The following is a 138,952-nucleotide window of genomic DNA, read 5'->3' as shown; positions in this document are numbered from 1 at the left end:
AATTCACTACATACAGTTCCTTGCTATAAACTTTATTAAAGATATTTTTTACAGAATCAATCATTTGTTTTTTATTTTTTTCAAATATTACTCATTGTCAAATTTTAACATCAAAATGTACTTATCAATAACCTGCATGAGGTAATTAACACTTGCGCAAGCTCATGTTGAACATTCCCTAAATGCATAAAAAAATGTCGCAGTTTTTTTTCACGCACTTTCTCCCTCATTTTGGATGTGGTCTTGGCCCCGTCTGTCAATATATCCAATATATAATCTTGGATGTGTTGAAGGGACTTCAGTTATCGCTAGATGGCGTGAAAAGGGAGGTAACTGTAATGTCTAAATTCGCCATGACAGTTGGTCCGAGCACATGTTATTTGAAGTATATCTGAAATAAGCCTTGATGCTTAGTGTCACAGTAAGGAAGGAGGTCACCAGTTATCTATGACTTATAAGGTATTTTCTCGTTTCTCAGGTTAAGTGAAATACTTGTTCTTTCATCCGTAAAACATATTGATCGCCAATATCCCGTACCTGAGAGTGGTATGTTCGTTTGAGTTTTTGTTATTTTTGAACAAGAAAATATTTGTGGTCGATAAAAGTCAATATGCTAAATGAAAGCTCATATATCAAGGTATTTTAAGTGAATTTTTCAAGCTTCTAAATGGCAGCGGAGAAAGGCGATTAATATTTTAATAAAATCACACTAACTGTTACCTCCCTTTGTGGTATAGCCTTTTCCAGAAAAATGTATTTACATAAACGTTTTTGTTCTAAATTGGCGTGAAGTATTTATAACAAACAACTCATGATATACAAACATATTTGATCATATTATGCTGCCTCATGTACTGTATTGATCTTACTTTTAACACTTAAGTAACGATAAAAAACAGTTTTGAATTTATTTGTTCAACACCAGAGAAACAGACTATACTGTAGGAGTTATTTCCCTTCCGTTACGAATACTCTATGAAAGCTTCTTGTTATATTTAAGTTATCCCCCTTGTTGATCGTGACCCAGTTAATAACACATTGATTAAATTGCAAATTGTAATTAATCTACAGTCAAACAATCCAAGAAAATATTTATTGTTGACTTTGGATGACTTTCTTTATCTATATAAGCAGTTTTCATATTTTTTTATAATTTTTTAAATTTTTAACTGGAGTCCCTATAATAAATGACAGACAGTGTTGATCACAAAGACTGGACAGAGTGAAAGACGACCCGTTGTTGCCTGTGCACAAGATCGAGTTGCCATTAAGACCAATGTTCATCGGTTAGTCAACTTTTCGATACATTTCTCAAATTATCATACAAAAGATTTTTTTTGCCAATTACTGATCAACACAACTCATTTCGCGAAGGAGCAGTATCAAAGTACACTAGAGTGGGGGTACGTAATTTCGCACACTTTCGGTATGTTTTTAAATACATTTCCGTCAAATCAATTTCAAATCAAGAAAGAATACCTCACATTGTTAGATGTACTAATGTTTCGTAACATACAAGTGTGCAACCTGATATGCAAACACGTATCACTGCGCAGGGGAGCTGTTGTTAACTTGTGTTTATTGCTGGGTTTGAAGACGATCGGGTACGTAATTTCGCACACCCATCTAACCCATCTAGTTTTCAACCATTTTGTAGACAAACAACATCCTAAACTTAGATAAAGCCCAATGACACGATTAAAAAAATCTTTAAAAATGTAAAATTGGAAAGAGTCAATTTACCGCCATTTTTGCTTTAAATAATGACCGCTCCCTACGGAGGTAATGTAAACAAGGCGGTGAAAATGACGGGGTGTCTACAGGTCAGCGCTGTTATTAGTTATACTTGGTGGATTTGTATTAAGTTTTGTTTATAATCTGATCAAATGATATTTTCCTTAAATATTTGCAAATTCACATGCCAATCAACAACTGGGCTTATTTCAAATAAAATATTTAATCATCCGGTATCCATTTTATCGGACGAGAGTCGTATCAGTTAAAATTTGTTTTCAAAACGAACTTAATCTGGAAAGATGTACTTAAAACGGCAAATGTTCCATTAAAGGTAAGCATTAGTCAACATATAAACAAAAAAACACAGTCCTCGACCACTTGGAGAAAAAACGCAAAAAATCGTCAGGTGTGCGAATTTACGTACTGTGCGAAATTACGTATCCTTGCTCTACTATATTAAGTGTCAGCGCTACCCTAATTATCTATTTATAGATCCGGTTATTTCCGCAATCTAAAAATATATAACAGTAACAAATATGCATTATTATAAGCAACACCGCATGTACTTCACTTAAATAGTATCAGGTACGTACACAAGTACGATAATCGTAACTTACAATACACAGATGATAAATACCACAGTACAAGTTAAAAGTTTTGTCTTTTTTCACCAGCAATCGAAGTTTTGAACTAGATCTACTTACCTGTTACATGAAATGCGGTCACTCGGAACACCTCGGACGATTCTCTACGGTCATCTAACCTCGGATGAATTTGATATGTATAAACGCCGTGCATTTGTGATGCGGTCGCCGTATCACTCATTATGGTGAGTCTCCGCTGTGCATATAGATCTCCAAAATGGCGTCATTCGAACAGTGTCTAAGTAAATTTTCTCGATAATTGTCCTTTATTTAAAGAAAACAATATCACTTTGAAGGAGAAACAGATTGAAACGTTGCGAGCATTATACGAAGATCATGACTGTGTATCGGTATTACCCACAGGCTACGGCAAAAGTGTGATATTTCAGCTGTTACCGTGGTTTTGTCAGCTGAAAATGGAGAAACGGAAACCAATGAGCGTGATAGTCGTGTCCCCGCTGAATTCCCTAATCCAGGACCAAGTCATTACAATGAGGAAGAAGGGATTTACTGCTTGCAGTTTGAACTTCACTGGTATGTGTCAGTTATATTGTATGCTTTATGTATTGTATGTTTGGATCCCCTCATGTCTGTTATAGATCTGGTCAAAGTATGGAAAGAAATCGTTAACGTTGTAGGTTTAAATTTGTAACACCGGGGAATCGATCATACATCTTTAGATACATTTTACGATGTAAGTAAAAGCACATAATTAAGACAGCCAACCATAAAAAAAAATTATAATAGTCATTTAAAACACAAAAACAGGTGCACGTGTGACTGTCACAATTGCTACTACAAATGTTTGAAATACATATCAGCCCTTTCATTAGAACGAATATTCATACCCTGCCTACACTACTCTCCGGCAGGGTATGAAGTCCCTCCCATTGCCGATAGTGTAGCAAGCCCCGATGTGATTCACATCGGGCAGTATTAGCAGTGGTAAAATTTTTCTCGGATAAAAAAAAACATGTAAATTGATGATTCTGGTATCTATGATGAATATTCAAGCAACAAACCTGCACATTACTTCAAATGTTTGACAATAAATAGTAAAATCCAAAACGAGCAAGACACACGGAGATATCAGTTCAAACATACCGCCATCTTTGATACAAGTGTAAAGGTCAATTTCCTTATAAGGAAATCAAAATAAATTGATGCTAATGAGGTTTCCCGCGAGATTTCAACAGAAAAACAGATTCGGAGTAATATATCTCGGTAAGGAAGGTCAATTAATTCTGAAATTATTTAATTACGCAAAGTAAGATTCGCTTTCTTCACAAGAGTTACAAAAGAGTGGTTAAATATCTCTGATTATGTATTTATTTATCGTAGTAGCTTCATCCATATATGGATCACGGGTTCCATATTTGGGTTAGAATCCTCGCGAGAGTTCTTCGAGAAGTATCATGGCGGATCACGGAGACAACTCCGAGCAGTATGATATCAGAATATGCGAATTAAAGATTTCTAGATTAGACGGTAGGCTAATACATTGCAAAATTGAATTAGAAATGTTTAATTATACGAACTATTACTCCAAAGTTAAACGATATCCGCTATTTGTAGCATTTTCGAGGTTCACTGTTTTGCTACATTACGAGCAATGGGAGGGAATCGTAGCTCTGACGACGACCATCTGTCAAAAATTATCCGTCCGTCGTCCAGAGCTACGTTATCGCAGCTACCCTTTCATACACATGATACAGTGATAAGTTATGTCCCTGTGTCCAGTTTAGCCCCTCCCACCGATGGTCTGGCTTTGTTGGTTTGGCTAGATCTGTATCTCTGTAAAGTAGAATGCTTTAATTGTCAATTTCATTCGTATTTAAAAACAACCAAATTTAAAATGTCATGTACCAAAATGCAAGATGAATATTGAATAATACTCTTTCCCGTAACATGTATGGTACCTTTCATTTTTCATTGCTTTGACAATTGTTATCAGCTCACCAGTACTTTTTCCTTTTTCAAACCTACATAACCAAAACCAACTGAAACCACCAGTAAGCATGACATAACCTATTATTCTGACTATTGTGAAATCAGCCTGAATAACCCATCTCTGTTTCACATTTCACAGGTACTCATGGCTCAACTTATACAGATGCGGATTGCGAGAACGATGAGGAACAGGATCATGAATATGTTGAAATTGATGTTCCATTTGAGCAACTGGAGTGTTACAATCGAGGGATACGTTGGGGGAATTACCCAGAGAAATGACAACACAACACCATCATTCTCGCTTCGTGGCGGCAACTCTTTATATTCCGGAAAACAACAAAGCAAACTAATATTCGAACCAACATATAAACAACTGGCTGACATTATCCGGAACTAAGACATTTCATGGTCACCTAAAATATATATTTTACATATATATAACATGCCCCCCCCAAAACAAAAATTTTACCCTAGGGAAATTTTTTGAAGAACCATGAAATGAATTAGAAACCCAAAGTACATACATGTAGTTATTATTTATAAATCAATGATCTGATTATGATAGATCAACATTTGAAATTTCAGTCATCCCACAAAGTCCATATGCCAAATAGAAATGTTACTCACTCATCATCATTACATAATATATAAAACTAAAACATCATAATCTCACTAGATTAATTAAGATACAATTGCAGCACCACATAACACAATAATCTGTAATATATACATGTATGCTGAAACTAAACTGTATAGTACGTATATATACACTGTTTATAGGGTTCCCATTGGATAATATTATCAATATTACTCGACAATGTATAACGTATCATCTATAAACAGTCTACAACACCGACTTAAATCACTTCAGTAACGAGATATTGTCAAATTATAAAATCACTTATTTATCAGAAATGCTAGTAGGTCTTTGGAGTTGATCGAGCATGTCCCATCATCAGACTTTTTCACAATACTGTCAAAATTGGACGGTTTCGAAACAGTGGTCACATGATTGACTTGCGAAGATGTCAAGTTCCTCTTTCTCGACATTTGTTGAGCAAATGGGTTTGTGTCCCACCCAAAGTCATCATCACACGGACTTGTCGGTAGAGAATTGGCTTTCTCCTCACGAACGAATCCAGCTGTGACAGTTTTTGGAGGGTTGATCTGGTGCACATTATTGAAAGGTTGACCTGTTGGTTGAGCAATTAACTTTCCTTCACAAACGGGTTTACCAATATTCAATAGCGCTGTCTTTGGATGACTCGAAGGTGACTTCACACATGATGTAGCAATAACCTCAGGCTTAGGCTCAATGCTGATAGGCTTAACAGGGTTAGGGTCACACTGTGTCATCACACTAACACTATGTAAAACTGGCTGTTCAACAGAAACACCAGAGTCGTCTGTACTCTTTGGAATAACCACCTGATCATGACTCTTAATCCCTTTCCGCCTTTTCCATGCCTTGGTTCGTCGCTTACCGTGCCTGATCTGTGACGGCGACTTTGATTTCGGTTTAACCTTGGTAATATCACAGGAATCACCATGACCTGTCAAATCCCACTCAATACTAAGTGATAAATGATGCTGGTCGTCCTTGAGCTCGTATTTAAACGGTAAGGAATCGAACCTCAAGTCATAGGTTTGTAATATTCGTACTATCTGATTTGGTAGCATCTCAATGGTATAAATCGTGTCAATCACAAAGACAGATGAAACGGCAATACAGTCACATCATAGGCATAACACACATCAAACGGTCACAGCGGCTGCCTGCCACACACGTGCTTACGCAAATAATAAGTTCACATTACAATTCGACGATAAAATCAAAATAAAACGATGAGGCACTTGCTTGGCAGTTCAGGTTTCCTTGAGTTTGGATTCTCCACCATGTTACAATCGAGGGATACGTTGGGGGAATTACCCAGAGAAATGACAACACAACACCATCATTCTCGCTTCGTGGCGGCAACTCTTTATATTCCGGAAAACAACAAAGCAAACTAATATTCGAACCAACATATAAACAACTGGCTGACATTATCCGGAACTAAGACATTTCATGGTCACCTAAAATATATATTTTACATATATATAACAGGAGAGAGGAGACTTTTGCATAATTTATTGTCATCCAGAGTCGACTTCTTAGGTCTCAACTGTACCAAGAGATCATTTGTGCAGTAGTCATAGATGAAGTCCATATGGTTTCAGAATGGTATGTATAAATACACATTTGCAAAAAAAAATTAAATCAGCATTAGGGCAATGTTGCAAAATAAAATGAGGTAGAATTCATATTTTAGAGTATAATCAGTCCTTATTGAAAAAGAAATCAAGTTGCAATAACCAGTCTTTGCCTTCAACAATATATTTTTAAGAAAATGGTAAATTTTGATAATTTGTATTATAATTAAAATTGTTATAATTTCATTGGTGTCGGATTGAATTAAAACTTTGCAGGGTTATTGATATCATCACATTAATGAAATTGAATATCTAATCATAGCCCGTTTTTGGGAAATTTATCGACAAAGCATGCGCAGGAAAGAGGCGACAAACAATTACAAATTAATCTTGTTCTATATTTGTTAATGTCAACCGCAATTAATCTTTTTTTCCTTTTTTTTTTGAAGGGGAGAAGAATTCCGTCCTGCATTCCAGAAGCTTGGGGAGTTAATGTGCATTCTAGAGAAAGCTTTGCATTTAATTCTCACAGCAACTGCTACACCGAAATCAATTGCAAGTCTATCTAAACAGCTGAATTTGAAAAATCCACTTGTTATCAGTGAGAATGTGGACCGTCCAAAGATATTTATAGAAATTAGAACCAGATTGCCAAACTTTCATAAATTTGACAAATTTGATGACTTGATACAACCAGTGGCAACAGAATTGCTGGAAAAAGGAGTTCATTTTCCAGTAACCATAATGTATGTGGAAAGTTTGGAAGCATTGTCCTATTTTTATCAGTTTCTTTCGTATAAACTTAAGGGTGCCAGCTATGATGGTGAGGAAATTCCACAGAATAGAATATATGCCCAATACCACAAAGATTATGCAGAGTCCATGAAGAAAATCACTATTCAAGAACTGACTAAAGAAACCCCTAAAGTCGGATTAGTTTTGGCAACTGTTGCACTGGGAATGGGGCTTAATGCTCCAAGTGTTTCACGTATCATTCATTGCAGGCCCCCAACAACACTGGAGAAATACCTACAAGAAATCGGTTGTGCTGGACGTGTTGGACAACCGTCAGTGGCAATTGTTTACTACAACAAAAATTATATTGCAAAAAACAGAATCTGTATGACGGAAGAAATGAGAAAGTTTTGTGAAAGTGAAACATGTTATAGAATTATTCTTGTGAATTACTTTGGATTTGAAAGTGTTGTTTTTTCAGGACCAAAGAAACATTGTTGCTCGATTTGTGGCAGAAAATGACTAGTCGTTACTGACTGTATATATGATTTCTCCCGTCAAGTGTAATTTTAAGCAACTCGCTGCATCTAGTGACATACACATCATTCTTGTGGGTTCTGTTGCTGTATAAAGTAGATTCTTAAGACAATTGTTCACAGGGATTATATTTAATGCCAGGTATAGTGACACTCTCACTATGTCATGATCACTTTTGCAGAGATTATTTCCTGTGAGAAACCATTCAATAACACCAGTTTCATTTGTTTGATCTGATGGATATAAACTGCCCGATCACCAATTGTTAGGAGATCTGGAATCACTGAATTTTGTTTGTGGTCAAGATACTTCAGTTATTACACATTTCAATTTAAATTCACTTTAGATTCTTTTACTCTGTACAGTAGACATACCAAACAAATACCTGAATATCTTTTATGGGCAGGAAACATTGTTTATTCACCCCAATAGAGCTGAATTTACACATTGTTTGGAATGAACTTATTTTCATAAAATGATAATGTTTCAGTTGTGGCTGAACTTTTTTACTCAAATTTGGCTAAAGTTTTAACTTGGGGGCACCGGTAGGGGACATGTATTGGTCTAGCAATACTCACAGAATGCTTGTTTTATTTAGCTTGGTATTTACCCATGTATGACTAATTATTATGTAAAATCATTCTGTCATATTTATGTTTTGACATCTTGCAATTGCATGTCCTTTGAAAAGGGCAAGAATACAGAATCACTGGCAATCTGAAAATGGTGTTTGTTTTTTTTTGTTTTTAAATAATTGATTATTAAAATGTATAATCAATCATTAACCTTTGTAATTGATTTAAAACAATTTTGAAACAATTTATATTAACTTATATTAAACACGCTTGTTGGCCTGGATGGAAGCGCACGAAAGGTCTTACTGTGGGAGGAAACCATTATAGTACCTGAAGAAAACCCATGTGGTCGGACAGGTGACCTCATACCTTTCCACATCCGATAGGGGGAATCGAACCCCGGCCGCCTAGGTGAAAGGCAAGTGCATGTGTTACCAATGTGCCACCTGAACACCCCCCATTGGTTCAGCAGGATTAACTTATTGATTATAATCAATAATCATACCAACACTAATGATTGGTGAAACTCACAGTGTGATATATATGGCTAACAACAATACAAAAGAATATGTGGACAGGAGACTCTTGTCTACTACCTGATACAGACGACTCAATTGCACCAATGCAACATCGTTACACAAAAGTTATTATAACTTAATAAGGAAAAATCAGACTATAGTTAAAATCTTTGTCACTTATTTATTGCTAATGAGTCCACATATGACAATTTATTTGATTACTGTGTATATAGTATCATTGGTGGCATTTGATAATGATTTCCTAGATCAACAGTATTCAGGCAGTTACATAATGCAAACAGTTGATATTTTGAACAATTAATTACTTTGAATTAATTGAATGATAATGAAATCCCTGTGAATATTTAGGATTCTTCATTGTCAAGCTATATGGAGCTATATATATGTGTGTGTATATATATACAGTTGTCGTGTTGAATTTATATTTTTAAACTATATATAGTTATATATAGCAGACATTTAACAAGGATCTACTTAAAATACATTTACATCTATATGAATTAAGATATTGCAATTAAAACAATTTATTATCAGAAAAGTTAAGTACATGTATTGAAATAGATACATTGAACAAGCTAAAGCGATGACTCTCAGATTCTCACTTGCTGGTACCTGTATATACATCTTACTTGGCATCAGATTGCACAAGATATATCAAGGAACTTTAAACTAGCAGGGATTCGACTGCGTCTGATACAAAAAGTAATTTCTGTTGAAATTGGGGCATACGATGAAGTCAATTGTATTTATATTAATTGAACAAGTAATGAGGCGAGTATTTATATATATTGATCAACATTTTCAAAGACAGAAACTATATACAGCTCCAAATATACTTTTTGAATAAAAACAACAAGATGCACATGGGCCTTAATGGTCACCTGAGGTGTTAAATGTCTTTGATTTTAGCATATTTAACCCCTATGACCTACAAATGAAGGTCAAGGTCGTTCATTTAAACAAATTTTGTAACACTACATCCTAGCATGCATTAGGGCCATCTGGACAACTTTGTTATTGAGAAGTTGTTCACACTTTCACAATGTGCCACACCACATTCATTACATCAAGAATTGAAACCGGAAGTCAGCAGTAGTACTATAATATTAGTGTTACCAAAAATGAAACCTAGTGTGGCAGATCATATCATCCATCTTGCTTATATATCAAGTTAGTCAATAGATATATATACTGTAATTCACACACACACACACACACACACATATATATATATGTCCAGTATGTAAACAAGATATATGGTAGAATACATAAAAGTGTTTCTTAGGGTCACACATAAGTAATGTGGATTCAACCAAATGTATATTATACATGTCATGTATTAATATTTATACCTTACAGGGTATTTGGTTCCCACCTACATCAATCAGGTGTTACAAGAGTATATTTTTATACCGGTAATATATTCTCTTCACAGGCCTATGCTATACATTGATACAAAATACAGTTTGGTCATCTGTATGTGAAATGATCATTAATATGACACTATATGTACTACATGAATTTCAGCATATGCCGAGATTTATACAGAAACTTAATTACCTGGTTGGCGGGTAGATCCTCACCTACACCGAGTTCTTAGTAAATCACCAATATATATGCACACAGAAGCACAAATACATCAGACTAGTCATCTATATATACACATGTAAATGTGTTTTGATATATCAAGAATGTAACCTGTATGGGTGACGAGTGTGTCGCACGTACAACTGGTTTTTAACTTTTTTTTTATAGTATTCTCGCATACTTTTGTACCCACCTATAGGTTATATGTGGATATGTGCATTATTTGCAGATTACTATCTGGGTGTTGGGTATTTCCCACCTACACCATATATATCCACTATAAACTGGCATATAAAAACATGTAAAAGTAAATTTAAAATATATACATGTAATAGGTACTAATACAATTGATTACAATCATGTAGACATCTCATAATTGTTGTGAAGGTAAGTTATTAATGAAACAATAGTTGCACTAGTACTGTTACACTGATCATGATGTATATTGCATGGAAGGTATGCGGTTATAGTGAGTAAGCAATATGGTTGTAAGGGTGGCGGGTAGACCCACCTACACCTACCATAATTTACTTATAAGTCACAGTCTTCCCTTGAACTCACACCTTCCATTCAAGAACTGAATAAAGAAACCCCTAAACATTCTCTTCACATATAGATCTACAGATGTACAACTTATCAAACTTCATTGTCAGAGTTGTCATCAGCAGGAATAGAAATTCCTTTTCTCAGTCTTTCAACTTTCTTTTAGATAGTTTTCTTTTGTAGCCTTGGACTTTATCAAACAGTGAGCCCTCCGGTTTTCTTGTAGTCAAAGCATGCACGTCGTATTGGGCAAAACACTTTTCACGGGTGTTGTATCCATGGACGCAGCCATGTTTACCCCTCCCCCTCCCGCCCCGCCTCCGGGAACTTGAAAGTAGTTCCAATATGGCGACGACCGTGATACATCCGAGGTTAGATGACCGTAGAGAATCGGCCGAGGTGTTCCGAGTGGAGAAACCTGACATAAATTCCCAACAAAACGTTCGTACATGTATGTACAAATTTACCTTATGTAAGTAAGAGTTATTTCCCTTTTGGCCTTTAGCCAAGACAAGGCATGTGATTGTATACATACTCGTGAACATAAAATTATTAATAGGAATATACAAATAGTATTATATGAAATGAAATATGAAATTATGCACGTAAGCAACATTATTGTTAAGAACAGAAAGCACAGATATATGGAGGTATAATTTTTTTTTTTTGAAATACATTTAAATATGAGTGCAATACCTCTTTGATAGAGAGAATTTTATGGAAGGAACACGTTTCTGTAACAAGTAATGTGTAACTCTTTGAAAAAAAGTATAAAACATCTTCGTAGGAGAAAGTTCAAAATATGAGAGGAAAGTAAAAACATATGCATAGAAGATGAAAACAAATTCAAATACATTTGTACTGGTTTTGCTGCATATTAAGCAGGAAATTATTCCTTGTGACATCAAATGTAATTCCGATATCGTAATTGAGCTTATGTGACAGAGTTTATAGCATGTGACGTATTTCTGGTCTATTAAATGGTTATTGTTTTGTGATAATTATACCGTTTATGTCTGATGATTTGTATACGTCATCGTTCCCATTTACACGATGAAAATGTTGATAATTACATCTATTTACAGCTTATTGTTGTGAATGTAGGTTCATCATACAAAACAAATACAAAGGTGGCACGTGTATCATGCCGAAAAGTATACGACTGTGTACAATATATGTAACACATTTACATGTATATATATTTCATTTCACAATAGGAGAACAATTAAATATAGGCTTGGCCTGTTATTTAATCCTTTTGACTAATACCATCAAATGTCAATAAAATGTGTTGAAATGAAAATATATTTCATTTTATGTAACCTTACCAAAGTATAAAAGCTGAAGAAATGTTGAAATCATATTACTGATTTTGTGTTTATTTCATGAGCTACGTTATTTTGGCGGTCTAGTTTTGGTATCGTGATTACAGGTCTAATTGACAGCGTGAAATTTGCCTTGGACATGTGATAGCACTGTTAAAGGTTGTATAATATGAAAACAGCTGTTTGAAGTTAGCTAACATTCGGCATATGACATGGAGCATTCAGTATTTGAATCATGAGCCAGTCCAACATTCAACATTCAGAACTTGAATGTCGGACCAGCTTTGACTTGAGTTACTATGAATATGATTTAACCATTTATGACATAAAATCAGATCGTTATTGTAAACTTAAATTCAGATTAAGCCATAATCTCATTTAGCATGCATTCATACATACACACAGTTTAAAGTACTCGTTAATTAATTTATACACATTTTATTTAAGAAATAATTAACGATGATTCGTGTATTGTTGCAGGATATACAACGAGGACGAGGGTATTTTGCAATTAAATTAATAACGAAGGCCGCAGGTCTGAGTTATTAATTAAAATTGCAAAATATCCGAGTCCGAGTTGTATATCCTGCAACCATACACCATTCAAAGTTGATTATTTCTATTCTACCATGTACTGTTTAGTTCTGAGATCGCCTCTTTCTAACAGAAAAACAGCAAAGAAACCCCGAGAAAACCATGAAATTTATTTCTTGAGTATTGCATGATTTGCTGAAGAAATATACAGGCAATACAGTACTACGATCAAGAGCATCTATCATATGGCATTGATTTTGAAAATTAAAAAAAAATGATTAAAAAAAAAAGAAAAAAAAAGAAAATAAGGGGAGCCTCCGTAGGATTCGAACTCGCGTCGTGATAATTTTTTTGGAAAGACTAACCCATTTGCCCACTCGGCTATAGTAACCTTTTATAATACGGGTGAATATTAGATATATAAAATTGTAACAGCCGTGACTCACGAGCGTGTATTATTGGCACGAGCGTTGGTTATTGGAAACTAATACATGGTTTTAAACCAATCAAAACTGGCGTTGCATAGCAAACATGGTAGAATAGTTGATATGTCTTTAGGAGACCATCCCAAATTACATACCATACACATATTTATAGTTAAAGGTCATTTTATTAGTATGTAGCAACACAAGATGGGATACATAAACGAGATGACTGGATAATGAATCTTACATGATCATAATTCAATATTGATGGCCGGCCTAATAATGATAATCACTTTAGGAATTTTAAGAGGTTAAGAACTGGTTTCATACGTTCAGTTTGATAAAGGCAGTCCTTCAAGCACTTCCATGCCCAAATACGCCAGGTAGTTATTTGACATCAGTACATAGTAGACATATACTGTAGCTAGTCATTTACCGATTTCTTCAAATGTTCAATGGATTTGAACTTCTCCTAATTGTTTCAAAGAACTACAAAATCTGTAAATGAAATGGTTATTTTAGATTTGTCTACGTAATGTGTTGTTTATCTATTATATTATCACTTAGAATTAATAAATCATATAAAACTATAGGAATGCCAGAAGAAGAACGTCATAGCAGATGACGCTGATGATGCTGAGTACCAGTCCCGGGAGAGAGTCAGCCGTCGCCGTATTAACGCGTGTCTGCCATTAAACTGCGGTTAATTCTGAAGTGTGAAAGGTCACAGGGTTTACCTTTTCCTTGGTCATACCCAATGGGATAATAAACATTCAATCGTTAAGACAGAACTTTTTAAAACGAGCAAATTCGACAAACAGCCTTGCTTTTATTAGTATTCAATTTTTGTTAAAATTGATTAGTTTCAATTATATCATATTTCGGTATTTTTTTTATTGAAGGATATCATTACTATGTTTTTTCGGAATACAAGGAAATAAAATTATTCGGACTTGGTTCAAGGAAACATCAAAGTTTGCGAAGAGATTTTAATACATCGTTATATTTTTGATATCCATTGAGTGAGTACGTCATTCACATTACCATTAACCAAACAATAATCAACAAATGTTATGGTGAATATGACGTATTGTACCAAGGTAATATAACAACGCTTTTCATTGGCTATTGTATACCAGCAAACTGAAGGAACGCTTTTCATTGGATATTTGCTATGCATTATTTAACAATTCTATAGGCGTTTTTTCAAGTTTTATCAGCTTATTACGCTGCGCAGTCATACGGTTTGCAGCAACCTAAAACGACACAATTGCTTAAAAGGAGGAAAAGGGGGAGTTGGGGTGTAGGGGTGGGGTGGGGTGGGTTACAGATGGGGAGTAAGATAATGTTAACGCGGGTCATCTTACAATAATGTATTTCAATAAAAATATGTGATGCTTAAGGTGAAAGTCGATATGACAATAAAGTTAATTAAAGTACATTACACATTATCAAGATGATGAAAGACACTCTATGTAAATCCCCCTAAAAAATAAAAACGCACGCGCACACACAAAATAAAAACGTGAAGTGTTTATCATTTGATATACGGTATTGCAAGCTAAACGAGTGGTCAATCAATGAGGCAGTCGGACATAGCGATGTTTAACATTTCACGCGTACGTGAGCCATCTCGCTATGTCCTCGCGACTAACTCTCCCGAGACTCCCATGTTATTAGGCTCGGGGTAGGAAATACCGAATTACACTATAGTATTAATTCCATCATTTTCAGTCATGCGAGAATGTTATCATTACCGATTCAAAAGATGGAAGTGAATGTAAGGAGAACGACACATTTGTCCCACATAAGTTACAATTGTCAGAAAAGCATGCCAACACAATAACTAAACCACAAAGACGTGGCAAAAATAGTTTTATGCGAATTAGTTTTATGGACTAGACTGATAGTAGCCATTGGAAATATATAATATAATTCATACATATATAACTACACTGTTTCATTATTAGAATGTCTGTGCTTTCCTCGGAACTACTATTTTAAGTACATAGTAATCTATCTCCCAAAAAGTGCAAAAAATATGCAAAATGTCTGCATTTGCCTTTGTTTTAGATATTACTATGTTTGCTTTTTCGACACAAAGTTATTTCAGTGTGAAGTTAATTATACTGAAAGTTTTAGAATACCTGTTTTTATATGATTTTGTATATCCTACATACATGCATGTGATATGATAAAAGAAAGTTCGATGATTAATGTTCAATGCAATATCACTGGTTTGGGAGGCTCAATTGTAACACATTTGGCTTTTACCTTTGCGGCCAAGGTTCAATTCCCCGATCGGTCATGGAGAGTTATTGTGTCACCTGCTTGACCACGCGAATTTTCTCTGGACACTCAGGTTTCCTCTCATAGTCTTTCCGGGCAAACACGTGTGATTAATTCTAAGTTGGTATAAAGTACTTTGCTATTACTGTAAGATAAATAAAGTTGATTTCTTACTGCCCAATTTACCATTAATAGAACGTGTGAGTTTATTTTCGGACAAATTTCTATCGGCTCATAATATGCCCACTATTTCTCCATTTCAATTTCCTTTCCCTTACCCCAACCGAACGAGTTCCTGGGCCGAAATCCACTTACAATATGGTCATGTGGAGTTTCAGTGTGGTCTCTCCAATGTTGAGGTGAACCAGCTTTCTATAATTGACTCACAATGGTTATGCTTATTCCATGATAGAGTAGAGAATATGTCAGTTCCCATTACTAAACTGCCCGTGCTACTAATATTGCATTACGCCACTTTATCCATCCCTGCGCCTTTGACCTTCAAGGCCCCGTAGTGTCATTAAAATGCGACACTTTGCAACCTAGAACTCTTGTCAAGCGAATTTCAATGTTCAATGCCAATGAAGTAGTCAATGCCAGGAACGATCACAGACAAATAGCTGGCTGACTCTAAACTACTTCCAGAAGAACTCATTCGCCCTTTCCTTCGGTGACTCATGGGGATTTCGTACAACAGTAACAGCCACGGAAGTAGAATCTTGTTGGTTATTCATACTTTCTTTCACGGCAGTCCACATTCGGCGATGTTTTAAAATTCTATTGAAGGATCTGCACCACAATACTTTCTTGTTTGTTTTAAATCTGCATTGTTTTAAATCTGCCTTTAGCTAGTGTGTCTTTGCATCATTTACAATATGTACCAAGGCACTCGACTAGAAACCTTCTATGTGAACAGACGACTACGTCTCCCATTATTCACGATCACACACCGTCATTTTCTTAGGTTGGAACTTAACTTGCACTATTGACACACCCTCTTAAGCAGTCCAACCCGATCTAGCATGTGTCGTGTTTTGGGCCATCGGGTCATACGCAAGTCTTTTCTTTATTTTCTAACTGATGCAAGCCCGATTCCTTCTGTATCCAACGAGTTTTTCGCTGGCTTAAACATTAGTTTATTTCCATATTGTGGAGTATGTTTAGGAGAATTGGTATACATTGTTTTAAGTGTATCATTGGGTTCCGAATGATTCCAGGAGCTAGATGATGACCCAGAACTGTTTCTATTAGTTTGCATAGGACATAGCCCTATGCGTTGGTTAGGACCAGCCTTACTGATGAAACGATCGCCGTAGCTTTTCTCATAAGTTTGTTCAGGATAGACACTTTTCCTTCATACTTTTGTGTTTTGCAAATAAATCATGCAGTCCTCTCAGCTATTTTTAGAATTTCTTGTAGGTCTTATACGGTAATCTATTTGCTCAGGGCTTTTGACTTTCTTAACCCCACATACAATGTAGATATGAAATCGGCCTTTGTATATCATCATGTTAAACTACCTACAAATTATTTTCTAATGTTATTTGGCAACGGTCTAGACATTCAGTTTTCTTCAGAGTCCACGACATATGCTCTGAAACTCCCAGCAGACTGTCTCATGTATTTTCTCACAACTGTTCCTTTATATTAAATTTGTGACTGCCCTCCCAATGTCTCTCCGATTCCTTCCATTCTGTTGGCATACAACGTCGTAGTAGTACTCATGGAGTTGCAGCTCTCTGGTTTACATTCAAGGTAACGGTTTGTTCCATTTTGCTTCTTAATTATCTTGGGTTTCTGTGTTCTGTTTATGTAAGATTAGCGGAATTCAAATTCCTGCCGAGTGTCCGACAGAAATTTGGTACCTACTATAATAATCTACGGCTCTATCTCCTATGCCTTAAATGCTCAATCCTTAAGGAAAACTACACATTCGCACTATGTACAAGCGACACTTTTACACTACTTTCGTTATTTTTTTGGAAATTTCACAAATCACAACCAGAAACTCTTAACTCACCACCACTGGATTTTTGATGGTCACTTTTGTGAATATTTAGGGTAAAAACCCATTCCTGACCAGTGTCCTGGAGTCGAACCCGATTTCCCGGACTAACTACATATATAATGTAAATAGCATGTTTGTATGTCAGCGATGAGATCCTTTCCTTTCCTTCAACTGTATCATTTTTGTAGTTGTTGAAACTTCGTTTTAAAATCGAAAGAGTTCATGTAACAATACTCAATAACTCTGAGACGTTATACATATACATGTGTATAAGCGTAAATGTCCCTGCTTAAGACCTTTAGCTCATTGTTTTTTACAACACAGATAAAAAGACTTTTTCTTTCTTTTTGTCCTAATCTCAACAAAATGACGAGAGATAATCATAAAATTAAGCATTTTGTTCTACCTTTGTGACAAAATTATCCTGATTCCTTTCCCATATGTTTTAAATTTTATTTTCAGGTATGAAAGGTCTGGAGCTCATACATGTAAGTGATTGAAGAATGGGTATTCTTGCTGGCTTAGTTTGCTTTTCCTGTTTACTGTCATATTCGGTGCAATAAATTCTTACTTATATATTATATGATATATCCTAGTTCATAAAGTTTCGGGTCGTCAACAGCCGTTAACATGTATGCGGTGATGACCCCAAAAAAGTGCACCTGGCGACAGCAGATAATATTTATGCATGGCCTTTCAACCCCGTTTGTAAATGTGACATCTGGACAGGCTGAGGGAGCAGTTCGCAAAATGGTTTCCTGAAGAAGAAATTCGGCGACGGATTATTGTGTTTTGGAGGTAAAAATTCGCGAATGACATGGTAAGTTATGGATAATGTTTCTTGATGACGGTGGTGTATCGAATGCGCCGTGTCAGTTTGAATAATAGTTTTTCAGTCGATTAAAATGAGGTGGGGTGGGGGCGTTTTGCATGCAGCGGAGTTAACAGCCTTGTAATTTCCACAGTTAACATACCCCTGCCATACCGTTTTTTAATTCATATTTTCTGTAGAAGCGCCTGTGACTCCGTCAGCTGAGTGATAGTTCGTGTTTATCCAAACCAAATCAACCCTTTTATACTATCTAGCTTACTGTTGATCCTTATTTGAACACCAGATTCATCTTAAGTTTCGCAGGTATAAGAATATCCGTGTCGGTGACGATCTGTGACTAGCGAACCCCTCTTTGTACACTGACACCTTATTATTCATTCAATGTTGTTTTAATCATTTTACATTCTGACGTTAACCGTTCCCTGTCTTCCTTCTCTATGCTTGATGTTCAACTACAGGGACGAGACCCAGACAATTCTACCCCAAGTTTCTCGTAATAATATCGGAATTCACCACAACCAAGCAGGAGTTCGATTTTATTGAGGATAATGCTAATAATAACTGTACATAGTAGGAGGCAGCTTGGAGGGCTGATGGTTTTAGTTGAAGGATTTAGAAAACACGCAAAAAGGCATCACCCTGTACTTTTTTCTAAAAGTGGTCATGACGTTCAATCGCTATCCTCATATTTATCCTTCTCGTACGACATACAAATGTAGGTGGAGAGTTTAACCTTTTCTCAAAAGACTTTATTGGTCCCAAGGTTCTGTTATCCAAAACAGAACAAGAAAAGTCTTGGTTTAACGTCCCGAATACATCTGACATTTATATAATGACAATTCAAGCCAAAATATGGGATTTTTATATTGTAGTCGAGTCAAGTACTCGTTGACATTTAGTCTTTTCGTTGGATTTTAACATTAAAAACACATCTACACACACATTTAAGATAAGTATCCGACTGTATGTATGTTTCGCTTACCTGTCGCAGATGTTTAAAACAAATTTCAGAAGATATACGCATATCAAAACGTAGATTTTGTGGTCGTTAGCGTAAGGAGTCTAGACCTGGTGACACTCACTAATGATATCTAACGACAGCTTCGTGTGGACGAGTTCAGGCTTGGCGTGTTAGACTTTAGGCTTGATGTACGAGACTTTAGGCTTCATGTGTAAAACAAATAGGTTTCGAGTATCAGAATGTATAGGTTACGTGTGTTAAATTTAAGCTTCGTGCATAAGACTTTAGGTTTCGTGTGTATGACTTTAAACTAAGCTTTGTGCACACAATTTTAGTCTTAATGCGACGCTTTGTTTGCAAGACTTTAAACTTTAAATGAATGACTTTAAGCTTCGTGAATAAGACGTTAGGCTTCGTACGTATGATTTTAGGCTTCACGTCTAAAAAGTATGAGGCATTGTGTTTAAGGCATCAAGCTTTAAGTGTATCACTTTAGGCTTCGTGTGTTAGACTTTAGACTTCGTGTTTATGACAATAGGCTTTGTGTGTATGACTTTAGGCTCCTTGTGTAAGAATTCATGCTTCCGTATGTATGACTTTGGGGTTCGTGTGTAAACGTTAGGATTCGTGTGTATTACATAATACTTCGTGTTTAAAGACCCGATCTGCTCCAGTTAGATAACCCCGGACAACCATTAAGCCTACAAGGACAATGGGACGCGGAAAGTGAGATAAGCAGTAGGTGTCGTGATATAAACAGCAATAGCGGGACTAAGCACATGATTGTGTTTACATGTGCACAGTGCAATGAAAACATTTCTTTGTGTTATTCATTCATTCCAATGACGTGAGCGGGGAAAGCAAGAGTCCTATACTGTTTGCTTCAAAGGCAACGCGCTTATCCTTATAAAAGTTTAATGCATTCCAGAAACTTTCTACAAATATGTGTCCTTTCCTAATTGAAATCTTGAGGATTTTTGTTAACTGTAGAATTAAGAACAATACCACAGGGATTTTTTTTTCTGCTGCTGGATTAGTTATCACCAGCTTGGAACGTTCAAAGTATGGGTCTTTTTGACATCGTGCTGATTTCGGGAAATCGGTATGTTTGTCGCCATAATGCTCCACTATATTGCCTTAGTAGCTTGGTAAGAACTTTGGCATACCAGTCACAGTTTCGAATAACCCAGCGAAAATGAGTCGCGGTAGGTTCAGATTCCCTCTTTGAACTGCCGTCCTGAAACTATGGCAGACTTTTCTTGATTTTCTTGATGGATTCTTCATACTCCTAATACCATCAACCTAACTTATATGAACACAGTCCAGGACTTGTCAATTTTGTCACCGATAAGTACTACACTGTTGACGAGCATCCGTAACAAAAGGAATGTCACCTAAATCCTCATAGCTGACGACTTCCTCCAATAGAGCATCATTGATGAATTCATCATATTCATGCCTAACAAAGTCCTTGTAAGTGGAGAAATCTTGATTCTTTTTTTCCACTGATAAAATTCCAATGACAGCTTCATTGCAACATATCCCCTCTGCACACAAATGAACGCTTAAATTTGTCATTAATAAGGTTCTGTCCTGTTTGTAGGTATGGTGGGTTCGACTTTTATGTGAGCATTTCAGTTTCAACACGCCCGCATGTCCTTTACATGTTGATTTTACCAACAGTTTTCCAGGTTTGTTGGAATCTCCATAAGTTTGTAACTAAGTTTTGAGTAGCTATAAAGAACACCTGAATCGCTTTAGATGAGAAACTGGTGATGATATCAAGTTTACTCGTCACATATGTGTCTCTTGGACATGGCACATTCTTAAACTTCCTCAGAAAAAAGAACGAGACTGCCATAGAAACATGTATGAAACATGTATGAAATATACAAACATGTTGTTGATCTACAGAAAAATGGGAAACCAACTATAGAATTACATTATTCAGATTGTAATATATTAAAATGATATTGTTTACGTATTTTGATGATTTTGTTGATCAATTGCGTACTACCGATGCCCTAGGCTGTGACCAGTATGGAAATACCAATATGCCATCCTCTCCAACAAGTGGGCCGTTGATAGGGTGCTGAACCTAACATATCATTATCAATTATTTTGTCTACATATATAAAAAAAGAATATTTGCATTTTCAGTTTTCAATTAAAAATAACTTGAGTAGTTCAAATGCATAGAGCTAGTGAACACTGTTTCGTCCATGTAAACCCTCTTGATGTATTGGTCAGAGCTTACACTTCAGGGGGCTTTGTACAGGTTAGAGAAATGACGGAAATAGAGAGAAAACAAATTATATCTCTGAAAGTTAAACAGCTTGAAAATGATACTATGTGTCCTTATTGTTTTCAGAATGGATGGGATTTTCATTAAAACATGTCTGACATGACTTGTTTTGAGTCTGAGACAGAAAAGATTGATAATGATAAGTTTAAGGATAGAAAGAGTGTCTACATTGTTTAAGTCTTGTGTTGCTGATGGAATTAACTGGCAAATGTGGCGCAAATATAAAAATACTGAGCCAAATAGGCATACTAACAGTTCTAGAGAAAGATAAAACCTGGAGTTTTTGCAGGATAAAGGAGAAAGCTTACCTGGTAAAGAAAGTGAGAAAGTGGTTCCCTTAACCACAAGATATGCCTTACATCGGCCATATATGTAAGTAATCGTTAACTAGACTCTATAGTAAAGTGTGGTGATCGATAGGTTACACTGACACAAGATAACCGCTAGCCAGCTTTACTATCCCCTTAGGAATCGGAAATCAGGGAATCGAAAGCCCTAATAGAGGTGATGTTGTCTGTCCTGAATGGTGAGTAATCATTAAACAATCAAAACTTAATTATAATTTCACATGGATAACTATTGTGATGTAAGGAAATAGTTTACACTGCAAACACGCGGAACAACTTCCGGTATAAACATAAACATTGAAATAGCTGACAATCAAAAATAGTGAACCTTAGTGCTTCAACGTTCTATCTAAAAATGTTAACAGCACCAGGTTAACAAGATAAAATTATGTGAACATACTGAAAAAAGGTAATTCTTTTATTTAAAATGTTGCTAAGAATAGTTGCTCTGAATTGACTTTTGCAAGACAAATTGTGTTCACCATCATCTACAGTGTATAGTTGCTATTGATACCCCCGATACTGTCTTAAATACATACTTTTTCGTTAATATTATTTAAGGCTTTGCTTGAAAGACTTAAAGTTCGTGTGTAAGAGTTTAGAATTCGTGTATATATTTCAAATAGCAATATCAATCACACCTTGACACACGCAGGCTAATTGCAAAATATCCATTGGGATACAGAATAGGACTTCGATAAAATACTTATATTTGTGTTTGTTAGTAGTTAAAACGGTATCATATTATTAATTAACAGGTATTGACTATGGGAGAGGAACCAAGGGATGATTATCGCTACAGACCAGGTAATCTATATGAGTGAGGAGCGAGGAGAGGATGTCGCTACAGACCAGGTAATAGTTGTGAGAGATGAGCGAGGAGAGGATGTCACTACAGACCAGGTAATGGTTGTGAGAGAGGAGCGGGGGGCGGTTTTCACTACAGACCAGGTAATGGTTGTAAGTGAGGTACGGGGGGCGGTTTTCACTACAGACCAGGTAATGGTTGTGAGAGAGGAGCGGGGGCGGTTTTCACTACAGACCAGGTAATGGTTGTAAGAGAGGAGCGGGGGCGGTTTTCACTACAGACCAGGTAATGGTTGTGAGAGAGGAGCGGGGGCGGTTTTCACTATAGACCAGGTAATGGTTGTGAGTGAGGAGCGGGGAGCGGTTTTCACTACAGACCAGGTAATGGTTGTGAGAGAGGAGCGGGGGGCGGTTTTCACTATAGACCAGGTAATGGTTGTGAGTGAGGAGCGGGGTGCGGTTTTCACTACTGACCAGGCCCCGCTTGTATAAAGAAATCTCAACTTGAGATTTTCTCAAGTTGAGATTTCCTTAACTGAGATTTCCTCAAATGTGACTTGTATAAAAATTCCTCAAGTAACTTGAGGTCGACCTCAGCTGAGGAAAAGTTGAGATGTTTTTGCGATGATGTAAGCGGTCCAACCAAGAACTCTTTTTTAAAAGGAGGTACATAACCCGTGTAAACAACGCAAATTTCCCCCGTAAACTGTCAAAGCACGAGATGTGGTGAGGGTAATTAGTTGTATACGCGAACGTCAGAACGGATCATGTCTGAAGTAAACAAAGTAAGAAGTGTGATTTGGACAGAGAGGGAGAAAGTTGTAGATCTATTAATGGAGAGTATGCGAAGAGAAGGAGAGTTTGTTATTTTGAAAATTATCTGGGACCGGCGGAAGTGCGGGGATATCTTATAGATCAAAAGAAAAAGAATGGAAGGAGGTAACTGCGGCTGTCAATGCGTAAGTACAATGCATTATTAATTTGATGAGATCCATAATATAACACGTGCACCATACACAAGTAGGAATTAATATTTACAGGTAGATATGAAGAATTCGAACATTTTACCACAGTATTCTTGCTAGAAGTTCGTGAACAAAACTAGACTAGGCTACAAGTAGGCCTAGTACACGGGCGTTTTTTGATATATATGTTACCACAGAGCCGTATGCCTGTACCAAAGCATGGTCGACACGTACTCCAACAATGTTAGAGGTTTTACACGGCGAGATACTTTTGACAGGCGCCGTGTAACCTCTAACTGCCCATAGCTGATTTTCCCGATGCTGACGATGAAATTTTCAAAGTTCGTTTATTGCAAAAATATAGCGTGTCAACTTACATTTAAATGATCAACGGTGTCCAATATATATTGCTTTCCATAATCCAATGATTAAATGAGAATAATTTCGTAACAAACACATATTATGAAGTTTTCTTCTTCCGAAGCGGAGCAGAGCGCAAGCAGACAATACTGCCGTTAGTGATAGTAAAAATACCACGTGATTTGCCGGTTAAAACAAAAATGGATTACAACTTATGTCCTACAAGCGGAATACAACAAAGTCCGTATTATTTCGTTTCGTTTGAAATAACGACAACTATTTTGTATCAACCTTAGGCAGCCATTTTTAAAAACGACTAGAAAAGTGCTACAACGACATGGGCATGTATTTTGTGTGTTATACACCGTATTATACTATATATTTGTGTCTCTGACATACATATGGGATAAATATTGCATACATGATACGTATACATCGTTGTAATGACCTGTCAACCTCTTAAGTGTTTTTTTCAAGCATATTTAGTTCCGCCCGGATTTCGGGCGGAAACAGGGCGAATCGCGATGACGTCACAAAGTCACGTGATTTTGAGTGGTAGGCAACACTGGAGTACTCCAAGCTATCCGCCATTACTTGTTTACATTATATGGGTCGATAGATGCTGAACCTATTAATGCGATTATGCCGACATCTTGCTGTGTCATCGATTGCACTAGCAGAGGGGATGCAAGGACAAAGTTGTCATTTTACAGATTCCCAAAGAAACCCGAGAGAAAACGACTTTGGTTGGCGGCATTGAAAAGAAAAGACTGGACTCCAAACGACAGCCATCGTGTCTGCGGTCGCCATTTTATCAACGGTGTGTAATCGTTCTTCGGTAGATTAAAAATAACCATAGTTTAAACTAACTGACAATACAATATACACTCCTGTTGTATTTGTTCTGTATGTGAAGAATGTTAATTTAAAGTTACATCATTATACGGAACATTTTGATAGTTAATTTACACAGCATTTTGAGCGCCCCTATATAGGCTACTGTAAACGATTCCCCATCATAGATCTAACACTTACCAAATAGTTCTTGGCTTGAGTCTAGTCGGTAAGCAGACGAGCTTACTTACACTAGTCTTATATTAAAATGATTCATATGAAGGGATCAATAACGCAGATTGTTTGTTGTAACATATTGTTTTGATTTTCAATCTTTATTGTGAATTAAGTTTTTAAGAGGCCTTTTTTACAGTCATTATAGACACCCTATTTCATTGAACACACACATTTCAATAAGTCATAACTTTTTTGAAACTGTTTAGAATTTAGATACTGTATTTATAGAAATGTAGTTATCTCCTGTTATAAATTAGATAATAGTTGCACCTGCTTGAATATTATATGTTCATATAATTATATTGAGTATATTTTTTTCTTTGCAACTTCTATAACAAATGTTTCTTATTTCAGGTAAGAGCAATGACCCCCTTGATCCAGACTATGTCCCTTCTGTTTCTATGGGATATGAACCTTTACGGCAAGTAACACCAGGATCCAAGAGACATGTCAGACTCCGCAAGAGAGAGGAAGAGATTGCCAGCAAGGAGAATACTTCCCTAGCTGCCAACATATTGCTAGAACTCTCCGCATCGGAGCCAAAGAACCAGTGTGATCCTGTTGCAGATCTAGACCCTCATGCACATTGCATCAACACAATAACTCGACTTCAGAGGCAGAATAGTCAGATGCAGCAGGAGCTTCAACGATTACAAGCTGAGAATGAGGATTTACGGGCATCAGTGGATAAGGTATCATTTGGACCAAATCTTCTCAAAGATAATAACAGCAGGACAACTTCCTATACTGGGCTACCATCATATGCTTGTTTCCTGTGGTTACTGAACTATGTTGTGTCTGTTTTACCAAAGAAGCAATGTTTAGATTCTGCCAGTGTTCTGATGATAATTTTGATGAAGTTGAGGATGAATGCATTGAACTTTGACTTGGCAGTCCGCTTTAGATGCTCAGAATCAGTCATTTCAGATGTTGTGAATAATACAATACCAGTTCTGGCATCGAAACTGGCATTTCTCATTCACTGGCCAGAAAAAGATGACATTATAAGAACAATGCCTGACATAGTAAGACAACATTTCAAAGGATGTCGATGCATCATAGACTGTACCGAGATTTTCATTGACCGCCCTGGAAATTTGACAGCGAGAGCATCTACTTGGTCAAATTATAAACACAATAACACTTTGAAGCTTTTAGTTGCTATAACCCCATGTGGTGCCATATCGTACTTGTCCAGAGTATTTGGTGGTAGAACTTCAGACAAGATAATCACTCAGCGTTCTGGATTTCTTGATTTGATTTCTTATAATGATGTTGTTTTAGCAGACCGTGGTTTTTTGATTTCTGAAGAACTTGTTTCAAGAGGTGCAACACTTGTCATCCCTGCCTTTACCCGTGGACTGGTCCAACTGAGCCAGAAAGACATTGAAAGAACGCGCACCATTGCTAGAGTTAGGATACATGTCGAACGTGCCATTGGACGCTTAAAAACCTTTAAGGTCATTAGTGGCCCTATGCCTATGAGTTTAGTTCCACATGTAGACTCTGTCGTAACAATCTGTGCAGCTTTGTGTAACTTGCAACCAAGTTTAGTAACATAAAAAAATATGTGCATAATTTTCATATTGTATATCCTGTGAGAAAGTGAAAAAGTTTTTCACTTTAATTTATTGACACTTATAATTTATTTACACATGGATAATTGTTTGAATTCCTACACCCAGTTGTGTGTACTGTTGATGCTTGTATCAGTGAATTTACTGCAATTATCTGATAAGTTGTGTGCAATATAACTGAGGAAAAAATACCGAAGAGATTGGACTGTTCAAGTTATTTAATCATATTGCAATTGTAGTGATATCATTCATGTTTCAATTTATAAATGTATAATCACACATTAAAAATCACTTGCTTATAATCACTGAATTTGTGTTCTAATTTCAAGGGAATCCAAATGACAAAGACATGGTTATTGTAAACCTGTCAAGTCTGCAGTAAATAAAGTTCACAACTTAAATGTTCACATGACAAGTTCACACCTGTCGAGGCTGGAGTAGAGTTCACCACAACTTAAATGTTCACACAACAAGTTCACACCTGTCGAGTCTGGAGTAAATAGTTCACAACTTAACGATCACATAATTAAGTTCACAACTTGCAAGTTGGACAGAACCAAGCCCCTCTTGGTTTCCTCCTAATGTTCATGCATCCATAGTGAAACCATTCATTTGGACAATCTGCATTTGAACATTGTACCATCTTGCCGTATGCTGGTTCTTGGCATATACAGTAGAGGTTCTCTTCCTCCAGTTTGTCTGCTGCGGATGACTCAGAATTATAGAGACGTCTTGTCAGGATCTCTGGTAGTATATGGTCCATGAAAAATGTGTTGCACTTTGTTAGCACTTTCTGACAGTAATCGGTGTCATATGGAATGATGTTCACTATCATGTCCTTCTCTGTATATATTATGAAATCACAAAACTGAACCCGGTGAACAGACATCTGCAGTTGTACCTGAGTATAATATTTATGTCCACGCTTGAGCTTCAGGTCCTTATCAAGGCAAAAGGTGCCGTCAGATTTCGCTGCATGGTCAATTTGTGATTTCCTGTGTTTGTAAGGGCACTTTATTTCCACAGTTCCTTTGCCACAGCACGCACATTCACGGATACCATCTGATGAGGCTCCAAGATACGGCCTATTGGAATCGATCAGGAGACCAGACTTTCTGACAACAAAGTTCGAATGGACAGATGTCATGGCTTTCCTGTACTGCTCCCTAGCTGTGTCCTCATTGTCCAATCCCCACGAAACAGATTTTGTCTTCGAAAGATCGTAGGACTGATATCCAACAATTCTCCGTACTAAATTGTCTGGCTTAGTGCTGTCTCTCCTCACAAACACATCATGGGCTTTACTGGCTGTAATCCTGCCCTTCCTATGTTCAAACCACCGGCTACACACATTCTGGTTCCTTGTTGATTGTTCAATAAAGGAAGCTTGGTCATGTGTTACAATATAACTTGTCCATACCTCTTGGCACTTGTCCTTCAGTTCATCTGTATCACTGGGGATGTTGTCTGTACAGAACAGAGATGTGATTGTGGCTGGAGCCTTTTCTGTTTTTTTCGGCTTCTCGACTGTCTCTTGGGGACCAACAGGTGGAATTGTGGTGAAAAATACGGCACCTGGACACACATCTTTGAGGGCTTTGATGATGTCATCTGAGGGTAAAGGGTCCCTGCTTGTTGCATGAACAGTTGCTACAGGATGTGTTCGATTTCCATCCTTTAGGATACCCTGCATTTCGGACACTGTCTTGGGCTCAATCTGCAGGAATAATAGTGAAAAATGTACACATTGCAATATTTTCAATGCACATTTTTAATCAAGTCTCATGGGTCAACAGAAACTTTATATCAGTAAATAGTGTTACTACAGATTTCACACTACACAGCATTCATATATTGTTCTTGATCATTAACTGTCACTTAATAAAGAGTTAATTATGTTTTACAAACATTACTATGTATTTCATTTTAATACCAATACATCATGACATTAACTTCACACACATGGAATAAGATCTAGAACTACCAACATGTTAATGGCTGACTAAAGTATTATTGATGATATTTACCTCCTTTCGAAATGTGCTGTTCCATTTACAGATGTCACTAGTTGATGATTTGGTTGTCAAACCCATGTGAACGGCAATCTGTATTTTAAACATGAGTGCGGCAATATGGCTACAGGCCTCTCCGAGTCTGAAAGAGAAATGTAATGTCACATTAATATAGATTAAAGCAAAAAAAGACCAAATATTTTAAATAATTTTATACATTGTCTTTCAAAACAAACAGGAGCAAATATAATTAAAAGTACAGAAGCTATTAGTAACATAACTACTTAAGTAGTTTCCTCTCCCTAAATATTAACTTATGTTAATTTATTATGATAATAATTTATATAATTAGAACAAAATGGAATTATGCAAATTTTAAAAATACTTCATCTTCAGAAGCTTTGATGTTACTGAAATAATATAGTTATAATTACCCTGCCATGCATGTGCAATGTGCACAATAGATATTGCCACTGTCTTTGTTGACACATATCCATGGTTGGTGAGGCTTATCATTCACTCTCTGCGATGGAACAACCTTTGCCTTGAGGAAACAGAAGAGGTTCCTATCATCCAAAGGATGGTAGTACACTTCCTGGACATGTCCACTCTGCACATACCTAGAGGACAGATCAGTGATCATTTGTTACAATCTCAGTAAAACAAAACACATAGACTATGCAAGTGAATCAACAAGACTGCACCGATGGGGTTATCCAGGAACAGAAACGATCTAAAACAGTGACACAGATTAAGAATCTGCACGTTACTGTATCGACACCTTTCTACACAAAGGTAAACATCAACCAGGTGTGTCGTCACGTGACCAAATCAAATTCTCCCCGCGAAAGGTAAATGATAAATGTTTATTATGTATCGACGGTTTAAATACAGCGAAACTCCGACATCAGATCACTTTTCTATTTAATTATTTCATTGGTTTTGTGCCTACCTGTATGCGTCCAACGATTTGTAGGCTTTCATAGATTCCTTGGTGTATACACCTGGGCTGTCGATCAGGTAATTATAAATATCGCCGTAAGTTAGGTCTGGCCAGGTAGATATGTCGTTTACCCATCCCGAGGATAATCTGTACGGATTAGGTAAAGACTTCTGCCCCTTGTCGTAGGTCAACTTCGTTTCATATCGCTGCCTTGCCTCGCGTGGCTGATCCTCGATATAATATGCGATATCGCCTTCGCTTTCAGGTATCTTCCTCGTAGTAATCTTTGTGTCCGCCATTGTTTTTGCCTACCAGTGTTAAGCCACGCCCTAATAGTGACGTCACAAAATGGCCGCGCGATTCGCCCTACTGCATCAAAGAATTAGTGCTTCGGAAATAAGAGGTCGCAGTCGGCAAAATAATATCCGATAGAAAAAGAGCCGACCAGCGGCCTCTTATGTTATAGGAGTAGGTCGACACGAAGTCCTGGTCGGACGATCTACACCATGACTATTCCCTAAGATCTCTTAATTAATCTCATCTGTGTATTTTCAAGGCATTTTATGAAATCCAAGTGGAGATGTATCAAATAACTGTTACAGTAGCCTATTACATTATTTCGGGATAGACCTAGACTTCTAGCTAGCGATCGGTATTTGCCGAAGTGATGGGAATGTTTACAAAGGTGCTCTCGACCAGGTTCGAGCAATTTACAGGGGATTTATAAAAAAAATAAATAAATAAATATACATGTAGGCTAGATCTAGAAGGCAGGATTTTTTTTTAAAGAACAATATAAATTTAATCCTTGCTAAAAAAATTATCTAAAAATAAATACTGTAAATGAAAATGTTGCTCAATTAATTTTAAAAATAAAAAAAAATATTGAAACATCTATGCAAAAATATTACATATTAATTTGTATGAGCATAAATTATCACACATATTTCAAAACACGTCTTTAGTTTCTTATTACAATTATTTCATTTATCGGATAAGCATTACATTATAACTTTATCATACAAATGTGCTGACTGAAATTTTCGGTTTGACTCATAATGGCATATTGATGTTAATGATGCCTGGGTCAATGTCATGTTGTAAATGACATATATAGGTGACAGAAGAGAATTTCAAAATGCAAAAGTTAATAAGCAGTAGCTTTGAATTATCTAAGTTCATGCATATGAAATTTAAAGAAAATTTGCTAACATAAAACAGTCATAACAGTTACAAATTTGTCTAAATGCATGAATTATTTTAGTAAATTATCAAATGATGTGGCCAAATACTTTTGGCATGACAAAATATAAAAAAAATGTATTAAGCAATTTAATTGTAAGCACATACAGGTAGTTATACATTGATAAATCTACATGCATATATCTAGAATTTTGATAGGACTCATATAACTGCTGGAAACAGTTGAAATTAAAATTGTTGGACAAATTGTTTTAACAATACAATTGAAAAGGATTGGTTCTTGGAAATTAATTGTAGAATATTTACAGAACTTTTTCTTTGCATTGTCCTATTGAGATGATAAACAAAGGCAGCAAGCTACCAATTGCCTACAACACCAAGTGTTTTTATTCGATCACCACTGTGATGTCATCAATTTCAGCCTGTCAGCACTTGATTTGCAGCTCCGAAATAGTTTGAAATAATTAAATGAAAAAATTCTCCGTTAAAATGTAAATATGATTATTGAATATTTTAGCATGGTTTAAAAGGCTTGATTTAAGTTTGTCAGCAATAACTATGTGTGTTATAGGATCATAACAACTTTTGCTAAAACATTCATTGCTTAATTGATCAGTGCATTTATATATATATATATATATACCAGTATTGTTTTGCTTTCCGTGTTGGGGTTGATATCAGATCCGTGCTTAAGATTCGGAAGCAGTTTGATAATATCAAGCAGCAAGGTACATATTTTCACCTGTATAACTAAATAACAACAGTATATATTACAGCCTACATGCCAAGAACTGCTGTATTGAGTAAATTACTTACAGAGAAGAAACAATTAAATTTTTGGAAATTATCATGTTAATTAAAAAGTATAATTTATACATATATATACATATATTCAACTTTCTTATTTATACTCCAATTAGAAAACAAATCAGAGATTATTCAAACACTTCAATTTGTTTTCTAATTTTTCACAGACAAGTTAAAAAGACCTAAAACCGGAGGTGGTCATGCTGTCCAAGATACAAACACCATTGGAAACAAGAAATATCTTTAAAAAAGATAAACGGCATAGTTTAAATGCTGGTGGCTATAATGTAAAACTGCTGGTGAAATAAATTAAGATAACGCGTTTCAGCATGGATAACAGAATTATATCAGTTTGAATCATTTTTAATCAGGAATTAGATTTTATCTATGTATCATTTGAAAAGATTCATCTGCTTATTCAGCTTACATTCAATCTTAACTTTGTTTCGTTTTTAACTGCATATCTGCAATTTGCATTTACCGCTACATTGACCAATCACATACTTCATCTTGACCAGTAACGCCACCTGTCGCGTCATATCCGGGGCAAAAAGAAAGTATATGGCTATGCCGAAAAATCTTTATAGAGGGTCATAATGGCAGCCCAAATATTGTGGGGTTAGGGGTATCTTTAAATAAAGAAGGTAACAAGGAAGATAACTAGATTGCTTGTTTTGAGTTTATGAAATAAGAAAACGAGACAATGATCATTTCACTGTGAAATCTTTATTTTTTTTGTCTTATAAAAAAAAGTACAATACATTGGGTCTGTACAAAATCCTGTCTAGTGAAACTGATCATGTCTAATATCATTTCTGTATAGTAATAATTAATCATTTGTTGCAATGTGTGTACCATAAACTTTATCTCTCACACACATACATGCTCGCATTTGTACATATGGTTGAATACAACACATTTCTTTATAACAGAATATACTTTTTCATCTTTATGTAAATTTATCTTTACCGTGTCATTCTAGTTGCATAACGTTTTGTTTTACCACAAGTTCTTAGTAATTTTTATGAAAAAAAAAATTATTAAAAGATTAGAAGAACAGCACAGGCTAGCGTCATGATAGCAGCCTTCATTGGCTCAACACATAGTCCAAGTGATAGACAAGGAAATATCATTTTCAGTATTCCAAATGTCTGCTCAAACTTAACTCTGGTCTTACACAAACCATCGTTATATTTGATTTCTGCTTGGGTAGATGGATGGTGGTATGGTGTCATCAGAAAAGTCGTGCATGGATATCCAGAGTCACCTAGCAACATTCAGTTATGGCTACCTGTAATATAAATATGCATAATTGTTTCAGGTCAGAATGAATTTATACTTATTTGTGTATTGATTTCACACAGGAAATCATTATTATAATTAGCAGTTTATCAATTACTAGTTATAATATACCCGGTATAACAAATGGTTGAGTAGTGCAATTACATAATTATATAGCTTTATCAAAATAATGACAAGAGTGTAAATTGTGGAATGAAAGAAAAAAATGATAATGATATCAGTCACATGCACTAAGAAATTACCTACAATGCAGTTCATAAGAATTGGTTTTACTTGTTCATACATATATGATGTCATATTGTATGTTAGGAATGTACTCCTGTACACAGGAATTTACAAGAATGTAATAATACAGTTTTATTATAGGGCATTTCAAAACTTCCATGTTATTTGCCATTTTCAAATTTAAATCCTGAAATGTATGACAATTTCATTTATAAAGTAAAATGTTTAAATAGTTAAAGTATTGGCATCACAGTATTTATAGTATACACATGTACATGCACAATTCTTGTATCATAGATCATCATTGATGTGCATTTTGTATTATGTATATGGATTACATAACCATAATTGAAAAGTATATATGTTTACGTATGTACTTCTATAGAATATACTAGTTCATGTGCATATCATGATTATAATGCTTTACTGTGAACATACCAAGTATACTAGTAATTCTTTATGAGTTTGTTATGTTTTTTGTTGACACTTTTAGTGTATACTATCTGTGTACATTTTTGTGTCAAGTATATATATTCATAAACTAAAATCATAAATTATCCTTTGTCCACTTTCATGTAATCTTATATTAGCTGTCATGACCTAGCCAAAATATATTTGCAGGCCAATATCACATTTTAACATGCCTATTTGTATCAATTTGTCACTAAAATTATTTTGAGCATATATTTAAGCATGTTTTGGGAATAGCTAGACTATAATTTTTTTTTTCGCACAAAAATATGTATTGACTCATATTTCAAGGAACAGAGGCCTATAGGTCAAGCACGAAACAAAAATATTGATTTCAAATTATTTTCAATATAATTGGAGTTGTAATATCCATGCTCTTATATATATGTAATTGACTGTAGTCTACAGTATTGGGATTGCTGCAGGCTTATATTTGTAAATCATAAATTTTATTATGTATTTTATTTAAATGAAATCAAAATGTTAAGTTCTAAGTTCAAATTCCAAATCATAATATGTCTTTTCTTATTTTAACTTGATGATAATTTATTAACTTATTTGAATGATTTATAGATAAATTCAGAGGCAAATATATGTAAATCAAAATAATTACTTCTATTGAATTTGAATACTGTATGTTAACATGCTATGCTTAATAAAAAATATTTTTTGTTATGAATTTAATATGATGCAGTATTTGTTTTTCTTTTCTTTGATTGTGACATTTATTCTATTCTGAGTAAACACAAGATTGAAGGGAAATGTTTATTAGAATAAAATGCGTTTTCACTTCAAATCCAAGTGTATTTAGAAACCATTAACTATGAAATTACTTTGTCCATGCATATTAGCAAATGGGCAATGCAGAACTTGATATAATATCAAACACTTTAAACAATCTTTACTGTACATTTCCTGTTTTGTGCCAACTAGTTCTACAATTGGGTATATATATACATGAAGATCTAAGACATTAATTACAAGGCGCGATTTTCTTTTTTACGACGGTAGTTATTTGTATTATATACCAATGTGATCATATTACTTTCTGAAAAACAACGGTCCGAATACCGGACTTTGAGGCTAATTTTATACACTCCTGGATCAGAGACATCGTCACCAATATTGCATTCATTGTGTAATGCAATGCACGTCAAATAGTTTCTGTGTAAACCAATGTTTCAAAGGAATTTTATTACCTAGGTGGCATTGTTTTGGACGTGATAGTATGTGATTTTGCTTGCTTTTTATTGCACGCCGCATAATGATAACCGGGTTTCGGGTTCACTTTTACATTAAATATTAGCCGGATGTTGTCGTAACCAAAATTGCGAATGAAAGTTTACCTGCTATCCTGGAGAAATCTGCCTTCACCCTTGATGCTTCGGCCCTGGCATACTTATGTATCTTCTTGCCTTACTTACGATTACTAAGCACATAGAATGTACTGTTCTGGAAACTTGGCTTTCGGATATTATACCAACTGAATCACCGATCAATTTAAAGAAAGCTCCCGTAGCGAAAAATCGGAGGGTAAGACTAGAAGAACTTTTAAGTCAAGAGCACTTGCTACAGCTGTGATGGGGACTGAATTCCTCCTTGTTGGCCTTGCAATAGCTGTGTCTATCAGACTAGTGATATAATATCAATGTATCTAGCGAAAATCTGAAGCGACTAAAAGTTTCTTCACTTGACATTCCTCCGAGACTCACTCTGGGTAAAAACACACGATTTCTCCTTCCCTGTCCTCTTCTGCGTCTCAATCGACCTAAATTAGCCATATTTGAGGTTGCTCTGTAGCTACCTCAAATATTTGAGGAAAATCTCAAATTTATTTGAGGAAAACTACTTATTTTACCTTTGAACAAGTGGATTTTGAGGAAAATCTCAGGATTTGAGGAAAAACTCAAAATTTGAGGAAAGTTGAGGTTGAGGGAGGATTTTGCAAGCCATTTTGAGGAATCTCATGTAATTTGAGGAAATCCTCAGATTTGAGGAAATCTCAATACTTAAGTATTTTTATACAAGCGGACCCAGGTAATGGTTGTGAGTGAGGAGCGGGGAGCGGTTTTCACTACAGACCAGGTAATGGTTGTGAGAGAGGAGCGGGGAGCGGTTTTCACTACAGACCAGGTAATGGTTGTGAGAGAGGAGCGGGGAGCGGTTTTCACTACAGACCAGGTAATGGTTGTAAGTGAGGTACGGGGAGCGGTTTTCACTACTGACCAGGTATTTCATGTGAGTGAGGAGCTAGGGGGGATGTTAAGTAAGGAGCAAAATACAACTTAATTATCTCCCCCTGACAAAAACAGGCTAGAAAAAACACACTATTTTTTTATATATTTTATATCTACATGTATTGCCCAGCCCACACATAAAACTTTGGAAACTTCTCTCACTTTAATATCCAATCAGTAGGCCCCGATGCATTCACCTTCATATTAAATCTTCTGCCCAAACGGGGAAAACACACAATCTATTTCTGCCCAAACGGGGAAAACACACAATTTTTTTCTGCCCAAACGGGGAAAACCCACAATTTATTTCTGCCCAAACGGGGAAAACCCACAATCTCTTTCTACCCAAACGGGGAAAACCCACAATCTATTTCTGCCCAAACGGGGAAAACCCACAATCTATTTCTGCCTAAACGGGGAAAACCCACAATCTATTTCTGCCCAAAAGGGGAAAACCCACACTCTATTTCTACTCAAACGGGGAAAACCCACAATCTATTTCTGCCCAAACGGGGAAAACCCACACTCTATTTTTGATTTCGCTCTGTGGTCCCTATATAACTACGGACCAGGTATTTGAAGTGAGAAAGGAGCGATGAGAGGATGTGACTACGGAGCATATATTTGATACGAGTGAGTGGCGAGGGGAGAATGTGAGTAGGGAGCAATGAAAGAATGCCACATCTGACTAAGTATTAGATGCGAGAAAGAAGCAATGAGAGGATGTCATTTCAGACTAGGTATTCTATGTGAGTAATGAGCAATTAGTGTATATAACTACCGACCAGTTATTTGATGTTAGTGATAATTTCTTGTGGGAACTGGCATTTTGGTACAAGATAATCGACTACGGTTCTAGGCCTCCAACTAGTTCAAGCGGTCCTGATAACTGGAATACAGATGTTATACAATTGGTTTATTAAGTCGTAGAAACTGATATCAGGGTTCCTGGCAATCCGTGATTTTTTTTTTAAATTTGTATTTATTTGTTTTTGTGCCTTAGCAATCGATAGCTCTATCCGAATAAATTATTCATTCGTCGTTGTCAACCATCTCTAATTTCCAAGCAATTAGTTTCAGATGTTTTGGCAAATAACATAAAATGTCCCTCTCACAATTTGATACACACGTAAAACAACTTCCCTTTCTTGTAACGCCATTTTCGTAGTATCATCTCTGTTGCTAATAAAGTGATTGAAATAATTACTTGACATTGTATCTTCATTATTTACGACAAAGAAACAGTTGTCACATATATCAACACCTTAGAACTCCGGTAAACAGCTAACTTACAATACCTACACTGCATTAAATTAATCATTCAACATCCATTATAATTGCTTCATATGAGACACCTTTGTCAGCAATATGGCAACGATTGCCTTCCTTTTTAAGCAATGTATATCTTTTAAGGGTTTGTCGTCTTCCGATACTTTTTAGGAATACCGTAACCGATATTCCCCGCGTTCGATATTGGTCGTGTTTGCCGCCGAGGCATTGCCAATTAGGTTTGCGCCGAGTCAAAACCTGCACCTGGTACGAATCACGTGATACGAGAACGTCCAATAGTTCTCTGCTTTAAGTAAGTCTTCTATCCCTAGCGTTCTGTATGTAAATGTACCCGTTTAAGTGATATCCACGCTTGCTATCGAGGTTATGGAAGGGATGGATGATGTTTCTTTCTCAAAATTTGATTTGATCGCATTAGTCATTCAAACACCTAAAGTAATTTTGGATCGAACTGCATGTTTGGAAGCGATGCCTGAAACAGAATTTTGTAAAGAAAACATCAACCAAAATTACATTAAAACTTCAATATATTGTTCAGTGATGCGGAACGAATGAACCAAAGGAACAGTCTCATCTTGAAAGGATGGGCTTTGTGAAAAAGACATGTCTCTCTTCCATAGGTGGACACTTAATTATCAACCCTGTATGTGAAAATGCTTTCTGATTTGGGGCCTGGAAACATTTACTTCGAATATGTCACACATCTAATAACTCATCTCATCATGTATGATCATCTCATAAAGGTATAAGTTACACATTTCTCGATTGTGAAATAGTTTATTATCCAACCCAGTATTCCTATATAAACAATCACCCCCAATTTCCTCTGTGCCCGTTGCTTCCGAACCTTTTTAATGCAAGAAAACGCCGCATAGTTTTGATTTGGGCTATATACCAAACGAATGTGTTGTTGGATTCCTGTCTTTGATTGAAAGTCGAATATATATATATATATAATGTAATGCAATTAAATGTCGAATTCAACAAAAAAAGAGCTTTTGATTATTCTTTAAAATTTACCCATTTAAAAATTATCTTATATAGCACACTGTTTACATTACAGTGCCCCTGTAAAAAAGAATTAGTTGTCTTACCAGAGTTTTCTTTTCCAAGAAATTTGAACGGCGATAACGTATTTGTGAACTACATAGCACCGTATAGCGTTATACATAGGACCAGGACTACTATAGTGAGGATGAAACCAAATCATTGGCATTATCCGTGATAAAACAGAATCCCTTACTTAGCCGGCTCATTTGAGTTGTTATCTGAGGCTCATATATAGAAAGTTTTGTCAGAACAAATAACTCTCAAAATAACTCTGACTCTGAAAAGTATATTGCTGATCTGTTGATTTACATAACAATAAAACGTTGTTGACCATATTGATGTAAGGAAACTTAAAATTGAAGTCAAGCACACTAAACACTCTTTAACAACACATTGGTACTAAGTTGAACGAAACTACCAGGAAAAGGTTACAACTAAGATGTGTTTTAATTTCCATTTTCGATTTTAAAGTTTATCGCGACACATCTTGACTGCTGGCAGAAAAAAAAAGAAACTAACAACAACGAGTTTCGAGAGTTGATGACAACTTCATAAGAAGCTTTTTTGTCCAAATCATATGATAAAATGTTCTCTTCCTTCTCCCTGTTTTTTTCTATCATTTAAAGTATATTGATTTAGTATTGCGATCTCGTTTACATATTGATATTATCTTTTATTGTGCTATCTGTCTCGTGCCTTTATTACCTTCTAGGCCTGTGATCTTTAATAGCAGCACAAAAGATTGGTTTATTTGTTTTTGTAAAATCCTTGATATAAAAAACATTAGATACCTTCAGTCCATGTCTTGGTAATGCAATTTTCGTGTGAGTTGAAACCTGTTGTTACCGATCGATATTTAAATGTCAGCGCGTGAAGACACTCGAGTTGACACTAATATGAAATAGTTGAGGGCCATAGTACATGTAATAAATATATCCGTGTACTGAAAAGACGTGCGGAATCTCTAGTCAAATATGGTTTAGTTAAATCAACAATTTATATGGAAATATCAAGGGAGTTGTCTTAGATACCAAATAAAGAAAATATTCTATAATAAGAATACATTTGATAATCCGCCCATACCTGCCTTTGTTTTATTACTGTATAAAAGTGAATTGGTTCTTGGCTACCGTATATTTATATATTTTGATTTAAAACATCATAAAAGCTATCCGCCCTTGAGAGTATCGTTCTGTGTACATACTACACTCAATGTATGTTTTGTTCTTACTCGGTACTGTATCAAGTAAAGCATCATAAACAACAAACTACCTGTTGAGTAAGAGAGATAATAAAACAAGGTAAATTAATCTATTCCTAGACAGAGAAACTATTATCATATATATCGTATTCGAAGTCTTGATGCTTTTGATGTATATTGATGGCATTGCCTCAAAACTCGAAAATAAGACGCCGCCTGCCGGTATTTTGTTTTATAGTCGGCAAATACAGGCCTATTTCAAAGGAAATGTTTTTTTCGAATGCGGCTAACTTCTGATGCAGTTTTTATTGTGAACCAGGTCTCTCTCGGCCTATAAAGGAACAATTACCTACGATAAAGGTGGCATCCACATAAAGCAAATGTACAGGAATAACAATGCGCACACTTTATCTTTTCGAATAATAACATTATTGGACACAGTATAAGATGAACATTATTTTATCTATTTTCAAGAAAGTGTCATTTTCAACCAAGAAGTGATTTCGAAACAGTATTGCTCGTAAGAAACTAAAGGCTTATTATTGACGTCGGTTTGTTTTCGAGAATTAAGGGTATACGAATATATAGTATATGGGAAAAATGTCAAATCCAGGAAGGAGTAAGCAAACGTTCACATTTCCAAGACGACATAAAGCCATGGACATCAGCATTTCCGTAGCAAAAGTGAAACACGGTTAAGTATATGGACATAATTATGACCACCGCAATGTATCCACCATCTTCGATTTACATCTAAAATTGTGTAAGGAAAATTGGTTTTTTGTTGGAGTTATCTCCCTTTTACATACAATTGTTAAGCGCTGTTTTATCTCAGTGATTATCGGATGATTACTAATTAATGGTTGGATTGAATAGATTGAAAATTATTCCTAAATATACCATTAATGACAAGAAAGATAATATACCATGTAGATATGTTTGTATATAAAGATGATACAAAGTTTTAGAGCGAAATGTGCAATATGCAAATGAATGGTACTACTGGCTCGCCGAATAGCCTGGCACATAAATAACCAGCTACAAAATGTGATCGTGAGAGAATCTGCTGCTGAAAAGTGGGCGTGATTCTTAGTGAAACTGACAGGTTTCAAACCCGGTAGCTACAAAGGCTGAGGAAGTCTTTGTCGTGAGACTTAGAAGTCTCTAATGTAGCGATTGGTGGTCGCTGAATAAGTGCCCATTTGTCGTGAGGTAGTGGGTTGTTGCGCTGTACGGAGCCGGTGCACAAGGTTACAGTGCCGGGAGCAATGGTATTGCTGGTGCGCAAGGAAGCCACTGGGAGGTTCCAGTACCGGGAGCGATATTTTTTGTATTGCGGTTGCGCAGGGCTGAATAAGCCGGTGCGCAAGGTAGACACTGCGTCGTATCAAGTGCCGGGAGCACTTGCATTACTACTGCGCTATATAAGCTGGTGCGCAGGTAGCTGGAGCGCTGTGAGAGTGCCGGGAGCACTTGTAATAGGCGTGCTTGATCTGGCATTGCCGGTGCGCGAGGTAGCCGGTGCGCTGTGCAAGTGCCGGGAGCACTTGCGCTAGGCGTGCTCGATTGGTCATTGCCGGCGCACACGATATCCACAGCCCGTACCAGTGCACGGCGAGAGCACATGCGTTAGGCGTTTGTGAGCGTCAGTGCCTACTATAGCTATATTTGTATTGTGGTTTTAGAGGTTCCGTGGCAAGCAGCACGACCGTTTCATTTGTTCTGGTATATAGCATGTAGATTTATTATTTGTAAATATTACTGATTCCATACCGATTGAGATTAGACTAGTCAAGTGCGCTTAAGGCACAGCTTATCCCAGGAGACACTTGGGACGGATCAGGTGCACGTTACATAATTTTGGTGGCAGCGGTTGGATACTGCTGTGCACTTGATTCGTTGCGCTACCATCAAACCATTTAGACAAAATGGAAACTATTAATTAGGACATAAGCGCTATTGAGACCCAGCTCTCGGTTTTGAAACAAGAGTGAGATGAGATACTTGAACAAATCCGGCATTCAACGCCTAAAGTAACTCAAAGGCGAAGTGAGGCTGGAGAGTCCGGTGTTGCCAGTGCACCACCATCAGGACAATCACAGCAGGCGGCTGCGAGGGTTCCTGACATCACCTCGCCATTGAGCCATAGGGGATGAATGAAGATTACCAACCGCTTGCAGGTGCAACGGGACTGTTACCGCCCGGCGAAGGGGCGCGACCCAACGTGCAATTTGTGGATACTGATCAAGGCCTTATGGGCACGAACGAACCAGAGTATCCTCCTGCAGGAGGCAGCGGTATGGCACACGTCACACAGAGGAGGAACAGAAGGAGACACCTTCCGTCACCACCTACGATCCAAGAACTGGCAGTGGAATAATGCCTAGAGATGCAAATAACACCGATAGACACACAGTACGTGTTAAACCAGCCACATATGACGGCACGGGCTCTTGGAAGGATTTCAAGTCACATTTTGATACATGTGCGCGGATCAACAAATGAGCATTGAAGAAAAGGGAATGCACCTTGCTGTTTGTTTACGCGGACAAGCACAAGGAGTTCTGGGAGATTTACCAGATAATGCAAAGCAACATTATACAACACTGGTTGCTTCCTTAGCTAGGAGATTCCCGCCGACAAGCCAAACTGACCTGTACAGGGTACAGCTGAGGGAAAGGCGCCAGAAGGCATCGGAATCGCTTCCAGAGATGGGTCAGGCAATAAGAATACTCGCGAGTTTGGCTTACTCTTCAGCTCCCCGGGAATAGCAAGACACCTTGGCCATGGAGCAGTTCATCGCTGAACTGTTTGACTCTGAGGTACGCATTCGGATAAAACAGTCGCGACCAGCCTCGTTGAATGATGCCATACGCCTTGCTGTAGAACTGGAGGCCTTCAATAAGGCTGAGCAGCGGCGTAAGGAAGGGCACGGACACTTGAGAGTAGCAAGTGCGACGGATAATCAACAGGAGGCCAAAGAATGTGCCAGTGACGAAATGGTGAAGGCCATGAAGACTATGCAAGAGAAGCTAGATGCCTTAGGAAAGGACATGGAATGCTTAAAGGAAAAGAGAGGTCAGAGGCGCAAACAACGGACCAACGGCAGATCTCTCAGTGACATAACCTGCTACGAGTGCAAGGAAACGGGACATATGAAAAGGAACTGTCCGGCACTGAAAGGTGCCAAGGGCAAGGGACAATCATCTGCGACTGGACCATTCGCAAATCGATTGATGACACGTCGGGAACGCCGGCAGATGTTACGAAATGGCTCCGAGCCTGCTATAGGAGTAAGTTCCGTTGCCGATGAAGCGGGCATGTACGTTAAAGCATCCATTCTAGGGACCGAGGCGACGTTCTTCGTAGATACCGGTGCGTCTCTCTCCCTCCTGTCAACGAAGCTGTACGACCGTTTGGCTGACGACATAAGACCAGAGTTGTCAAGTATAAAGTACAAAGTTGCAGCAGCAGGGGACAGTTACCTTGTGCTGTCTGGCAAAGGAAACTTCATGTTTGCTTTAGATGACCAGGTGTTTAAATTAGACATGATAGTGGCGGAACTCAGCATAGATGGTATTCTTGGCTAGGATTTTCTGAAGGCCCACGATGTTGTGGTGGATGTCAGTAAAGAAATACTGGGGGTCCGCCTAAAAGAAACCCCGCTCGTGTTTCAGGGACCATTTGGGTGTTTCAAGGTTAGGGCGTTGGAGACCATAAGCATTCCTCCAAGATCAGAGTTCATTTGCCCTGGTAAGGTACTGGAAGCGAAGGGCATGAGGCCGAAGGGTCTTGGAGTCTTAGAGCCGACCGAACGATTCCTCAGATCCGACAAGGGACTGGTGGCAAGAACTCTGGTACAGTCAAAAGACATAGTACCGATGAGGCTTATGAATCTCTCTAATGAGGCACAGATTGTGTATGGGGGGACTATGATTGGTGAGCTGGCTCGGGTGAATCGGGTCATGGAGACAAAGCCTCGCCACAGTACTGGGGGACAACTAGGGATAAGTACAGAGCTGCAACGTTTACGAGATGAGTCTGTTCGGAATCTATCAACGGAACAAGCAAGAGATGTAGAGAAATTACTAGAGGAGTGTACAGATTTGTTCGCAGTTTTCAACGGCGATTTGGGTCGTACCGATATTGTCCAGGACAGTATAGATACAGGAGACGCACGGCCGATTAAACAACTTGCTCGGCGCGTTCCAGTTTACATGCGCGAGGAAGTAGATAAGCTGGTAGAGGACATGCTAGACAAAAAGGTCATAGAACCTTCATGTAGCCCTTGGTCCTCAGGAATCGTACTAGTGAAGAAGAAAGACGGGACAACCCGCTTCTGTGTCGACTACCGGCGATTAAACAGTGTGACGATAAAGGACGCATACCCTCTGCCACGGATAGATGATTCGCTTGATCAACTGGCTGGCAATTCATGGTTCTCTACCTTGGACTTATGCTCGGGGTACTGGCAGGTGGAAGTAGAGCAAGGTGATAGACCAAAAACTGCCTTTGCAACGAGAAAAGGATTATATCAGTTTCGTTTGATGCCATTTGGTTTGTGTTCGGCGCCAGCAACGTTCCAGAGACTAATGGAAATAGTCCTGGCAGGAGTGAATTGGCAGATATGCCTTGTGTATCTCGATGACGTTATTGTAGTGGGGCGGACGTTCGAGGACATGCTGTCCAATCTAAGAACTGTTTTCAACAGGCTCAAAGGAGCTGGCTTGAAACTAAAGCCAAAGAAATGTCGCCTGTTCGCAAAGCGCGCCTGTTTTCTGGGTCATGGTGTGACAGAGGAAGGAATTGCTTCTGACCCAGAAAAGGTAAAGGCTGTTAGTGAATGGCCCGTACCATCAAATGTTACGGAGCTGAGATCTTTTCTTGGACTCTGTAGCTACTACAGAAGGTACATTAACCAGTTTTCAGCAATTGCAAAGTGTTTACACACATTGACAGAGAAGGGAAGAGCATTTATTTGGACAAAGGAATGCAATGACGCTTTTAACAACTTAAAGCAGCGGCTTGTCAGTGCTCCTATTCTTGCTCATCCCGACTTCACAAGACCCTTTATTCTGGATACAGACGCGAGCAACGGGGTGATAGGTGCCGTTCTCTGCCAGGATATTGAAGGTCAAGAGAGAGTGATAGCATTTGCCAGTAGCACCTTGACCAAGGCGGAACGCCAGTATTTTGTGACCAGGAAGGAATTACTTTCTATTGTGGCTTTCGTAAAGCTCTTTCGGCACTACCTGTACGGCAGGAAGTTCCGAGTCAGAACTGACCATGGGTCATTGCGGTGGTTGCTCAACTTTAAAAGCCCGGAAGGCCACTTAGCGAGGTGGTTGGAGATCCTGTGGACATATGATATGGATATAGAATACAGACCCGGCGCAAAGCACCAGAACGCAGATGCTCTGAGTAGAGTACCGTGTAAACAATGTGGGTACGATCCTGACTGGGAAAAGGCAAAGGACGTAATACACAAGGTAACTAAAGGTTGTGTGGAAGATGCACCGGCTACCAGAGATAATGAAAGTACACTGTCATTGCGATATTGTCAGGATGCCGATAGTAATCTCCAAACAGTGAAGAAACGGCTAGAGGAAAAGAGGCGACCATCATATAAGGAAATCAAAGGTGAGGGTTTCACGATCTAGTCACTTTGGACACAATGGGACAGACTTGTTGTAGAGGCTGGATTACTTTGTCGACGGTGGGAAGACATGAACACAAAGAAGGCCTGGCTACAAAGTATTGTACCGAGAATAGAGAGAAGACTAGTCTTGCATCAGTGTCATGACTCAAAGACCTCTGGACATCTTGGCATACGGAAACCATTGCAAAAATTAGGCAGCGCTATTATTGGCCTGGCTTACAAGCTGATAGCAGAAATTACGTCGCAGGATGTGAGCAGGATGTGAGCAATGCACCAAACGAAAGGGCCCTTCGAAGACCAAGCGCGAACCAATGGGAATTGTCCACTTTGGAATACCCATGGAAAGACTCTGGCAATCGCTATATCCTCGTAGTCAGTGACTACTACACAAAATAGACAGAGAGTTTTGCCATGTCTAACATGGAAGCCCAAACTGTGGCGACCATCATTGTGGAGGAGGTTGTTGCACGATTCGGGGTGCCGCAGTACATACATTCCGACCAAGGGAAGCAGTTTGAGGGCAAACTGTTCAGGGAAATGTGTCAGCTCTTACACATTAACAAAACCAGAACGACGCCATACCATCCTCAGTCAGATGGAATGGTTGAGCGCTTCAACAAAACATTGGCGACAATGCTCAGCGCTTACGTAAACGAACACCATTCCGACTGGGACACATACATATCCTATGTAACGATGGCCTATCGCTCGTCTACACACGAAACAACAGGATATACGCCCAATTGGCTCATGCTAGGTCGGGAGGTTGCAACACCACTTGACCTGATTTATGAAATGCCAAGATTTGCAAAGGCTATCCCTCAGCATCGTTGGGTTTGGGAACTGCAAGAAAGAATGGAAAATGCGCATTCTTTTGTTAGAGAGAAATCGGCTGGTGCTATGCTCAGACAGAAACAGTACCATGACCAGAAACTTAGCTGGCAAACCTTTGTAGTTGGAGAGATGGTATATGTCTTCTTTCCTTAGAAGAAGCAGGGACTATCGCCCAAACTTACAAGTTTCTGGCGGGGGCCTTTCAAGGTGTTAGGCAAGTGTTCGGATTTAAACTACAAAGTCAATTGTGGACCAAGGGGAAAGCCGCAGGTGATTCATGTAGACCGCATTCGAAAGAAATACGATCAGTATTTGAGAGGGGAGAAGAGCGGTGATCGAAATCAGCCTGTTGAACTGGCAGCTGGTATAGAAGAACCAGACCAGGTGAAGCCCCTGTCACAAACTGATATGATAGCTGAGTTTGAGAAGGATGATATAGATGACAGAAGTAGCATCGACTCAGAATCCGAGGCTTTGACTAAGCATCGTCAGCGCCACCGACAACCACCTCGCTGGATGAAAGACTATGTCCACAACTGCAAATGCGCTGTTAGAGAAACACTTGTATAGTGTGATTATAAATCTCAGGATACCAAGAGTCGTTCTCAACAAACAACTAGAATATCTGTGCACAGTACAAGCTATTGAACCAGAGGCAAAGTTGTGGAGAAAACGACAAGGCGCATCTCTGGACACAGGGTGCGATTGAGAAGCCTTATGTTAAATAGCAATAGTAAATTATATCATGCGGGACGCATGACCTTAAGGAAGGGGTGATGTAAGGAAAATAGGTTTTCTGTTGGAGCTATCTCCCTTTTACATACAATTGATAAGCGCTGTTTTATCTCATTGATTATTGGATGATTACTAATTAATGGTTGGATTGTATAGATTGAAAATTATTCCTAAATATACCTTTAATGATAAGAAAGATAATATACCATGTTTGATATGTTTGTGTATAAAGATGATACAAAGTTTTAGAGCGAAATGTGCAATATGCAAATGAATGGTACTACTGGCTCGCCGAATAGCCTGGCACATAAATAGGCAGCTACAAAATGTGATCCTGAAGAGAATCTGCTGCTGAAAAGTGGGCGTGATTCTTACTGAAACTGACAGGTTTCAAACCCGGTAGCTACAAAGGCTGAGGAAGTCTTTGTCGTGAGACTGAGAAGTCTCTCATTGTAGCGATTGGTGGTCGCTGAATAAGTGCCCATTTGTCGTGAGGTAGTGGGTTGTTGCGCTGTACGGAGCCGGTGCACAAGGTTACAGTGCCGGGAGCAATGGTATTGCTGGTGCGCAAGGAAGCCACGGCGCGGTTCCAGTACCGGGAGCGATATTTTTGTATTGCGGTTGCGCAGGGCTGAATAAGCCGGTGCGCAAGGTAGACACTGCGTCGTATCAAGTGCCGGGAGAACGTGCATTACTACTGCGCTATATAAGCTGGTGCGCAGGTAGCTGGAGCGCTGTGAGAGTGCCGGGAGCACTTGTAATAGGCGTGCTTGATCTGGCATTGCCGGTGCGCGAGGTAGCCGGTGCGCTGTGCAAGTGCCGGGAGCACTTGCGCTAGGCGTGCTCGATTGGTCATTGCCGGCGCACACGATATCCACAGCCCGTACCAGTGCACGGCGAGAGCACATGCGTTAGGCGTTTGTGAGCGTCAGTGCCTACTATAGCTATATTTGTATTGTGGTTTTAGAGGTTCCGTGGCAAGCAGCACGACCGTTTCATTTGTTCTGGTATAAAGGATGTAGATTAATTATTTGTAAATATTACTGATTCCATACCGATTGAGATTAAACTAGGCTTAAGGCACAGCTTATCCCAGGAGACACTTGGGACGGACCAGGTGCACGTTACAATTGTACTAGCTTCCATTGTTACCGTTTAGGATATTAACGAGTGTTTGTCTTAAGCTGTGACTTTTAACATTATTATGAAGACTTCTTAGGTCTATGCCAGCAAAGGGATATATATTATTAACGTTAATAATAGCATACACGACAACTGTTTTGATGCAAATATACTGTTGTAATTGATGCAAAACATCCTCGTAGTGTCTTATCGTTACCCTTTGGCCATCTATTTCGAGAATTCAATGACAAAGAACTTTTTTCAGTAGGTGCTCTTTTTGAACTCCTCTCTCGCATCTTGTGACTCGGTTAAATTTTAGCAAGGCAAAAAAAGTTTCGCTTACGGTAAGTATTTATGTTTTAGATCTACGCCATACAATAATAATCAATTTCGGTACTACACCTGAGGGGATTAGGGGAGCTAACTGTTTGCAAATAAAATGAAAATTTCTTTTTTTTGAAAAAAATAAGAATATATACCGTCTTGATATGAAACGCCCGCATCACGTCCGGGCTTATGTAGCTCGGGTCACATTACAGGAGTTACGGGCGACCTGTCGTGACTATTAAGTGCATGGGCGGTCCTAATTTGAAGTCTAAACGTTAATTCGGCCTCCTTTGTCGTTTAAAACGATAACTAGACCGATATTCGAAATGTTTAATACAAATTATTTATCGTTATCACATACTTAGCGAAAACAGCTTTTCAATATCACGAGCAACATGGTTGCCGGCCAATGTGAGTGCGGGTGTTGGGGTGAAAATAAGGGTGATAGAGCTATCGGTTAATTTTGTATTGGTACATCTGTCCTAGCATAAGTTGATATACGACATGTATCATTTCCCTTCATAATAAGTTGGGAAATACCGCGTTACTTACCTTTTGTGGGATGGGTCTGTCCAAACAGTGCAGTTAACATACTGCTTCCACGGACATATTAAACTACATAGTCCATAAAAATACTTGTACTTATCGCTTGCCCCTTGACGTTACTATGACTAGACAAGGAATAGTGTTACCAAGTCTATGCTATATTATTTCAGCAAGATGGCGGTCGTTCTCAACTCCATCAACTGATGCGTGTTTGACATAGTTTCCGCGGCTTATTTACATGTACATATATATAGAGAGAACCGTATTAGGGATTCCCCGTAATCAGCGAGTAGTTTCCCGGATTTTAGTGTAAATATGAAAAACTACGGTATTGATTCTTAGATTATATCATTACTAGTTTTTGTGATTTTATTAACATGGAATATACCTCCAATTGAAGGTTCATCGCTGCTTGTAAAAGTTGAATTTGTCTGTATATATTAAGCAATATTGCTTAGGTAACTGGAAACACACGAATCGCCCTCTCCTTCTTTTAATTGTTTAAAGAAAAAAGTATGCGACAATATGCAAAATTCACTTTTATGAACGTACATATAATCGCTTCCAGCATGAACAAATGTGTGTACCTGATAACGCAGTTAAAGGGAAAACCTGAAAGTGTAGCCTAATCACGAAACTGATCGCGCTGTATGTATTATATAAAACTTGTGTCATCAATCTTTTAAAATATTAGCCTACCAAAGGTCTGCACTTTTGTTCTCTATTGTATCCCGTATAGACGTACCACGTGACAGTGCCAGAACGTACTGGACTAACGACGTTTGTTTAAGTATATTTAGGAGGTCTGGATTTCCTTTCTGTTCCTTTTGTACACGCGAGTCCCTAGGGAGTTTTGGGTATCAATGTCTCGGAATCAGATGCGATGAAGGCGTTATTTGATCAATCGATCCATGCGATTATCTACGAAATTAAATGTCATTGAGAATGAATGGTTTGTTGCATAGCGATACGCCCATGTTAACGTCGGATGATTATACCGTTAGCTTACTATAACCGTTACCGACGAATTATGGTGTAGGAGCGGTAGGGCGCGGTTTTTAAGGTGCAAATATCTGGGTAACAACAGCGAATTAAATATTGAAATCACAGTAATGGTGCGGATTCTTTTTACGAAAAAAAAACCAAACAAACAAAACGCCTCAGTGTTTTGTTTGCGACGACAATTAGAAAACTCAGCAGTCGACACTCAATGTGAAAACTGGTACTGGGGACAGGACCTTGAAAACAAAATCGAATTTGACTTGATGAAGCAGGGTCATATAACTATCCAGAAACGTAGCAGTCATAAGCATGGGAAATCCAAACGCCGTGCTGTTTAGTTGAAAGATGTGAAATTTCCAGTAAAAAAAAAAAAAGAAAAAAGATGGACAACTACAGTAACTGGCGTTGGTAACTATTCAGATGGCTCGTCCATTGATTCTGCATCGCATCATACTGACCAGTACAATCCGTGTATAAATGTATATCAATAGTTCTAAATAACTTTAACAAAAGGTACTGTTAACTGATGATCCACCAATCTAAGCCTTAGTCCTGTATTTAACGAAATGTCCAAGTGTATTTAACAACCATATATTTATTTGCATATGATCGGTGACGATCAAAAGCTTTTTGGAATGAGTCGAGTATAACGATTAGTAACATTTCTTTTATCATAGTTTCACGAGAATAGTTATACAAAGTTTTGATAAGCGGGATGAAATAAGCAGCGTATCCAAATCCTCCTGGCAGCGGTTCGTTATTCGAATCCCCAGTAACGAATAACGAATCCGCTGCTAACTTCAGCTCGCTATTTTGTTAAACGTTTTTTTAGTAAATAACCAAAACGTTTAACAATATTCGGGGGATTTCAGAAACCCAATATATACACGACTCTATTTTCATCATTGGTATGTAATCTTCAAGCTTGTATGACTGGAGCATTAGTACGTCCTCAGACAAATAGATAGTGTGTATGTATGGATTATTCCCTAAACAAGAAAGCTATCTGTTTGCAGTAAGATATCCGATAGCATTAGCAGACAACGGCAAATCTAATAGATACCTTGTCTTATCTGCAGCTACAATAGAGGCCTTAACGTCGGTCAGGAAAATGCACGAGTGTTTTGTGTTCATCTTTTACCTTAAGCTGCAAACAATTCCAGTGTTGATTTGCTTGATTGATTTGATCCAATCGGTAAATGAACATCTCATGAAGCATGCCATCGCTTTGCTCAATCGTCAGCCTAAGTCTTCAATAGATCCAATACGTATATTGAAGAACTCTATAAAACCCCACACATGAATGGCATCTTTAATTATAAATTTAGTTATATCATTATAAGTTAAACACCGTAAAATTGCTTCATTTAGTTACTTCATCATTCTAAAACCTGTCGGCGATAATAGGTGGCAAAAAGTGGAAATAAAGAAAGGGCATTCGAAAAATCAAAATGTATTTTACAACAATTCAGAATCAAGCTTTCAACGTATATTGATTACTTGTTGACTCGGATGGATGCGCTCGAGGGGTCTTAATGTAGGAGGAAAACGAATACGGGGAGAGAAACCCACGTGAACAGGAAAGTGGGCACAATATACCTTTTCAGGTCCGTTGGAGGAATCAAACCCTGGCCGACGAAGTGAGAGCCGAGGGTCACTATTGTCGTGTGCCACAATGAAGCTAAAGTCGAAAGGTAACACCGAAATGTTTTATTCGAATACTCGTAATTCCCACAAGTATCATGTTAACATTTGAATTTCGGACGAGAAAACAAATAAATCTGATTTTTGATCATTTCAGTACAATGGCCCTTTATCTTAAGATGTCAGGTATTTCGCTACCAGTCATTTCGCTCTATGATTGATTTTTAGAATCTGCCTTTGAACTTTTTAACGCCAGTATGGTGGACTTCTTTATTTGAACGTTTTTGTCTGTTGATGTTCTTAATGAATGTCTCCAGAGAAACGCTGTGATTACACATTCCGATTGTAGCGGTCGTCTTGGTGTTATTTTTTATTTATTATACGTCCTTTTTTTGTGAATGTTCAGGACATAACAGCCGGAAATCTCTTTTAAACTTGCTCATTGTATTTTGCTTCCATGTATATTTTTTTGATTTTGCACATAGTCATCGAATATTGGTTGAAATGTGAAGATTTATAGATTATGCTTAGAATTTTATGTTCCAACGTGAAAGATTTATGTGTTCATATATTCAGCAGAGAGTCATTTGCTGACATTGGTGGCAGACAAGTGACAATATGTTCAATTTCTACTTGTAATCAGAACATTTTCTCCAAATCTTCATGTATGATCGAAATATCAACCTTGATATTTTACAAATGTATCTTAAAATAGTGTAATGGCGATATTTACATTTGGTTAAGTGTTGTTTTAGAAAGGATGAAATCCTTACCGTCCTGAATGAATTCCCTTCACAAATATACTAGTAGACTCGGAGATTGATATCATGTTATCAGGTTATTGTGACCTTCAGTCAAGGATAGGACACTCAGAGAAGATGATTACAATAATTTGTATTGCAGTTAATAGAATTTTTCTACCTGATATTTAATTTCCGCAGCTAGTGTCGATGACGAAAGCCTTGATAGCCGAACTAGCTACATGTACATTACGCAGTTGTTTCCACTCGTCGTCTTGGTCAACATCAACATCGTCATTATCATTGCTTATATTACCGAAAGTGATGGTATAACGCTTGTTTTTGAGCAATCAGAACAGTACTTCTTATTAAAGCTGCACTCCACCGTTTTTTTTTTGTTTTTTTTGTTTTTTTTGTTTTTTTTAATACATTTTTGATTTATAAATCAATTAAGTGTAGAATAATCATTTCTTCATCTTTTCCCCTTACATTTCAAAATTTTAATCAAATGTAAGTCAAAATAATCTCAGTTGAATTAAATTAAATTGGTGACTCAGATTTTATAACTAGTACACTGAAAAATATATTTCCGTACCTCACGTTATTAGAGTTCCCTCACGCGCATGTGATTTCAACAACGTCAGTACCTGCTTCATTAAAGATAATATCGATAATTTGTTGCACATTATCATCATGGTGATGAAGTAGTTGTTCCCGAACAAAAGGTGTTTAATAATGTATAATAGCTGTACGGTCCTACCCAACAACAGCCCTTCAGCTATCAGGTAAACATTGTACCTACCGCCAACGCGGAATGATTCGTAACAGGCGATACAATAATGTACGAAATGTTAAAATGTTTCTACCTAATTTCTTTGCCTCACCTTTGACCAATTTTTCTACCTAATTTCTTCTCCTCACCTTGAAGCAATGTTTCTCCCTATTTTTTTTTGCCTCACATTTGACCATTTTTTCTACCCCAATTCTTTGCCTCACTTTTGACCAATTTTTCTACCTAATTTCTTTGCCTCACCTTTGACCAATTTTTCTACTTAATTTTCTTAATTTTAACTGGTATACCTGATGAATATACCTGGTTGAATTGTGTAGGTGATAAATATACATGGTTGATTTCTGTACGTGATGGATATGCCTGGTTGAGTTGTGTATTTATTTATATATGTCAACAAATGTTATCGTATATATCATAAGTTTGATTATCCAACAGGCCATTCTATAACAGTCTAAAAGATAAATATATCTGACTGACTTGTATGTATGTTGAGTATATCTAGTTGAGTTGTGGATCTGATGAGTATACCTGGTTGAGTTGTGTAGGTGATGGATATACCTGGTTGAGTTTTGTAGGTGATGAGTATACCTGGTTGAGTTGGGTAGGTGATGGATATACCTGGTTGAGTTGTGTAGGTGATGAGTATATCCGGTTGAGTTGTGTAGGTGATGGATATACCTGGTTGAGTTGTGTAGGTGATGAGTATATCTGGTTGAGTTGTGTAGGTGATGAGTATATTAAGTTGAGTTGTGTAGATGATGAGTTTATCTGGTTGAGTTGTGTAGGTGATGAATATATCTGGTTGAGTTGTGTAGGTGATGAGTATATCCGGTTGAGTTGTGTAGGTGATGAGTATATCTGGTTGAGTTGTGTAGGTGATGAATATATCTGGTTGAGTTGTGTAGGTGATGAGTATATCTGGTTGAGTTGTGTAGGTGATGAGTATATCTGGTTGAGTTTTGTAGGTGATGAATATATCTGGATGGATTGTGTAGATGATGAGTTTATCTGGTTGAGTTGTGTAGGTGATGAGTTTTTCTGGCTTACTCCCGTCGTTGTTGAGTATATTAAGTTGAGCTGTGTGGGTGATGAGTTTATCTGACTGACTTGTGTTGAGTATACCTAGTTGAGCTGTGTTTGTGATTAGTATATCTGTGTATAGCTATTACATTGTATAGATAAAGAGTTCACCTTCGGTTGTCCCTTTAACTGATTTATTGATATACCGAATCCCATGGCACTGCCCTCGTGTTCATCCCGCTTATTCAGTTCCTATGCCCTTCCTCCCTATCATCATCAGCGTAACCTCCATGACAGCTTTGTGCAATGCGTTGACTTTAGCCCTCTGACCACATTTCTATCATAAAGCATCAATATTTATTAATTGACAGAGAGAAATTGCATGTACGTTTTAACAAAGCGATCTGGGACTATTAATTACATCTGAGAAAGTGTTAATGACTCGTGGTTCAATGACGATTGGACAGTATTACACCAGGCCTACGTGGGTTCCCCGCCAATTACTGGCACTATATAACAGTACTGAACACACACCACTGACGAACTGCCCTTGGAACACTGTAGGAGGCACATCTGAAACCAGTCTCAGGAAATCATCGACAGCATGACGGGGGTTCTCTTCAACTCAGTTTTTGCCATTTTCATTTTACTAACTTTGATTGGACAAAAACTCTCTGGTGCTGCACCTATGTCTCCGTATATTCCAGAGTCTTCGGACCTTACTGACGAAGAAATGCAGGTAGGAGAATTTTTCATTTTGTTTTTGCTACACATGTTTTCGTATTGTATTTAAGATGCATATATGTACCTTTATTTTCTATTGAACCTTAACACAGATTATTTCATAGGAATGACTTAGTTTGGTGTATTTAACAATAAAAAAATCAGCATCACTATATAAGTGTCCACGACGTCGTATCTGGGTGTACTCCCCTGTCGAATACATCGGTGATGCGTTTCATTACTTAAATTTAATACAATTTTATTACACATCTATTCTAATTCTAATACGTTATAGTAGCATTGTTTAATTAAACGGTTATGTTATTTTTTTAAACATATAAATGTATGTATTTAGTTCAATATTTTTAAACATGTTATCACACTTCTAAAATTTCACTGCAGTATAGAGTGAATCGCCGTCCTAAAAATGTATTACGTCACATTTATTTTTGAGTAATTAATACTATTTTCCCACGGACAATGCTACATACAATATATACAATATATTACACCGAAGAGAATTATGAGACAGACGTACAGCGCGTTTCTTAGAGTACATCTCTGTCCGTCACGTAATATGTAATCTAGCGGGGGAAAATATATAAAAAAAAAACATACCAATTCTCTAGGTGAATATTTGTAGACAATTGTAAAGGCATAAACGACAAATTGTTGGAATTGATAGTTGAACGATCCCATTACGTCCAATATACACCCGTCTTGGATAGAAAGGATACTTATGTGATTTGACTATTGTCTACCGGAATTCATAGCGGTGACATTAGTGTTCAGACTTGTTGGTTGGTATCGGTTAGGTAGTGCATATCTACGATGAATTGCTCATCCGGGAATACTTAGATTCCAATTAAACAAAACAGAAACGTCAACATTTTCTTGTAAATGCAACATGTACGCGACTGGATATTTTAACATTCGAAAGTGAGGTATATTAAAACAAAAACAAGAAAAAAAACAAAAACAAAAATTACTTCGAATTTGATAAAATTATTGACACTTAACGCGATCAATATCCTAGCACTAGATGTCACTTGGGGCTAGAATAAAACAGGAAACAATATCAATATGAAATGTTTACATTAAAAAATAATTTTAAAAGAAAGTATTGGTTCTAGGAAAAACGAAGAGAAAGTATAGAAGCACATTATGTTCACTTCCATTTAGTTTTTCGGTGACACGTTCAATTCAATGTTAATTTCAATATATTGAGTGAATTCAAATTTCTCGATGACGTTCTCCCCCCCCCCCCCCCCCCCCCTCCCCCCTCCCCATTTATGACGAATAATTGTTTACGATCAAAAGCAATGTGAGTGGCAAGTATAAGAGTACTCGAAATTCATATTCAATATTAGCGTTAATTATCAAAGAGAATATAGACTTGGCATGTCTACCTCGTAAGATTTTGATATTAACATTTACGTTTTTGATGCGTCACTGTAAACTATTGCTTTTATATGTACAATTCATTTGTAAGTTTATTGTATTATACTATCATATAACCTGTATATCATACATTAAAAGTAATCTGGTTGACAAAGTGGTAATACTGCGGTAAAAATTCTGAAGGTCAAATGTAGATTGGTCTGAGAAACAAACCAGTCTCTGGCAATGAAAACCCGAAATAAATATCCAAAGACAGGCTTGCGACAACCATTCTGGTGAATTATAAAGATGTAGTCTGGATACACATGCAAATGGGATAAAACAAGATCGTAAAATATTTAGTAACGACCTTTTATTTGTTTGCGTTTGCCTTTAGAATACTCCAAGGACATATACATAGGACTTGTCTGTGTAAATTGCTTGGGATCAAAATCAATCACTTGTTCATCAAATATTCTATGGGGATTAGAGCATGTGTTACAATGTCATTGACATTTTTTTCTGTATTGAACTTCAGCAGAGTCGCACATTAAGTATATATTTGGCTGTTCGTGAAAAAAAATGTCTGTTTATTACAACAACTTGTTATTGTTCTTTCATCACGACGTTTTGAATCACATGAGTTTAAACTGATTAGTCCGTGACAAGTTTAAGGCACTGCATCATTTCGTTTTCAGTCCATCACAAGGTTGTGTATTACATCACAGCATTATTACTATCCCATCACGTGATTATATATAACATCACGGCATTGTTGCTATCCCATCACGTGATTATATATAACATCACGGCATTGTTGCTATACCATCACGTGATTATATATAACATCACGGCATTGTTGCTATCCCATCACGTGATTATATATAACATCACGGCATTGTTGCTATCGCATCACGTGATTATATATAACCTCACGGCATTGTTGCTGTCCCATCACGTGGTTATATATAACATCACGGCATTGTTGCTATACCATCACGTGATTATATATAACATCACGGCATTGTTGCTATCCCATCACGTGGTAATATAGTACATCACGGCATTGTTACTATCCCATCACGTGGTTATATATTACATCACGGCATTGTTACTATCCCATCACGTGGTTATATATTACATCACGGCATTGTTACTATCCCATCACGTGGTTATATATTACATCACGGCATTGTTACTATCCCATCACGTGGTTATATATAACATCACGGCATTGTTGCTATCCCATCACGTGATTATATATTACATCACGGCATTGTTACTATCCCATCACGTGATTATATATTACATCACGGCATTGTTGATATCCCATCACGTGGTTATATATAACATCACGGCATTGTTGCTATCCCATCACGTGGTTGTGTGTTATATCATGTCATTGTTATTACCATAGCACGTGGTTGTGTATAATATCACGTCATTGTTATTGCCTCATCACGTGGTTGTGTATTACATCACAGAAGTGTAATTTTCCCATTATGTGATTATGAATTATATACTCATTATATAATTCTTAATCACGAGATTATAGTATTCTCCAGATTTACTGTTGCACACAAAATGGAGGTTCCAGTAAAATCTATTGTATTTTAATGTAAAAGCATAAAGACATATCGTGGTATCATTTTGAAACCGTTACGAGAACGATCGCTGGTGTCGCACAAGCTTCTGATACGAGTTTTGATTCACAATGTGTCCCATGGTTTCTAAGAAGAGACCACTATTGCTTAAACACTACACATGATGATCCCATGCATATGGATTCAACAGAAGACATAACTCCGTCATCACATATGACACAGGGTGATCATATGTTTTTTTCGGGAAAGATTGCTCCTTTGTTCGCGTACTTTACAGGATGATCCCTTGGGTTTTTAAGGAAGGAATGTCTCTTTTTCACATACGTTGTAGGTTTCTACGGAGGAAACCACTCATTTTGCATACTGTATATAGATAACTCTTTTTACATACTTCACACGTCATTTTCATTGTTTCAACTGAAGATATAATTCTTTTAAACATACTACAGGTGTTGATCCAATGGTTTCTACGGAAGAGAGAACCCTTTTTACATACTTCACACGTTAATTTCATTGTTTCAACTGAAGATATAACTCTTTTAAACATACTACAGAGGTTGATCCAATGTTTTCTACGGAAGAGAGAACTCTTTTTACATACTTCACACGTTAATTTTATTGTTTCAACTGAAGATATAACTATTTTTCACATACTACAGAGGTTGATCCAATGGTTTCTACGGAAGCGATAACTCTTTTTTATATACTTAACAGGGAGATCCTTTGGTTTCTACGGAAGAGATAACTTTTTTTTACATACTAGACTTAGTGAACCCATTGTTTCTACAAGATAGATATTTGTTTTTTCAAAGGTTTAGTTATTTGGCGAAATAATCAAGTCTTATATCAGTCTATATTATTAGTAACAAAGAAAAACATATGTACTGGTTAAAATATACAAAAAGAAAAAAAACGCGCTTCCAATCCTGTTACAATCATATGACGAAAAAGTTATTTCAGACAGTTCTACCTGGTTCTACAAATCTCAAGCGGTATCAAGGTTTAAAATTAATTTATTAAACAAAATCATGCTATTACCATTGATTTAAAGATCGGTTGTACCAAACAAACGGTACTTTGTCATCCACTTGACAAACTTCCACTTTTCCTACAAGAATAGTGACAGCGTTTGGAGCAAATCTCAGCGACTACCATAATGCCACTTGTCTTTTACATTTCACAATTGTTAATTTCACTTCGTCGGTTACTGAAATTGCAAGCGGCTGCAGTGGGGCCGTCGAACTCCTCAGTTACGACCATGACATTTAGCGTTGAATTACAATACTACTGTCTGTCTTTTCCTCCAACCTTTGCAGGCTTTTTGAAAAATGTATTAATTCAATCAGTGTTTGAAATGCGGATATTGTTATGTAGATATTTAAATAATGCTTGATTAAATGGCAGTTCGCCCTATGATTGTACTTTGTATTTGTGTTGGGTGATCCCCAAATGTGTTGTTTTCGTTCCATATAAGACTGTTTTATCTGCACACCGATTCCCCTCGGTAAGATATGTTTAAGATTTTGACTTTTCAAAAGTTCTAAACTATAAAATACGCAATGTACCTTGGATAGCAAAAAGCAAGCTTACGGATTGATAGTGACTCCATGTCGTTATAAAGGTCAAGAGACTTAAAAATTTTATTCTTATCATCAAGCCCATGTTTTATCTGTACTTTCACACGGGGATGCGTGTATTCAAGGAAAACTACAAAAGAACCTTTATCTGTGTAATGTTTGAAACAGTAAAGGAATTTTCTTCAGCTATGATATACTGATGAAACTGGGCCGGGACACCATTATTTACCCATTTTTGGGTAATGTGATATTATTTTTTTATTTGTCCGCAGCTTTGTTTATAGTTAACAGGTTTACCATTCTTTATCCTCCACGAGATTGTGTATTGCATAAGACGGTCTCCTCTGTGTGCGAACTGCATGCGTGTGCGAAAGGGTGTGTGTGTTATTTGCTTACGAGGCTGCGGTGTGTTCATTGTCTCATTGTGAAAGCTCAGAACTGGTACCGACTTTATAGTGCTTCCTCACTGTAATATACTGCCAAAGACATCCGCAAACACACCACATATCAAACTGACAACCAGAGAACATTTCGACCAACTCTCAAAATGCTGACCAGCAATTCCAGGCCAGGGGACAGAAAGGCTTCTGTCCCCTGGCCTGGAAGTGCAAGCGCTCAACTAAGATCAAAGAGTGATATGCTGTATCGGTATCAAGGTGTTTTTTTCTATTAGAACATCGGGTATTTCCTATCCAAACGGTTTACCACTGTGTATTCAATGTACGGTATAACACAACCATTTAAACAACACGCCATTTCCTGGTTAATTCGGTCCGAGACTCGATATCATCCCTCAATTATTCTCCTAAGAGAACGTGATTTCAAACTTCTCAGGAGATATATCGTTACTACAGAAATCAGTCACGTTATATATAAAATGGTCTCCCTTCATCAATGATAAACTACAGCTAAATATATACAATGTCCTAATACCTTGGCAGCAATGGACTCTAGATTCGTTATTATCATGTCGACTGCTTAATTTTTCTCTTTCGATTCACTTCACATATTGATTTCGTTAGAAATACAAGGACTGACATAGTTCATAGTCCTTTATCTCTATCTGAGTTTTTTTTTGTTTTTTTTTTGGGGGGGGGGGGGGGGGGGGGGGGGTCTTGTTAAACAGTGTTAAACGTGTGTATTTCCATTAATGATTCCTTTAATGCGTACAATGCTTGGATAATAGACACAATACAATAAGCACATTATAACACAAATTCAGAGTTAGGTACAGCAGAGTAAACTGAATATTACTGCACTAGACAGCTGTTTAGTCTTTCTAGGACTCGTCAGTGATGCTAATGACACCATACAGCTGTTAAGTCCTTCTAGAACTCGTCAATGATGTAAGGGACATCATACAGCTGTTTAGTCCTTTCTATAACTGGTTGGTGATATAAGGGACACAATACAGCTGTTTAGTCCGTCTAGGACTCGTCAGTGATGTTAGTGACACAATACAGCTCTTTAGTCCTTCTAGGACTCGTCAGTGATGTAAGGGACACAATACAGCTGTTTAACCCTTTCTCGGACTCGTCACTGATGTTAGGGACATCATACAGCTGTTTCGCCATTCTATGACTCGACAGTAATATTTTGGACACAAGACAGTTGTTTCACTCCTCTAGGATTTGTCAGTATGAAATATATTGTTAGCCACACTCTATGACCCGACAATGATACTTAACGCCTTTAAACTCCATCACATTCCACCTGTTTCTCGAGTTATAAGCCGAATTCATTATGACCGATTTTATCATTACACATATAATTTATTAATCTAATACATATTATAAATTATATGGATTATTACCTCCGCAATAATAAAAAAAAAAAAAAAGCCGCCATACAGTATAAGAAAAGAAATACATAGACATTTAATGGTTTCATAATACTGTAGTTATTTTCCCTTTATGGCAATATTTCGATATTATGATATTCTATTTATACCATAACCTATCCATTTTACTCCATGGTTACTGGCACAGAGAGATATCTAAATTCCGATAAAGTTGCAATGCAGAAAGACAAAGTGCTGGTACAATTGTATTGTGTGAACTTAGACATTTAAACTAACATGATCAAGACGATCAGACGAGAGTATTAAGTGAGGCTGCTGATTGGTTGATAATCCTCAATGGGACTTTATTAAAGCTCTGGTTCAAGCACAGTTGTCACCAAGGAATGTACTTTCAACCCAAGTTTCTTATATCATGATTTCTGTGAAAGATTTCGACTAATGACAGGAACATTTACACCAGAACGTTCTGGGATATGAAGATTTATGGACGGCATGGGAACGACTTTGGTCAGTACATGACATTTAATGTATTTTTATATGTCCTTGTATGTTGACGACATAGTATATTTCGTTAACACGTTACATTCATTTGCTCCAATATTGATAAAAAACAACAACAACAAAAACCCAAAAAACAAACCAAAAAAGAAAAAGAAAAAAAAGAAAAACAGAAAATACTAAAGATAAAAAACCCATTATTACTCTAATACGAAATCGGAAATAGAGCTTCGATATTGATAATTTCCCTAGATCTACACATCGAATATTACAATCTATTTTACATATTGAATAATAAAATTTAGAACACAAATAATATTGTTTTTAACTTTACCTGATTTAATACGTTAGTCTAAATTCATTAGTCGAGTTTTACTTCTGTATTATGTTACCGAGCCATTGTCTTATTAACTCTAGTTTCTCTTATTTCCGGGATGACTTACCTATGATGATAACCTTCAGGTCGCTATCTATCCTACCTCGGGATGACTTACCTATGATGATAACCTTCAGGTCGCTATCTATCCTACCTCGGGATGACTTACCTATGATGATAATCTTCAGGTCGCTATCTAATACTACCTCGGGATGACTTACCTATGATGATAACCTTAAGGTCGCTATCTATACTACCTCGGGATGACTTACCTATGATGATAACCGTCAGGTCGCTATCTAATACTACCTCGGGATGACTTACCTATGATGATAACCTTCAGGTCGCTATCTATACTACCTCGGGATGACTTACCTATGATGATAACCTTCAGGTCGCTATCTATAGTACCTCGGGATGACTTACCTACATGTATGATGATAACCTTCAGGTCGCTATCTATCCTACCTCGGGATGACTTACGTATGATGATAATCTTCAGGTCGCTATCTAATACTACCTCGGGATGACTTACCTATGATGATAACCTTAAGGTCGCTATCTATACTACCTCGGGATGACTTACCTATGATGATAACCTTCAGGTCGCTATCTAATACTACCTCGGGATGACTTACCTATGATGATAACCTTCGAGTCGCTATATATACTACCTCGGGATGACTTACCTATAATGATAACCTTCAGGTCGCTATCTAATACTACCTCGGGATGACTTACCTATGATGATAACCTTCAGGTCGCTATCTATCCTACCTCGGGATGACTTACCTATGATGATAACCTTCAGGTCGCTATCTATACTACCTCGGGATGACTTACCTGTGATGATAATCTTCAGGTCGCTATATATACTACCTCGGGATGACTTACCTATGATGATAACCTTCAGGTCGCTATATATACTACCTCGGGATGACTTACCTATGATGATAACCTTCAGGTCGCTATCTAATACTACCTCGGGATGACTAACATCTTTGAAATCTCCAGGTACACTACCGTATACTACCTCCGGGATGACTTACCTGTGATGATAACCTTCAGGTCGCTATCTATACTACCTCGGGAGGACTTACCTATGATGATAATCTTCAGGTCGCTATCTAATACTACCTCGGGATGACTAACATCGTTGAAATATCCAGGTCCACTACCGTATACTACCTCCGGGATGACTTACCTGTGATGATAACCTTCAGGTCGCTATCTAATACTACCTCGGGATGACTTACCTATGATGATAACCTTCAGGTCGCTATCTAATACTACCTCGGGATGACTAACATCGTAGAAATCTCCAGGTACACTACCGTATACTACCTCCGGGATGACTTAATGTAAGTTAAACTCTGTCTCACTACGACATTTAACCGCGACAGACGGTTATACAATGTGGCAGGCAGATTCCTCAGATGCTTCTAGTATTTGTTCGCGAGTGTCAACTTGATGTGTTTAAGCGATTCCACATGCACTTGCTAGAACAGATAGATGCACAGGCAAGTGATCCGCAAGAGCCGTCATAGCACTCACGCATTCCTCTGATGGAAAATGTATGATTTATGAGTCTTAATTAAAAAATTAGAAAGTAGGAAAAACTAGAATAAAGTCATTCTGTTCTCAGTTAATTAAATTTACTTGATTAGTTATTTCTTTTAATTTCATTATAAACTAATTTTAAACGGTTTACCTTATAACAAATTTTCGGGTCTGCCGTGGATTTCGACGACCGCCCAGTCGTTCTGTTCTGTATCACTAAAAACTGTTTAAATCTCATACGAGAGGTGATATGCACTTTCTCATCAATTATTACCGGCTTTTATTATATATCGGGATTCGATATATTTGTGTCATACACACAACAATTATTAGATTTACTGTCTAATTCGTTACTGCTAATTAGATCATTTGGTTATTGTTTTCCAATCACGGCAGGTAATACTATATAACGTTAAATGTGCAAAGTGGGGCGGCAAATAAAAAGATTATCGACATGAAATGCAAATTAAGCCTTAAGTCGTATTCAATAAATCAATCGCAAAATATGAAAAACATGGATTTATATGAAGACCACAGAAGTAAAAGAATACTGTGACCATATGTAAAGGGGTAAATTAACTTCTATTAATTTGTCGACGACAGCCACCATGCATTGTAAGTCAACTCCGCGTTAAGTCACATCGGAACTGCTACGGCCGTGGAAATAGAAACACCTGGCTTATCAGCATGCATTTGTGTTAATAAGTTAAACACAAAATTAAAATTAAAAATCAAGATTGATAGTGAATAGCCCAGCATCGTGCTGTATCCTTGAACAAGATACTTTATTCCGTCGGGTTAAAGTCGGCACAGCTATAAATGAATACGTGGTAGGACAGTGATGAAATGTCGAGTACAGGTATGTAGCACCGCCTGACATCTCAAGCTGTATGCTCAAAAAGGATCTGAGAAAGATGATAACTGATAAATATCGCCGGGATAGCCACGGACAGTAATTTGTGAACCACTGAGATGGTTATGATGCTGTGGTAAAGTGATATAGATGAACCTTTTATTCATTTATTTTCTAATTCATTTATTTATGTATTTGTTTTCAAAATCATTATTATTTTGATTAAATCACAATACTGATAAGTTATCTTTCAAACTCTCTCGTGTCTTGTAAACAGTGCTGTGCTTTCTAAAGCCTGCATCATTTGTTTGTTTAATATATTTTAGGTTACACTAGTAACTGGACTCGCTTTGCTATGAATTGCCCTGCTATAATCCAATGATATACCATTCCGTTCAGGGACATCAGCAAACGAACATTAATTAATAGGTCCTAATTTAATATTATGGCATATAGAAACACTGTTTTATTGTCAATTACAGTAATATATGTGGAATGGTCGCAAGAAAAATTAATATCTCTCATCGTTCATTATGTATATTAACATTATGCAATAAATGAAACTGTAAATGTGTGTATATTTCTTGCATTGTCGGCAATAATATGTATATATATATATTGGTCAGATCCATTGTATCGAAGGTAGAATAAGTAATAATATTGCTGCACTCCTGAAGTATATTTCGGTTGCGAATAAGATGCTAATTTTACAACAATTTTGTCAGTAAAACGTTTAGGTTCAATGCGTTGAACAGCCTAATAACAACGGCGCGTTAATTAACTCGAAGCTAATATATTTCTTTTTTGCCTCTCTAAAAATGAAATGAAAAAAATGAATGGTTTACCACTGAACGTAGCATATTTTTTACGAGTATGATGGAATATTCATTATCCGCTATCTAAATTGTCTAGAACAGAAATCTTTTGATGGTAATGAAATTGGAAATCAATCAAAATAAACAGCCAAAATAGTAATAAAATTGAATATTGATATATTAGATATTAAAAAATGGGGAACAAGGTCATTCGTTTTTATATAGTTTAGATTGCATCAATTTTTAAACAGTACAGAGCGCTTCGCTTTGTCATTTGTCCTTTAGTTCAAGTAAGTGTTCAACGTACGATGTGCGATAATCTGTCTCAAAGTTTGTTGGCTACTGTTCAATAAATGCATTGAGATATCGCAAACCGTCTGTTTTGTAAAGGGGCTTGGATAGGTAATCAAGATCCTTTCGTGCAGGCGGCCTTGGTTCGATTCTCCGTTCTGACATGAAAAGGTACTGTGACGTTTACAGGGTCCGTATCAGTCACTACTGATGATCCATATTGTCTAACATATAATTAGTTTTACTCGAGTCCTCAGTGCAAAAATATACAGAAATATACAGCTGACCTGGCTGTGTTTATGTAATATACATCAAGTACCAACTAGCTATACAGTTGAAATATAACACAATGATTGCTCAGTTCCTCTGAGTAATCCTACAGTATAAATACAAATATACCTAAACAGAGAGCTATTTATATTAACAGAACAGAATAATATCCTACATGAAATAATGAGTGCTCCCTGACCAAAATGAATCTTCCCTATCTGGGGTTTATTCCGGGCAATATCACATTATACAACTATGATTACTTTATATATGAGGGTAAGAGAGTTTCAACACTCATTGACCGAGTGAGCACTCACTTTGACTGAGTGCTCACTTTTACCGAGCGCTCACTTTACTGAGTACTCACTGCTACCGAGCACTCACTTCTACCGAGCACTCACTGAGTACTCACTTCTTACTGAGCACTCCCTAGCATATATTTAACGTTAGGCATGTACGTACAGTACAACACTCGGGGCTCTCAGACACTTTCTTATAAACCACGAGCAGACCCAAGGCTATTGATATTAATACACTTACAACGTATGTGATGTACCGATCACATAGACTAACTAGAGTCCCCACGGAGAAGGGAAGCCTTACTCAGGCACATCTGCCTCCGTACTCTACCGTAAGTTATTACATACACAATAAGTACTTTGATATAGGGAAGCCTTGTTCAGGCACGTCTATATCTTAACTAATACCTTTTTGTCCGGCCTTATCTCGTTCGTGTCAGACGAAGAAGTGAACAATATCTAGTTTCGACCGCCGCCTTTTATACTCTCGCGAAAGGGAAACTAGCGCCCCCTATTATAAAATCAGGATCTTTAGAACGCTTCTAAACCTCCTAGGTGTATGTTACTTACAAACGTCTACCTGACGTCGAGACTAATAAACAAAGTAGAAGACGGACAGTCCGGAACGACAGGTAACATAACACACAACAGTGGTTCACCACAGTACTTAAGTCCCATCCACAACCAAGTGATGAGGTGGGATATTCTTTTAGTATTTGGTGACTGCCTCATTCAATGAACAGCACACCAGTCGCATACCATCCGGAGTAAAAAGGGTTAAGCGTCCTACCCAAAGACACAAAAGCGACAGCATAGACTGGCCCGTTTCTCGGATTGGGTACTATTGCTCAAGGTGTAACATGATGTAGACGTCAAACTGAAGAAACCCTTATTAACGTATCAGCGCTGATGGAGCGGCTTTTGTAGAATTTACTCTAGTTCGCATGATCAAAAGGGTATTTAGAGCATGATCCCCGTTAATACGACAAGTAAACACTATGTACAGACGCATTGAGAGATGATTCATTCAAACTCGTTACAGCGAGCAATGATGTATGCTCGCACCCAGCGTAGTTCATTTATTATTAGAAGTGACATTTAATGTGTAAACATAGAGCAACCATACGGCAGGGGAATGATTAAAGTGCGGAAATATTGACAAATATTCCTGGCGTTACTGATTTTTGTCAGCTTATATGTAATTTTGCATGATAGATAGTCGCCGTAGATATAGTCGGTAGCATCTTAACTGTTATCCTCCAACTGGCACTCGCATTTTTGAAATAATGTTTATTCACTAAATATATTTTTTGCTGTATTCGACAGAAAACAGCAGTATTTTAGAATCTTATCACAAGCGTCAATTCAATTGACCTACTTCCAAGTGAAACAACATATTTGAAACAGTGTTGATACTGTTTCACTTAAAAATGCTCATTTATGATGGATGCTGCATAATATAGAATACATGGTCAGTGTCTTAAAATATAAGCAATATTTTTCGATCGGGACAAACAGACAAACGTGACTCGCAATGGCTCGCAACGTTTGCCTTTCTTTACTTACGCCAAAATACACCTTATACTCTGACTCTGACCATGTATTCTCTAGATATGAGTAAACAATCTGTGCAGCTTTTTTTTTCGTGCATGGTACACATGCATATATGTTAAATGAATGAACTTGTTTAACATTGTATACTGAAATTGCTTTTAATACGCCAATTATATAAAATTGGAATTAATAAATGTATCAAGCATATCAACATTGATTACGCAAGTGTTTTGAAGAAATATAGGCTTTGCCTGCTGTCCAATCCCCTTTGTCAACACTAAATATCGATACTGTTCGATGTTGGATACTTTGTTTTATTCTTGTTGTGTTGACAATAACATATTTTTTTTATTATACTAATCACATTTTACTTGATAGAAATACTAATATTGCAATTGTTTGTAATTGCAGTATTGCATAAATAACATAAGTGTAGCTGAAACTCTAATGAAATACCCATGTTACTACACGCGCTGTTCCGGTTTATCAGGCATGCTGTACAAAATACAATCTGATCAATAAAGCATGTATATTGTATGCATATAAAGGACGACAGTTAAATGGTTAAACAGCCAGTGAGTGTAGCAGATAACGTCGCTGTCAGCGATCGGATATAATGAAATAAAAATCACAACGTAAATGTCACACAACATGACGCCCATGCCAAACGACACATTTCAAAGATTGAAACGGTCGTTGCGGTAAGAGTATAAACGTGTTAAAAGTTATTGAGGACTGCATCTAAAACCGTCTTCTGTTTTCCGAGATATAAGCTGTCAAATGTGATTATTTTACATATCAATAGCCAATTAAAATCAGAGCTAGGCGTGGATATAGATACATTCGGAACTGTGACGTCACAAGTGTGGGATTTACCTAAAGCCAGTATGACGAGAATAGGCCTAATCCTACTTATTAACACAGATTTCTGTTCATACAAATTTGGTCCATATATTTTTGTGTACAGCAATCTTGCTTGAAGCTATCCCGGTATGGCTGATATACCCGTAGTTGTCCAGTAATTCCCCTACACACTGATATCCCACCGTATTGCACATGCTTCGTCTGTCCCATCTGTTTGTAAACAATGTGGTTGATATTACACACTATCCAAGACGAATGACATTAGCGTTCAAGTGTGCATTCCACGAAATTGCACCTATCTCGAAAACGAACCAATATTTTCAGATAAGATATTCAAATTGCTGTATGCTTTATTCTACAACTTTAAATTAACAAGCAGATTAACAGATTAAATACCAACAGGAAGACCCATGGTTAGCTATGATACATACTCATAATTGATCAAGTTATTTCTGTTATATTGCATCACAGCTGTGATTAATAAACTTGTGAAATACCACCGGATATGCTATTTACATGAACATTAACGCATGCGATGACTGATGTATTTAGCGTGTAATACAGCCGATGATAAACAAAACTTACCACTTACAAAATACATGGCGACTGTAGTAGCACTGGATGTAACAATGACAGTGTCTATAACATGGTGTAGAAAGAGAAATAGGCAGAACGCTTGGCACAAGGTAATCAACTATAATATGCTGTTATCAGTTTTCTATTGAGACAAATGTCTATTTCCATAAACATGTTAGGTTAGAGAGGGAGCCATGATTCTCCGAGTTAGGTGACGCGATAGGTTAGATTTGACTGTATTCTACTACCAGCCGATGACGTCTCCCAAATGATGAATTCCTTCACCCCCGAGACACAGCCGTCTCACTAATTTTATGGATAATATATCTACTACCGTAACAACTTGGAGACAGCCATTCATGGAGTCCTTGTAGGTTTCCCTTGGAAACAACAATATGTACTTTCCTATTGGAAGTGACGGCCACTTTCGAGGTGGAATAAATAAATTATTGTCGCGGATCTTCATCCGTCTTCATTTCAATGTCACTAAGGCAATCTCTAAGGTGCTAACCTTTCAGAAAACCCGTTGCCATTATTCTATGACATTATGGCTTGTTTCTCCATTTGGTTTGACCGTTTATGACTCCTCCTAAGGTGATATTTGTACACCCCCACAGATAACGTGGACCACTATATCACTGCCAGTTGTTGAAAACTAGCAATTAAGACACACTGTTTCTAAAGACCTTTTAAATTTTCATATGCATATACCATTTTATTTGTTAATATTATTAACTAATTATGTGTACTACGTACTATACCCATTTAAATAAGATTATTTTGTTCTGTTTTAAAAGAATAATTTTAGAAAACGATGATATGTATGTACATGTATAAGTTTATATGTTAGCATTAAGTTTCAGTGTACTGGATACAATTAAAAAATATAATACTCGTGTATTTCAAAATGTATTCAAAATTGCTCCACAAAATGACAGTGTTGATAGCATGTTAGTTAATTCAAGAGTTTGACTCTGGATCATCATTTGTTACTGTAAATCACAATTCGTACTAGAAGCATTCCGCTAGACTATGATTGCGCTAATCCCATTTTCTATATACCATTTGCTATAGAAAATAATGCAGGGGTGCCACTTTCTCGTTGCGCTAACCAGTTAAAATTTTAAATGCGCTCAACGTTTATAGTATGTTACTATTATTGATATTCTACAATTCTACAAATGTGTATTATTCTGAATTTTCAGTCCAATAACGTTACCTGTCACACGGGAGGGAGGGGTGTGGGTGTGGATTGGGTGGGGGTATTACTAATTACTTCCATAATGAATGTAGTCGATATTTACGTCCGTCAGGCCTCTTCTTGGTCCTTTCATACCGGATTAATAGGAAAAGATGTGTTGTTATCCTACTACCTATGGCTAAACATGGGATGTGGGGTGTTTTGGTACTTTTTACATCGATATTCAATTACCTGGGGCAATGTCATTCCTATTACTTGTAGATGATATTTATTCATAAATAATGTATGACGATGTTACAGTATTCAGCCCTGTCTTAATCAGAAAGTGTTAATTTCAAGTATAGTCAAACCAGAATGACCTGTCGCGTTGACCTTTTCGTGGAATATTCAAAGTGGGTAGTTATATTTGTGCACAGGTGTGTTAATGAAACACATCGATTAGGAATACTACTGTGTCAAGCAGGGTGCTGTTTTGGACCAATCGTTTTTGTTACAATTTTATATTGACAACACAGGGATCGTGTCATTTATTTTTGATACATGTGTAAAAGTTCAAGGAGTAGAAGTGTGCAGCCAGCCGCGATCGAACCCGCGACCCTCGGCTTACTGGTCCGCCGCTCTACCGACTGAGCTAAAGGGAAATCCCCCTAGCCGGAAGCTAGAAGGCGACCATACAACTATGTACAGTATTTACAATTAAAACCCGGCCTGCTACACGTTTTACACATATTCAAGTAGCTATGTGATCAATTGTTTACATGTTTACACCAGTATACATATGAATGATGCAGCTGATGATAAGTTTTCTTACATTATAAACAACTAACATATATATATATGCGGAGTACATGAATATCATTTTATTTTGTCGATGTCGACTTCATCTTGTGTTTATTGTAACTCGTGAGTACAAGATGTATACATTTCTCTGAAATGAAATTTGTATTTAACGTAATCAATTTCTTTGATAGTTAAAATAAACCAACATTCACTGTTTCTGTAAATGTGAATACTACTGCTCTATTTTGGATAGGTGTGCAATTGTCATGGAAATTGTTTAATAATGAAATGTCATCTGAAAATTTTAATCACAAGAAAACAACAAAGGAAATTCATTCGGAAAAAATGACGCCCACAATTAAACTTTGAAGTATACACTTAAAAAGACAATATATGAGTTGAATATTCACCAATTAATGGGTTAAGGTAACATATAAAGCATTAATTTAGACGAAAAAAAATGAACTCGATTTTGTATTCTCTGCATTTGTTTGATTGCTGTATATCCGCATCAGGTACTTGTTCCAAACATAGTAGACAGATCGCCACAAATACAGAAAAGACAGCACTATTTTTTTCCAATGAAATGCCCAATCTAAGTGACGTTTTAGGATACTACACTTTCTAGATGTTAATTAAAGGTGAAAAACCACCAAATTGATTCTGATGTACTAGTCAATCAATGCTTCAACCCTCAATACATCTAGAATTTATCGGTACGGCATTCAGTAAATTATACCTTACGTTCGAGTAAACAAATGGTGATTTCGTTAAATCCAAACATAGAACTGTTTAAACAAAACAAAAACAAAAAACAAAACAAACTTTTAAATGCCTGGTTTCACGCTTAAAACGGAATGAACATACGAGATAAACAGTTACAAACTATGTGATGTATTCAGATGGAATGCTTCAAGCATTTTATTCTTAGGTGTCATCATGTCTCAATTATTGACTTTTGTAAATTATGACATTAAATATAATGTTATGTCTGCTTGGTGTAGACATGGTTTTTAAATATTTGAAACATGGTTATACTATGTAATTATACGACGTTTTTATTAGTGAAAACATCACTGAAGGCTAAAGGGAAGATGTCAATATTAAGAACGTTTGTACCTAACAGCTTCTATCTTCATTAATTAATCTTGTTTTTTTTAAATGTTTTCACCAATGAAAATTGTAGTTTAATAAAGTTTTCATACGATTTGTCTGCTCCGTGTAGATTAGAATCAATACAAAAATACCTACCACATAAATGACAGTATAACATTTGACTCAATGTTATACAGCCTGGTAGTGTAACTTAGTCTAGTAAGTAACTATTTCTAAAGGTTAACAACATTTCTTGAATCCTCAGGAATCATTGGTTTACATTAATTGTGTCATTATTTGTTTAACAGAGTCTCTTGGTAAATCAGGAACTAAAACGACAGATGCTAGAGAACTGGGAGTCCCCAAAACAATCTGCGGACAGTGATGGGCCCTATGTACGATCCGGTCTGAAGAGACTATTGGCTCAAAGGCGACTGGTGGAACAACAGAAAAGATCAGGACGAGGTAATTTGAGAAGGAGGCATAGTTTATCTTATTAGAAGTGAAAGACATCAGGCAATATTAGAGACTATAAGTGTATAACAGCAATAAATGGATGATTTCTTAACTTACAAATTTAAGAACACATGCGTATGTCCTTATGTACGTAACGTCAAAGTTTGTCAGCGCTAAAGCGGCTTCATTCCTTTATCAAACTTCACGCAATGATAATGAGGATTGTTATCAAACTTCACACAATGATAAAAGAATATGCCATCTCGCACAAGTTCGAGTTTATGGTTTTTGTGTCAAAATAACTGTTATTATTTCTAACGGGGGCCGATAGGGGACACGTATTGGAATACTAAGTATGCATGGTTGTTTTGTTTTCTTTTACCTGCTTATTTGCTGAGTACATATAATGTTTTATTACATTAATAACTGCAAATAATCTTATACAGTTGTCAAGTCAATACCAATTACATCAACAAGGAATATATTAAAAAGTATACCTGTATTGTTAAAACTAATTAAGACTGGCGAGTTTTCAGCACTTCTGGTAGGTGCTTATTACGTTAACAAATTCAAACCGAGATACGTTAAGAAAGTCTATTTAAAAATCGTCTATTATTTATATGTAGTAATGTAATATAAATATTGTCGAAGGATATTCCAAGTATATGTCCAGATATCATCCGTACTTTAACATTCAGTGTTTGATTCAGATTCGCAACTACATGTTTCACGTTTAATTCACTAAGACCCCAATTTACATGTCATTTGCCAGTGCTAGGTCATATTTGCGTAAACCAATTGGATGGATTAAACAGTATATTAACTAGTTCAACATCTCCTTATAATTTTGTCGTTACGGCATATAGACCGTCATTAAAGCCATGTAATGATATTTCACGAAAAATCACCAAGGGTAGTAATTTTGTTAAAAATATATTTTTTCAGGCGGTGTTGCACTTTGTTTATGGAAGGTGTGCCCAGCAGGTCCTTGGCTGGTATCACAAAAGAAGTAAGCAATATTGTCCAGCAGCAGCTACAGCAGCAGCAGCCGAGAATGCACCCGACCGAAAGTGATATTATTTCATTCATAAATTGAAATACGAATCAATGCATGAGACTGGTTTTATTTATTGTTTTCGTATGACCTGAGGGACAACATATGTTCAACAACCACAAAAAGATAAGAAATAAACAAAACAAAAGACGAAATAGTTTACGATAAACAATGCGATAAAGTTAACCGATCACATGTACATGAATTAAGATAACATGTGTATATTTCGTAAATCAATCACATCAATATATAATACAAATACAGGAAAAATAAACATGTGTGATTATAAAACTAAAAAGTTAATTGTTATTACTGATTTTTATTTATTCCGTGTACAATTCACGTAAATTAGTCCTGAAATGTAAGCTCGAACTAGATGATAAATATAATAGCATCATTCTATGAAAATCTGTGACTCAGTTGCAAGATCCAGATATATTGATGATCCATGGCACAATCTAACAATAATCAGGCAAGTACCATAGTGCCGTCTAAGATATATCTGGGACATTGTGGTACATTTGTCTGAAACATTAAACCCTGGATTTTTGTAGCATGTGCTTAAAAACATACCAACATACCATTATCCCCCTCACACAACCCCCCCCCCCCCCCTCACACCCCCCCCCCCCCCCCCCCCCCCAAAAAAAAACAGAAGAAAAAAATAAGAAACACATATCATTGTATCGTGTGATTCAGAAACATACCAACCAACATACCATTGAAAACCAAACACCAAACATGCATCTTTGTATCGTGTGATTCAGAAACATACTAACATACCATCAAAACCAAAAACCAAGCATGGATCTTTGTAACGCATACTTCTGAAACATACCAACATACCACCACAACCAAAAACCAAACGGATCATTTCAACGCGTGTTTCAGAATCATACCAACATACCATTAAAACAAAAAACCAAACATGGATCTTTGCAACGCGTGCTTCAAAAACATACCAACATACCATTAACGGGTGCTTCAGACATAGACCAGTATGACATTATCTTTTATGTCATCTCTTCCTAGAAACTGAGCCGAGAGACAGCAGCTGTGTTTGCCGCTAGAAATGCACAAATAATACTAGTGACTAATATGTGTTGTTAATTTCATTTATTTTTAATGACGTATCAAATTTCAACTTGAATATCAATTACATAATAAAGTTAATGTTATACGCCAACAAATTATAAGATAGGAGAAATCAACATTTTCAATCTAACAGCAAAGATGGGGTTAAAAATTGACATAAACAGTACAATACAGGTTTTAAAATCAGTATTTTATATATAGTACTCTTTACCTTCATTGCGATAAAAGGTATGTAATGGGCGGGATAAACTTGGGAGGGAAATTGGAAAATTATAGTAAAAGTTTCCAACAAAAGTACAGCAGTTCTACTACACCTAACTTGTGGTATGGTAATGACGCCACTGAGGACAAAGAAGAGTCAATGCCCTTAGAGATTGGTCCAGAGACTGGCTAAACGACTACTGATTGGTTGGCCAATCAATGACCACACACTTGCGTAATAGGCTGACCACAGGTCAGACCAACTCTGGGAAATTTCCACCATGCACGAACGGTGTATGGCCTTATATACGTAAACTTAAACGCCCTGAGTGAGGATTGGGACATAGCATCAATACAATAAAAAATGATAAGATAAACAAACATCACAGGCTGACATAAATCTATTTATTTAACCAGTATCACTAAATGTAATTTATCTATCAATCTTTGTAATGGGTGTTTAAGAAACATACTAACATAGCATCAAAAACATAACCTGGATCATTGTAACGGGTGATTCGGAACCAAATCAGCAAAACATTTAACACCATTGAAGTGGTAGTAACTGCTACTGAAGCATACTAGAGCGTCATATGATTATCTTGATCACGTGTCAGAAGCGACAAATAATACTGCAGCAGCATCAAATCTTATCTCAGAACATGGTTCAGAGCTTCACACCTTGAAATCCGTGGTCAAATTCCAGAATTTCACATAACCTATTTGAGATGAAAACGCTCACAAATACCTGATACAAGAAAATAAAAACAAGGGTAACCTAGTGTTTCCGGAAGGCATTATATCTGCATGCCACGACGCGTCGTCTAGGACATATGGGGCATGCGTCTTCTACACCGGATATAGCTCTGCCCGAGACATAGACTATACCAGATCTACACAATGGACTTCTCATGTCATATTCTAAAAATCTTCAATAGATATATATATATCTATGACCGGAAATTGCCAGGATCATAACCTTTCATCACTTCAACAATTAGAACTATTAGGGCACGACCTACCTGAGTGATATATCATTGTTTTGGTACAGGTACTTTACATCCTCTATACGGCTAAGGTTATTTACATACGCTACGTACCATCTATCTCACTTTATAACACTGTTATCCTTGACACAACACTGAACCTTTGTAAAGAGTAAAACTTTTCAGACAACGGGTTAGTAAATTCACTTCGCCAATAAAAACTACAAAGCTGAAAGTACTGATCTAGTTAACAACAGTTTTTGTCTCGGCGAATGTCAGAGTCTATAGCATTTCATGTTTTGGCGAAAAACAGTAAAGTACTAGAAAAAATAGTTAAGTTAAAAAGAGGATGGATTATATCTTAGATGCAACGGATGCATTTTTGATCGTTTTTATGGCGATGGGAAAATAATACAATTTCAAATATTATAGTGATATCCATAAATCGGTAAGCCATACTGTGGAGTAATGTCAGTTTTCAATGTGATAATTAACTTCATACTGTAAGGTGTATGCGGTTTGGTTTCAATCTAACAGGCAATTCGATAGTGCCGTGGCCATTATTGCCACATGATAAAAATGTCAATAATCCATCATTCCCAAACATTAGGTAAATGTCAGTTAAATAATTTTGTGACCATTATGGCAACATCATATATACTTATAAGGGTAATACTGAGATGTAAACAAAATATCAATTAAGGAGAAAATCAATAAACTAGGGCATAGTATATGCAAATGAACAGTTTGAATAAAAACAATCGAAAACAATTATCGTAGTCCAAATGGTGTACATGTGTAGTTCTCAATATGCAGATAATGGCGATCTCTAATCTTTGCTGTTGTCTTTTTATGTTTAATTTGTCTGGCTAAGGTCGGCATTTTACATATACTTATCACTAAAATCGTAATAATCTGAGTACCTGTTGAATATGTATGTATACATTATACTAAGGAAAACCAGATAGATAGGTGCATATTAATGTAACGAAATGGAAAACTCCCGACAGTAATATCGAAATGACAGTCCTTTATCAACACCCGCTGCTGAGTAGTATGTCATCTTAAACAGAATATACATGTAGCATGTAAGTATACATCTTGGTAAGCTTCTGATTGGTGTGCAGAATCCCTTGATGTAAGCACAAGACTGTAATAGTCAAAGGTTCCCTTCTGTAAAATGACAACGTCCGTTGAGATATCTAGAGATAGGATAGCAATATGATGTCGAATCTATTAGGATCAAGCTTGTTTTTGCGAGGACGTTTACCCTTTAAACAAAGCAAACGAACAAATAATAAAAACAAAACAAACAACATTCCTTACAATATTAAACACTGTATAATCTCCTCTCTTATGTATCAAAGTAATACCAGAAGTCCAGGTTCTATACGCGGTTAAAAAAATCGTGTTGACATTTCGGACGTCAACTTGATCGATTAAAAGTCATATTTAATCCATAAAAGATCCAAACAGCACTAAGAGATTTCTCTAAGGTGGTAAAACTCGAGTTAAAGGCCCCTCAACTTCAAAATATGCCGATCACCAGCACTGATTGAAAGAAATCGTTCTCTTAAGAATACCAAAAGGTCGTTAGCAATAAATCATGCTCTTTTTATCAGCTATGTTTTTTTTTTAGTTTTTTTTTTGAAGTTTCTACGACATGCCGGAAATAAAACGTTTGACGAACAATGACTTTATACACTGAAACAAATAAGTTACAGCGTCTGGATCACAGTATGTGAAGTGCATAGTTGTATATAACTGTTCTCGGTAAATCTTGGTGACCTTAAATTGTATCGTTCTGATAGACAATGTACTTTAACTATTGACAACAGTTGTCAAGCAGTCTGAAAGGTTCTCAATCCACTAAATAACATTTGGTATATATTCTACCATACATCAATTGTGATTATTTGTTAACGTTTAATCTTGGCATTTTTCGCTGAACTACATGATGAATTGTACAAAAGACAAGCGAACTATTATCACCAATGATTCTAATGAAGAACCAGGATGTTGATACCCAGAATTATCTTTTAATTAATAAATTCAAGGCCACTCATAGGCGTTGTGCATGAGGGATAGAAATAACAAAGAAAAGAAGTAGCATATAAATATCTAATTGCAGAAAAAGAGATGACAGATGACAGGTTTTTACGTGCATTACTGGATGTTTTGCTGATGATTATCCTATGTAATTTAAAGGATTTTTTTTTAATTTTTACTTTAAAAAGCATGTGGTTGCTGAATGATGCAGAATTACTTTTTAAAACTCATTTCATATGTCAAATGTAGAAACAATCGGAGCCTTTCACTTATAAATTGACAATTGGAAAATCCGAGACTTAGCACAGTATCTGAGTGTGTACGAGTTATCCGATCGGCGATGATAGCTATAGGTGGCTGTTCCACAGCACCCAAAGGCATAATGTTTGATATTGGATTTGGAAAGAATACAAAGCAACTGTATATGCTGAGCCATGCCACTATTCAAAAGAAGTAGCACGTTGTATGCACGTTACGAGTAGCCTTGATGATTAAAACCCACCAGCTGAGTCTACAATCTGCAATCACAGCGGATTGCACAAAAAACTTGCAAGATAATAGAGCCATTCAATTATTGTATAATAATAAAATTTGTTGACATGGTTCTTCCTTAATTAGGTAAATTGGTGGAATAACATAAAATGATAGAGGTAAATAAATGTATCTTATAAAGTCTTCAGATATTCTATCGTTTAAACATTCAGTATATAGAACGACATTTATTAACAGGGTTTCCATATTCCCCAAAATTTCACAATTACAATCCATTAATATTCAGTTTAGATATGTAAACCTTCCCCTTACTACTTAAGGAAAAACAGCTCATATTTCCACTGTAATATGAAAACGTCATGACGCACAATTCAATCGTGCCGTCACTTCTTTACTACAAAGCCTCGTGCTAAACGTGTATTCCCCTCAGACTGTGGTATCTGTGGCATATAGATAGGATGAGTACTGAAAATTGTACTAATATATTGCGCATTCATATTTTAGCGGATTTTCATATTTTCACAGATGAGCGTAATGCTGATTTGACGTATCGACGTTATTTGTTAAAGTATATATGGAAATTGCAGTAAGCGCAGTCATACTATAGCGTCATTCTGCCCACGCGAAAAACCGCAGAATTAAGAATACCTATCAAATATATACTCTTACAGTATTCTATTTTCGAACGTGATGATGTACTTTCAGTCATCAGTTTCACACCTTCGACTGAGACAAAGGTCGGACATTATACCTGCTCAAAGGTCCGATCACACAAGTGCTTTTATCCAGGCCAACAAAAGTAATTTTTCTGGTGAACATTCGAGTTTATTGTAATGTAAGTTTATTAAACAAATGGATGCGATAAAGCGATAAGGAATAAGTTATCCCTGACGAATGACCGTCAACTGCAAGGTATATTTTGAGCAAGTTACATATTTGCAAACGAGGAAAGGCACATTCCTAAAAATTATTCCAAAAAATTATTTGGGGTATTTTTTTTAATCCATCCCATATCCAATGAATGAAAGTCAGTCGCTAAATAGAGAAAAGTATTAATTCCTTCTATAACAACAATTGTATGATTGCACCAATTCATCACTTTGTATGCTTTGTATATATTATGAAATTAGTTCTTTAAGATATGCTCACTTTGGTATTTTTTGCGATCATTTCCAAAGAAAACATGATAAATTTCGGATTATATCTTTAAGATGCTACATCGCCGACAACTCATACACTGACACCGGGAAAGATACTACATAATTTCCGAGGGATGTAATCAATTATTCATGAAATGTTAATTTAATAGATACAACGAGAGGCTCTGACAGTTGGAAGGTTTGGTTTATTTTGTTTAATGTCCTATTAACAGTCAGGGTCATTTAATGAAGTGCCTTGTTATAGAAGCTGAGGACTGCCGGAACACCCGGGGAAACACCGACGACCTACACTCAGAACCAAGTAACTACACCAAATGGGTTTCGAACCCGCAACCCAGAGGTGGAGGGATAGTGAAAAAGTATCAAGACACCTTGACCACTTGGTCACCGCGGCCCTAATTTGTTTTGATGGTGGTATTGGCGAAAACGTATATGGCGTTATTATTACCACCCAGCTATACGGTAAAATGACATGTCTCGTATTTAACATCTACCTACAAAACCTACGCATTCTCGACGTTGTGAAAACTGATTAGATCCGAGTAATCAGGTAAACGATTATCCGAATGAGGTGATACAATGAATACTGATGAAGTGGGTAATGGGTATTTCTAAATTCCTTTCCATCAGTATACCATTCATAAAGGCACTATCAATAGTGTGCTATCTTGAGCGAAACAAAATACATGGGGGACTAATCTTTATGGTGTTAGTATTTTGTACAGAAAATTGCATCGCTTCGCATTTCATTATAATATAAATAATTTACTGTCCGGGTGATACTGTAATCATGACATGCTCCGTCCTGTAACTGTTATTACACAGGTATGTTACGAGATGGGTATTATATCATACACTATAATAGGTGGACGGGTTTTTACCACGTCCAAACTTCCTGGTGAGATTAAAAAGAAATCGGCATATATCTCTATTTGTATATGATAATATAGGTATATATAAATGACACGTTTTATTGTATAGATAATGATTGCGATAATACCTTACATACAATGTATTCGTCATGGCCAGTATTCGTTACTCGTCTTAATATCCCGGTTAAAAAAAATTCACCGAATGAAATGTATCCGTGTTCAGAAAAACATTAAATAGTTACCGGGTATCACTTTATATAGTTGAAATTATCTGATTTAGTTGTTTACTACTCGGACACTGGGGCTTTCACAAAGCATATAATTTTGACGACTCCACTCTTTAGTTTTTCATTTTTAGTTTGAAAATGATCGCATTGAACTCAACATATTACATCTTTAAGAGTTATATAATTGTCACAAAGTGATTGAATGATTTGTGTAATGAGTATGATACAAATAGCAGGCTTAACTAATAATTTACCTAAACGCGCACGTTTCAGCGGTAATATTATTTTAGTGCTTTTCGCGTTATAGGCATCCCACTATACTATCAATGCGCTAGTTGCTAACTATTTAAACTATTATTTATGATAAGAACTGTGGATTCGCCAGATTATTTTTGTGTTTACCTGTATAGATTGAGTTATGTTGTAAGATTTGAGTAAACCAAATATGTTCGATTACAGTATTAGCATTGGGAAAATACATAAAACTATGGAATGAGTCATTGATTAGTATCCACGGGAACATGTGCGTGCAATGAAAAATTTCAAACGGCACGATCTCAGATTTTAAAGTGGATCTTTTTTTGGGTAGCTGTGCTTCTACAGTGTAGTGTCAACAAAAGCATTGGTTTGAATTTAAATGAAACTATATTAACAATATTATACGTTATATGAACAGTAAGTAAGCACGTAACCAACATTGTTACAGTTCATACGCAACAAATTATATATCAGTTCACTTCAGTTCACGCCATGACATATAATCCCATGCTTCACAGCACAACAGTTCGTAACACGGTTTTACTCACAGCCAAAAACACCTCATACTTGCATCCCTCTGCTAGATTCCTTCCGTTGAGGCGCTTCCATAAATTCTTTTACGCATCTGCATGGAAATAATTGTTTTCCAGACCACATATGAAAAATGCCTTTTTTTCTGGTAGTGCTCGCAAACAAATGTAAATGTTACTTACATTACATATTCATTTTGACCCGATAATTATCAACGGTCGATGAGAATCAAACAATGCCAACATCCTTGGTGATTAGTGAAGTTATTCGTCAAATCGAAAGAACAAAGAGACATTAAAGCAAGATACACAGACATCGGACCTGCAAAGATTGTCAAACATTTCACAAAGAGCAATGCACGTGAACCAGACCATGTAATCTAAGACAAATCAGGTGACGGATCTCCTTCCGTAGTTCCGGGTCGAGCGTGAAGAAGAATATGAAATTCCAGAAAGCCTGTGAACTGTCCCCGATACACTGCATACAAAGTAATGTATTCTGCAGTTTATCTCCGGGATGGACGTCGAAAGTCTGCAAAATCTCATAAAGTAGTATTATAGAGGTGTCACATAAGTTGGTATCACATCATGATAGAAATGCAGCATTGGATCATTTGCATAAGAATGTGTATCAAACTGCATAGTTTTTATATCATCCTTCTAGGAATCTAGAGAGATGCAATTGGGACCAAAAATGTGGACACAGAGAATAGAAGCTAAACAAAAAAAGAAACAAAAAAAAAGCAAAAACAAAAAAGCATGAATATATGAAATGCGACATTAACTAAAACGATTATTGACTGAATTAGTTTTTTTCATATTGATTGATTTTAAAGCCACGAACTACGTGAGTGTAGTCTGAACACTGTTCCTAGAAATCTAGAAGCACCATTCAAACTAGATTAAGCACAACGCATTAATATCATTATATATAGCGTAAAAATAGTACCGGTACAGTGAAACCTGACTTTACCGTCTCTTGAGGAGTGAGTCCATGTGTTGGTAATGACAGTGTGTCGGAACAGTCAGTATCGGTAATGACAGTTTGCCGGAAAGGTCAGTGTCGGTAATGACAATAAAACATGTCACCGTTCCGATCGATATGATCGCATGTTAAAGCATGTTATAAGGAGAGTGGTCGAAAAAGACAGGTTCCATTGTATTCAATAAAAATTGATAATCTGATTAAAGTAATACAGTCAACTAATAAAATGACGACTTTTGACCATGAAGCAATACCGGCATGTATGCTATCTTTATATATTGTATTTGGCATCACCGTAAAACCAGGGGCCCTAGGTGGCCGAGTGGTTGAGGTGTCCTGACACTTTATCACTAGCCTTCCACCTCTGGGTTGCGAGTTCGAAACCTGAGTAGGGCAGTTGCCAGGTACTGACCGTAGGTCGGTGGTTGTTTATCCAGGTACTCCGGCTTTCCTCCACCTCCTAAACCAGACACGTCCTTAATGACTCTAGCTGTCAATAGGACTTTAAACAAAAATCAAAAAAAAAAAATCACCGTAAAACCTACCTCCAAGAAAAATCTTAGTGTCCCCCAGATCCGCGCAACGAGAAGAAAGAGCCATGATATCTCAAATATCTCATCAGCATCTCGGAGACTGAGATCCGTGTCACTCCAGCTAAACTGTCTGTTATGTCGTCGACTCTGATAGATAAGGTAAGCTTAAGTTAAGGATATAGCATATCCCACAAAATCGAGGATTCGGTTCTGATGTGGAATGCTACAGAAATACCAAACCACAGATGAAAGTGAAAAAGTCAAAAGCTTCAGATCATTGCAATAGCAATACATTTAATGTGTTAATTGACCGTTTTAATTCACCGTGATGTTTATTAGCAGTAAAGGTATATACGTACAGAAATGTTTCAATATTATTCAAGAGATGAGATATCTATGACTTACCCTGCAAAAGGGAAAGCATAACACTCCATAATTTAATCAACTTGATGACGACGTGTCAAAAGGTTCTTTAACTAAATAATCTCAGGAATGCAGTTGTTTCTTATTGCCAGGAAAACAGGACGGAATAAAACCAAAAGACTGCCACCTTTTGCATGGTGGGGATCCCTTAAATTGCATAAAGCAATCATTCTAGTTAGGAGTTTTTTTTTTATTATTTTTGATTTATTAACTTATTTAATTTTAATATTATGGAGCTCAGGATTCATTTAAATACCTCTCTCCACTTGAAGAACTTCAGCAGAATATATATAACCAGAGTTAGGATGTATGTCATTATCTCCCAGCCTTTTCCCGTAACAACCTTCCACATCAGCCTGTTGTTGACATCCCTGTTGATCCAACACCAAGGTCCACTGCCAAAGTAGTCGTCCTCACCTAGGGCACCGTAACCCAGAGCAACACCAGTGATGGTTACTATATGGGGAAATAACTTATTAGTTCTATAGTGTGTATATTTGGTAGCAATAGCAATGTCGAAGTACAGCATATACAACAGAACTTCAACTTCATACCGTAACTCAGAGCAACAGAAGCCATGACTACTACGGGAGACAACAGAGAATTATTATTACGTGGGAAAGTGATGTAGCAGTGTCAAAACACAAACATATAAAACAGAACGTCAATAGCACTTTGATACACAGTCAGCCCTGTACAGTGATTATTACTAGGGGAAAGTAACATTGTATTCACTATATTTAACGATATACAAACGATACAGTAGAATACAGTAAGTGTTAGATTCCTATCCCGTTAGTGCCCTTTAAGTCTGTTAAATATCCACGAGTTATTTACAAGAAACCACTGAAATTATCAGAAAAATAAACAACATCGAGTTTATAAGAGTGATATGGCAAATTTGCCTACCTATGAAAAGATACTTTTATTCTTGTACATATAGGGAAAATAAAAATAGAAAGCATTATAAAAATCTAATTTCCAATAATTTCATGTATTGAACTGCAAATTGAGCTTAATTATTTGCCCATGTTTCTTATAACAGCTATAACTCCTCGCCATCTTTTTTTTCATTCAAATTGCCTTCCAGTGATTCAAAAGTCTTGATGATAGAAGGCGACCAAAAACAAAACTCGAAAAAAATACAAACCCCCAAAAATGCTAAGGGTCGCAATTAAGAACAAATACTGTATAATTTTATTAAATATGTTTAAGTTCTTCATGTTTAAAAAAAGTAAGATTCCGCATACATCATGGATTAAAGGACACGACGGAAAATATCTTCAAAGCAATACTTTTTTTAAAGAGAATACATGTATACTATAAATATGGGAATCCCCAATCTGCTGCTGGCAGCGGATTCGTTATTCGAATCCCCAATAACGAAACACGAATCCGCTGCTAACTTCAGCCCGCTAAAATAATCGAGTCCATCAGCAAACAAGATACATGTACAAGTACAAAGCAAACTAACAGAATGATTTACCTGGAACAATTATTGGAATAGCTGTCATCGATAACTTAACTCCGGGTTTTTCAGCAATATTTACACGCAGTGCGACTGCGCTGAACAGGTATACTGCTATTGCTGTTGTCCAGAAAAACGAACTCAATGTTGACGTCGTTGTAAGAAAACTTTGGGCAATACAGAAACCATCGGTTTTCGTTGCATTGTTACCATTACTAAACCATCTAAATGTACTGATGAAGTTACCGTATGCGGTAAAGATGTCAGCCACTGTAAGACAGACCAGGAGATATCGAGTGAAGTTCTGTAGCTGAGGAAACTGTCGGTACGACCACAGAATGGCAAGGCCGCTTAGAACAGAAAGCGACGCACTGACACAAGTAATAGCAGAAGTTGTTAAATCCAGCTGAGAGGCCATACTGTCGTTTATCCTTGATGTCACGTTGTTCCCAGTGTCACATTTCTGGAACAAAACACAATTACATGTTTTAGAGTGGAATTGAATCTGCCAGTTTACCCATAATGGTAAATAATGCATTTTAAAGAAGCCATTCACTATTTGTTTCAAAATGTTTATTTATTCTTTGTTGAAGGATCGATGTCTTAAGCATTTTTTTTACCGGGATAATATATAACATAAATTTCTTGCACAGGAAAATACGTACATGTATATGAAAAAAAACAAAACAAAAACAAAACCTTCAGGCGGAAGAAGTCCTGTGTCATTTGTGTTACTACATTATATATCAAATAATTAGCACAATGTATCATATGCACTATGTGTTGGTGATCCGAAGATCAAAATTTGAATTTTCTGTCGTAGTTGTACTCGATGAATATTATTATACACGTACATGTATATAGATAGTGTATACACATGCAAAGTCACATGCTGCCTAACAGTTAACCTTTTTCTAAACATATGCATCTAACTTATTCAATAGGTGGATCATAATAATTATATCAATTATCTGTCAAAAGATCCTGGCATCAAGCTCAGCTTATATATTGTAAGCAAGGAATTCAAAATATATTTTGGTCAACCAAATGCATTATCTTCTTCTTCTTCTTCTTTTAACCTGCATTTAGTCGGATTAGCATGTAATTCACAAATAATTAGTATTTGTCTATGTACGTCCAGATTGTAGAACAATGACCACTTACTGGTCTATGCCGGTAAAGTTCTTCACAAGAGTATTTGTCAACATAATTTATCAATACCGAGTATAACATCACAATAGATACCGCGGTATCACATAATTAATAAACACAATAATAAGCCTGTTCTAACATAACACTGTTCATATATTTAAAATAAATGTGTTTTTTTTTATAAATGTATAATATACGTTTGATATCAAAATAGCCGTGAATTTCTAACAATACTTACTGTTAAGAAACATTAACGAGATATTAGTAATTGTAATACATGTATGTATCCCTTTTCTCATTCCTAAAAACACATCAGTCACATTACTTACTTTTAAGCACTATGGCAGACAGTAGTCAATATAATATTGATGATAATCGGGGATGTTCTCTACATATGTATACAGGTAAACCTAAATATAAAAATGATATCATGCTAATATCACATCTGATATCAAAAATATCCCCGTCGATTGCCTGGTCAGGATGATAAAAAGTATCAGGAAATCTATAGGGGTTGTCTACCCTCTTACGTTACCGAAGACTTTTGGAGTAGGCCTACGTGATGTGTGTACGTTTTCGATATTATCCGAACGGAAGTTAAATTTCAACAACTGTTGGATCTGTGAGCAAATGACATTATTGTCGCTGAATGATGTCCTCACGGAATTGGCAATTTCGGCGAATGGACACAGGTTAAGTCTACGTTTCTGTATAGATGACTATTTTATCAGATAAATTCACTTCCGCTTTCATTTTTAATGTTAATTCCCATGATAAGTTCATTGTATGTATTGGGTATGTGTCAATTTGTCATAACCTTAAGGTAATCACCGCATGTATATAGGAGGTATGTATTAGCCCCCCGAAGAAATAACCTTATGTATATATGAGGTATGTATCAATTTCCTGAGGGAATCACTTTATGTACAGTGTATATATGGGGTATATAATAATTCCCTGGTGGAATCACGTTATGTATATATGTATTAATTTATTGAGGGAATCATTTTATGTATATATGAGGTATGTGTTAATTCCCCGGAGGAATCACTTTATGTATATATGTATTAATTCCATGAGGGAATTACCTTGTATGAGGTATGTATTAATTATCTGAGGGATTAACCTTATGTATATATGAGGTATGTATTAATTCCCTGAGGGAATCACTGTATGTGGATAAGAGGTATGTATTAATTACCTGAGGGAATCACTGTATGTGGATAAGAGGTATGTATTAATTCCTTGAGGGAATTACTTTATGTATATATGAGGTATATACTAATTCCCTGGGGGAATCACTTGATGTATATATGTATTCATTCTCTGTGGGATTCACCTTATGTATATATGAGGTAATGTATTAATTCCCCGAGGGAATCACTATATGTGTATACGAGGTATGTATTAATTCCATGAGGGAATCACTTTATGTATATATGTATTAATTCATTGAGGGAATCACTTTATGTATATATGTATTGATTCCCTGGGGAAATCACCTGATGTATATATGTATTAATTCTTTGAGGGATTCACCTTACAGTGTATATATATATGAGATATGTTTTAATTCCAGGAGGGAATCACTTTATGTATATGCATGATGTAAGTATTCATTCCCTGATGGAATCACTTTATGTACATTTGAGTTTTGTATTAATTCCCCGAGGGAATCACCTTTGTATATATGAGGTATATATTAATTCCCTGAGGGAATCACTTTATGTATATATGAGGTATATATTAATTCCCCGAGGGAATCATTGTTTATAGGAATACAGTTATAAACAGATGATACGTTTGTAGGGAATCACTGTTACTAAAGAGTGCACATGGCGACAGTCGAGTATATACACATTCTCCTCCGTAGTTTAATGAGAAATCTGGACAGGCTGAGGGAGCAACTAGCAAATGATGTTCTGAAGGAGTAATTCGACAACGTTTTCACGGATTATTATGTTTCAGATGTAAAATATCAAAGTTAGTAACACGATAGGTTAAAGATGAATGTTTCTTGGTGAAGGTCGTATATAGTATGTCAGTTTGAATCAATGTGCACTTTCCACAGAACCCAACCATTATCATATATATATATATATATATTAAAAGTAATATTTTACATGCATGTGTCTGTGACAAAAACATTGATTTATATAGGTACATGTGTCTGTGACAAACACATTGATTTATATAAGTACATGTTCCTATGATAAATACATTGTTTTATATAGGTACATGTGTCTGTGATAAATACATTGTTTTATATAGGTACATGTTCCTGTGATAAATACATTGATTCATATAGGTACCTGTTCCTGTGATAAATACATTGATTCATATAGGTACAGGTATCTTAATAAGAGGCACATTACAGACTTATAGTGTTAAACATTAAGTTTAGTGTTACCTAATACTGCGGTAGTTATTGTGACGTTCTACTCGGTATTGACAAAATAAATTAAAATAACCACTATACCAGCGTACAGACCATATTAGAAGTCCTGTTTAATATTTTTTTGAAAATAGATAATGCCTTTGACCAGAATGATAGTTTTTTATTTTCATACTGAAATAAAGTATGTCTATAATGTCGATGTTATTGAATTTTAAGTTGACAATATATCTGTTGAGCTTAAGGGCAAGACCTTCTAAAGCATTATTGGTATTCCCGTTATTTAAGATAGAAGCATTTGTTTGTAATGAACTTAAACTGTAAGGCAGCATTTATTTAGTGCAAATGACATATTTGTATTAACATGCATTGCTCAAAACATAGTCCCATATCAAAGACCTGTCCTTTGATAAAGAGAGCAAGTAATCATTTTTACACAAGTTATCTACAACCTGCAGCATTTCGTCTAGAAGAAATTGGTTTCTTTCGTTCTTTTACATTTCTACTTACAGAACTATCACGGGAAAGTTTACCTATCTTTATTGATACACTGACAGATTCGGTTCCACTCTAAAACATGTAATTGTGTTTTGTTCCAGAAATGTGACACTGGGAACAACGTGACATCAAGGATAAACGACAGTATGGCCTCTCAGCTGTATTTAACAACTTCTGCTATTACTTGTGCCAGTGCGTCGCTTTCTGTTCTAAGCGGCCTTGCCATTATATGGTCGTACCGACAGTTTCCCCAGCTACAGAACTTCACTCGATATCTCCTGGTCTGTCTTACAGTGGCTGACATCTTTACCGCATACGGTAACTTCATCAGTACATTTAGATGGTTAAGCAATGGTAACATTGGAACAAAAAACGATGGTTTCTGTATTGTCCAAAGTTTCATTACAACCACTTCAGCATTGAGTTCGTTTTTTTGGACGACAACCATAGCAATATACCTGTATAGCGCAGTCGCACTCCGTGCTAACATTGCTAAGAAGCTTGGAACTAGGGTCTTAATGACACTGATTCCGATCTTTGTTCCAGGTAAATAGTATCATTTTTTTCCACTAATTTTCTTGTCTTTTGCATAAGAGCGCGCCATGAAAGGACGAATTAACCGTAAAGAATACATGTAGCATGCTCAGTATACTAATTGTATTTTGACAGTATTGTTTGAAGACCACATACTTATCTTTTGTCATATTTTTGGAGCTCTTATTGTTTGTATACAGTTTAAACAAAGAAACAAAACTAATCTAAAACTATAATAGAATCCATGTACTGTTATGATATGATCGTGTATTGGTGAAAATATCTTGGCTCACATTACAATGATATCTCCCATCTCTTTCAGTATCCCCCCTCTTCGCCAAGATTCCAACATATTTGCCTGACCTATTGAAATGCTTCCTAAAATATGTATGTATATATAAACCAACTATGGTGAACGGAATATTGCCCTTTTTCAGATGGAAAATGGTATCGTAACTCGTTTACATGTTTCCTTTATGTGCTACCAACAGGAGACGAATCCAAAGTCCAAGTGTGGTGTTATGTTTTTGTTAACCCTTCGGTGATGCTGTGCGACTTTCGTGGCATAAAATTGCTGTTATGCTGTTCTTTTCCCGAATTAACATAATGAGTTCGGCTCTAGATAATCTGTGTTAGTGATCTGATGTTGTGTTACTTTTTCTATGTTTTTCCCTAGTGACAATCACTAGTGTTGCTCTGGGTTACGGTGCCCTTGGTGAAGATGACTACTCTGGCAGTGGACCTTGGTGTTGGATCAACAGTGATGTCAACAACAGGCTGATGTGGAAGGTTGTTGCGGGGAAAGGCTGGGAGATACTGACATATATCATAACTCTGGTTATATATATTCTGCTGAAGTTCTTCAAATGGAGAGAGGTAATCGCATATAATCTTCAGTCTGATTAGACTGTAATAAATGAATATTGTGGTTTATTATGTCGTCAACATTTCACATGTACACAGAACCCCCAGTTATCAATGCTATTCCCAGCTTAACTATATCCTCAGAATCGCCGACGCCACAGATTCCTCCGCTGGAGCGATGCAGATCCCAATCTTCGAGATGCTGATGACATATTTGAGATATCATGGCTCTTTCTTCTAGTAGCACGGATTTGGGGGACTCTAAGGTTTATATTAGAGGTAGGTTTTATAAATGACAACGTACACGTAACGCACATGACTGCATGACCTAAAAACAATACAAAAAGTATCGATTCACGTCAAAATATCCAATTTCATGGGATGTATATACATGCTTGTTTATCATTGTAAGGATTGTTTGATTCTTGTTAATGCTGTCGCACGTTCAGAAAATACACACATACAGGATGTAGTTCGTGGTTTTCCAATTGATCAATATTCACTAAAAAAAAATGCTAAATTGCTACATGTATATAAATGTTATCATATCTTAAAGATGTTATCTATATTTATGTAGTTTGTTGTATATGTATTTTACGTGACAGATCAGATGTCGACCACTTAAAGAAAAAATAACATCACGAGGTTTTGAAATATCTAGGTTGATAGAGATCACGGAGAAGATTAAACTTCGATATCATGTTCTAATTCGGAGATTATCTGTTTCAATTGGCGACATGAAGTCAGACGTGTTCAAATTTTGTTCGTATATCTATGGGTTCCGTTGGCACGCTTTAACTAGCATCTACATGTAACTGACTTAACCTGAATTCGACTTAGATTTGTATTGCCGATGTTATCGATGAAGCAGAAAATTCTTACTCTTCCGGAGTACCTTGTCTTATTTTCCTTCGCGTTTTTTTTTTGTTTTTTTGTTTTTGTTTTTTTGTTTTGTTTTTGGTTTTTTTTTTATTTTTTTTAGTTAGAGATACGCTTTCGTTATTATGTTGGTATTCTCTATCAATTATCTACAATCCTTTTATATGTGTTCACAGACTGCTGATGTCCACCCAGGAGAAACGATTGCGGATATATTACTCTATATACAGTGTTTTGGGGACAGCTCACAGGCATTTTGGAACTTCGTGTTTTTCTTTACACTCGATCCGGAACTACGTGAACACATATATCACAGGAAGTATTGTTTACGCAGGCGTGATGCTTCTGCTGTACGAATAAATGAATAGGTAATGAACAACATGCCGACTTAATTAATGTTGTTTATAAATGCGCCCTGAAGTGTTTGGGTTCATGCATAATTTAATATACTAGCGGAATTAAGAAACGCAAGCTCGGTTTTTCTAAGATAACTTTTAGATACGTGGTATAGATTCAATTAAATTTCACACTGAGCTTTTACTTCTTGACTGTGCAAATATTCTTCAGTTAAACTCAGTCGACCGAGACCCCACCCGACGCTGCATGCCTCCAGCAGATTTCTCAATAAATCGTGCATTCGGGGTTCCCTTGCACAATATGTGCTGGTAAATTATTACAAATCGAACACTGGAACAGTACAGATCATTTACACAACATTTCTTTTCGAAACGATTGCACAGCGAAATGCCGCGTTTGTGTAAAATCGATAAGGGTAGGGTCATTGCTCTGATAATGTAGAAGCATTCGCAATGCCATTTAGCCAAGCAATATGGTGTTCATGAGACGCAATATCCCGTCAAGTTGCGCATTGCGTCGTGACGTCAAGATAGAGCCGTACGTTTCTCGAACCTCCGTTACCGATTTCAGACGGCGATGGAGACGGCACGTTACGTTGTCGGCATTCGTAGTCGGCCAGTGTGTCCAAGAACGGTTAGAAATCGGTTGCTGTTATTCTATTTAAGGCGACAACATGCCCTATGTTTCATTTGCTCGCCACTTGGGCAGAGTCGAGCCATTGGCTGCTTGCACGTGCACATAATCGGTTTCGGTTAGCCCATTGGAGATACGTATTGATCACTGACGAGTTCCGTCTTACGCTTTGCAGGTCCGATGGACGACAACGTGTCAATCGACGTGGTGGTGAGCGATATTCTGACGCTTGCGTAACAGAAAGCGACAGATTCGGGGGAATGTCTGTTATGGTATGGACAGTGATATACCAAGGCGAGAAAATGCTACTCGTGGTTATCGATGGTAATCTTACAGCAGTAAGATATCAGGAGCATGTCTTCAGACAAGACGTTCTTCCTCTTATCAATCAACGTAACCTTACGTTGCAGCAAGTCAACGCGAGGCCCTATGCTGTAAGGGTTTGTCGTGACTTTCTGGTCAAAACAACGTTCTAGTTCTTGATTGGTCATCATACAGTCCAGAAATTGAGTTCCCATTTGAGCATTTGTGGGACGATCTAGACAGGATGGTTAGGATGCGCTTCAACGCTCCATATAACGTCGCTTAACTCACTCAGGTCCTTATTCGGGAATGGGGTAATATCCAGCAAAGGGCATTAAACACCGTCATGGTGTCAATGTTAAGGAGAGTAAGAGCAGCGATTTATGCCAGGAGTGGGCACATACGCTACTGATTTGGATCAGGAAATTGCGCAGGGACCTTTCTTTTAACCGTATTCACTCAAACACTGTTTGTGATAGAACAAAAAAAAATCATCTTAATGTATTTAGTGATGATAAAATAACCGAGAATCCAACACCATGAAAGGCCATGGATCGTCAAAGAATCGCGGAAGATAATAACTATCGAAAATAAGTTATTTCACTCTTGTATATATTCCAAGTGCATTGGTAGAATGAAGTGTGCTTGGTATGTATCATACATGTATATATATATCATTTGGTAAAATCATGGTATAATTAAATGTTAACTGTTAATATTTTGCCATAACTTCAAAAATATTTCCTAATAATAAAACATCATTTCCATAAGATATTATAATCTAATTAAGGTAACAATTTCATTTTGATCTATTATTATCAAAACAATTACCATCCCTCGTCTACATATGCTTCATTGGATTTTGTGGTGTCCTTGCACAGCTTCGCAGATCTGAACCATGTCACCATTTAAAATAATTTCGCTGTGCTCAATGCTTATTAATTTTGAATATTATTGTATCATACCTATTACATAGATCATAAAACTAAATCTGTGTTACAAACATGAAACTATTATAGATGCAATATGTTCAGTTCGACGTGATGACATATTTGGTGAGCGGATTAAAAGCTAAGAACCAACATTTTAAAGTGTAAAAGGGGAGTCGTCTAAAATGGTATGTATCGTATAAGTATTAGTCATAGTGTCTCGGTTACACACATATTAAGAAGAAAATTTAAGCGTATGAAGCTATACACCATTGATATTTGATGTTCATATAACACGGACAGATTTCATTCGGTGTCCTTTTCTACAACGAAATATTTGGACAGGTTAGAACAGATATGACACCAGTTTCCGAAATATATCAACGTCAATTATATTGATCAATATGTTACATTCTTAAGTGTTATTAAAAAATATTGTTCTGATCCATTCATACACATTTTGTACGTTTGTTATTAGTAAAATCATCTGTTGTATATATCAATATACGTATATCATATTAAAACTTTTGCATAAAACTGTTTTGCATACTATTATACTGATTAGAATTTGTATTTCTCTATTAGATACAAATAACAAATGCATATTAATATATTGTTATCTGTTTTAGAAATCTGAATGCCATTTCACAATATAACTAACCCGATATTAGGGTTATAACACCTGTTAAATTAACATTGCTAACAGCGTGATAAAATTATATCCAGTTTCGAATGTGGCTTAACAATGTCTTGACGTCAAATACAGTATGACGTCATCAGCGAAAGAGGAATGACGTAATAGGTAAAAAAAGAAAATATGTTCAATAAGATATTGATAGTGGTATTTTAATTACAAGTGTATTATCTTTTTTTTTTATGCTATATTTTGAAGGCCTTCCACGTGTCTTCGTTTGAGCGACCTGGGGTAGGAATTGAGGAAATATCGGAGTACAATATTTTATCAATTATTGGAAAAGTTGACAAGACTTATATATATATCAGTATTTTTACGTAGCCTTGAACACTTTGAAATTTTGTAAAGTTGAGCAACCAACATGATGAAATTGATTGATAACGGCCATGACATGTACTGTATATATAAGTCGATATTGCTTATAGTTATCTACGCTATAATCTATACATAGACATATGACGCATTTTTCTATTTGATACGACCAGGAAGTTTGGACTTGATGAAAAAAGTGTGTATTTATCGTAGTCTATACGATACACATTCCATCACATAAAGGCATAATCTTAGTCAAATGAACCTGAATGCTAGGATACATATTAACTGTGAAATTAGAATTGTATATATGTATTATAATCAAATTCAAACCAATTCCCTGTACACAATTAACGATAAGTAGTTTTTTAGATAAAGAAGTAAGTGCTAGTTCAGTTCAATATTGAAATTCAATGTATAATAAAATTTCTGAAGTTAAATACAACACATATAAATTATGAGATATTTTAGCGCTGTGGGTCACTTAACTAAAGATATCACACTAGCCTGAGGTCAGTATCAAACTGACCAGGCGGATTAGTTAGGTAATCCTCCTACGTAATATACAGGACGATTAACTGAGTTGTTATATTTAAACGAAAAAGATCAAACATGTATAGACACATTGATAAAAGCTTAACATCCGGAATTTATGAACAAAAACTCGGAGACAAGCAGTGTTTACTATTTTCAATCACAGTGAATTGTACAATGGACACTCAAACTATTAGTACCCTGCAAGTCAAATTGATATTTATATACAGTAGATCATCATCAAAACATCTTCATTGTATATGAAAAATGAATAATTCTTAATAATGCATTGGTCCATGCATGATGTGTGGCATTGTTCTGAGCGTATATATGGATGAGAGAGAAGGAAGAAAATGAGGAATCAGAATCTGCATCTTAAGAAAATTGTCAGAGTCGGCGGATTATTCTGATAAAGTACCATATACAAATATGATCGGTAAACCAGATACAGGTAATTAATATAGTTACATACATTATACAATTAGAGAATTGGTCCCAGACCCTGAAATATCCCCCTCCTTTCCCGAGTATTACGTATCTTTTTTATTATTTATAACGTTTTAACGGATTTCACGTAATCAATGGGCTGTTAATATGTAGTCTTTGGTTACAGTTATCAAAACTGACAGCGCTCAGTATTTTCTCAGAAACACATTTTTTCCGCCTTTTAATTTACGTTTCTGGTAGGTTTAAAGTGCGTATTTGTTTTTTTTTGTTTAACCTTAAGAAACTTTGAAGTCATTTGAAGTTGAATGTCCCGTCGGGGTGAAAGGATTAAGCCTGAAGATCCACTCAAGTACGGATATCAAATAATCATTTTAAACATTACAAAATATGAGATTATGGAATGTCATATCTTCGTTGCATTGTTTTTATCTGGATTTATAATCCAAAACCAAACAGGAAGCTCCAATATCGTACCCCTGTGAAGTAGTCAAACATATAATCAGCCTCACCGATTGTCACAATCATCAGTAAATATACACTGTAGTAGGTGTTGGACATTTGATAATGGATATTGATTCGGGAGGAATCAATCACATCAAAACAATAGGCCCCTGTCTCTAAATCGGATACATTACATCATGCAAATAATCCGAACTAGTTATATATCCTCCAATGCCAATTAACATTATTCTTATATAATGTACAAGTAATATTTTGTACAGAAATAAAACTACGGGTGCCATCACATTAGGAATACAGTGACACCAAGAAGTCATCAGGTGCAGGGGATTGAACGTTGTTTGATAAATTAGAAAAACAAGCAAAGGTAAAACGATTCTGATGGGTGGGAATATGGATACTACCTAAATTATTGATTCTTTTATTATAGAATCATCAATCATCACATGCATCAGCGGATTTCTCGCAATTCTAAGTGACCTGGCTATTCTGTGGTCGTACCGTCAGGTACCACATATACAGAACTACACACGATTCCTGTTGTTCTGTCTTACAGTTGCCGATATATTTACCTTAATTTGTATTAAGTTTGTGCCGGTACGTTTATGGTTGTCTTCCTCTGGGATCCAAATGATAGCAATGCTTATTGTATTACAAAGTTTTATTACAAGGACGTCACTTGAAGCTCGTTTTTTTCCCGGACGACAGCCATAGAAATACACCTGTACAGTGCAGTCGTACTTCGTGTTGACATTGCTGAAAAGCGAAACGTTAAGGCCTTGATGACACCGATTTCAATTTTTGTCCTAGGTAATTTAACTTCATTTTGTACATAATGTAACATTATTGAAATGTCTAGCTTAAGAAAATCATAATTGTTGCGAATTCATTCGCAAGATCACATGACTGAACGAAATAGTCATTATAAGAACTCATAACGACAAGATAACAAAGATGGATCCGTCCCGAGGACGTTGACAAGATACCTTTATTACGTAAGTGATGTTATCTTAACCTTCGTCTGGTGTTCATAACTTTTGAATTAATCTGACGTATATCATAACACTGGTTATATATATTCTACTGAGATTCTTCAGATGGCGGGAGGTGGTGTTTAGGTACATGACTGAGGAGAATCACAAACTTCAATATTTTTTCATAACCTTAGCGGTTTCATGTTGAAGAAATCGAACAGTTCCGCACTAGCTAAATCATATTTTGCCGTGATTTTTCATTTAAACCTTGTGTTTGTCTTTTTCAAACAAAGAAACAATAACTATTATGCAACCAGATTTGTTAATACATAAATCAATGCAAAATAATAACATTTTAATTCGGTCGGTACTAATGAATGCATATTTTACCGCACGTAAGCGGAACGCTGCACGTGCTCTTCACTCGCACCAAATTGACTCTATTGGGCTTCTCCGTGTTGCATTGTTTGAAATACCAACCGTAGTTATCAGTGTTTATATCTTAAACCTATTCCACTATCTTAAAGAAGAAGTAACCGTTTAATGAGTATGACACTAACGTTATAATCGATTTGATATAATATCTAAACTATTTACTAACTAATTGTTATTTAATTAATACGTGTAAAAACGAGAGCATTTTTATTTTGCATGTACATTGAAAGCCGCATTGATTAGAATGGCCCAACGTTTTGCTTGCCGACGGTTATCTTGAGGATACTATATTGTAGCTGGCTTTTCCTTAGCATAGCACTAGATAACCATGCTGAAGTCGTCAGATCTTTGTAACCTGTTATAATATTTCATTGAAGGGTAACACAATCCTCTTTAAAATGTCATCGTATTTTTCTGTGACATATACATAATACAGGATGTTAACCAATACAGATACATCATATTATCATTACAGAAGCTACGCACTTCTATAGTCTAATCGAGAAGTGCCAAGTAAATGTGCCAACGTCTTGTATGCATCTGTGGGGATGAACTGTCGGATACACGCAATGTTTCTGATTTGGTAATAACAGAAATTGCGATAGCGTCTACCTGTGCCTCCATGTTTAGAGAGCTAGTAAACTGCACACCAATATTTCTCCAATCGTGGGTATTATCTGGGTGGGCACCAACCCTTACCTGGAGACAAAGTGTGCTGACACTGATGGGAAAAAAACTATAGGTTCTGTCTTTTCCGGATTTAGCTTGAGCATAGTTTAGTTCATCCAACTACTGATGTCATTTAGACATGCGTCTAGATTTACTGTTATTGTGTTCCCCTCTAAACTTCATTACAGCCTAACATGCTATCTAAGGCATGTTTTTGTTGTAGTGATATAAAATAGCTTAGTACAGGACGTCAAATACGATACAGACGATAAGGTAGATATACCATTTGTGTAAGTGTGTCAACTAGCCTAAATAGTTGGGTGTCTACGTTACGGCCTGGTATCAGCAAATAGACAGCACTGCTCATCACAGATATCCAAATATTATCCTAATACGATGTCTTGGTTACATATATAGGGATCAAACCGATTGCCCACAGACGACGGATTATATTGTAAAAGATTGTTTTTCTAAGGGAAATTGTCGCATCATGAGTGACGAAAAAAAGGAGATCGAGGGTAAGATTAATGTGCATTCATTACTTAAATATGTTTTTTATTGATTTATCAATCATTTGGTTAAACCGATACCTATCTTAATGTATACTGCAGAGAATTGAAGATGGCATCATATCAGAACATGAGATAATACTGATCATGATATGGTTCAACTTCTATTCAAAATGGATTAATTGAATATACTACATTTTGCCTGTTTCATATTCCTGTGAATTTGATTATATTATCCTCAACCTTTTTTTTTTAACAAAATGATGATTGTATTGAATGTGTTTTTGTAATAAGCATGCCACATTAAGGCAAATGTATTGTATCCCGTTCTATGAAAGTGAACCTTCAAAGGCAGGCTATATTCTTTTTAAACTGTAAAATGAAAAATGTACTTGACTCTTGAGTAAATAAAAACGTATGATAATCATCCACTAGCTTGAGAACCTGACAGAAACAAATAAAATCCTCGAGGTGACATACGTCATTGTCTAATTTTCTGCAAAACATCAAAAACCAAAGATATCACCCCTCGGGATGGAGATTTCCCTGTCACTCCTCTCTCGAGGTACGTGGTGATTCTGTAAGTCATCTTATAACGTCCCTCTAGCTCATACTTGTAAATGTGTTGTATGTTTGATTTTTTTTCCACCCCGTTCCACTAGTGTAAGTAATGTAGGTCTTGTTCGAAGTGAGTTACGAACTCGGCACATAAAAAGGACATTGTTATTTTTTCCATTATTCTTTTCCCGCGTTTCCCTATTCTCTTTTTTGTGTAAATATAGTGTGCTTATATAGACCTTAACTAAACTCGGTAATAGTCGCATGAACTCAACGTTCCTAGACAATATTCGGTGGATTGTAACATCTCTGAGACTGTATTTAACTTCATCTCTCTAGGGTTGTTCAATGTACGTGCTGAGGTCAGAACCTGGATCTGGATATTCTCGGGCATGATATTGGGTCAAAGAAACAATATTTGATTTTTGGTATCTCCCGTCCCATCGCATGCTACAATAAAAATTGGGCAAAAATGTGCTAAACCCATGGAATATTAAATAAAAAAAATGTTTATTACAAATACTGTATATACATCATTGAGTAAGATGTAGCCTCCGCAAGTTCATGACCTCAATTTTAGTTTATTCTTTAGTGTAGTATGGAAATATTGATAATTATACACATTTGTGAGTTAACCAACACAGTGTTATATGGAAAGGTTTGTCTGTCCTAGTGTACAACCTTTGACCGCCACATTAAATGTATGTGTAGACATGACACGAATAGCAAGCACCTTCTACCAGCTCCATATTATTAATATGCGTTCTAACGTTTACATAGGTGTCTAGCACGTGAATAATCATATACGATAAAATCAGAAGGATAATATGTTACACTATAGGCCTCACAGTACTAGAGAACAATGAACGATATTGAAGAGCGCGAAGATTTTTTACCCGAAAACCGAAATGGAAGTCAATTAAGATCAGTTAGAGGTAGGTTTTAATGTAATTTCACTATATTGATATAGCTAAGACTTGTGTACATTTCACTTTATTGTTATAGCTAAGACTTGTGTACATTTTACTCTATTGTTATAGCTAAGACTTGTGTACATTTTACTCTATTGTTATAGCTAAGACTTGTGTACATTTTACTCTATTGTTATAACTAAGACTTGTGTACATTTCACTTTATTGTTATAGCTAAGAATTGTGTACATTTCACTCTATTGTTATAACTAAGACTTGTGTACATTTCACTTTATTGTTATAACTAAGACTTGTGTACATTTCACTCTATTGTTATAACTAAGACTTGTGTACATTTCACTTTATTGTTATAGCTAAGACTTGTGTACATTTCACTTTATTGTTATAGCTAAGACTTGTGTACATTTCACTTTATTGTTATAGCTAAGACTTGTGTACATTTTACTCTATTGTAATAACTAAGACTTGTGTACATTTCACTCTATTGATATAGCTAAGACTTGTGTACATTTCACTCTATTGTTATAACTAAGACTTGTGTACATTTCACTTTATTGTTATAACTAGGACTATTGTGTACATTTCACTATTTTGTTATAAGACTAATGTTCATTACACTATATTGTTATACCTAAGATTATTGTATATTCCATGCTATTGTTATAACAAAGACTAATATATATTTCACTTTATTGTAATAACTAGGCTAGGACTAATGCACATTTCACTATATAGTTTTAACTAAGTCTCTTGTACATTTCTCTCTATTTTTATCACTAATTTTGATTTATACTTCACGCTTTTGTTATAACTCAGATTTGTGTGCATATCAATCTATTGTTTTAACTAAGACTAATGTACATTTTACTTCGTTGCTATTTGATAGCTTCTGACGCACCACGTGGCTAGTGTTGGGATACTGTAAACGTGGAAATTTACGCGAGGGGGGAATTTACACTAATTACATGGAGTCCTTTTGATCGGGAAATTTTCCCCCGCGCGTATTATTTCGAAATCAGTTTGCATAATCTCGAACTACAAACGAAGGTGGATCGATCGCGAAAATTACCCCAACGCGTTTACAGTAGACTGTACACGTGCATGTAACTACAGTTTAAATAATTAAGGTAATGTTATTCCAATAGTAATTATATAATTCACGAATACGTGATGTGTTACTTCTATTCGATTGATATGATTGGATGTCTCCATTTCTTCACTGATTGTTATAATTGATTCATTAACATAATGACTTTTTTCAGTTCAATAAGTTGTTTATATTTGTTCTTTTTATATACGACATATTTGTTTTCGAGAGTTTATCAATGCTGGGTGTATATATCCATCACAAATCAAGTGTACAATCAAGTAGTCGCCGGTGTAACGTTGAAAATGGAACCGGGATGCCGTGGATTGGATCTCGGTGGTACCAGTTTACATTGTCTTAGACGTTGCGAAAAGATATGTTTACATGATACAATGTATAAACGATATTGAAGGACATTAATTAATAATTTGACCTTTGACCCTTGGTGACCCACATAATGACCTTTGAAATAACTTAACACTGTTACAAGATATTCATGAAACATGTACACGATATTGATCGACATTGATAAACAGTTTGACCTGTGACCTTTGGTGACCCATATAATGACCTTTGCTATAATTCATCACTGTTATAAGATATTCCTATAACATGTACACGATATTGACCGACATTGATAAACAATTTGACCTTTGACATTTGGTAACCCATATAATGACCTTTGATAAAACTTATCACTGTTATTAGATATTCATATGACATGTACACTATATTGATCGACATTAATAAACAATTTAACCTTTGACATTTGGTGACCCAAATAATGACATTTCGTATAACTTAGCACCGTTCTAAGATATGCATATGAAATGTATACGACATTGGTCCACATTAATTAAGAATTTGACCTGTGACCTTTGGTGACTCATATTATGACCTTTGGCATATATTCAAACTGTAATATGATATGCATATGAATGTATACGACATTGGTCCACATTAATGAAGAATTTAACCTTTGACCCTTGGTAACCCAAATAAAGACCTTTGCTATAACTCATCACTATTATAAGCTATTCATAAAATATGTATACGATATTGATCGACATAGATTTGTCCAATTATGTTTTCGGTAATTATTCATAAACCGAGATCCACTGTAACGTTTGAATATGGAAATGGTGTCATTTTGAAAATCTAATAAGGAAATGGTCAGTATGTCGTGTGGTCCATTTTCATAGTTGAATATGGAACTGGGTCATTCTTAACAAATAATATGAAAATGGACCAGTATGTGTATTCTTTTTTTTATTTTTTTTTTTGGGGGGGTCCATTTTCAACGTTGAATATGAGACCGGAGTCATTCTGAACTTATAATATGGAAATTGGTCAATATGTTATGGGGTCCATTTTCAACGTTGAATATGGAACCGGGGTCATTTTTAACTTATAATATGGAAATGGGTCAGTATGTTGTGGGGTCCATTTTCAACATTGAATATGGAACCGGGGACATTCTTAACTAATAATATGCAAATGGGTCAGTATGTCACGGGGTCCATTTTCAACGTTGAATATGGAACCGGGGTCATTTTTAATAAAATAATATGGAAATGGGTCAGTATTTCGTGGGGTCCATTTTCAACGTTGAATATGGAACCGGGGTCATTTTTAATAAAATAATATGGAAATGGGTCAGTATTTCGTGGGGTCCATTTTCAACGTTGAAAATGGATCAGTTCCATTTTCCACGGGGGTCCATTTTCAACGTTACACAGGCATCAAAACTACCTTTAGACAACTTTATGATTGCATTTGGAAATATTCTATTTCCTTATGCGATATGATGTCAGGCGTGTCTGATAATTGTTTATATGCCTGGTGGTATCGTTGTCAACATCATATTTATCATTTTGGGGATTTGACTTAACCCTGATTTACCTTACATAAGCATGGCATGTGTCGTTTACTCTTTTGACTTACCTGGTCTTATTTTCCTTATACTGTTTCAAGATTAAAATCTATCGTTTTTACCGTCGTTTTATTAATTTTATCCATTATCAGTTTCATCCTTATGTCGATGCTAGATTTTTTATTTAATTAATAAACCATTCACTTTTCAGATGAGGTCCCATGCTTCTGTTCTCAGAGATGGCTTCTGTCATATACCGCCTTTCTGGGGTTTTGTTGTGTGTACGCGGTCCGTGTAAACTTTAGTGTGGCTATCGTTTGTATGGTGAAGACGTCGGACGTCGTCGATAATGGAACTGGCCAAGCAAACCTTTCAGATGCTGGCACCTGTGTTGCAGAAGCGGCAAACGCCCATAACTATGATGTACGTAAAATATGAATAATGGTGATTATAATGAGATATAGATAGGGCAAAGATTTTGGAACATTCTGGAGAAGGTAAACAGGGAAAACAGGAAATAAATCGATATTGTTATGAAATGGTTCAACAGAGGTGCTTGGAAAAATCTTAATGATTATTACACATCAAAATTGTGGAATTGAAGCAAAAAACAAGTATCCATCATAGTATCATCTCAATTATTATGTCATTAAATCAGCCCTTTAGGCTTCTGTGGGGGTATCCTTTTAAAGTTTAGCTGTCGTCCGATCGGACATGCCATTCAATTGGCCGGCGCCGAGAGGATAGCATGACCGACGTAGGCACTGAAACTCTTGTTAGATAATAAGCTGTGAATAGAAGATAACCTATGAGGTCTGGGGTTCCCTTCCTTACGACACGGTCATATGAGAACGGTTGAACAGTAAAAAAATGAAAACCCCACAAAGACAAAATCGGTGGTCAGTCTTTAGCAGACAGTTATTACGCAATGTTTAGAAGATCGTGGTGCATTAAATGACATGGCATATAAAAACCTTTCCTGAAAAATACAATGTACAATACAAATAAAATGCTGATTTGTTACATCCACACTAACTTCCTCGAGGTGGATGGCAGTGGTTTTCGATATTCAAATCCCAATTGCGCATGTAAAGTTGCTTTTTTTAATATAGACTGGTCAGCAGTTTCAAGATTTGTTTCATTTATGAAATACTTCGGTTCATAAATCAGACTTGATCATCATACTCAATATATTCTTTCTATCATTAACTAATGAAGTTAATAAAGATAGCATTACATTAAGATATAGTATGTCTACTGTAGAAATATATGTTTTATTTCTTATTTTAAACAGCACGCTGAGTTTGACTGGGATAAAAACACACGTTCGACAATGCTGGCCTCTTTTTTCTATGGATACATTTGTACTCAGATCATCGGTGGCTGGCTTTCAGACAGGTTTGGCGGGAAACGTGTGCTAGGGTACACCACGCTGATTGCCTCTATTTGTACACTCCTCACGCCAGTGTGTGCACGGGCCTCGGTTCCGCTTGTCTACGTCCTGCGAGTTATTCTTGGTTTATCTACAGTAGGTTGAATGCACATGTAATTATTCAGGAACCGATAGGCAATTAGCGATTATAAAATCATACCACAGCAATAGGCGGGTAGTCGAAAAAATAATGGAAGCTAATCTACAATATCCGTCGTCCGTATTCACATGATCTGTCCTCGTTAGCTAAGATTGAGTTCCGTGGAAGCATTTGCACAAAAAGTCTCGTTTTCAAGAATTATTCACAAACCAAATTCAGCTATATGATTTGTTCCGCTGAAATGGCTCGGAAAATCTGACCAGTAAGAAAAATTGTTACATTTGGTCTTTGGTTTGTTTAATAAGATGGCAGATACACAAAGTAAATCACACGTGAGCGATATTATATTGGTATCGTTCCCATTCTCCACAATGAAATTTTACCTTTTGATAAATGTTTGTGACATATGCCAAACTTTCCTCATTGGTCATTGATACTACACCATGTGATGTAAGCAGATGAATGATTGGAATGTATCGTACGAAATCAGTCGGTAATGCTTATCTCAAAAGACATTGTCATCATATTCCATACAGGCGTAAATCATGCAACAATAGGAAAATACCCCATATTCAGATTGATTCCATGAGTCAACACTACTGAAATTAACTTTCTGTTCTGTGTCATACGATCACACAACTCGCCATTAGTGAGTGTTCATAATGTGTAACAATAGTGTCATTTAAAAAATGTCTACTGAATAAACATACATAATACTGCAGTTGATAATAACCAACTGTTTTTTTTTATCAAATATTTTAGTATGAATCTGAATTGTTAATCTATCACTTGTAGAATTATAAACTATGAAACATATTTTCCAGGGCGTATCCTTCCCTGCCATGCAGTCGATTTGGGGCCGATGGGCGCCGCCTTTTGAACGCAGTAAACTTGTTTCTGTGTCATATTTAGGTAAGTTGGAACAAATATCGGCGTAACCGATAGATGCACAGGTATTTCGAAGATTATTTACTTCCATTGTTTTAACAGACATTTACACCTGTGATTCAGTACAATCACCGCCGACCCTGCAGCTTATTACATTAAAAAGTATATTTCTAGTATTTCGACTATAACAATGAGATAACTAGGCAGAGTTTGGTTTCAGCTTTTTATTCAGACAAACTGTCATATTACCGCAACGATTAACTATAGCATGAAATAATATAGGGGCGTTTAACAGAAATACGTAAAAACATATTGATCTTTATGTAGAAAAACGAATGTGTAGCTTGCAAGCAAACGAACATGTCTGAAAAATATATTTGGAAAGAATGATCCTAATGTTTCTATTTTTAATAGGGACTATGTTTGGAAATATCGCCACCTTTGCTTCATCGGGTATTTTGTGTGACTACGGATTCGACAATGGATGGGGTTCAATCTTCTACATAACTGGTAGGTTATTGTTTCTGGTAGGTTATCCTGATGTACCATAAACCTCCGATATCAACTCAACCTTTTCCTCCTTTGAGGTGACAAGGGACATAATGACAAGTTCACAATAGAGCCGTTCCGTGTACATTTTTGTATGCACATTCGTCTGCATCTAGTTATTATTTAAAGACAATATATCAGCCTGAACTCCTATCACATCAAAGAGGTGCAACATGTGAAAATTTGGAAGAAGGGAGTGAGCTTCGTTTCACAATTCTTACTGAGGTTAGCTTCGTCTTAATTATCAAATGCACACAAACTTCAGTAATGTATATTGGTGTAGAATCCTTAAATATCAACGCGTGTTATTCTTCTGTCATGTGGCAATGATTTTAAAATGAAAAAAAATGGACCGAAAGCGGTCGTGGTCGCCTTTGCAACGGGCAATTTAATTGGTGGACAGTTCTGTAAACAATAATATCTATATTTGTCGACCAATCATATTTCGTTTTAAACACCTCTAACATGGATAGCCTACTTCCGTTCCACAATCGAGACATCGTCAAGTCATGTTCAAGTGTTATACCTTTTTGATATAGTGCGAGAAGGGGTCGACATTTACTTAAAATTTACTAACCAGCGACAGACGCCTGTGATGTATGCCTCCTCAATTGTCTTATTGGCTTTCCTCATATACATGTATATCGGTTTCTTTCGATCATATCCAATATGGATTTTCTTTGAACAAGTACTTTGCTTCCTCTCATATTGCTAAACCGATAAGCATTATTTCAGCATTTTTCATTCTATATTTATTTAAAATTTGTATGATGTGTAAAATAGTTCAATCAAATTTATGATTCCAATAAACATGTTAAACATGAGATTTTAAAACTGCATCTTAAACGTTTTAAAAAGAGTTGATATAAGCTTAAAGCTTGTTTTCCCAACAACTTTTCCAGCATGGATGTCTAAAGCATTATAAAAGTATAATAGTAAACTATGTTTAGAAACGTCAAATCAATACTGCATTTATGACATCATAAATATTGTGACGTTACAATGCACCAATGTAAGTATTTCCTGTCATTATCAAGACATATAATGCAGCTCCGTCCTTCCCATCCTCGATTGATATTTTATTCTACCAGGTTATTAAATATACAACACGATATTGACATCAACAAAGGTTACTAATATAATGTACTAGTATACTGTTTTTACAGGTGGTCTTTCCTTTTTCTGGGTCTTACTGTGGTTTTACGTTGCATCCGATTCACCACAGGAACACAAGCGGATTACCGGTGCGGAACGAGAGTACATCACGTCTCAGATTGAATACGACACCACTAACAGGGTAATTATTGGAAATATTTTGCGCAACAAATGATTATTGCAATATCTCCCCCCCCCCCCCCCCCACCCCCCCCCCCCCCCCCCCCCCCCCCCACCCCTTTTTCATTTTTTCTTTTTTTAGTAGACATGTGGCTCTTTGCAGTTCGATTTTTCTTAATGGATTGATTTCCTTTGCATCTCCCCGCTTAGATTGTAACATTTCTGATAATCTAACCTCCTCCTGTGATCATTGTCACCTTATCACTGCTGACGTGTCCTATTAGTACGAAGCAGCTATATGATGCAATTTGATAAATTTGTGATCTGCTGTATTCAACAACAAATTTGAACATTTTACAATAGTTTGCATCCTCCTCCTATTTTTATTGATCAACAGTGAAAATAAAAAACTAAAAGATGGACAATCGAAAAAAACAAAAACAAAAACTCGTGATGACATTTAACCCTTGCATTTTGACTTTATATTGGTGGACTCCATTAAATTAAGTCCCATTTAACAAATGTTATGAAGTTTCTTCCTGGTGTCTTATAGACGGCTCGAGTGCCCTGGAAGGATGTCTTTAAGTCACGTGCATTGTGGGCATGTCTTACCGCCCACGTATGCAACAACTGGACCAATTATACTCTTCTCACCAGCCTGCCGGCCTTTATGAAAGCAGTTTTGCATTTTGACATAAAACAAGTAGGTTACTGAGCATGCATATTCGCAATCTTTGAATATAGCATGACAATAGAAAACAAGGGAATAATTCTAACGGCCCTCGTTCTATGTATATATCACTCAGATTGCATTGACATCGACAACAATAAATACTATGTAACAAGCGTTCAATTGTTCAAAATGTATCGGTACTTTACTGTCGAAAGTTTGAATGACGGTGTCATACGAAAATAAATATTCCGCGAATCTCCGACTAGGACAACAGCAAAATATTAGTCCCGTAAAATTAAACTAGACAGTATCATGTCTCCTTTTTTCATTACTATATAATTTACTTCTTACATTGGAAAATCGTACGCACATATGACGTGAACATTGTAGCAGCATACATGTCTACAAAATCATATGACCTGTCTTCTTTTTTTCAGAACGGTGCATTGTCAGCTGTCCCTTATTTGTGTCAGGCTTTATCTGGGTTTGTAGCTGGACAGTCCGCTGATTTCCTTAGATCTCGGAAAATCCTGTCGACGACAGCCACAAGGCGGATGTACCAGGTGTCAGGTGAAGCAGTATACAAACACAACAAAGATATAATTGTAATACATCAATGAAATTTTGCATGTTGTTTAATATTAACAATGGTAACATTCCTGTTAAAGGGGAAAACATTGAAAACATATCAGAAACATTAAAAGAAAAGACCCTACTTTAATGTTAAGTAGCATTCACGAGTTGATTAAATCATTATGATATTTGTTTTGTTAATATCAATATCTATGTGCATACTATCTATGGAAGTTACAGTGTGAATAGTCAAGTAGGTTTGGTTTGAGTTTATAAATTAACAACCCAAACACATTGTTTACTAGCTGCATATTCAACAGGAGAAGTCTGATAAAATTTATCAATTGTGTCTTTTTACTCCAAAAGTTTATGGGGATCATATGATCAACGAACATAATGTGTCAATAGGCAGACCTATTTATTTTGAAAATAGCAGCACAGCCCAAAATAATTACAGACCTTGGTAGATGATTCTGTGTCTATGATGTTCAATGAAATCGTCAGAGAGCCTTCCCATTCCTTTTTGCAGCATTCCTGGGAGCAGGTGTATTTTCCGTTGCAACTGGCTTCTCCACATGTGAGAATCGAGATATGGCCGTGATTTTCCTATCTCTCGCCGTCATGTTTACAGGGCTGTCCAGGGCAGCATACGTTGTCAACCATGTTGACTTTGCACCAAAGTAGGTTGTTGAAGTTTGGCAAGATTATGACCAAAAAATGGAGAAACAAATGTAGACCATAATTTGATATAATAAAACACAGTTTATCTTGTTAGTCTTTATCTATTTGAAACCCTTTTCTCCCAAATCTTCTCATATATTTTCCCACTAATAATGTTTAACGAAAAACATTTGATATTTTAGATATGCTGGCGTACTTTACGGAATAACTAACACAGCAGCAACTATACCGGGCATGGTGGCACCGATCGTAGCCGGGGCGCTCACACCAAACGTAAATATGAAACTATTATGTATTATGGCAATTCTATATAGAAGTCACTAATACTTACTTCTTCGACTACTTATTTAAAATGGGCAAGTCTTATATTGGTGGATTCAATTGAACTTGATGTTGATGAATAACAATAACTAATATACATACTTATATAAGAAAGCATGTATCTATATTGGAATTAAGATTATATAAGATTTCCCCATATGTTTTAAGGAATTATCAATATGCAATGTGAAGAACAGTTGTAAATAATTGTGATGTATTAAATGACAAGTTATGACTCGACAGATACCTGAGAGATTTAGTCTTGTTCGGCACGACGTTGTTAAAGTACGATATCAGATAAACGCTGCAGATTTCAGGTTTTTTTGTTTTTTGTTTGTTTTGGTGTTATTTTGTAATAAATGAGTTAAACATTCCGCTTGGTTATAATATTATACAGGAGAAGATAAATTCATATGATTGTGAGAAGCAATCTTACAATATTTAAATTGTGTAAATCATTACAGGACACCCCAGAGGAATGGCGGAACGTTTTTTACGTGTGTGCCGCCTTTGACCTGTTCGGTGCATTGGTATTTGGGATGTTTGGTTCTGGTGAACTAGAACCTTGGGCTCGGGATGATGATTACGATAAACAAATTGACGCTGTAATCAGCACAAATATTGATGTTGAGAAGGTCCTAGAAGCGGGAAACAAAACTAACGACGAAAATGCCGAAATGGAGAATGGATTCATAGATGGGTTAGATGAGAATACTAAGAAAACTGACTCCTTGGGACACAGGGGAGATAAATCTGTACCAGAATCTAGCCCTGCCTTGATAAACGATGTATCACCGAATCAACAGATTGACATAGATGATCCGAAGCCAAAAGGAGAAGATGACTTCGATATTAGTGACACAGCTGACTCCGTAAACCATACATTGTCTGAAATAATTCTTTGTGGTACAACTATACTATTAGATACTCTGATTGATGAGCAATGGAAACGAGAACAAACATAACAGTTATATAAATTACCGGGATGAACTTAGATTTAGATTAATCTTATTTCAATAACATGTTCGCTGTACATATTATATGATATATACATATAAAGATGTCGATTTGTGACTAATAAATACTAAACTTGTACTCTCGAAAATAAAATCATTGATTACATTCCATGTTTTTCACTTTGTGTCAGTCCAAACAAAGCCTTTTCTTAGGGCATATACTAATATTGACTAAATAATAATATATCATAGGGTCAACACAACATCAAAATATACCTCAAGGTCATTATACGAAACAACTATTCTAACATAAATATCGATAATGAGATGGGGAAATGACCTTTTTTTGATATTCAGAGAAAATGTACCAGGAAAATAAGACCAGATGTTCCGGAAGAGTAAGCGTCTTCAGCTTTATTGACGACACCCGCCATATAAATCCAGGTCATGGCGACACCATCCATACAAATCTAGGTCATGACGACACCCGCCATACAAATATAGGTCATGGCGACACCCGCAATAGAAATATAGGTGTTGCCGAAAACCACCATACAAATCTTGGTCATGGCGACATCCGCCATCCAAATCTAGGTCATGGCGACGCCCGCCATATAAATCTAAGTCGGATTGAGTGACATTCTAAAAATGAGAACTAAGGTTGTGACATTATGTATATTCCACTATCATAGTGATTTAACCATGTTAATTAGTTACACTTGTGTGATAAACAAGTATTCACTATTTAAGTTTTAAATTATGCTGAATTTTAAGTTCCATTAACTGTGATATTTGCTTACATTATTATATTGTTACCTTAAATTGTATTATGTTTGTACATATATAGGATGCAGGGCCATGTTGTAAACTAGACTTGTCTAAATATGTTACCCTGGATAAATGAAAAAAAATATATTATATATATTATATTATATATTATATTATATGACAACGAACCCATATCAACAGGGTCGAACAGGTGTGACTTCATTTGATATTTTAGATATGCTGGTGTACTTTACGGAATAACTAACACAGCAGCAACTATACCGGGCATGGTGGCACCGATCGTAGCCGGGGCGCTCACAACAAAACGTAAATATGAAACTATTATGTATTATGGCAATTCTATATAGAAGTCACTAATACTTACTTCTTCGACTACTTATTTAAAATGGGCAAGTCTTATATTGGTGGATTCAATTGAAATTGATGTTGATGAATAACAATAATTAATACATACTTATATAAGAAAGCATGCTTGTCTAAATATGTTACCCTGGATAAATGAAAAAAAGATATATTATATATATTATATTATATATTATATATTATATGACAACGAACCCATATCAACAGGGTCGAACAGGTGTGACTTCATATCGGACAAGAAAACGAAATAATTCAAAATGAGATCAGAATGTTCCTCAAAAAATATCAATAATCTTCATCAGCTTGCATATCTCGAGACCGTGTGTGTTAATCTCCCGCCAGTAGTCGACATCTGTTATGGCAATCAGATCAATTGGGTTATCTACACACCTTACATAGGGAAAGCAGGGGTGTTAATATTTAGAAATGGAAAATTAGCTATTAAGAAATGAGCACGCTTATGATAAAGCTTGGTTGTAAGCTGTACCAGTGGGAAGTTTTTTAAGTTGTTATCCCAACGCTTATTTGTTAGTTGAAATTAACAAGCAAGTAAGCTTTCATATTACAAAATGTGTTATGAAGCTTAAAAGCGAAGTTTGACACAAATTTTTCCATGAATGATTTCGTTGGTTAATGGCGGATAATCTACTAATCTGTATGCATTCCACTTGAGACTTTGCGTGTTATTTGCCGGACAGATGAGTGTTCAACTAAAAGCAATCTGGCTATTTTCAGATGATTCATAAAAGCTAGCGACAGTTCTATGGCATAATGCATACTGAATCATGCACCAAATTAATGACATTTAGGATCATGAATGATTATTCCAATAATCATATCTGGAGCTGTTCGTCGACAATTATAATTTGTACTTAACCGATTGTGTTACTACCTTAATTGTATATTTCGTTTATTGACAGACAAAGCGAGTCCATGTGGTTTTATCACGAGTTAAATTTTGCCATAGGGGATTCTCCAACTAACGTCCATATAATGATTAAAGTTATCAATGGTAGCAACTCAGGAGAACAGAAGATCGGCCAAGTGTTATCAAAATATTTTTGTTTACTATTATGCCCTCGATCATTGATTTCATATACAGTACCATTGAGCACAGACGTCTGCATCTGGTTTGCATTTATATAAAAAAAACTATATTAGTCTTTACTCCTAGGTAAGAGTTGGAGTTTATGTGTATTTTTTTTTATAATTACTATCAAGATGCAGACGCCTGTGCATTGAGTAAGGTTTTCTGTGTAAATATAATATGATGGATAAGGGAATTTGCAATGATCAGTCATTCGATGTGATATCAGGTGTGGTATGTTTTTGATAACATTCAAATCCAAAGTGAGGCAAAGTAGCAAACACAGGTGTAAACAAATGGCACATAGTGACTAGTTGCAAAGGAAGACAATCAGTGTGGTGTACTGTTGTACCCAAATATGCTCCCCCCGCCAACCCTGTCGAAAAGCCAGTCACTGATGATCTTATTACAAATATAACCAAAGAAAAAAGAGGCCAGCATGGTGTTTTTATCCCAGTCAAACTCTATGTACTAAAATGATTTACTAATCCAAATTTTTAGTAAATTTATAACTATAACATTTTTTCTTTAATATCATGAAGTCATTGTTTTTGTACGGGAAACGTTTTTCAATAAATTAAATAAAACTGAAAAACAAGTATTTCCAGGTCAAAAGAGAATCGACTTTTATGCTTTTATAAAGTCAAATCTGGTCAAACAAACTCTCGCACTTCCTGCTATAGAGTATGGCGGCACGTTTACTTAGTGCAATATGTCTGTTTCACATGAGCTGTCTGTGTTTTCCTGAAACATACATTTTAAGCATGTTTTGCCAAAAATACCAATCAGCATCAAAAGTAAACGTCAATAGCAAGACCAATTGTTAGTCATGATACATATTAACAATTGGTCTAGTTACGTTTGTTCCATTGCACCAGAATAATGATGTATATGCTTGTAAAGAATCACTGGATTTGCTATTATATGAACCTTAAAATGCAAGGACGTCCAACGATTTCACTACACAAACAACAGTATCAAGGTTATCAAGTTAGTGAGGTCCGTGACAACCAAAAAAGTCGGTAAAATACAGCAGCCATTTCTGCGAACAGAGACATCTCAACTGAAAATTACATGATCTTGAGTAAATATTGAGTAAAATCATTTGTTTACAATAAAGAGAAATCAAAACAAAGGACGATTACTAATAAATATTTAGATATATCCCGTCTTTAGTAAAAGGATTAATATTTTACCCCGTGTCTTGCCTTTATATTGATTAACACATCGATATTGTTCCGTTTCTTACTTAATATGATTCAGCTGTTTTTGTCAGCGGTTCATATCAGAAACTGAAAGTGCGATTTTAAACTTTGTACAGTCCATATATCAGGAGCAAACCTTTAAGAACAACTAAGATGGCTCCTTCTGATTGGCCGAAATTACATCCACACATTCTTTTATCATATATTTTTAATCACATGCCAGACAATTATTAAGCAAATCGATTACATGAAGATCAAAAATTACATAATGATAAGGTAGTCTATGCATATATACGACGAAAATGATTTCAAACAAATAAGATACTCATCTTTCCATAGACATCATCGTGTGAATATTGTTATATACAGAGAGCTTGATCTCGGTGATGAAGGGGTTCAAGGTAACTTAATATCAGGTGCAACAGACCAACAGTCTGAGGGATAGTGTAGACGACGAGGTCATGGGAGCGAGGGTAGTGACACGGTCATTCAGTAGTGGGGCGGCAAGCAGGCACTGAATGCGGCAAAATCACGAATCTAACACGGGGACATCATAAGAGTCGATAGCAATTTAGGGAAACTACTCGGGCAGTGGCAGAGCTCAGAGGCGAATAATAGAAAAGGTACATGTACAGACTTAGTTTTCTCCCGAAATCAACATGTATACGTATACGTATAATTTGGCTACAGAGCCCGACCAACATTTTCTGGGGCATTAAAGACAATTATGCAGGTACACTTTGAGAAGGACCGGCCAACGTGACACGACACAAGCAAGGAGTCATGATCAGGTCTTTAAAAAGAGTGTGGTACAGGAATGAAATGGCCAGTTTCGAACTATCCAAAATTCATCTGGAGCAGGACTGAAAGGCAGCATTGAAGCAACTAATTATCACTAATAACAGGAGGTGCATTCTTTATGAATGCACACAATATACATATTATTTTTAACGTTAAACGTCGTTCGAAGTACGGGAAAATTACAACCGGAAAACAGGAATAAAATCATCACAGGGGAAGATTTTACCCTGGAAGGGCATTGCCTTATATCTTAAGGAGCGGTAAAACAATCAAGCTGAAACCTGAATTGACTACACTATCTGACATACGTGTTGCAAAAGTCATATCGGATAAACACTAAATATTCCCTGTTATTAGGTTTTCATTTTCTCTGAGAAAATGGTTGTAGGTCTTACACAAATAATTCAGCGAATCAGCTATTGTTTCTCCGGAACCAAATCCGAGAAGAAAATGTTTGTAGTTTTGTTCTTGCGTAAATGGCATATAAATCGGATACTTACATAAACAATAATAAAGAAAAAAACAATAAAAAATATATACAATTCCACGAAAAAACGATTGACGCATAATTTAGCACAACATCGGTACTGCCAGACGCTGTAACTTGTTATAACACACATACTATTGTATTACATAATATATTAGTAATATAGTGTATTACACATCAGTATTACACTCTGGATGATGAAGGTTATATTATCTTTTATATAGGCATACATGTACATTGTGTCTTTTATTATATTTCTGGATCGTCGTTTACAAAATGCAATAATAACCTTTGTGCTGGCTAATCGTAGGATTTTGACGTAGGCAACCAGGTAAGTGATGGCTGCCGAAATATGGTGTTAGACCTTTACATGGCATGGCAGACATTTCAATAAGATATATTTCCCCTTTTCGGTGAACTAGCAGTGTTTACGCAGATTTTCGTATAATCTAATGGTTATAACTATGCATGAGTTATGACGTTTATACGACACGTGATGTAAACACCATTACAATGGTAATTCTCGCCAATGAAACAAGACGCTTAATTACCTTCCGGAACACATGGTCGTTTTCTCTTTGTGTTGATTTTGTTCATAATATGCCTTCTTTTTTTGTATTTATAGTTAGATTTACTGTATCGTTTGCCATGTCAATATTCTCCGTATCATAAATATGATACACATAAATACATATATTTCTTAGAATGTACATCTTGAATTGATACATGTGGTTACATATTAATTACTTTACTATATCTACAGGTACTTAAACAAAATATATAAGAACCATGAACATTTGAAATAGAAAGGCATTTTAAAACTCATGTCCTTCTAAAAAATGTATAACGTACTTCTAAATTCATGAAACATGTTCTTTTAAAATGATTTATGTACCATGCAGTTCTAAACTATCGTAAGAATCCTGCAGTTTTAAGTCAAATTAAGAGTCCCGCAGTCTTAAAATTGTACATGAACCATGCTGTTACAAATAATTCAGTTATAAAATATTTCAACAATCATTTTTATTATAAGAATCGTGTAGTTCTAAAGTATTTGAAAAAGTATGTAGTTTTGAAGTATTTTTAAAGAAACATGAATTTCTAAAACATTTTAAGCACCATGTGATTCTGAAATATAACAAAAACGTGTATACATGTAACGCTTAATATTTCATAAATTATATGGTTGTTCTAAAATACTTCAAAAGTATGTACAGAAAAAAATGTTTTAAATATCACATATTTCAATATACTTTATTAAATTACGACATGGTTATGACATGTTGTATATATAGATGCGTACATATTTAATAAAAAAAATATATTTCTAAAGACATACAAAAAATAAGGGTCCTAAACTCAGATACCAAAGCCTTTATTCAACTGCATGCTAACTCTCTAATGAATGTTGAGAAGATGACGTGTTTTATATAATCTCAGACAACAGCCTGATGTTATTATACACATATATTTTTGGAACATTAATATAAATGTGATATCAAATTACATCATCATCAGCTAGTATCGGCTGATGAGTTTGGGAGAATATCCTGTTTCCTCTCAAATTAGCCGACGTGTTTTTGGAATGTTTTGGCCATCATCTGCATCATCAACAAGTATAGCCATACTAGTATAGCTTATATTTTGTCTTTATTTTTTTCAGTGTGTCTTCTTTTTGATGATACAAATTCTTTCGTGAATATCATTTAATGCATTACTGGAAATATAATTGAAAATCGGATAATACATATAAAAGTTACATACCTTATAAATCAATGTCATACGTTTGGTCATCAGTTGAGCGGGAGCCTGTAGTTATTTATGTGAAGTGTACGCTTGTGGTCTGGGGCGATATATATATATATATATATACACACATATATATATATAGCTTCTGATGGATAGTACTTAGATACAGGGCAGATACCACACGACATCACAGAGGCGTTGACTGTTTATATACTGGATCAAGTTTGCATTTTGTATTATAATTTCAACGTCAACTCTCAGGTACATATGAAATATCTGTTAGACAAGCGGAATGAAAAAAAAATGTTGTTGATAGCTTGTAGTGGCTAATATTGTGTTGCATGCATGTTCTGTAGCTAGTTACAAAAGTGAAATGTTTGTGCATGACGTCACACTGACTAGTACTCCCTGACCCCTTTGACTTTCATCTTGCAAAATTGCATGGCGTACTAGTCATTAAAACGTCAAGTATAAACATTTCAGTTGTATATGTGTACAAACCTGAAGGACACCATTTGCAGAAAAAAGGTAATTTGCGAGGTACACAAAGGGTTCCAATGGAGTTAATGATGTTTATATTTTGTCTTCCCGCTCGTGAATGATGAGATGCAGTGTATGCATGATGGTAGTTGAACTATAATGTGAACGATACACTAAATCTATTTTGCTTACATTGTTAATTTACAGTGTTGCTTATTGCAAATCACAGTACTGTATTTTATTTTTGAATACCTCATGCTAACATGAAAAGCTTCTATGTCAGAACATTTGCATGTGCACACATACACAGGGTCGAAAGTCCAATATTATTACTATTATTACATGTATGTCCATTATACCTTCACTCATGTATAACATCTACGACCATTATCATGATTATGTTGTAGCAAGATTATTTAAAATTGAAAGGAAATGGGGAAATAAAAAATGATAAAAGCGACAAAAAAAAAAAATCAAAATAATTGTTAACTACATTTTGTCAGTAAAATATAGAAGAAAATAATCAGTAATGTAAAATATAGAAGAATATATGCGACCAGTATATGCGACATATGAAGTATTAGTTATGAACATCAGTTTTTAATATTGATAACTTAACCAAAACCAGATATGATTTTAAATACGCAGTGTAATGACATCTGATGTTAATTTACGTAGTGTGATGATTTTGTTTACTTACGCAGTGTAGGCAAAGATTTCAATTACGTTGTGTAAAGAGATATCCGATTTTGCTGTTGTAGTGTAACGAGAGATCTGATGTTAATTACGTAATGTAATGAGAAATCTCATTTGGATTACGCGGTGTAATAGGAGATCTTATTCTAATTACGTAGTTTAATGATAGATATGACCTTAATTGTGTAGTGTAATGAGAGATATGATTGTTGTTAGATTGTCAGATTGACATCAAATGAAAACACAGACCAAAAATCACAATCAGAGAGCTTTATACGTAAGTGCTGTTTACAAACACCATGGGGTATCCGTTTTGTTTTTCTCCTGCTCACACATATGTGTTACGATCTATTACGTATTATTTATCAACACGCACTAATACACTAATAATGAACACAGTCAGCAATACAAGGTGTTTATCATTGGATTATGAATGCATGCGTATACATGATTCCACATGTCAGATTATTTAATGCACGGGGGATTTATTTCATTCGCGTCGCTCTTGAATCATGTTGTCAAATAACTTGGTGTTTTGTACATTGTTCTTGGACATATATCTGCGAGAGGCTTTCGTTTTATCCTGCGATGCACATATTAAAACAAGTATTATTCATTTGAAAGCTTTAACAAATTACTTACCATACAGCAAAACAAACATATATATTCATAAAAGTTATTTGTATAAATGTTTATGCAAATGGAGGTTTGTCATTTTGAGCATGATGGACATTATATTGTATCTTTAACCAGTAGTTTATTTCAATTATATATGTGTTTAAATTGATGGTGAAAATAAATAATTTGCTACTCTACAATTAGATCGGTAATTTGTGTTTTCTGCACTCAAAGCTACAAAGCTAATTATTGGTGCAGTATACAGGTGATGGACCGAGACCACAATTAGCTTCGCTATATGTTTCATTGTAACATTAAAATTCATAATAAATTCCCAATATCTCATATGCAACTTTCCATCTCACCTGGCCAAGACCAACATCTGAGAAGCAAAATATAAAAGTTTCAACCCAGCATGTTCAGCATTTTCTGGAGATAGCTGTCAAAATGTGTCACCAACGTGGATTATATACATCCGGGTCAGGGGTAGAGGTCAAATCAGGGCTCATCACACAGGGTCCTGGAGCACATAATAAATGATCAATATTTCTATTTTACATCACAAAACCTAGATTGACATCTCTACTATAAATCCACATTAAATTCATCAACAGAAATCAAGTTCAAAGAGGCATTTGATTTGTTTTCCTGAAATACATACGTTTTTGAGGGGACTTCATTCGTGGGGGCCTGAACCCGGAAGTACTTAATTGTGGTCTCAGTCCTATTATGCGATGAGATTTATTTACGTTTCAGTAAGTTACGAAATCGTTCATTATACTTGATCATTAATGAAGTAGAGTAAAGATAACCCGTGTGCGCATTTTTTTTTTTTTTTAATCAGTGGAAATATTGATACTAATATTGTTTGGTGCAAGTCGCATTATATAGAGTGTATATAGTGTTTTTTCCTCTTTTTAGAATTTGACTAATGCCAATTTCAACTACAATATTGTACATTGTATACTTTCTCTATCGATTGAAACGGCTATTATAATGGATCTCATTTCATTTAAGTTTACTAGTATTTTTTATTGATTTTTGCCACTGTAATATACAAACTTATCAAGCTAATAAAACGTATATTGTCACTGCAGTGATGAGCAGTGAGAATGTAAGATTTTGCGGTGAAAACATACGTTTTGCCGTGAAAAGATATGTTTTTTCATTTTTGACCAATCAGGGCGAACCCTTGTATTCACCTCATTGAAACATGCATATTTTTCTAATCGAAGCGAAGATAGATAAATTGGTTATTTTGCTGTATTTCTGAACTATTCAGACTATTTTTTTGACAAAATACTCACTTGATGTTAGCCATTCATGCACAGATTACCCGATAACAGCAGAAAACGCTTAAATTGCGTTTGTGACAAGCATATTTTCACCTATCCAGCTGTTTGTTTATTTGTACAAATGTTATACAGTTTATAATGTTACAATACCTGTTTACTTCCGTGTTTTGATACAACCTTGGTGTCAATAATAAGCTTGTAGCATGGCGTGATTAGAGCGGGTAACATTCAAACATTTTAAAGACAAAGATATAGTATAGGAAAGTTCCGGCGGGAACATAGACGACGCTGCCTTCGGTTTTGAGAGGGTATATAAAGCCGTTTGCTAGCTTGTCAGTTGGACCAGACTTCGATGACTGACCAGGCAGCATCACCAAAAAAGGTACGGTAATAAACTACGAGTTGAAGTGAGTGAGCAGACTGTAGACGTAGCTGAAATAGTGCTTTCCCTCAGTCTTGCTCTCTTCACATGCATATCCCGTAGGTTAGAGCGGTCGTATAGTAAATAATATACGGGCCTGCTGTAGTGAGCAGACGCTGTAACGCGTGCTCTTGAGTGTTCTGAGCACTGGTACCTGAGGCTGGCTGTGACTGTGAGCAGCGGTGCATCGTAGCTGTTGTGTGTGTGCGTGTGCGTGCTGGTCGGTGTTATAGGAGTTATGTCCCTTTGAGCGGACAGGCGTACCGACGTAGTAGTCTGGTGGGAGTACTCGGGGATCGAGTACTGGGGTCTGACATAGCTGTAACATTACATGCTCTCTCTTATAATTTACCTTGTATTAATAGTTGATATTTAGTGTTGTTTAAGTAGTGAGCAGATATAGGTAGAGACGTTTTGCCCTTTGCTCTACATATAGTTAATATCTGTAATTATTGTTAGTTAGTTCTGCTCAGTAAGGGTGTGTGTATATATTTTATTATTGCTACCATTCTTGAGCAAGGCATGCTTAGAATATATTTTTGTATATATCGGCACTTTTGAGCACCCGGTAAGAGCACATATAAGGGATCCCAAGAAGTAACTTGGGTACGGACCCCCGACACGTTACACGTTGAACAGTCTTTTCAAAATGGCGCAGTCAAGTTGACATTGAGTAACGTTACACAGAGATGACGTCATGAATGATGTCACTGATTCTCGCACTTTTTTACACTCGTGAAAATATCGATATTCTGTCATACTCGTGAAATATATGTTTTATTGCATTTTTGCCATTGAAATATAGAAATTTATCAAGCTAATAAAACTTATATTTTCACTGCAGCCATGAGCAGTGAAAATATATATTTCGCAGTGAAAATATAAGTTTTTCGTTTTTGACCTACCATAGCGAACCTTTGTATTCACCACATTAAACTAGTCGATTTTTGCAATCGAAGCAAACATAGATAAATTGGTTATTATGCCGTATTTCTGAAATATTCAGACTATCTTTGACAAAATACTAATTTGACGTTAGCTATTTATGCATAGATTCTCCGATAACAGCAGAAAACGCTTAAATATTGCATTGATCAGTCCTTTCATAATGGTGCCCTAAAGTCGATGTGGAGAACGTCACAAAGAGATGACGTCATGAATTCCCGCTCTTTTTGACACCTGCCCTGCAGGTAGGGCGTAAGAATTGTACCTGTTGCCCCCATTGCATGATCGTAAGAGGCGACTAAACTTGGGATCTTACCTTTTCTCTTCTTTCTTGATAACTTTCTTCTTCCTTATGTCTCCCTTGACAATGCCTCACTTTTGGCCTTTAGTTGAGCGTTCGCCGCTGTGAGGAAGGTTTTGGGTTCTGTCCCCTGGCCGAGACATACCAGAGTCTTTAAAAATGGTAGTTGCTACTCCTGCTTAGCGCTCAACATATTTGGAGTGGGACGACTGGTTGGCCCGTTGTCAGTATAATGTGACCGGGTGGGGTGTCGTGCTGGGTGTCTTCGGCAGTATGTTTCAGTGAGATAGCACTTTAAATCGGCAAAAGTTCCGGCCTATCACAAGGAGACTTAACACGAACATACCGCAGCCTCCCAAAACACACATACGCACTCACCACACTCATACATGTCGCACGCACGGGAAGCCGTCCTTAAATGACCTTAGATGTTAATAGGACGTTAAACAAAATAAACCAAACCAAATCTTTTTGACACTATTAATTTTTCCATATTTTCAATTTTTGTTTTCAGGTAAATAAAATGCAATAAAAAGATAATTGAATGCTTTCCCGTTTAATATACCATATATTTCACTCGTATGACAGAATATTTCGATATTTTGTCATGTAAAATATTTGTTATATTAAACGGGAAACCATTCAATATCCTCTGTATATTTAACGGGAAAAAATTCAATATCCTATATTTATTAGTCGTTTTTGTTTTATTCTTATTAATTTTTTCTATATTTTTTGTCTTATCTGGCTCTCAATTTGGGTTGAAAAGTGCTAAGATCCCTGATAAAACATATATAAATATCTCACTGTACTGCTGATTTCTTTTCTATTTAATTACAGAAACACCATGAGGTGGAAAGGGAAAATGGCTGTCTTACTTGTTGTTGTGGTATCTCTTTATTTCTCGATCACTGTCCTATTCAAAACAACAGCTAATCCGCCTACACATTCAGATCTGAGGCGGTTTACAAGTAGCACAGTAAGCCGAAATATACCCTCCTTTTTAATTCATCCACAACAAAAGTGTTTTAAGGAGTGCGTGAATGATACCGTTATACTGGTGTTAAGCAAAGCGTCACACAGACTAAGACGGAGAGACATTCGACAGACTTGGGGGAACCTGGAAATGCAAAAGAAGTACAATTTGTGTTTAAACTTCCTGGTTGGTATAGACGAAAACGTATCTTTGAGTATTGAGAATGATGATTATGGGGACATAATTCAAGTTGATATTGAAGAAAGCTACTACAATTTAACCGATAAAACTATCGCAGCTTTCCGTTGGATGGCACAGTTTTGTTCTGAAGCAAGATTCTTTTTCAAAGTGGACGATGATGTATTTGTAAACATAGCGAATCTACAAGCAATCCAGCTCAAGTATAACAAACTTCTAGACGATGAGCATATTCTAGGAGCATGCAGTCATTTTGATTTACCATGGAGAACAGCGTCCAAATGGCATGTTTCGTTTGAGCAATATCCCTTTGAAACATATCCGCCATTTTGTTTTGGTCCGGGGTATTTGATGACGTCACATACTGCATGCAGAATATATGAGGAGATGTTGCATACAACGATATTCAAATTAGAGGATGTGTATGTTGGAATGGTGGCATATAGAATAGGGATACATGTACATAACGTTGAAAATTTCCTTCGGGATTTTAGACTAAATCCATTGACGGGCTGGATTTGGAAACATTTTTATATGCAATGTACCGTTGTTTTGCATTATGTTACACCGGCACAAATCCAAGAGTTATGGAATGAACGGCACGAACATAGATGCAATATAGAACAATGTTCTATTTGGAGAAAGGCTAGTTGTATTTTCCGTGTATATAGACTGTAATACCATATTACGTTCTTGAAATAAATATGATGTCTGTTTCTGCACGTGCTGAATCTGGGACCTGTTTTGAATGTGAAACAAAACGATTGATGATTGCTCCCCATTGACTCGAATTCTCTTTAGTTAGGAGACACACAAGAAAATCTTTATCATGAATAACCTGCTCTATTGTAATAAAGATATGGATGTTAATTGTGAACAACATAAGGAAGACATACAGTATATGTTCTGTTGCATTGCCTTTACATGTTTAAAAATCGTTTTCACTCCAGTTAGACCATACGAATTGTATCTGCTGTCCCCCATTGCATGATAGTGCGTTGCGAATTTATTAAGGATCTTAAATTTTCTGTTCTTTCTAAACATTTCTTTGTTTCTAATGATTCTATTGTAAATGCCTCCCATTTGACCTTAGTTGAGCGTTTGCCCTTGTGAGGAAGACTTTGAATTTTGTTCCCTGGCCTACACACACCAGTCCTACATATAGCGCTCAGCATTTGTTGGAGTGAGCCTGCTGGTTTGCCAGTTGTTAGTATAATGTGAGACTTCATTTTGTCAAAAGTTTGCACATTCATGGTCGCAGCCATGATAACGGTGTTTTAAAATATACCAGATGATAGAATAGTAAAATCCATGCTACACAAGATTAGATGTCTATTTAAATACAACACATTTTTTTCAAATCTTAAGACAAATGTTTGTCTCTTAATAAGCGCAACAAGTTAAAAGAATTACAATATCATATAAGTATATACATCTTTGTATGCATTATGTAAAGTTATATAACAATGTGAATATGCTCTTTGATTGGTTCTCAGATGGAGACAGTCATTCATCTTGCTGTTCCAATTACAATCCACATTATGACAATGATAATCAATTTCTGGCACAGCCAATTATTAATACCTCGGAGTATATAAATCTAATCAAAATCTAGATAGTTATTCTCACTAGGTTACATGAACATCTAACAACATCCCATAACGGGTCACGTTCTGATGACCTTTTGGATTAGCCAATCAAATGACTCCTTCCAGAATCTTGGAAGTCAATTTTATATGTCCGAATTAGCATGACTAGAATGCATAGCTTGCATAAACTGTCAATTTATTTCAAGTCATATCGTCTCACAAAGCATATACCTATATGTTCATGCTGTACCGAAATGAATTGCCTAAGGTGCATGCTGTGACGAAATGGTTTGCTTCGAGGACATCGACAAATTGAGAATTCGCCCTGAAACTGAAATGCACACATCCCAAAGGTCATCAGAGCATGACCCCTTCTGGGATGTTGTTAGATGTTCATGTAACGTAGTGTGAATGACCATCTAGATTTTAATTAGATTGCAATTGGGAGTATATTACACTTGTGTCATATGTAAAAATGTTACATGGGTGAATTCACTGGGTAATAATAGATTATATGATAAGATAATATATATATGTATATGCGAGTAAATAGGTACTTTGTATTAGATATTATTATCAAATCATATGTTTGACACTTTCTGATTGACTAAAATAGTGTCACGTGATTCCTGATAATAAACTGATTGACTGGGTGTGGCTAAAATGAATTATCTATCAATAACTTCCCCTCGGTATTGTAAAACAGTGAAAAATGTCTTGCGTTTTGATACATGACAAGCACTGACTATAAATAGATTATCAAATTATCATGAAAACACCTGTATTGAATGCGTTTTAATGTATTGGCTTACTTGTGTAGTGTTAAAATGATGTAGTGAATTATTTACAAATGCTTCACAAATCAGTCTATCACTGCATATACAAGTGTTACTTGCATGCAGTGCGTTATTATTGAATATCAAAACAGACATTCGCCTGAGGTTGATATTGTTCAGGTTAATAAAACCTGTTTCGACCTAATCAAAAGGCTATAATTGTATAAGGTCCTATTTATTTCAATTTTCATTGGCTAAAACATAGTCAAGTGGAGGTTAATATTTCGTGATATCAAACTGAAGGAACGAAAGAATATGTCTGCACACTCAGCAATATATTCGTGATACAGATAGACTTTTATTTCTGTATATCTCTCCGTATTATTTCTCTCCCTCTATCACTCCCTCCCTACCACCTCTCTTCCTCTTCCTTTAATCAAATATGTCCCTTCAATAATATATATGAATATATGTAGCGGAACTGGTCCGGGTCGATCATCGGCGACCAGGTAGCTCAATCGGTAGAGCATCCGGCTAGTGTTCGGAGGTCCCGGGTTCGAACCCCGGTCTGGCCGCTACATTTTCTCCTCTCCTGTTACAAAATTGGCGCTCAACTAAAATACCCACGGTGGTGGTATAAGGGTCTCGTGTGCCTTCGAGGGCGAAGACTTGGAAAAAAGGAGGGAGGTGTGTAGCGGGACTGGACTGGGTCGATCACCGGTGACCAGGTAGCTCAATTGGTAGAGCATCCGGCTAGTGTTCGGAGGTCCCGGGTTAGAACCCCGGTCTGGCCGTGCATTTTTCCACTCCTATTACATATATAACTAAGGTCAGCGTCTTTGATCTTTCCCGATTCATATGGCATTTGCAAAACGGATATATCAGAAGGAAAGGAAAGACAACGGTGAAAGCAAAACATGGCATGAGATATGATGAACATTGAATTGCTGAAAGTACGGAATAGCGCAATGTTAACAAATATCAGCTGAGTCGAATAAGATCAATCACTCTGTCTAAAAACATTATTTAAAATTTTCAAATTGTAAAATAAACTGTAAATGAAGGAGACTACCACATTCTCTCCCTCCATTCCCAATAATTATCATCCCATCTCTACTTTTCTAACTCCCATTTTCATCGTTTGTTTTTGTGGTAGGTTCAGTCAAATTTTTGCTTTTGTTTATTTTGTTTTCCTATTCTTATTTAATTTTTTTCATAAGTTTTCATGTAGGATTACTTAAGTTTTTTTCAAGTGGAACTTAGTGCTTTTGTGGGTGCATACTTAGTCGCTTTGGGGATGTTCCATGTGCGGTGTGGATCTGTCTGTGTTTATGTGAATGCATGTTTATGTTAGTGCGTTAGGTACTACATTTCGTAATTATTCGCGAAGCGGATTGTCACTCGGGTTACTCGTGAATATTTTGGCTGACCGCGATCGTATGTTATTCTTTTATACAGTTCTATTTCAGGTGTTAATATCTATAATTCATTGGCGGTGGATGTTGCTGACTCTTTTCGTACATGTATATGATTTGTAAGTGTGTATATCTATGAGAACAAGAGTAAAATACTTGTTCCGTGTTTGGTAAGAACACATAGATGAACTTGTTTGTTTGCTGGAATATCTTATTTTTGATTTGTTGTTCTTATACTTATTTTGATTTTGCCATGGCTGAAGGGGATAGTAAACTTCCGCAAGCGGAATCGAAACCTTCAAAAGAGGAAGATATCTCTATAGAGGATGTGTCCAAGTTAGTTTCGCAAATGGGGGCTAGACCGAATGGTGAGAGTTTGGTTACTTTACGAAGCCAGATGATGGCGTTTCTTAAGTCTACAGGAGGTTTGGATGCACCTGATCCGCCGGTGATTGGACAAGGGGTAAGTAATGTCCAAGGTATTAGTACTTCGGGTGTTTTCGGGTGATGACGGGAAAGGGGAAGCGTCTTTCGACTTATGGAAATATGAAGTGCAGTGCTTGGTCGATACGAATAAATCCCAAGATGTTATTGGACAGTCCATCCGGAGATCGCTCAAGTGAACTGCAGCCAAGGTAGCTATGCGACTTGGAGCCGTATCATGGAAAAACAGCCGGGAACATCGTAATAAGAACCGAGGCAATTCCAATAATTTTGGAGGAGGATCTGTTTACCGTTCCAAACCATCTAATAAGACTGACAGGGATGATGAGCCTTCGGATAATAAACCCGATGTCATTTGCTGGAGATGTAGACAGCCAGGACATATCCGAAGGAGATGTAGGGTGAACATGGAACACTCGCGTAATTCGGTAAAAGGGAAGGAGTCTATGAAGACGGACCGCTCATAGATTTCCAAATCCAAGGTCCGAGCAGAGGTAAGAAGTCTACCGGGGCACAGATGATTGGCAACGCAAACGAAGTAGATGTTGTTATCGAGGGTACTGGAACCAGAGCGTTACTCGATACTGGAGCTACGGTGTCCACAGTTAGTCAACATTTCTACAAGAATCAGCTTAGTCATTTGGACTTACAGCCTGTTAGCGACATATTATCCGTAGAATGTGCTGATGGACAGCAGCTACCATATACAGGATTTATTGAAGCAAACGTTGAGTTTGGGGGAATATCCAGAAGATATGGACAGACTTATTTACTGTTGGTAGTCCCAGACAGCAACTACAACAGTAAAGTACCCCTATTGATTGGAACCAACGTTTTGACAGTGTTGCTGGACGATTGTCGTAGGAGTAATGGACCGAGATTTTTACTACTCCATGGTTTCTGGCTTTCCGTTGCATAACACTTAGGGAGCGTGATTTAGTGAGGAATCGCAACAGTATTGGCCTCGTGAAGAATGCAGGTAACATGGATTGTATTCTTGGACCTAACTCTACTGTCACTTTGAAAGGATATGTAGATCAGCGGAGCGCTTATCCGACTACTTGTGCTATTATCCAACCGACGGAACGATCTAAGTTGTCCAAGGATATTGATGTGACACCTACAATGTTTTCCTACGATTGTGATAGTACCCATCCACTTGATGTCCAACTTTCTAATTTGACAACCCGTACGTTTGTCATTCCTCCCAAGGCTATCCTTTGTGAGATACAGCCTGTGGTTGTCCAGGAACTTCCTGGTGGTTACGGGGAGATGGAGATGCCTAAATCATTTATGGACAAGATAGACTTTACTAATGCAGCTGTCTCTGAGGATGAATTACAACTGGGAAGGAAAGTCATTCAGAAGTATGAAAACATTTTCTCGCACGGTGATACTGACCTCGGGTGTACCGGTATAGTGAAGCATCGCATCGACTTAACGGACCCGGTGGCGTTTAAACAGCGGCACAGGAGGATTCCACCCTCTATGTATGACGAAGTCAAGACTCACCTTCAGCAGTTATTGTCTGCGGGGGTTATCAAGCCATCATATAGTCCGTGGTCGTCGAATATCGTGCTGGTTAGGAAGAAGGATGGATCCTTGAGAATGTGCGTTGATTTCCGCCAGTTAAACCAACGAACAATTCGAGACTCGTATGCGTATCGGGTAGAGGATATTTTGGATTGTTTGGCTGGTTCAAATTATTTCACCGTGTTGGATTTAAAATCTGGATATCATCAAATCGAATTGGAGGAGGAGCATAAGGAGCGTACTGCATTTTCGGTTGGTCCGTTAGGATTTTATGAGTTTACCAGGATGCCCTTCGGCCTTACGAATGCTCCAGCGACATTTCAGCGCTTAATGGAACGATGTATGGGTGATTTACATCTGGCCATTTGCTTAATCTATCTTGATGATTTGATCATCTTTTCACGAACTTATGAGGAGCATTTGGATCAAGTTTTCCAACGGCTGAGGGACAACGGCCTGACGCTCGCTTCCAAGAAGTGCCAATTCTTTATGAACAGGGTCGCATATGTCGGACATATTGTTACACAAGAAGGAATTGAAGCGGATCCTAAGAAGATAGAGAAGGTTCGGGACTGGCCGACGCCTACTAATCCGGAAGAATTACGACAGTTTCTTGGTTTCGCGGGTTATTATAGGAAGTTCGTGAAAGATTTTGCCAAGATTGCCAGGCCATTGACAGACCTATTACCACCAACTCGAGCCAAGAAGCTTAAAGGAAGGGTCAAGGCAGAGACGAACGGTATTAAGTGGACTTGGACATCGGAGCATGTGACAGCGTTTAGTAAGCTGAAGGATTCTTTGTGTAATCCACCGGTGCTTGGATATGCGAACTATACACAACCGTTTGAACTTCATACTGATGCTAGTACTTTGGGACTAGGAGCTGTTCTTTATCAAGAACAAGATGGAAAGTTACGACCTATTTGTTACGCGAGTCGAGGATTGAGCAAGTCGGAAAGGAATTACCCGGCTCACAAACTCGAATTCCTTGCACTCAAATGGGCGGTAACTGAGAAGTTCCACGATCATTTATACGGACAGACATTCACGGTTCTGACAGACAACAATCCGCTGACGTACGTCTTGGGAAAGGCAAAGCTTGATGCTATGGGACACAGATGGTTGTCCGCTCTATCTGCCTACAACTTCGATATCAAGTATCGACCAGGACGGAACAATGCGGATGCAGATGCATTGTCGAGGCTGCCATGATGCAGTATTTCGTCGGAATCCGTGCAAGCAGTATGTAAAGGAGCCATCGCTTATAATGGGTCCTTGGTGGAATGCTTAAGCTTGTCGACAGAGGTACTTGACACGATGGTTGTGGAAGAGGAACATGGTTTCCGTACCATGACACCCCAGGAATGGAGGAAATTGCAGGCGGAGGATGAAGTTATTGGGGAGTGGTTACCTATCATAAGGCAGAATCTGAAACCAGCACGTAAGAGGTTATCGGTTATTCCAGAGAGCGCCACTCTAAAAAGATGCTGGGGTAGCTGGAAGCTGAAACGTGGTGTGTTGTATCGGAGTGTTTCTGATGGTGAAGCTGATACTGACCAACTTGTACTTCCGGCCGCCATGCGAGATAACGTGTTGACGTCATTGCATAATGACATTGGTCATCCTGGACGGGACAGGATGTTATCGTTGCTGAGGGATAGATTCTTTTGGCCTGATATGACCAAGGATGTCGAGACGTGGGTAAAGGAGTGCCAGAGATGTCTTTTTAGGAAATCTAACTCCAACATCAGAGCTCCTTTGGTGAATATTGTTACTACCCACCCATGGATCTGGTATGCATGGATTTTCTGAAGTTGGAAACGTCTAAAGGTGGATTCCAATATGTCCTTGTAGTAACTGATCGTTTTAACCGGTATGCTAAAGCTATTCCGACTCGGAGTCAATAAGCGAAAGCAACGGCCGATGCATTGCAAGGATTCATCGAGCATTATGGAATTCCGCGGAGACTGCACTCCGACCAAGGTGCCAACTTCGAGGGGAAAGTCATCACCAGCCTATGTGATACGCTGCGCATTACTAAGTCCAGAACGACACCCTACCATCCTAGCGCTAACGGGATGTGTGAGCGTTTCAATAGGACACTCATCGACATGTTAGGCACGTTGGAGCCACACCAGAAGAAGGATTGGAAGAGTTACGTTGGATCGCTCACCTATGCGTACAACTGTACCAGGCATAAAACTACAGGTTACTCACCATTCCAGCTGATGTTTGGGCGACAGCCTCGATTGCCCGTCGACCTGTTGTGCGGAATGGATGAGGAAGGAACCCGACATAGCATCCCAGAATATGTAAAAGCCTTAAGAAGCAGGATGTCTTATTTATTTAGTTTGGCAAGCAAGAAGGCTAGGGATTCGCAGAGTCGTCAGAAGGCAGACTACGACCTACGCAGTAGGGAAGCTGTTCTGGAACCGGGAGATCGGGTTCTGGTGAAAGTTCTAGCCTTTGATGGACGGCATAAACTAGCTGATCGGTGGGAGCCTGATGTTTACATCGTTCAAAGACAGCCTAACGAAGTTATTCCTGTGTATACTATACTCAGAGAGGATGGAGAGGGGAAGAACAGAACTCTTCATCGAAATCATCTGCTTCCGATCGGATGTATACCCGTGAGGACGGATGATATACCTATTGTACCCCAACCTCGACCGGTACCTCGCGTTAGAAGGTCGGAGCTGGCAGGTGGACCACCTCAGAAGGAGTCAGTGGCTGAGCCTGTGAAATCCCTGTCTGGAAGCGAGGGAAGTGACAGCTCAGAAGAGGACTTTGTGGGAATGGACGTTTCTACCGACGTTCAACGGCCACCCACACAGGATATGGATCAAATGAGGCGTGACGTGATACCTGTTCCTGGACCTCAAACTGATCCCAGTGATGTGGAGTCGACAGAATCGGAACCGGACGATGTACCTGCTGTGGCAGTACAGGGAGGTATCACTTCGCCTGGTCCGGCGATTCAACCGCCTAGAAGATCGACAAGAAACAGACGACCGCCTAATTGGTTGACGTCATGCGAGTTCGTTTGTTCACAGCAACCTGTGGGGGCAGATCCGGAATGGAAAATGAAAGCTGCATTCCTAATGGATATGGTGACTTCGAAATCCTTCAGGAATATGCCGGGTTTTGCTCAACAGGCAATGTTAAAGATTTTAACCAGTTAGATACTTTTATGTTTGTTCATTTTCCAGTAATCTATGCATTTGTGCTTGTAGCATATACATGTGTAACTTGAAACCCTTGGGAAGATGAGGGCATCTTCTTTTCACGTGGGGGAGTGTAAGGCGAATTAAGGCGATTGTTGTTTTCTGTGTATGTTTTTTGCATTTAATTTTATTATACTAATTATTATTTTCACTTATTTACAGTCTGTCCTGAACGTGTAGATGAGGACATCTTCCATCTAAGGAGGGGAGTATGTAGTAGTGTCATTATTTTACAATACTGCTTTTTAATTGTTTATATTTATTTTATCTCTACGCGTGCGTGTGTACCGGATGTCAGCCGTCCGCGAAATACGTATACCGTACGTATACGTATCATACGCAATGCGACATGGCGTTAGCGCGCGCGGGAAAGAAGCACGTGTGGATGAATGTGAGCCACTGGACGGATGTGACGTATCGTTATGTCACTTGTCTATCTATTATGTATATTGTCCATATATGGTGTTGTCTACATGAATGTTTCGAATGAATGTTGGGTAATTTAGCGGGGTTCTGGTCACTTTTGGACAGAGCGGCCGATGCGACAGCACCTATATCTATGCTACAGAATTATACCACTATTTGAATCTATATATTGACGATTAGGCCATTCTGAGATTAATGTAAGTACTTGTCTAAATTATATAAGCGTGATATAATATAGTATTTATTTAATATACATGTATTTGATAAGCGTTATAAGTTTATTATTTTTGAAAGTTTGTATTTGATTTAAATATCGGGCGTGGTCAATTTAGAGAACGAGTTGTTTCAATGAAGCGTTAATATTATTTTAATATGTGTATTGTTTTATTTAAATAGTACGACTAAATATTGTACGAGTCGGGAAGCAATGACTCGGCGGACTTGGTCCGGGAAAAGCCCTCTTCGCATTGAAGAGGTGGGCATTTTTATAATGTGACGTATTTTGTAATTATTCATATAATTGGTAATAGATGTACATGTAGCTATATCTTCTATATAATTTATGGAATGAATAATTAGCTGTAAAGTATATATACTGTATGTTTAACAATTTCAACTGATAACGATCAGTTATTAGATGCTACATCTTGAATAATTGTTTGAATGTATGATGCTGTATTGTGTATTATTGGTAATATGATTTATTCATGTTACAGGGTTTTTTGTATTGGATACAATAAACTTCGTATGAAAGAACCCTAGGAGTTGTGTTATCATGGGGAAAACATAGCTACTACAGAAGTAGGTCAGTCGAACTGACACACGTGCTAAGATTCCAAAATACAGCTGTTTTCCATCACTGCCGTATAGTTTACAGCAAAGATATACATGTATACGTTGGGTGCATGTATTCCGACAATGCTGTGGCAGTTGCAGGATAAAACTCTTTATTTTTGTGACTTGAAGCTGCCATATAGCTAAGTACATGTAGAGTGGGGGTACGTAATTTCGCACACTTTTGGTATGTTTTTAAATACATTTCCGTCAAATCAATTTCAAATCAAGAAAGAATACGTCACATTGTTAGATGTACAGATGCTTCGTAACATACATGTGTGCAACCTGATATGCGCACACGTATCACTGCGCAAGGGAGCTATTGTTAACTTATGTTTATTGCTGGGTTTGAAAACGATCGGGTACGTACGGAAGCCCTGGAGGGACATTTTGAGTTACTTCTTATTACTTATAACTTATTAGTTATTACTTATTTGTTATTACTTATTTGTTATTACTTATAAGTTATTAATTACTAAATTATTGTATAACAGTACGTTACTTTATCATATCGTCAAGATAAATAATGTTTTATATAAATAGTAATATAGTAAAGCATAGTCATAAATTGTCTGATAAAAATCCCGTTTTTTAAACAGAACGTACTTAGTTATAATTCATTTAATTTGTTATTTCTTTTTTGTTATTTGTTATTTCTTATTTGTTAAGTCACAAATAAGAAATAACAAGTAAGAAATAAGAAAAAGGAAATAAGAAATTACAAATAAGAAATAACAAGTAAGAAATAAGAATTAACAAATAAGAAATAACAAATAACGAATAAGAAATAACAAATTAAATGAATTATAACTAAGTACGTTTTGTTTAAAAACGGTATTTTTATCAGACAATTTATTACTCAATTACACAAAAAGGATCGATATGAACAACATCCTTTATACAAAACATCATTTATCTTGACGATATGAAAAGTAACGTACTGTTATACAATAATTTAGTAATTAATAACTAATAAGTAATAACAAATAAGTAATAACAAATAAGTTATAACTAATAAGTTATAAGTAGCAACTCAAAATGTCCCTCCAGGCCTTCCGTAGGTACGTAATTTCGCACACCCATCTAACTTCTTTAATTTTGTTGGTAAAAATAGTTTTCAGCCATTTTGTAGACAAACAACATTCTAAACTAAGATAAAGCCCAATGCCATGATTAAAAAAAATCTTTAAAAACAAAATAATGTAAAATTGAAAAGTGCAAATTTACCGCCATTTTTGCTTTTAATAATGACCGCTCCTACGAAGGTAATGTAAACAAGGCGGTGAAAATGACGGGGTGTCAGCAGGTCAGCGCTGTTATTAGTTATACTTGGTGGATTTGTAATAAGTTTTGTTTATAATCTGATCAAATTATATTTTCCTTAAATATTTGCGAATTAACATGCCAATCAACAACTTATCGTCAAAACGTAGACCCGATCTAGAACTACCCTCTATTGAATGTGTATGGCTAGAACTTAGTTTAGCTGGAAAACCTTCCCTATATGGAACGTTTTATAGACCCCCAAACGCCCCTGTCGCTTGCTGGGATCACATTGCTCATTCCATTGAACTTGCATTTAACACTGGAATTTCCAATATTATAATTACTGGCGACTTCAATGCAAATCTCTTAAGCGATAACAACCACTCCACACATCTTCGTAACTTACTAACTACTTTAAACCTCACGCAGAGCGTCGCGAGCCCCACCTTCTTCACTGAATCATCCTCCTTCCTCCTTGATATAGTATGCGCTAACGATCCATCATTAGTTAACATTTGTCATGTTGGCGAAAGCTTTCTCGATCAACCTTTGAGATACCACTGTCCTATTCATGGTAGTATCAATATATCTAAACCTACCCAAAAATGTTTTAAACGCAGTAGATGGCTATACGACCATGGTGACTACAATGATTATAGAGATAGACTTTCTCAAATCGACTGGGACACTATATTTGATTATGCTGACATTGACAAAAGCACAAACCAACTTACCGATATTATACTCAGTACAGCCAAAAAATGTATACCATTCAAGACTATAACCGTAAGAAATAATTCTCCTGCATGGTTAACCAACATGGTAAGGAGAATGATACGCAAAAGAAAATACCTACATCGTAAAGCTAAACGATCTGGAAATGAAGACGATTGGGCTAATTTTAGAAAACTCCGAAATCTATGTGTTAATGCTATTCGTAAATCCAAAAGTAATTACTTTAATAAACTCTATAATAAGTTAAACAATAATACTAACACTAGTGCAAGGGATTGGTGGAAAATTGTAAATAACTTCATGACAAACTCTTTTGAAAAAAGCTCAATTCCCCCTTTCACTGTAAACAATAGCATTATATATGACGATCCGGAAAAAGCTAATGCATTCAACAATTTCTTCTCCTCTCAATCTACCATTAATGACACAAATATTCACCCTCCTGACCTACTTCAACCTCCTCACACCCTTGCTAACATTGTTATCTCTCGACAAGACGTTCTCGACGCAATACACTCTCTAAACACCAGAAAGGCGGCTGGTCCTGACTTGATAAGTCCTCGATTGATAAAGGAAGCCGCCGATATTTTAAGTTACCCTCTACAGCTACTATTTAATCTGTCACTTACCTCATCTACATTTCCGTCTCCCTGGAAAAAAGCACATGTCACACCTGTTTTTAAAAAAGATGACCCCTCTGCTATCAGTAACTACCGTCCAATATCTTTATTGTCTATTATTGGCAAATTAATGGAAAGATGTGTGTATAAATATGTCTACAATTTCCTTATCGATAAATCACTTCTAACCCCGTACTAATCTGGCTTCAGATCTGGTGATTCTACCATCAATCAACTTCTATCAATTTCCCACGATATTTTCTCTAATCTTGATAAGGGTAACGAAATCAGATTGATATTCTGTGACATAAGCAAGGCGTTTGACCGGGTTTGGCATCGAGGCCTACTATCCAAATTAAAATCTTTCGGAATAACTGGAAATCTCTTTTTATGGTTCTCAAATTATTTACGTAATCGTTGCCAAAGTGTAGTTATCAACGGTAAGCAATCCAACTTAGCCTATATTACAGCGGGTGTTCCGCAAGGTTCAATCCTTGGCCCGCTACTTTTCTTAATTTTCATAAATGACATTGTTAATAACATTAGCTGTGCTATAAAACTGTTTGCTGATGACACATCTCTGTATGTCATCGTAGAATCTCCACATCTTAGCGCTAACCTGTTAAATGATAACCTTAGTAAAATTAACGAATGGTCTAAAACATGGCTTGTTAACTTTAACCCTTCTAAAACTCTAACAATGACCGTAAGCAAAAAAACTAACAAACCGATCCACCCCTCCCTATTCATGAATAATACCATACTTACGGAAGTCACCTCACACACACATCTAGGTATCACACTCTCAGCTAACGGAAACTGGACTGATCATTTACAGCACATTATAAGCAAAGCCTCTAAAAAAAACTAGCTGTCCTTAGAAATCTCAAATTTAGCATTGATCGGAAATCCCTTCAAACTTTATACTGTTCATTTATTAGACCTTTACTAGAATATGGAGACAATATAACATTAGGCCAAAGTAAATTATTGGAAAGTATACAACTTGAAGCTGCTAGGATCATTACCGGGGCTACAAAACTTACAAGTCACGGACGCCTATATTTAGAGTCTGGTTTAGATACTCTTGTTAACAGAAGAAGAAAACATAAAATTATCAAATTTCATCAGATGGTTCATGGCCAATGTCCTACCTACTTAACAAACTTGCTTCCAGCTCGCCACTCCAATATCCACTCCTACAACACAAGAAGAGCCGACTCCTTCAAATTAATTCCCTGCCGAACTAATCTCTTCAAAGTGTGGTATAGACGGAATTCTCGTCGTCTGCGACTTGGTCTGTCAAGTAGCTTAGGCTAATCGGACGTTTTGTGGCAAGTGACTCTGTAGTGGTTTTGGTTCTTACTAGGTGTACGTACCCTTAGTCGCGATGTTAGCCGTACTCTGGGGGGTTCAGCCTAGGGTTTTCGGAGGGATATAGTGTCTAGTTTGACATGTGTCTGCTTCGGGTTGTTGTTGCGGCCATCTTTGGAGATGGGCCGTGCTCAGCATGTGTCGAGTGCTGTTATTGGTCGAGGCACCGGCGGTGGAGCCAGTCGCTGGGTCTCATGGTTGTTGTTAGGCTCTTTTAGAACATGACACGCTCGGAAAACTGAGCGAGCTTTCGGCATGTTTACATTATTTACGTAGGTTTACTTCAGCTACGCTCTGAAAACAGAGTGGTGGGTTGGACTTAAAAACACGTCAGCTTTGGGCTGGAGTTAATTAAGGAGTCAGTGATATAATATTAGGATATTAGTACTGTTTGCCTCCACAGTTATGTAGGTTTCGTAACGTTTGACATGTAGTCTTTCCACAGGGAATGGGGTTGGAAGTAAGGCCCGTCTCGTAGGCTCAGCTATGTATTCTTAGTATTTATATAGTTAGGAGTTATAGACACAGCTTTGTCAAGTCACAAGTTCTAGGGACAATGGTTGGTGTGTAATCTTCACTAAGGTATTGACTGAAGCACCTGCATGGTGACTGTTCCAGCCTCTATGTTAACATAGGTCATATTTGAGTTCCCATTTTTCCTGAGTTTATTTATTGTTTATTTTGTTGGTACTTTATTTAGTTAACTATTTTTCTACTGGCTTTACACCTAAGTTTTATCATGTTGAACTTTATTTTTGGTTATCTACAACTTTTTGTTACTTGTTGATTTATATACAGGCTGCCTCCATGAACCATAATTAAACTTGTAAAGCTTATACTGGTGTTGTTGTGGATCTTTCCTAACACTTCGATTAATCCGGAGAAAGAACCGGAAGGTGAGACCGGGAGTTGACTGTTAGCCACGGTTAAAGTTCTATTTTGTAAAGTTTCGGCCTTGTACAACAGTACATTCTAAAAATAACACAACGCGAAGTCTTTTGTGTGGCAAACTCTCGTCTCCTGACCCCGCCTACTACATATTTTGGTGCCGTGACCAGGATTAGTCGTATTAGTGAGGAAAGATACTCAAAAAGTTCTCTAGAAATCGGGAAAATGAATACTGACATAGAGACAGACTTAGAAGAATATTACTTGGCAAGAGAAGGCCGTAGAGAGCTAGGGTTGCTAAGTAATAGTGAGGAAAACATGAGCTCCATGCAATTTCAAGATAACTATAGGTTGGGAAGTTCCTCAGACTCCCTGTGCTCGGAGGATGTTGTGTCTCCCATACGTGGTAGTTATACTTCCCAGACAGGGTCAAGCACAAGTTATGTACCACATAGCCGCCCTAGACATGTAAGGTTTGGTACAACCGTAACCAGTACACCAAAAACCTCGAGGGAAGGAATTCTTGTAAGTAACACCCCAGGGTATAGTAGTGATGGATATAGGGGTTACCAGGTACCCTCGGAAGAGCCTGATAGCTCTTTACTACAGTCTCTAAGTTTAGAAAACAGGCCTTATAGGGAATGGGTTTCTGAGACAGAAACCGAGAGCAGTTATGAGGGAGATGTTGAGGAAGAGAGTATGTACAGAACACCCAGGGGTAGGGCTAGACATAAGGGAGATAGGAGTATGGCTGAGGCAGTGCCAACTCTGCCACGTATAGGCCATAGATTTAGACCACGCGAGCATCAGGACATAGGGCATAGAGGGAGGACATGTAGGGTAGCAAGAAAGGAAAAAATTCCTGATACGTTTGACGGAAAAGCCAGTGACTGGCAGGATTATGTTATTCACTTTGAGCAAGTGGCTGCATGGAATGGGTGGGATAACTCAGAGAAAGCTCAGCAGCTGAGCATGAGTCTGAGAGGGATAGCTCAAAAGCTATTAAGTAATCTCACAGTGG

The 138,952-nt window shown here is 36.7% G+C and overlaps 9 protein-coding genes and 2 long non-coding RNA genes across 14 annotated transcripts; 8 read left to right on the top strand and 3 right to left on the bottom strand.

Annotated features, from left to right (window-relative positions):
* Positions 1 to 6,444: 6,444 nt before the first annotated feature.
* LOC117345101 (ATP-dependent DNA helicase RecQ-like) lies at positions 6,445 to 8,523 on the top strand. Its single transcript, XM_033908053.1, has 2 exons — positions 6,445 to 6,558; positions 6,977 to 8,523. Exons 1-2 carry the CDS (start codon positions 6,545 to 6,547, stop codon positions 7,782 to 7,784), a joined length of 822 nt encoding a protein of 273 aa, XP_033763944.1. The 5' UTR covers positions 6,445 to 6,544; the 3' UTR covers positions 7,785 to 8,523.
* Positions 8,524 to 23,557: 15,034 nt separating this feature from the next.
* Positions 23,558 to 33,322, top strand: LOC117345316. Its single transcript, XR_004536410.1, has 2 exons — positions 23,558 to 23,835; positions 31,982 to 33,322. It is a non-coding gene; the product is annotated as an uncharacterized LOC117345316 (long non-coding RNA).
* On the top strand, positions 24,751 to 26,974 carry LOC117345315. The gene is made up of 2 exons (XM_033908384.1): positions 24,751 to 25,021; positions 25,627 to 26,974. Exons 1-2 carry the CDS (start codon positions 24,844 to 24,846, stop codon positions 26,832 to 26,834), a joined length of 1,386 nt encoding a protein of 461 aa, XP_033764275.1. The 5' UTR covers positions 24,751 to 24,843; the 3' UTR covers positions 26,835 to 26,974.
* LOC117345314 lies at positions 27,053 to 30,164 on the bottom strand. Its single transcript, XM_033908383.1, has 4 exons — positions 29,814 to 30,164; positions 29,296 to 29,481; positions 28,877 to 29,003; positions 27,053 to 28,566 (listed from the first exon to the last, which is right to left on the bottom strand). Exons 1-4 carry the CDS (start codon positions 30,101 to 30,103, stop codon positions 27,382 to 27,384), a joined length of 1,788 nt encoding a protein of 595 aa, XP_033764274.1. The 5' UTR covers positions 30,104 to 30,164; the 3' UTR covers positions 27,053 to 27,381.
* A 20,970-nt stretch (positions 33,323 to 54,292) lies between the features above and the next one.
* On the top strand, positions 54,293 to 73,773 carry LOC117345278. Its single transcript, XM_033908328.1, has 3 exons — positions 54,293 to 54,751; positions 72,438 to 72,594; positions 73,531 to 73,773. The coding sequence occupies exons 1-3, from the start codon at positions 54,617 to 54,619 to the stop codon at positions 73,596 to 73,598; spliced, it is 360 nt and encodes a 119-aa protein (XP_033764219.1). The 5' UTR covers positions 54,293 to 54,616; the 3' UTR covers positions 73,599 to 73,773.
* A 7,586-nt stretch (positions 73,774 to 81,359) lies between these two features.
* On the bottom strand, positions 81,360 to 85,375 carry LOC117344630 (G-protein coupled receptor 157-like). The gene is made up of 4 exons (XM_033907458.1): positions 84,937 to 85,375; positions 83,707 to 83,906; positions 83,040 to 83,174; positions 81,360 to 82,041 (listed from the first exon to the last, which is right to left on the bottom strand). Exons 1-4 carry the CDS (start codon positions 85,334 to 85,336, stop codon positions 81,853 to 81,855), a joined length of 924 nt encoding a protein of 307 aa, XP_033763349.1. The 5' UTR covers positions 85,337 to 85,375; the 3' UTR covers positions 81,360 to 81,852.
* Positions 85,376 to 86,601: 1,226 nt separating this feature from the next.
* Positions 86,602 to 93,914, top strand: LOC117345277 (G-protein coupled receptor 157-like). 4 transcript variants are annotated; one of them, XM_033908325.1, is made up of 5 exons: positions 86,602 to 86,762; positions 89,065 to 89,281; positions 90,174 to 90,373; positions 90,506 to 90,640; positions 91,417 to 93,914. In XM_033908325.1, exons 2-5 carry the CDS (start codon positions 89,110 to 89,112, stop codon positions 91,606 to 91,608), a joined length of 699 nt encoding a protein of 232 aa, XP_033764216.1. In that variant the 5' UTR covers positions 86,602 to 86,762; positions 89,065 to 89,109; the 3' UTR covers positions 91,609 to 93,914. The 4 variants fall into 4 exon arrangements, with proteins under 4 accessions (XP_033764216.1, XP_033764214.1, XP_033764215.1 ...); XM_033908323.1 differs by having other exon boundaries at positions 89,065 to 89,509; XM_033908326.1 differs by lacking the exons at positions 86,602 to 86,762; positions 89,065 to 89,281 and adding exons at positions 89,416 to 89,509; positions 89,820 to 89,884.
* A 4,472-nt stretch (positions 93,915 to 98,386) lies between these two features.
* Positions 98,387 to 110,559, top strand: LOC117345275 (sialin-like). The gene is made up of 11 exons (XM_033908322.1): positions 98,387 to 98,504; positions 103,157 to 103,368; positions 104,240 to 104,473; positions 105,302 to 105,389; positions 105,780 to 105,875; positions 107,081 to 107,211; positions 107,743 to 107,892; positions 108,300 to 108,432; positions 108,965 to 109,115; positions 109,299 to 109,389; positions 109,902 to 110,559. The coding sequence occupies exons 1-11, from the start codon at positions 98,477 to 98,479 to the stop codon at positions 110,400 to 110,402; spliced, it is 1,815 nt and encodes a 604-aa protein (XP_033764213.1). The 5' UTR covers positions 98,387 to 98,476; the 3' UTR covers positions 110,403 to 110,559.
* LOC117345276 lies at positions 107,887 to 116,979 on the bottom strand. The gene is made up of 3 exons (XR_004536387.1): positions 116,890 to 116,979; positions 108,895 to 109,103; positions 107,887 to 108,392 (listed from the first exon to the last, which is right to left on the bottom strand). It is a non-coding gene; the product is annotated as an uncharacterized LOC117345276 (long non-coding RNA).
* A 53-nt stretch (positions 116,980 to 117,032) lies between these two features.
* LOC117345274 (beta-1,3-galactosyltransferase 1-like) lies at positions 117,033 to 123,535 on the top strand. Its single transcript, XM_033908321.1, has 2 exons — positions 117,033 to 117,135; positions 122,471 to 123,535. The coding sequence occupies exon 2, from the start codon at positions 122,478 to 122,480 to the stop codon at positions 123,480 to 123,482; it is 1,005 nt and encodes a 334-aa protein (XP_033764212.1). The 5' UTR covers positions 117,033 to 117,135; positions 122,471 to 122,477; the 3' UTR covers positions 123,483 to 123,535.
* A 5,302-nt stretch (positions 123,536 to 128,837) lies between these two features.
* On the top strand, positions 128,838 to 132,921 carry LOC117345273. Its single transcript, XM_033908320.1, has 2 exons — positions 128,838 to 132,408; positions 132,608 to 132,921. Exon 1 carries the CDS (start codon positions 130,640 to 130,642, stop codon positions 131,741 to 131,743), a length of 1,104 nt encoding a protein of 367 aa, XP_033764211.1. The 5' UTR covers positions 128,838 to 130,639; the 3' UTR covers positions 131,744 to 132,408; positions 132,608 to 132,921.
* Positions 132,922 to 138,952: the final 6,031 nt, after the last annotated feature.

The sequence above is a fragment of the Pecten maximus genome, chromosome 16 (assembly GCF_902652985.1).
Source record: "Pecten maximus chromosome 16, xPecMax1.1, whole genome shotgun sequence".
Taxonomy (NCBI): domain Eukaryota; kingdom Metazoa; phylum Mollusca; class Bivalvia; order Pectinida; family Pectinidae; genus Pecten; species Pecten maximus.
Note: the sequence above shows the minus strand (reverse complement) of the source record. Positions and strands in the feature narration are given on the sequence as shown.

What these genes read in the sequence shown, in the direction of transcription:
- LOC117344630 (XM_033907458.1), bottom strand. Translation starts at nt 85,336, where the DNA reads ATGGCCTCTCAGCTGGATTTAACAACTTCTGCTATTACTTGTGTCAGT. An exon ending in TATTCCAATAATTGTTCCAG is followed by an intron (nt 83,907 to 84,936) that starts GTAAATCATTCT and finishes TTCCCCATATAG; the next exon opens with TAACCATCACTGGTGTTGCT. An exon ending in AGTTCTTCAAGTGGAGAGAG is followed by an intron (nt 83,175 to 83,706) that starts GTATTTAAATGA and finishes CTTATCTATCAG; the next exon opens with AGTCGACGACATAACAGACA.
- LOC117345273 (XM_033908320.1), top strand. Translation starts at nt 130,640, where the DNA reads ATGTGTGAGCGTTTCAATAGGACACTCATCGACATGTTAGGCACGTTG.
- LOC117345315 (XM_033908384.1), top strand. Translation starts at nt 24,844, where the DNA reads ATGCCGACATCTTGCTGTGTCATCGATTGCACTAGCAGAGGGGATGCA. An exon ending in CGGTCGCCATTTTATCAACG is followed by an intron (nt 25,022 to 25,626) that starts GTGTGTAATCGT and finishes TTCTTATTTCAG; the next exon opens with GTAAGAGCAATGACCCCCTT.
- LOC117345314 (XM_033908383.1), bottom strand. Translation starts at nt 30,103, where the DNA reads ATGGCGGACACAAAGATTACTACGAGGAAGATACCTGAAAGCGAAGGC. An exon ending in AAATCGTTGGACGCATACAG is followed by an intron (nt 29,482 to 29,813) that starts GTAGGCACAAAA and finishes TCTGTCCTCTAG; the next exon opens with GTATGTGCAGAGTGGACATG. An exon ending in ACAGCACATTTCGAAAGGAG is followed by an intron (nt 28,567 to 28,876) that starts GTAAATATCATC and finishes TTATTCCTGCAG; the next exon opens with ATTGAGCCCAAGACAGTGTC.
- LOC117345274 (XM_033908321.1), top strand. Translation starts at nt 122,478, where the DNA reads ATGAGGTGGAAAGGGAAAATGGCTGTCTTACTTGTTGTTGTGGTATCT.
- LOC117345278 (XM_033908328.1), top strand. Translation starts at nt 54,617, where the DNA reads ATGACGGGGGTTCTCTTCAACTCAGTTTTTGCCATTTTCATTTTACTA. An exon ending in TTACTGACGAAGAAATGCAG is followed by an intron (nt 54,752 to 72,437) that starts GTAGGAGAATTT and finishes TTTGTTTAACAG; the next exon opens with AGTCTCTTGGTAAATCAGGA. An exon ending in ACAGAAAAGATCAGGACGAG is followed by an intron (nt 72,595 to 73,530) that starts GTAATTTGAGAA and finishes ATATTTTTTCAG; the next exon opens with GCGGTGTTGCACTTTGTTTA.
- LOC117345277 (XM_033908323.1), top strand. Translation starts at nt 89,110, where the DNA reads ATGGCCTCTCAGCTGTATTTAACAACTTCTGCTATTACTTGTGCCAGT. An exon ending in GATTCCGATCTTTGTTCCAG is followed by an intron (nt 89,510 to 90,173) that starts GTAAATAGTATC and finishes GTTTTTCCCTAG; the next exon opens with TGACAATCACTAGTGTTGCT. An exon ending in AGTTCTTCAAATGGAGAGAG is followed by an intron (nt 90,374 to 90,505) that starts GTAATCGCATAT and finishes CTATATCCTCAG; the next exon opens with AATCGCCGACGCCACAGATT.
- LOC117345275 (XM_033908322.1), top strand. Translation starts at nt 98,477, where the DNA reads ATGAGTGACGAAAAAAAGGAGATCGAGG. An exon ending in CGAAAAAAAGGAGATCGAGG is followed by an intron (nt 98,505 to 103,156) that starts GTAAGATTAATG and finishes TTCACTTTTCAG; the next exon opens with ATGAGGTCCCATGCTTCTGT. An exon ending in AATACGACACCACTAACAGG is followed by an intron (nt 107,212 to 107,742) that starts GTAATTATTGGA and finishes GGTGTCTTATAG; the next exon opens with ACGGCTCGAGTGCCCTGGAA.